Source organism: Cololabis saira, chromosome 16 (genome assembly GCF_033807715.1).
Source record: "Cololabis saira isolate AMF1-May2022 chromosome 16, fColSai1.1, whole genome shotgun sequence".
NCBI lineage: Eukaryota > Metazoa > Chordata > Actinopteri > Beloniformes > Belonidae > Cololabis > Cololabis saira.
In genome coordinates this window covers 40,737,184-40,881,362 of record NC_084602.1, presented here as the reverse complement: position 1 = coordinate 40,881,362, position 144,179 = coordinate 40,737,184, and the positions used below count along the sequence as shown (strand labels likewise).

The 144,179-nt window shown below is 47.2% G+C and overlaps 6 protein-coding genes across 7 annotated transcripts in view; 3 read left to right on the top strand and 3 right to left on the bottom strand.

The window, feature by feature from the left end:
- LOC133462221 (galactocerebrosidase-like) overlaps positions 1-614 on the top strand; it is a 25,214-nt gene extending 24,600 nt beyond the window's left edge. Inside the window, exon 14 of the mRNA XM_061743348.1 lies at positions 1-614. This exon is cut by the window's left edge and continues 199 nt beyond it. The gene's annotated coding sequence lies outside the window, so the exon portion shown is untranslated.
- An 8,376-nt stretch (positions 615-8,990) lies between these two features.
- LOC133462726 (NLR family CARD domain-containing protein 3-like) lies at positions 8,991-78,488 on the bottom strand. 2 transcript variants are annotated; one of them, XM_061744124.1, is made up of 13 exons: positions 78,346-78,488; positions 76,458-76,775; positions 37,487-37,753; positions 36,742-37,032; positions 36,223-36,369; positions 26,701-26,749; positions 20,192-20,261; positions 17,728-17,959; positions 15,758-17,510; positions 15,294-15,467; positions 13,286-13,462; positions 10,781-10,954; positions 8,991-10,260 (listed from the first exon to the last, which is right to left on the bottom strand). In XM_061744124.1, the coding sequence occupies exons 1-13, from the start codon at positions 78,419-78,421 to the stop codon at positions 10,251-10,253; spliced, it is 3,738 nt and encodes a 1,245-aa protein (XP_061600108.1). In that variant the 5' UTR covers positions 78,422-78,488; the 3' UTR covers positions 8,991-10,250. The 2 variants fall into 2 exon arrangements, with proteins under 2 accessions (XP_061600108.1, XP_061600109.1); XM_061744125.1 differs by having other exon boundaries at positions 20,192-20,258.
- Positions 78,489-80,833: 2,345 nt separating this feature from the next.
- Positions 80,834-91,178, top strand: fam241a (family with sequence similarity 241 member A). Its single transcript, XM_061744104.1, has 2 exons — positions 80,834-81,033; positions 86,870-91,178. The coding sequence occupies exons 1-2, from the start codon at positions 80,872-80,874 to the stop codon at positions 87,188-87,190; spliced, it is 483 nt and encodes a 160-aa protein (XP_061600088.1). The 5' UTR covers positions 80,834-80,871; the 3' UTR covers positions 87,191-91,178.
- A 1,172-nt stretch (positions 91,179-92,350) lies between these two features.
- Positions 92,351-108,973, bottom strand: jkamp (jnk1/mapk8 associated membrane protein). Its single transcript, XM_061744103.1, has 7 exons — positions 108,919-108,973; positions 106,740-106,816; positions 104,266-104,423; positions 103,129-103,335; positions 99,349-99,530; positions 95,352-95,428; positions 92,351-94,740 (listed from the first exon to the last, which is right to left on the bottom strand). The coding sequence occupies exons 1-7, from the start codon at positions 108,920-108,922 to the stop codon at positions 94,522-94,524; spliced, it is 924 nt and encodes a 307-aa protein (XP_061600087.1). The 5' UTR covers positions 108,923-108,973; the 3' UTR covers positions 92,351-94,521.
- Positions 108,974-115,033: 6,060 nt separating this feature from the next.
- lrit3b (leucine-rich repeat, immunoglobulin-like and transmembrane domains 3b) lies at positions 115,034-124,201 on the top strand. The gene is made up of 7 exons (XM_061743689.1): positions 115,034-115,204; positions 116,364-116,562; positions 117,448-117,623; positions 118,618-118,703; positions 119,978-120,271; positions 121,398-121,457; positions 123,569-124,201. The coding sequence occupies exons 1-7, from the start codon at positions 115,098-115,100 to the stop codon at positions 124,033-124,035; spliced, it is 1,389 nt and encodes a 462-aa protein (XP_061599673.1). The 5' UTR covers positions 115,034-115,097; the 3' UTR covers positions 124,036-124,201.
- Positions 124,202-125,647: 1,446 nt separating this feature from the next.
- slirp (SRA stem-loop interacting RNA binding protein) lies at positions 125,648-142,367 on the bottom strand. Its single transcript, XM_061743727.1, has 4 exons — positions 142,273-142,367; positions 135,676-135,734; positions 135,451-135,558; positions 125,648-125,918 (listed from the first exon to the last, which is right to left on the bottom strand). The coding sequence occupies exons 1-4, from the start codon at positions 142,334-142,336 to the stop codon at positions 125,850-125,852; spliced, it is 300 nt and encodes a 99-aa protein (XP_061599711.1). The 5' UTR covers positions 142,337-142,367; the 3' UTR covers positions 125,648-125,849.
- Positions 142,368-144,179: the final 1,812 nt, after the last annotated feature.

Below are 144,179 nucleotides of genomic sequence, written 5' to 3'. Positions count from 1 at the left end.
GACATGTGAAGACCCCGCCCCCCCGATGGGTCTGACGGGTTTCAGACGGAGGAGAATCGTTGTATGAAACCTGTTTCCTGATAACGTCGTTGAGACTTTATCTGTGATTGTTGGAACATTGAAGGGAACCGCCTTCGTGCCTTTGAGCAAGGCCCTTGACGTGACAATAGCAGCTGCTCCGAGTCCACCTACAGGTTAAATGCACATAATAATTTGTCCTTTTGGGACGGATAAAGGCTAATTATAAAAATAAAATAAAATGGGTCGGTCCAGATTGATTTCTCTTTGTAACTTGACTCAGGACCAAAACTACGGAAGTAGATTTGTTTCTTAATTGTTCAATCAAAAAAAATGTATTTCAATCAAAGAAAAAAATTATTTGAACGCAAAGAAATATTTGAGACAAAAAAAGGCATTTGAACATTGTTTTTCTTCGATTGGAGATGTTTTCAAAATAATTCAATAAAAAAAAATGAGTTCAAAACTTTTTTCACTTCAATCAAAAAAAAACTTCAAATGCAATTGTTTGGGTCTCAAATATTTTTAATATTTTTTCAACTAGATTTATTCTTTGCATTCAAATACTTTTTTTCTTTGATTTGAGATACATTTATTTTATTGAAGTGATTTTTTTTTTTTTTAATTTAAAACATTGTTTTCTTTTTGAAGCAACTTTTTTTGATTAAATGATAAAGACACACATTTCCTACCCATAATAATATGGCCCAAACACAAAAAAAACACTACTTAAATCAAAAAAGTTGCTTCAAACAAAAAAATTCACTTCTACCAGAGAAAACATTTCCAATCAAAGAAAAACAGATTGAAATAATTTTTTTTTATTGAAGTGAAAACATTTTTTTTATTAAAAGTATATTTTTTGATATATTTTTTTGGATTGAATAATTAAGAAACAAATCTACATCCATACAAAACTCGTCTCTGCAGGATTTTACTTTGTTAAGATTTATTTAAAGGTTCTAACGCGTTGGAACTGGAACAGCGGCTTCGACGCTGATTTATTCTGAATATTTGTGATTTTTGTGACTGGTTTTCACCTTGGAATGACAGTTTTGGATTTATATCGTTTGTTTTCCTGCTGCCTTTTTATTTCAAAAATAGATTTTTATTTCCTAACAGTTATTTAATTGTATTTGTGTTTGTGTTTGAAATCCCTCCTGATTGTAGCTTGAAATCTGATGGTTGATTACAATCCTCACTGTTTACAACCGGGAACAAACAAGTGCCGCTGGTGCTTTAATTAATAAATTACACCTGATTCCAGAACGTGAAACGTGTACTTCATTCATTTATTTAGATGGAATCTTGTCGACTTCAGGATTAATGTCAGAATCAGCCGACAGGTTCGTTTCCTTCAACAGAAAAACCTGTTCAACAAAGGTTTCCTGCTCCGGATCTTTTTTTTTTTTTTTTTTTTTTTTTTTTTTTGTGGAAAAAAGAGAAGAAAATTAAAAAATGTTTAATTTATTTTTGGGTGAAGAAAAAATAGAAGAAAAAACGAACTAATTTTGTGAAGTCTTTGAAAAGACTATTTTTTGTGATTTATTATTGTTGATTGAGAGTGATTGACTCCATTAACAGGCGATAATTACTTTTGACAATAACTATTCGGGCCTCCCCTGGCCGGGGGCTGCGCGGCCGGGCGCGGCGGCGGCGGGGTGGCACCATTCCCAGGTGTCTGTCTTATGTTGTCAGTATGAATGGGGGGATGTTGGACCGGTTCCCCCTCCGTCTGGGGGCACCGGGGGCGCCCGTGGAGGTACGGTGGGGCCCTGGCCCGGCTCGGAGGGCCGGCCCCCGTCAACTGGATGGCCAGTGGGGGAGCGTGGGTGTCTTATCAGGGCCGGCTCTGCTGGTCCTGCCTCCTGGCTTCCGGCTCTGCTCCCCATCCTTCCCCCCCTACACGATTCATACGCACATAGGCGAAGGGCGGGGGGTCCGGGTCGTGGGGGGCATTGTCCCGCGTGGCCCGGCACTCCCCGCCTCACGGTTTTAACAGCACTGTAGACACTGCACATTCAACACTTAATAAATACATTTGACAAGGACATTTCGTTCGGGAGTGGGGGGTCAGTGTCAAATCGATACCTTGTCCTCCCCCTCCCTGTTTTTATGGCATTAATCACATGCACTCAACACCAGGGGCGGGAGGGGGTCCCACATCACCCGCGTTCCCTCGCCGGCCTGGGATGGGTGGGTCGGGATACCCGGGCCTGGCGGGGCTCGCCGTGCAGCCTGGGGTGCCTTCTGGCGGTGCTGGACCCCCCCGGGGAGGGGGAAACGGTGCGTGATTGTGCGTCTGTGTCGGTGAGAATGCGGTATGGAAGGGTCCTGCCATGGAGGATTTGAGCCTCCATTGGCAGGACATCAAAACGTAATAATTTATTAATATTATGTCATACAAAGATGGTTATTAATAATATTATTACTATTATTATTGTGATAGTATATCATATTATTATTATTAGTATACAGTAGATATCGGATAGGTGAATGGATGGATGAATGAATGGCATGCCTGGGTCTTGGGCCCTCCGTTGGCGGGCCCGCGCGGGTATCGCCCTGCTGGGGGGTTCCCTCTCTCCGGGCCCGTCTCCGGTCCCCCCCACTGCCTCAGCGGCGGGGCGCCCCTCTGGTCTTTGAGGGCCACTTTCGTGGGGGCGGGTACTCCTGCCCGCATCGGCGGCCGGAGCGGCTCTGTGACTAATGTCACATGACTAACACCTAGGTGTAGTGGACACATACATTACTGCATTTAAATGCATTTATTTGCCCTCTAGTGGACATATAAGTTACTGCATTTAAATGCATTTATTTGCCCTCTAGTGGACACATAAATTACTGCATTTAAATGCATTTATTTGCCCTCTAGTGGACACATGAATTATTGCATTTAAATGCATTTATTTGCCCTCTATTAGACACATTTATTATTGTATTTAAATGCATTTATTTGCCCTCTAGTGGACACATAAATTATTGCATTTAAATGCATTTATTTGCCCTTTAGTGGACATATAAATTGCCGCACTTAAATGCATTTATTTGCCCTTTAGTGGACATATAAATTGCCGCACTTAAATGTATTTATTTGCCCTCTAGTGGAAAGGTATATTACTGCATTTAAATGCATTTATTTGCGCTCTATTAGACACATAAATTATTGTATTTAAATAGAATAGAATAGAATAGTACTTTATTAATCTCCCGGAAGAGAAATTCAGTCGTGCAGCAGCCAAAACACACACACGCTTTATACAAAAAATGTAAATGTAAAATAGAAATTACAAAGAGCAATATAAAAAGTAGAAAAAGACTATGTACAAGAGAGGAAAAAAAGTAGTAAACCAGTGTTGTTCTTGTCGGCTATTTTTAAATTTTGTTTCAGTCTTAGTCCTGTTTCAATCGCCGTTGTTGTTTTTTGTCATATTTAGTCGAACTCATCCTTTTTTTATTTAGTCACATTTTTGTCGACTAAAAGTCGAGCATTTTAGTCTTTGTTTTAGTCCATGAAACTGAATTTATTTGTTTAGTTTTAGTCAACAAAAACTATTTGCATTTTAGTCTAGTTTTAGTTTGACAATTATTTAAAACATATTATACATTAATATTATATTCTACTTTAATTGAGCTCATTTCTTTCACCAATATCTGACCTAAGTATTGATATCAAATATTCATGATTTTTTAAAGATTTAACCCTCTAAATGCCAGGTTTTATAAACTTTGGCTGCAGTCGCAGCTGTGTAAACGACTCAACAAAAAGCTGGAGTTTGTTATGATTCTCTCGATGGCTGCACCTTTCATGTGATTCAAAATGCCCCATGTTTGGATTTATTTGTGTTTATGGACCTCTTGTGCAGGTGTGTGTAGTGTGCATTTATACAAAATAATCTTAGAGGGGCTTTGAACTTCTGCACAAAAACCATGTGAATGAATGAAAACAGTGGCACTTGAAAGCCTTTGCTCATAATGTCATAAGGTCACACACACCACACACACACACACACACACACACACACACACACACTAACTAGTAGACTACTTTCGGGTAGGTTTTATTGTAGTAACATTAAGCTGACAGTACACTCAACAACACAACGTTGATTTAATGTTGTAAACAACCAGCAACATACTTTATTTTAACTTAGCTTACCTTGATTTCTTTGTGGTAAATGGAGATGTGTCGTTTCAGATTTGTAGAGTTCTTTCCCTTCAACTTATGACCGCACTGCTCCCTGTCCGTTAAAATCAAGCATTCCGTTTTATCTTCGACGTCAATGTATCTAAAATGTTTCCAGACGTCTTCCCTTCTCTTTCTCCCGATCCCCGTGCAAAGCATGTTACCGTTTTATTTTATTTAATGAAATGAAATGTCCGCGTCGAGATCGTGTGCAGCTGCAGCTGCATGCTGCGCTGGCGGTAACTTCAAAAAGGGTGTGTGTTTGTTTATGTGTGAGTGTGAGTGCGAGTGTGTGGGGGAAGGGTATGTTCGATATAAGCACCCTGACCAACAGCCAATACAAAGTGATAGACAACTGTGCTCCCGGACAGTCCCGGTGAGCATTTGCGAACGCACAGCGGCGCTCTATGGCAAAAGAGACAGGAGGAAGTGATAAGTTCATTATAATTATATATTTCGTATCGTCTTTGTTTGTGAACGAAAATGACCATAGATTTTAGCGGAGTATTTATTTTGTGAACTATATTTTCGTTTAGTTTTTATTAGTCAACGAACTTGCATAATGATTTAGTCTTAGTTATTGTTTATACACGTGTTTTTTGTCTAGTCCGGTCTCGTTTTCGTCCGGGGAAAAATGGGCGTTGACGAACATATTTCGTTTCCGTTTTCGTGAACGAGAACAACACTGTAGTAAACACAAAATAAACGGATATTTACAAAACATTTACAAATATTTCCAAAAATATGTGAGGTATTTGAGGTATTAGTGGTTATTGCACTTTTAAAGAGACAGGTTTATTGCACAATGGTGGCTACAGTTTCTTATTGTACAGTCTGATGGCTGTGGGGATGAAGGACCTGCGGTAGCGTTCCTTCTTGCAGCGCGGGTGGAGCAGTCTTTGGCTGAAGGAGCTGCCGATGTTCCCACAGTGTCATGTAGCGGGTGAGAGGGTTGTCCATGGAGTTCAGCTTGACCAGCATCCTCCTCTCACCCTCCTCCTCAGCAGAGTCCAGAGCACAACCAAGAACCGAGCCAGCCCTCCTGACCAGTCGATTCAGTCTCTTCCTGTCTCTCTCCGAGCTCCCACAGCAGACCACTGCAAAGAAGATAGCAGATGCTACCACAGAGTCATAAAAAGTCCTTAGGAGCTCCCTGCACACACCGAAGGACATCAGTCTCCTCGGCAGGTGGAGTCGACTCTGGCCCTTCTTGTACAGGGCGTCGGTGTTGTGTGACCAGTCCAGTTTATTATTGAGGTGAACACCCAGGTACTTATACTCCTCCACCGTCTCAATGTTCAGTCCCACTAGAGGGCACATGCATTTATTTGCCCTCTAGTGGACATATATTTTACTGCATTTAAATGCATTCATTTACCCTCTAGTGGACATATTAGTTACTGCATTTAAATGCATTTATTTGCCCTCTAGTGGACACAGTGGTACCTGCACATGTAGGGGTGGAGGGTAGATCAGGCAGCGAAGGAAAGTTTGGGCAAAGATGATGTGGATGTGGGAGTGCCATTTGCAGTGGTGTAAAGTAACGAAGTACAAGTACTTCGTTACTGTACTTAAGTAAGATTTTTGAGAATTTGTACTTTTATTGATACTTTTATTTTATTTTTCTGTACTTTTACTGTTTTTACTAAAAAATCGTACTTTTAATCCGCTATATTTAAAATTGGACACGTCATTACTCGCTACAAATTAAAGTCTTACATTAAATGAAAATGTAGGCTATTGCCGTGAGAACGGCACACCGGGGCTGCGCTCATAGAGTAGTCTATAAGGGGCTGCGCTCCAAGTTGGGAGGAGTTCTGCTGCGTGGCTACTTTTAAGACACAACCAGTGCTGAAAATGGAGGAGGAACAACACACGCTCTCAGAAGAAAGGCAAACTCAGCAAAGAATAGATTCCGACCTGGACATGGATTCCTCTTCAGAAGAAGTCATTGCCACTAGTGCAACGACTTCTGTCACTGATTGTGAAGAAGGTGCGCCTGCAAACGTGTGTGCGCCTGCAAACAAGGAACTGTCTGCGTTCAGCAACTCGCCCTCAAACCTCAAGGTGCACGTTAAGGTATGTCTTATGTGCCTGTGTAATTCATAAATATTGTCCATACAACTACCGTATTATTTTTTTTAAATGTACCGCGTGCCCAATTACGCAATGCGACCATTGTATTATCGTAAAGGCTGATTTATGGATCCGCGTTACACCGACGCGTACTCTATGCCACCCTACGCCGTGCCCTACGGCGTTGGGCTGCGTCGATTTAACACGGATCCATAAAGCCTGAATTATGGTTCTGCATCAAATCAACGTCAAAACTACTTGGACAAAAGATGATGCTACAATGAAACTGGGTGAGCACATGGACATAATGCATTTTTACTTGTATGATAGTGATTCGTAGTTTGCGACGTTAGTTCAGTTAGTTCAGGGAGCATACACTTGAGAGGTTAATACACTGCATTGTAGTATGTGGATGTATACAGTGTTATACAAGACACGTATATACTGAAGTGGCAATCAGCTGACCAATTTGGGAGGGGTATTTAAGCTCCCCTAACTGTCTGATTTCCTTCTGCATATGCATTCCTGGTTGTTATGACTGTCTAATTGTGCTGAGCAGGGAGAAATAATGCATCAGAGTTTGACCAGCAATATAAAATGTATCTACCTTTTGTATTCTCCATTATTAGGGCCCGAGCACTTACAGTGCGAAGGCCCTATTGTATCTGTAGGAATTTTTTTTTTTTTTTCTGACGAAATGAGGGCCTTTTTTCCCCCTAAACGTGCCCCAAAAGTCACCACATTTTGCATGCAAGCCAGGCCTGGCGAAAAATGTGATATTTAATGGTTTGCATTAATGGGCGTGGCAAAATGGCTCAACAGCGCCCCCTAGAAAACTTTGTGCCTCAAGCCCCACAATACGGTTTGACGTACATGAACGAAAATCGGTACACACCTGTATCATGGCGCAACTTAAAGAAAAGTCTCTTGGCGCCATGGCCGAAACCGAACAGGAAGTCGGCCATTTTGAACATTTTGAATTAATCAAGCAATTTATGCCATGCCTTCGACAGTTAATACGGCCCGAACCGTAACGTGCACCCGGGTGTGTTATACATCAAAATATGCGTCTCCATCCTGCGACTAGGCGCATTACTTTTCTCTTTCAAAAGCGTTACCGTGGCGATGTTAGACACCAAAACGCGCACCCCCCTTTCATCTCATTGGTCCATATTTGATAGTTCCCCCAAAAGTCAGCAAATTTTGCATGCTAGCCAGGCCTGGCGATAAATTTGATATTTCATGGTTTGCATTAATGGGCGTGGCCTAACGGCTCAACAGCGCCCCCTAGAAAACTTTTCTTTACCATAACTCTTGAATGGTTTGACATAGAGAGTCATGGGTGGTGTTATCGGACTCTGTATTGAGTCATTGACCATAATTGGTGAAAATTAGCCCCGCCCCTTCTTCTGATTGGTTGGCGCTATTTTCTGCTATGACTTTTGAATGGTTTGACATAGGAAGTCGTGGGTGGTGTCATTTCTGATATGCTGATGGGGGACAGTGGCCATGAGTGCGAGGGCCCGTTCATCGCTGCTTGCAGCTTTAATCACCAGAGAGGAGCTTGTTCCTCCAGACCAGAGAGAGGAGCTTGTTCCTCCAGACCAGAGAGAGGAGCTTGTTCCTCCAGACCAGAGAGGAACTTGTCAGGGCTCAACTGTCACAAGCTGCAGCAGAGAGTTTTTACTGGGAGTTGGAGAAGGACAGTGGAGGAAGAAGCAAAATGGAAAAATAAATTAAATTTAGTGAAGTCACTTAAAACAACCCCATTAGGGAAGATGACGTTTCCTAAGAAGCTCAGCGTGAAACAGATTGGACCTGATCAGCTGGACATCACTATCAATCGATCACCGATTCAGTCTTTAATTCCCTGTGATGCTTGAACGTAACATTTCTAGTTGTATTATCTTGAAAGTAAAGCTGAACTTTTCTCTTCTGGTCCTGGTCAGACTTTTGCTCCCTACTTTCTCGGGTCAGTGACCCGTCACTGACCGGTCACTGACCGGTCACTGACACCGTCACTGACACCGTCACTGACCCCGTCACTGACCCCGTCACTGACCCGTCACTGACCCGTCACTGACACCGTCACTGACCTGCACCTCCCAAAAATTGCGTGGAGGCGACGCAGACCAAACGCAGACCAAAAGCAGACTGAAAGGGCTGTGATTGGTTCGCTTGAAAGCTATGCATTTCCAGTTTCCGATTTGAAGCAGTCGTGAACTTTCAGCCTCTTTTCTTCGTGTGTGTGTGATTTTTTTTTTTTTTGTTTTGGTTTTTTTCACAATAGTTGTCCTTATCTCTTTGATTCACTGTGACCGGAAAAGTCGGATAAACCATTCAGGAAAAGATTGCGACCCCCTAGAGGTCGCGGGGGGTTTTGCACCGCGGAGAAATGGAGTGACGGAGAAGTCCGAAGGTTCATGACGGCGTCACGGTGACGGCGTGTGCTCAGCGTTGATTTGACGCAGAACCATAATTCAGGCTTTAGAATAGACTGTGTAAAATATAACCATCTACTTTTATAGAGGTGATATGTTAATTTGCATTTTCCCTTAAATTAAATGAACACAATACATAAAATAATTAGTTTTTATATATTACCTCATATTTACTGTGTAAGTGTGGCTCCGTCTACTTTCTGGTAAAGCACACTAAGCTATAGTTCCCAAGCATGTAGCTGAACTTCAATGAAACGTCACAGTCCGTGTTCTTATTTCAAAAGTTTATTGAAAAACCTTTCTTTGAATTACAAAAAACAAAAACTGTGCGATTATACGACAAAATAATATTATCATGCAATCACGGTCAAAACTAGTGTGCTCCCTCGATTCCATAGCTTCACAAAACAAAATACACGAACATCATGTGATTCATACGTAACCAATGAGAAAGATGCAGTCATTAGTAATATTAAGCAAGAACCTTGCGGACTGATATTAAAAACGGCATATTACTCAACATACAGTAAAATCAAATGTTACAAAATCTAAATTATATAATCACTTTGTTCATATATGGCTCTAATATACTGTAAAGCTGATTTATATCTCTGTATTCTATTAAATTGATGCATTTGTTACAAAATATATGTACAAAAAAATAAAACCCTGATTGTCATGATAATGTTGATTTCATCTATTCAAATACAGAAGTGATACTTTAGTACATCATTTTCCTACTTTTTGGTATATGTCTATCTTGGAGTTTGGTACAGCCCCCTGGAGAAAACTACACCGGCTGCCACTGAAATACATGAATAGTGATGCACCGAATGTTCAGTAACCCTAAATTGTTCGGCCGAAAATGGCAAAAAAACACTTTCGGTGTTCGGTGGAATAAGTGGGGAAAAAAACGAACAATAATAACGGCGTGTTTAGATAACGCAATCAAACAGCGAACAGCGTGGAGTGAGAGGGGGGCAGTGTTAAATGCAATGAACATGTCAGCATGTCAGATCACTACTTGGATGTGGGAAAAAGCAGAGAACGCGAGAAATGATCCAGGCTGAGTTGGAGTTGGGAAAGCCGCGACCCAATTAATTGGATTTGAATGGGAGAAAATGAAAAAGGATTATGAGAAAAAATACAATAAGTACAGTAAGACAAATTGTGACTGGCGGGTATTTAACTGCACATTTATTTTATTTATGCAATGGTGAAAAAATTGCCAAAATAAATTAAAATCTGTGAAAGAACCATTGTTCAGTATTATTCGGTATTCGGCCAAGTGTTTATTATTATTTTCAGTTTCGGCCACAAATTTTAATTTCGGTGCATCGCTACATATGAATATATTTGAGAAGTTTGTAAAACGCTGGAAGACAGAAACAAACTGAGCTGAAACTATGTCCATTTTCATCTTCATCTTCATCATCATCATGGTCCAATCAGAGTCTGCCCACACAAACTGGTGCTGCTTCAACTCTGGGGACGATCAGGACACGATTCGTCCGTCCTGGACACTCTCATCATCTCCAACTGTAGAGGAAGAAGAAAGAAGAGAGCAGATAAAGGAGTGTTTGCAGAGATCCCTCCATCTGTTGTAGAGGAAGAAGAAAGAAGAGAGCAGATAAAGGAGTGTTTGCAGAGATCCCTCCATCAGCTGTAGAGGGAAGAAGAAAGAAGAGAGCAGATAAAGGAGTGTTAGCAGAGATCCCTCCATCAGCACATCCAGGGTTCAGAGTTCAGAGCTGCAGTGGAGCAGCTGTGTGTCTGAACATCCTGGAAGGCCATCAGCTGGAATACTCCTTTATTTGTGGACACGTGAACACCAGCACAACACTGGTCTACAACAAACATCTGGACCCTCTGATTGGCCGACTGCTGTCTCTGTGTTTCTGTACAATCCTGCAGCCTGTCATCATCCTCCTCTCACAGCTTCATGAGGAAAGCAGCTGCTGAGAAGCTGCAGCTTCACTGGAAACACTGATCTTTGATACTAACTGGTTTTAGTAGAAAACTGCTGGAAGCAGCAGAACCGAGTCCAACCTCCACTGACCTGAGAGTCTGCAGCTGGTAGTCTGGACTCTTCACCAGATCATAAAGCTGCTCCACATCTGCAGCCTGCAGGTTGTTCCCACTCAGGTCCAGATGTTTCAGGTGGGAGGGGTTGGACTTCAGAGCTGAGACCAGAGAAGAACAGCTGATCCCTGACAACCTGCAGTGCTGCAATCTGAATAAAGAATAAAAGATAAATTACAATTCAGCATCATCTTCATCCTTTTACAGATACATTACAATTCAGCATCATCTTCATCATTATAAATGTTCCATACAGATGAGAGTTAGAAAGGTGATGGACTTTATGAAGGCTGATGTTCATATTGATGTTACACATGTGATCAATAGTCTGCGTATATTTCTCTTCAGTATTATTGACTTGATGATTAGAAAAGTGTGAGTTTGTGCTGATTTCAATAAAGTCAGTGATGAGGACGACAGTCTACTCTAGACCATGTAAAGTCCATTCATGTCACGTGTTTCTGTCCCAATAACACGTCTGTTTGTAAATGATGTTTTGGACGATAAAGTTTTCATTCCTAGAAGGACTTTGTGAGCAGAGAAAGAGTTTCAGGACAGGAGGACGTCTGTGTTTATTCAGCATTCATGAAAGACATCTCTTCTCCAGTGATGGATCTGGAACTGGTGCAGAAAACTTTTGTCTGATTAATACATTTGATTGATGAAGAACAGATGCATGATGGTACAAAAATGTACAAATCTGAACCCTTACAGGAAAACTAGAACCAAATACTCGTCAAAATATGGAAACTAAGTGATGATCCAGGGTTTAATGTAGTTTTTAATCACAGAAATAGTTTTGATGGAATTTGAATTCAAATATCAGTCTTTCTATGTAAATATTAAATTAAGGTAAAAGTTTATTTAACCTGAGTTTTGATGTAAAAATTTTAACTTGTTAAAATGTTCCATAAACTATGAATAAATGAACAATATTCATCATTTCCATGTTTTTAAGGAGACATTTCTTCAGGCCAACACACGGGGGGTCGCCCACGAGGCCTAGGCTTGGGCCTCGGCGTGGGGCCTTGAAGACTTGGCTTGGAAGGCTTGGCGTGGGGCCTGGAAGGCTTGGCGTGGGGCTTGGAAGGCTTGGCGTGGGGCCTGGAAGGCTTGGCGTGGGGCTTGGAAGGCTTGGCGTGGGGCCTGGAAGGCTTGGCGTGGGGCCTGGAAGGCTTTGCGTGGGGCTTGGAAGGCTTTGCGTGGGGCTTGGAAGGCTTGGCGTGGGGCCTGGAAGGCTTGGCGTGGGGCCTGGAAGACTTTGCGTGGGGCTTGGAAGGCTTGGCGGGGAACCTTGACACGAGGAGCCGGCTGCGGGGGAACCCAGGTCCGGGGCACTGGGTGCGGGGGGTCCGGGACCATCACCGAAGCAGGGACTGATGCGTCCGGGACCACCAACGACGCGCCCAAAACCACCGCCGGAACCGCGGCTAGCTGGGGCTGGCGTTGACGCCGTCGCTCCACAGCCTGAATGCTCCGGGGCCCACGCCGAGCCAGGCGTGTTCCCCGGAAGGGGGATTCCAGCTCATCCGGGGATTCCAGCTCATCCGGGTGCCGCCAACCAGGAATAGTGAGTTCCGCCTCCCAATATACAATGTCCCAGAAGGCGGAACTCTCTCCCGCTGGGTCCATTCTGGTGGTTCCATTCTGTCAGGCTCGTGAGGTGAGGACCCAGATGCAGGAGAGCGAAGGCAGGAGTTCGCAACAAAAAAGGGTTTATTCCAAAGAAAAGGACCAAAAACCAAAGCGCTGCTTAGCAGGATCAAAACACAAAAACAGGGATCAGAAAACTGGAGCAAAAACAGGCAGGACACATGAAGGGAAGCACAGTACGGAACCACCAGGAGCAGGGAATGGCAAGACAAGATATAACCAGGGAACAACGAGACACAGGTGACAATCAGGGGGGACACAGGCGGGGCAAAACAGAAACAAACTGGGGGAAATGTCAACCACTGACAGAATTATATTAAAAAATCATAGAAAAAGATGTTTTTCCATGTTTAGAGTTTTATATTTGGTAAACTTGTATTTGTTAATGTGAAATCTAATGTTAGTCAAAGGAAGCCAATGTTGGTTTGACTGGTTTCAGCCACAGTAAGAAGTTATTCAGTAAATGAGTTCTATAACTCATATATTGGACGACTACACATTCAGTCTGTCCACTATTGTCTGTCAGACTCTCTCAGTTTATTAACATCTGGATGACATTTTTGAACGTATTAGCTGTTAAGTTAATTAATGTTTGTGAAGATGTTTTATTCCAGGTTCAGACACATCTCTGGTTCTTCATTTGTTCCTGTCTGACACATTCAGGTTTAAGAAGAGACAAAGTGTTGGAGGACTAAAGCAGAGAAGAAGAACTCAGAGCAGTCAGATGGTCAGTGTGGATCAGTAGAAGATCAGCCTGATGTCTGCAGGTTAGTGTCAACACAACTTTCACATCAGATTCATCTGAACACACAACTAAAACATGTCTGACCTCAGAGTCTCCAGTCTGCAGTCTGGACTCTCCAGAAATCCACTCAGATGTTTCACTCCTGAATCCTCCAGGTTCTCGTTCTCACTCAGGTCCAGATGTTTCAGATGGGAGGGGTTGGACTTCAGAGCTGGGCCCAGAGAAGAACAGCTGATCCCTGACAGACTGCAGCTCCTCAACCTGAACAGAAAGTAAAACATGTTCCAGTCTCATCAGAGAAGTGTTTCTTCAAATATCAACGTTGTCATCAGGTCCATGTGGGTCACCACCGTATCTGGACTTTATAAAACAGGTTTTACACTTTTGTTACATCCATGATGTGGGTTCCTGGTTGTTCCTCTGACATGTTCACCTTTACTGAACATCCTGATGTTTTCTGGTCCAAGTCTGACACTAGATTAAGATGAAAACACCAACATACACACCAATCCTTTTGATTAGTGTTGATGTTCAAATATTGTTCAAAGCAGCAGTTTAGAGATCAGAAGCTGATCTAGCAACAATTATTAACACCAGAATGGATCTGTGGAGAACTGCTGGACTTTATATCCTGTGTCCAGTTTTATATCATTTATGCAGGATTCCTGAGGTTTTTATCATAATGATCCTTGTATGTTATAAAGAGTTCAAATGATATTTTCTGAGAGCAGAAGATATTAAAATACTTTACTTTTAGTAATGTGTCATTTATAATTTGACTTAACTTGCAAACACCTAATCATTCTGTTACAACTGAGTTTATCAGTTAATATCTTACTTTTAGTTAAAGATAAGAATGATTGAATCCTGTATATTTATCAGACTAATTCAACAGATTTGTGTAGTTTTGCTGAAGGGGGTGGGGAGTGTTAAAATGTGAACAACACATGATTGTTTGTTCTATCTCACACTGTCCAGAGAGTTGTTGTGTTGTTGAAAAATGGAAAATATTTTTTATTCTTTTTAAATTGAGCTGTTCATTAGATTTTTCTTAATATCTTGTTTGAGAGTGTGATGAGAAAGTGTAAATCCTGACTTTCAAAAGAGGAAATATAGAGTCATAATGCCATTGTGCTGATTATAATGTTGTTTTTGACTTTAAAGGGAAAGTTCGGTTTTTTACAACCTGGACCTTATTTCTGGCATTTATGGTCGTATACTCACCCAGAGGTGCTTGGTGTCATTTGGAGTCCTTCGGAAGATATTAGGAGTTTTGTGCGAGCCGCTTCTCCATATAACGGTAGTGAACGGGGCACAGCGGGACACAGACGATGCAGCGTCTAAATAACACATGATTGCCGCGAAACTCGTTCATTTCTTTTATGAATCACTAGATCTGCTTCGAGGACCTGTTGTAACATTGTGGCCCTGTCTGTGTAATAAATAAATCAGTTTGTAAACAAGACCTCTGAACTCATGACGTCATCTCTGTGCGCGCATCCCAGTTTTGTACCGTTTTGTAACGTTTTGTCTGTCCGGGACGCGCGCACAGAGATGACGTCATGCAGGTCAGAGGTCTTGTTTACAAACTGATTTATTTGTTACACACACAGCCCCGGATGTAGACAACAGGTCCTGGAAGCAGATCTAGTGATTCATAAAAGAAATGAACGAGTTTCGCGGCAATAATGTGTTATTTAGATGCTGCATCGTCTGTGTCCCGCTGTGCCCCGTTCACTACCGTTATATGGAGAAGAGGCTCGCACAAAACCCCCTAATATCTTCCGAAGGACTCCAAATGACACCAAACCTTTCTGGGTGAGTATACGACCATAAAAAATGCCAAAAATAAGGTCCAGGTTGTAAAAAACGGAACTTTCCCTTTAAGGAGGTTTCCTAGTGTCTGTTGTCTCTGAGTTGTGAGCATGTATGTTTATGTATTTTAATTAATGATAATGTTGTAATTAAGCTGATAATTGTGATGACACCCCAGAGAAACTTCTGTGAAAGGTCAGCAGCTAACGGGGATCTAATAAAACAACCAAACAAACAGTTGTAACGGTCCACAGTTGAACACTTGGTGGATTCTGACCTGAGAGACTCCAGTTTACAGTGTGGACTCTCCAGTCCAGGACACAGCTGCTCCAGTCCTGAATCCTGCAGGTCGTTCTTACTCAGGTCCAGTTCTGTCAGACTGGAGGACTGAGAGCTGAGAACTGAGGACAGAACTGGACAGATGTTCCCTGAGAGGTTACAACCACTCAACCTGCAGAGGAGATTAAAGAGAGATCATGAGGTCATTTAAAAGTAGATTATGTCATTTAACAAAGAAATGTAGGATATAATATCAATGCATGCTGATTATTTCAACGAATAATCAATAAATACTGATCACTGCATTTCTCTTCTCTGTATGTAAAGTTTCCTGAGATGAATCATTGAGGAGAACTGGTCCCACATGAACCTGAACTTAGTTGAACAGTGAATTTAACTTATTTCCTCCAAGAACACAACATGTGATTTGACTAAAACAGATGTGTCCATGTCCGTCCTTACACAGCTTTCTTGGAGGCTTTGACCACCGGCAGCAGCCTCCGTAGAACCTTCTCTGAAGCTGAGTATTTCTTCAGGTCAAACACCTCCAGATCTTCTGATGACAGTAAGATGAAGACCAGAGCCGAACACTGAGCAGGAGACAGTTTAGTTCTGGAGAGATGTCCAGACCTCAGGGACCGTTGGACATCCTTCACCAGAGACCGATGGTTCAGTTCATTCAGACAGTGGGACAGGTTGATGCTTCTCTCTGCAAACAGATCCTCATAAATCTTCTCCTTGATGTATTTAACTGTTTTCTGATTGTCCCGCGAACTTCTTTGTTTTGGTTCCAACAGACCTCGTAGGAGGTTCTGATTGGTCTCCAATGAAAGACCCAGGAGGAAACGGAGGAACAAGTCCAGGTGTCCGTTTGGACTCTGTAAGGCCTTGTCCACAGCACTCTGATAGAGGTCAGTCTCTGCTCTTGTTTTAAACGACCTGGAGGTGTTTCTCTGTTCCTCCAGCAGGTTGACTCCAGACTTGATGAAGGTCTGATGGACATGAAGAGCAGCCAGAAACTCCTGGACACTCAGATGGATGAAGCAGAAGACCTGGTCCTGGTACAGGCTGCTCTCCTCTCTAAAGATCTGGGTGAACACTCCTGAGTACACTGAAGCCTCTCTGACATCGATGCCACACTCTCTCAGGTCTGGTTCATAGAAGATCAGGTTTCCTTTCTGCAGCTGCTCAAAAGCCAGTTTTCCCAGAGACTCCACCATCTTCCTGCTCTCTGGACTCCAGTGTGGATCCGTCTCAGCTCTTCCGTCATACTTGACCTTCTTCAGTTTGGCCTGGACCACCAGGAAGTGGATGTACATCTCAGTCAGGGTCTTGGGCAGCCCCCTTCCCTCTCTGGTCTCCAGGACCGTAGCAGTGATCCAGCAGAAGACTGGGATGTGGCACATGATGTGGAGGCTCCGTGATGTCTTGATGTGGGAGATGATCCTGCTGGTCTGCTCCTCATCTCTGATCCTCTTCCTGAAGTATTCCTCCTTCTGTGGGTCAGTGAACCCTCTGACTTCTGTCACCATGGAAACACAGTAAGGAGGGATCTGATTGGCTGCTGCGGGTCGTGTGGTGATCCAGAGACGAGCAGAAGGAAGCAGGTTCCCCCTGATGAGGTTTGTCAGCAGCACGTCCACTGAGGTGGAGCTTCTGGGGTCACTGACAATTGTAGAGTTGTGGAAGTCCAGAGGAAGTCGACTCTCATCCAGACCGTCAAAGATGAACACGACCTGGAACTCTTCAAAGCTGCAGATTTCACTGGTTTCAGAGAAGAATTGATGAACAAGTTCCACCAAGCTGAACTTTCTGTCTTTCAGCACATTCAGCTCTCTGAAGGTGAATGGAAGCAGGAACTGGATGTCCTGGTTGGTTCTGCCTTCAGCCCAGTCCAGACTGAACTTCTGTGTTAGGACTGTTTTCCCGATGCCGGCCACTCCCTTCGTCATCACCGTTCTGATTGGTCCTCCTCTTCCAGGTGGGGGTTTAAAGATGTCTTCCTGTCTGATGGTTGTTTCTGCTCCGTCTGGTTTCCTGGAAGCTGCTTCAATCTGTCTGACTTCATGTTCTTCGTTGACCTCTCCAGTCCCTCCCTCTGTGATGTAGAGCTCTGTGTAGATCTGGTCCAGAAGGGTTGGGTTTCCTGCTTTAATAATCCCCTCAAACACATGCTGGTGCTTCTCCTTCAGCTTAGACCTCAACTTTTTACAAACTGTAACGTAAAGACAGAGATTTAGTGTTTTATGAAGTTCACTCAACAACTTAATTCTAAAAACAATCAAGATCTGAACATCCGCTGATTAGCTGTAACTTTATGATGAGCTGTCTGTTGGAGGTCAATGAAACATATTATTATCAGTTATTGTTTAAACAGGATAACATCTTCATAGTAAGATGGTTTTTGTGTTTTTTCCTTCTCTACGACAGACCTTTATCTCTTTTCATCTTCTTTAAAATCGTCTCGGCCACTTCTCTGGTCTTTGAGGAGAATATCTGCATCATCAGATTTACTGTGCCCAATCCGTCCGCCTTTTCCAGATCACACACTGGGATCGGTTTGAAACCATCCTTTGATTCATCAGCATTCATCAGGTACCGCTGGAATTCCTTCAGCCCACTGAAGTCCAAATCCTCCAAAGTGTCCTTCAACCAACTTTTTACCTTAAAGACAGAAATCATCATAAATTAAGTCTTAAAATCTGAATTCTTGACAGAGAATCAGATGGACTGGAACAAACTCAGGAACATCCAGAAATCTGAAAATGGTTACAGACCAGTGTTTCCCAACTCTGGCCCTCAAGGGTCGCTGCCCTGCATGTTTTAGATGTTTCCCTGCTCCAACAGCCCCACGTTTGGACCTGCACGTCTTCTGGCAGGAGCGGACTCCAGCCAACCCAGTAAAACCAAAGAAGAGTCTGGCAGTCAGCTGGACCATTGACCCTGTTGCGTCCAGTCTGGTAGTAATGGGCTTCCGATCGTCTACATCGATGTCATATCACAACACAACAACTCTTGTGCCAACTGACACGCATGATGAAGACGCTCCTGAAAACTACTGACATAATCTAGCACATTGTGCTCAGTGTGAGATGTTTCCGTCCACCATTTTCCCTTGAGAAGCTCAAGAGGACGACCCACCGCACGACCAAAGACTAAAGCTACAGGACTAAATCCAAGAGATCCCTGTGCGGTCTCTCTCATAGCAAAGAGCAAAAGTGGAAGACCCTCATCCCTCTCAAGACAGACCTGGACAACATAGACTTTAAAGTCTGATGAAATCGTTCCCCCAAGACAAGCACTCGATGTTTGATGCAAATACTGTGAAACTTATCTGATGATTTCAGTGAACTGCTCTCTGTGATCTGTGTTGATTTAACCGTGGAATCATTGTTGCTGATTTTAACATCCATGTGGACAACAATCAGGACATATGGACAATCCTCAGGACATGAGGACAACCCTCAGGACATGTGGACAACCCTCAGGACAACCCTCAGGACAATCATCATGACATGTGGACAACCCTCAGGACATGTGGACAACCCTCAGGACATGTGGACAACCCTCAGGACAATCCTCAGGACATGTGGACAACCCTCAGGACAATCATCAGGACATGTGGACAACCCTCAGGACATGTGGACAACCCTCAGGACAACCCTCAGGACAATCATCATGACATGTGGACAACCCTCAGGACATGTGGACAACCCTCAGGACATGTGGACAACCCTCAGGACATGTGGACAACCCTCAGGAAGAAGGGACTAAAGACCTGGGCAACTCTGGACAAATTTGGGCGGACACTGCATGTAACAGAGAGCAAACACAATAGGGGGCAGAGCTAGATCTGCTGGCTCTGACTGTCTGAGCATCTCAAAGGTTAGTGTGTCTGATGTGAGCATGTCTGAAACAAACAGATCCCACACCACCAGGGATCCTAGATCTTTTCTCTTTTCTTATTAGAACAAGGCTTGCTGCGATCAGGTGTCTTTGCTTATGGCAATGAAAACACTTGCGGTCTTCACCAATGGCGGAACATACATTTTTACTCACCAATGTCGATGTGCGTCTCCGTTCAGCAGTTGGGGATTGTGTAACTTTTAGAGGAAACACATTTTTATACGTTAGAATCAAGTTTCTAAGACCTTGTCCATTTGCTTCAGGGACAAGTTCGTAGGCGTGAAACACCGTTCTTTTAGAGTTAGCACTGCAACGGCAGAGACCAACAGTAATTTAGTGAGGTAGCAATGCGCTCAAAGGCACCAAAATAAGAGTAAACGTCTGACCTAAACGAAGGAACTAACGTGGTGTGCTTACTGACGTCAACGTGTGTGCTTTGAGCTGACGTAGCTATGGACGCAGGTCAACTCCTTCAAGAGCTCCGATCCGGAGATGCATTGCTTGCACTAACAGCTCTTTGTTGCGCGTCTCCACCTCCTGAATATGAAAGGGTTAAGCAGAGATCTTCGGGGGACAGACCTGGTTGAGGTTCAGAAACTGGATCATGGTCCACACTGGATCACTGAACACTTGAGCAACCTCTGCTACCTTCGCATCCGCCCCTTCTACGGCGGTAGATGTTTCTAATTGTCTCAGACGTTAGCTGCTCTACTTCAGCTTTGTCACAGCGTTTGTCCGGTTCTTCCTCTACAGACTTCTGGAGCCTCTGGTGGTCAAATTAGGAATTGCAAAAGTTGGCCCTTCTGCGTTAGGATCGACTGACGGGTCTGTTGGAATGATGATGTATTCGTTGTCTGTAATATAATTTGCTCTGAAAGAGAGATATCTCTGCTTCCATCAGCTGAAGAAGCTGAAGAACAAGGAACTCTTGAGTTTCTCATTCAGGAACAAAGGAGGTTGTGTTTTAAGACTGGAAGCAGTTTGACTTACATTATAGCTGTCACTCCCGGAGTCATCCTGGCCCTCAGACGTCACATCGCCACGTGTTTGAGGCTGACTGCTGCAGAAATGGAGAGAAAAGAGGATTGGTCTGCAGATGCTTGACTGTGATTGGTTGACAGGTCCAAGTAACAGCTTCTGAAGTCTTGTTGTGAAGCGATAACACTCTATGTACAGACGGCTGCTTCAGTCATCCACTCAAACGTGCCAGTCAAGGTTTGTGAAATTCACCTTGAACTCTGCATCACAGACGATCTCTGCTGCACCTTAACTGCTTTATTCACGTTCTGTCTCTTCCTCTATTGTTTGTGTTCTGAACAAATCATTACAACCTTCTGAAGGGGATTATTTTTGAATAATTAGCTCTGTTCTGAGCCTCATTTTTCACGCATCATTTGCATCACTGCATTCCAATTCAATTCAATTATATTATATTTATATAGCATCTAATACAACAAAAGTTGTCTCTAGATGCTTTCCAGAGATCCAGAACATAAACATAAACCCCTGAGCAATTATTACATAAACATAAACATAAACCCCCGAGCAATTATTATATAAACAATGGCAGGTAAAAACTCCCATAGTGGGAGAAAAACTTTAAGCCAAACAGTGGCAAGAAAAACTCCCCTTTAGGAGGAAGAAACCTGGACCAGGACCAGGCTCATAAGGGGGGACCCTCCTGCCGAGGGCCAGACTGGGGGTCGGGGACGGCAACAGCACAGGGCAGGTGCCGCAGGCAGGTGGAAGCAGCAGCAGGATGACCGGGGATGGGGACCGCAGGCCAGCACGCAGCTCCCGAAGCTCCGGCCCAATCATCAAGCCCCAGGTTGGGGTGCAGGGTCGGGGAAAGGTTGAGAAGGGGCAGGGCCAGGGAGAGGAGTCTTGATGGACAAATCTCTTCCCCGCCTGACCGGGCCGTTACCCTGCCCCTCTCACTCCCACGCTGCAGGTTCCGGTATTGTGCATTCAGAGATGCTCTTCGCCACCGGCAGAGGATGCTGCATTATGTACAAAAGAGAAGAAAAGGGTGGCCAGCAAAAGAAACTACAGGAGCGACTCTAACACACTAGAGTTTACACTACCTAGAGATTTACCAACACCAGCTAGAGGTTTACTAAACACTAACTAAAGGCTTTACTAAACAGAAAGGTTTTAAGTTTAGTTTTAAAGGTGGAGGTGGTGTCAGCCTCCTTAACCCAGATTGGAAGTTGGTTCCATAGTAATGGTGCCTGATAGCAGAACGCCCGCCCTCCAAATCTACATTTAGATACTCTAGGAACTACGAGTAAACTTGCACTCTGAGAGCGGAGAGCTCTGCCAGGAACATAAGGCACTATCAGGTCTTGCTAATAATGCGGAGCTAAGCCCTTTTGGGCTTTATATGCAAGTAATACAATTTTAAATTGGATTCTGAATTTTACGGGTAACCAATGGAGCGACGCTAACACTGGAGAGACGTGGTCTCTCCTGCTGATTCCTGTCAGTACTCGTGCTGCTGCATTTTGGATCAGCTGGAGCTTATTGAGCAAATTACTTGGACATCCTGCTAACAACACATTACAGTAATCCAGTCTAGAAGATACAAACGCATGAACTAGTTTTTCTGCATCACTCCGCGAGAGGATTTTCCTAATCTTTGCAATATTACGGAGATGGAAAAACGCTATTTTACAAACCTGATTAACATATGGTTTAAACAACAAATCCTGATGGAAAACAACACCAAGGTTTCTCACAGTTGCACTGGAAGCCATCGCAACACCATCTAATCCCTTCCTAAGATGCTCTGGACCAAGAATGATAACCTCTGTTTTATCTGAATTTAGAAGCAAGACATTTCTGGACATCCAGTCCTTGATGTCCCTAAGACCAGTGGCGTATCCAGGACATTTTTACTGGGGGGGCCAAGATGGGACACAGAGCCAGACTGGGGTGGCCGTACCGAGAGAACCTTTATGAATGGCATGTGATCAAAATGTGTAAATATCACATTGCTTTGCATCAAAATCTACACATATGTATAATAATTGAATTCTAGAACTCATGTTAGCATTCATTGAATTGTCAGACTTTTGTTTTGACATTTGACAGTTTTCTATTCCTCTTCCATTTCAACCTATTATGGTAGTTACACATTTTCAGAGCCATTCTCATTGTAGAACATTAAAGTCCTCAACAAAATCAATCTGATAATATCAGGTATAATGTAGGCTACAGGACTATCTCAGAAAATTAGAATATTGTGATAAAGTTCTTTATTTTCTGTAATGCAATTTAAAAAAACAAAAATGTCATCCATTCTGGATTCATTACAAATCAACTGAAATATTGCAAGCCTTTTATTATTTTAATATTGCTGATTATGGCTTACAGTTTAAGATTAAGATTCCCAGAATATTTAAATTTTTTGAGTTTTCTTAAGCTGTAACTCCACTCTAAATCAACGAATCACCTGAGCTGTCATCATTGATTGACAGGCGTGTCCTCTTGTTTGGGAAGGAGGAGAAGAAAAAAAACTAGGTTATTGTGTTGATGAACTTCATGAACTACCAATCAGGTCTGGGGTGGCCACAGGGTGGCCAATGACATTTCAGGGGTGGCCCAGGCCACCCCAGGCCACCCCCCAAAATCGCCACTGCCTAAGACATGCCTGAAGTTTAACTAACGGTTCTGTTTCATCCGGCTTCATAGACAAATAGAGCTGCGTATCATCAGCATAGCAATGAAAGTGTATGCCGTGATTCTGGATTATACTTCCCAATGGCTGCATGTATAAACTGAACAAGACTGGCCCTAGCACTGAACCCTGCGGAACACCATAACAGACCCTCGACTGTTCTGAAGAAACCTCATGTACATGAATAAACTGGAACCTGTCAGATAGATATGATTTAAACCAACGTAGAGCTGTCCCTTTAATCCCAACAACATGCTCTAACCTGTGCAGTAAAATGCCATGATCTATAGTGTCAAAAGCAGCACTGAGGTCCAGTAGAACCAGTATGGACACTAATCCCTTATCTGAGGCCATAAGAAGGTCATTCGTGACTCGAACCAGTGCTGTCTCTGTGCTATGATGCATTCTGAACCCTGACTGAAAGACTTCAAACAGATCATTTCTATACAAATAGTCACATAACTGGCTTGAAACTGCCTTTTCCAGAATTTTAGATACAAATGGAAGGTTGGAAATTGGTCTATAATTAGCTAAGGTGTCTGGGTCAAGAGAAGGTTTTTTAAGTAAAGGTTTGATTACTGCAACTTTGAAAACCTGTGGTACATATCCTAAGCTTAGGGATAGGTTGATTTGGTCCAGTATTGTCACACCAATAAGAGAAAAAATATGTTTGAATAGTCGAGTCGGGATGGGATCTAACATACATGTGGTTGACTTAGCTCTATTAACGAGTGAAGTCAGCTCAGGGAGGTCTATAGGACCAAAACAGTCTAGAGACAAGTCAGAGCCCAGGGAAGTCGCTAAAGCTGAAGAAACGCCTAAAACCGGCTGGTTGATTTGAGTTAAAGAAGCTCATAAAGTCCTCACTACTGAGAGCTGCAGGAATACACGGCTCAACAGAGTTGTGACTCTTTGTCAGCCTGGCTACAGTGCTGAACAGAAAACTTTTGTTATCCTCTATCAACGTTGAATAATAAGCTGTTCTGGCTTTGCGAATGGCTTTTTTATATACTATTAGAATATCTTTCCATTCACCATAATTTATCACCAGGCCTGGCTTGCATGCCAAATTTGGTGACTTTTGGGGAACTATCAAATTTGGGGAACTATCAAATATGGACCAATCAGATGAAGGGTGGGCGCGCTTTTTGGCATCTAGCGTCGCCACGGTAATGCTTTTGAAAGAGAAAAGTAATGCGTGGTGTCGGAGGACGGAGTCGAACATTTTGATGTATAACACACCTGGGTGCACGTTACAGTTCGGGCCGTTTTAACGGCCGAAGGAATGGCATAGATTGCGCCAAAATTACGCGATTAATTCAGAATGTTCAAAATGGCTGACTTCCTGTTCGGTTTCGGCCATGGTGCCAAGAGACTTTTTCTTTAAGTTTTGACATGATACAGGTGTGAACCGATTTTGGTTCATGTACGTCAAACCGTATTATGGGGCTTGAGGCACAAAGTTTTTTCTGTCTGAACCAATCAGATGAAGGGTGGGCGCGCTTTTTGGCATCTAGCGTCGCCATGGTAACGCTTTTGAAAGAGAAAAGTAATGCGTGTTGTCGCAGGATGGAGACGCACATTTTGATGTATAACACACCTGGGTGCACGTTACGGTTCGGGCCGTATTAATTGCTGAAGAAATGGCATAAATTTCACCAAAATGACACGATTAATTCAAAATGGCCGACTTCCTGTTGGGTTTCGGCCATGGCTCCAAGAGACTTATCTTTAAGTTGTGACATGATACAGATGTGTACCGATTTTCGTGCATGTACGTCAAACCGTATTGTGGGGCTTGAGGAACAAAGTTTTCTAGGGGGCGCTGTTGAGCCATTAGGCCACGCCCATTAATGCAAACCATTAAATATCACATTTTTCGCCAGGCCTGACTTGGTGCAAAATTTGGTGACTTTTTGGACACGTTTAGGGTGAAGAAAGGCCCTCATTTAGTCGGAAGAAAGAAAGAAAGAAAGAAAGAAAGAAAGAAAGAAAGAAAGAAAGAAAGAAAGAAAGAAAGAAAGAAAGAAAGAAAGAAAGAAAGAAAGAAAGAAAGAAAGAAAGAAAGAAAGAAAGAAAGAAAGAAAGAATTCCTACAGATACAATAGGGCCTTCGCACTGTAAGGGCTCGGGCCCTGATAATACCAATCTGATACAAACTAAGAATAATTAAACAAGAAATGTAATCAAAATATCAGTCTTGCATTTCTCTCCAGAAAGAATAAACAAACTCAAAACACTCACTATACTGGTTTACCAGACTTATTAACGTTGCATCAAGTTATCGTTAATGTCTCTGTAACACTTCCTGTAACGAACTGACAAATGCTTTTATTCTGAAATACCCTACATACCATATCTGGTGGTGAATTAGCTTTATGTAGACAATTGGTAAAACAAACTCTTAATCAACAACTCATATGAATCTTAGCGTAATAATAAACACCATAAACATTAATACAAAAAGGTAATAACAGGTAAGAACACGGTCTAAACGATTCGAGCAGGGTCCCCACACTTTCCCTGAAATTATTTTCCAGGACTCTTCCAGGACATTTTAAGCTGACATTTTAATTAAGAGTGCTCTTCTTCCCCGTGGTCTATGTGAGCATCTCACTCTGTTGACAACTATTTTTATTGTCTACAAGAAGTCTAAATGAAAAGTCTTTCATCTATCAAATATATTTTCCCATCTATCTGTGCAAATACAAAGTATTTTAATACAACAGAAATATGGAGCTTGAACAAACTCAAAGGTGACAAATGCACACACCGATCCACAAATGCAAAGGACAGGAGTCACAAATGCACAAGACAAAATTCACAAATGCACAAGATGATTTGCCAATGCACAGAACAATTCACACGTGCGTAGGACAAGATACACACATGTATTTTTGATGCACACACAAATATAACCTGATTTACAAACGTTTTTTTGTCTGTGAGCTGCGCTGCATTTGTGTGTGAATTTTGAGACTCCCCTGACATGCCTCAATCCACAAATGTGTTTTTTTGTGTGTGTGTGTGTGTGTGTGTGTGTGTGTGTGTGTGTGTGTGTGTGTGTGTGTGTGTGTGTGTGTGTGTGTGTGTGTGTGTGTGTGTGTGTGTGTGTGCATCTGTGTTTTGTGCGTGTGTGTGTGTGTGTGTGTGTGTGTGCATCTGTGTTTTGTGCATGTGTGTGTGTGTGTATGCGCGCTTCATTTGTGTGAATTTTGAGACTCCACTGACAAACACAGAAACACACACACACACCTAAGTGCCTAACTGCGGTCCACCCCCCCTCTGGTCATCCTGCTGCTGCTTCCACCTGCCTGCTGTGCTGCTGACGTCCCTGACTCCCCCAGTCTGGCCCTCGGCAGGAGGGTCCCCCCTTATGATCCAGGTCCAGGTCAAGGTTTCTTCCTCCTAAAGGGGATGTTTTCTTGCCACTGTTTGGCTTAAGGTTTTTCTCCCACTAGGGGAGTTTTTACCTGCCATTGTTTATGTAATAATTGCTCAAGGGTTTATGTTTATGTTCATGTTCTGGGTCTCTGGAAAGCGTCTAGAGACAACTTTTGTTGTATTAGACGCTATATAAATAAAATTGAATTGAATTGAATTGAATTAACTTGTCAAAGAGAAGCCTCATATTACTTTGGGGCTTTTACTACACGAGTATTTGGAATATGAACCTCTGGTTGAGTTGACTTGAGGTCAACTCAATACACAAACACATCTGACAGTAAAAGTTCTCATTTTGACGACAAAAACACTATTAAAGGAACTCAACCTTTATTCTACACAGACTGATTGTGTTATCGATCACATCGGGACTCACCGATCTTCACTGCGGTCCATAGTTGAGATTAGTCTCTGTTGAACCCCTTCTGTTGAGTGAACGAGAGCATCATCAGAGACAGACACATCTTACCGGCGGTGGATGAAACATTAGCCAAGTTGGAAGGTGCCAGAGTTTTCACAAAGCTAGACGCTACATCAGGCTTCTGGCAGGTACCACCCCATAAAGACTCTATGTTGTTGACCACGTTCATCACACCAGAGGGCAGATATTACTTCAAACGCCTGCCCTTTGGTATATCATCAGCCCCTGAACATTTCCAAAAGAGGATTTCTCAGCTGATTGATGGCATTGATGGGGTCTGGTGTCATGCTGATGATGTCCTGGTCACAGGGAGGGACCGAGCAGAGCACGACGGCAAGCTGCACAGAGTCCTGCAAAAATTCAGCGAGGCGGGGCTCACCCTGAATGAAAAATGTCAGTTTGCTCTGACAGATATCCGTTTTCTGGGCCGTGTCATAAACAGTCAAGGCATTAGAGCGGACCCAGATAAAATAAAAGAGATTCTTGACATGCCTGAGCCGCAGGATGTGGCCGATGTTCTACACTTCATGGGCATGGTGAACTTTCTGGGGAAATTCTCACCACGACTGCCGGACTTAACGAAGTCCTGCTCCTCCATGCCCAAGTCAACCAGAACATCCTCTGAAAATATTAATCAATTATAACAATAAAAACACTAAAGAAACTGACCCGAAAAATTAATAATAACATGACTGTTGTGACGTGTTAAACTAAAATGTGTCCTTAATTAACATCAGAAGTGTCTTCAATCTTTAATCAGTCAGTCTGAATGTTTAAATGGTTAAAAGTGTTGACTGCTGTTTGGTGTCATGGTGTTCAAACACTGAACATGAGCAGACATTTATATATATATATATATATATATATATATATATATATATATATATATATATATATATATATATATATATATATATATATATATATATATATATATATATATACTGTATATATATATATACACTGTATATTCACACACAAGTAAATCCATATGTATATGTCAATGCCAAATGTATTGATCTTGACGATGTCCCGTCTTCTCGCAGTAGATTGACGGCACGGATTCGACAAAAAGACCAACTGAGGAAGACGGTTCAGACACAGAGATGGTTTTAGAAATGATGGAGAGAAAATAAAAGTTTAACTGAGAAAAATGATTGTATCCTTGTCAGAGATTTTAATTTCTTATTTACAGATTCTGTGCTTTTATTTTCAGATTTTGAGTTTGATTCACGTATCTAGCGTTGAGTTTGTAATGGTGGGTTATAGCCTGTAGGTTTCGCACTAATAGGAGGTCACGATCTGTAAAGAGAGCACGAGGAAGAATAAAAGTTGTCTTGCAGCATCCTGATCGTTGTGTCCTTAAATACGAATTATAGAGGAACAATACAGAGTTGACAACAGAAGTGATGAGGAGGGACCGTGCGTTCCCTCATTTCTTTCGTGAGTGTAGATCAACTCTCTTGGTGCAGCTTTACTGCCCCGTTTTATTGGAGTATGAATTTAATTCTGGCTTCATATTACACATCGCTCCTTTAACAAAGGCAGGAAAGTACGAGCACGACCAACCTAACGACATCACTAACAAACATCTGATTGCTCTGGACAACCAGCCTTTTACAGCTGTTACAGATGTTGGATTTTGATCCTCACAACACAATTCCCAGTTGGTGTTTCCAGACGTGGCGTTACCTGTGAGTTATCATCTGTAATAACATAGATGGACACCAGGTTTTTGAAATGATCACTTTTAATAAGTTACTGCAAGACTGTGTGAATCAGAGGAAGCCCGCTAACTTGGAATTAATTATTAGTAATGGGGACTATTTGTGCTCTTTAAGATTAAAAATAAATACAGCTGACATGGTGATAGCATCTCAATTCTACTAGGTCAGATTTAATGTCAGTATCAAGTATCGCAGCAGAAGTTTAGCTGCATAAATCAGTCATGGTGTCAACAGTCTGAAAGAAAACTTCATTGAAAGTACCTGTAGGAGCCATTTCCTAGTTTAATTGTATGTGTTTAGTTTATTTTTCCTACTAGAGGGTGTAGGTTTCACTCTGCTATTTTACTCTGCTATTTACGTCAGTCACAGGTAATTGGTTGCTGCACCTGCACAGGTGTTAAAGGTTGGTGATTGTCAGCAGTCGGGGCAGAGTGGTGGAGGGAGCACACGTTTTTACCGTAGCGTATGCCAACCGTTGTGTTCAACATTATCTGGTAATATAACCGTTTTCAAAATCATACATTTTTTGTGCAGTAAATGGGAACGTGACCCAAAGGAGAACTGCTCTGGAAAGTGGATTTGTTGGACTAAAGGCTATGAGTCAAAGACATTCCTAACCACCGCCAGTGTGACTAATCAAACTTTCTTTTTGTTTGTGAGATAGTCACCACACAAAGTAAAAACGTTCCTGACGGAGGAATGAACGGCATTGGAAGGAGGCTGCTGGTCGGATCGGCTTCGCAAACTGGAAACACACTGCGCACTGCGATCACCTCCTCGCCTCATTCAAACAGCGCTGCAGGAAACAAGGTAAAGAGACACGGCAGATTTGTTTAATCGCTGCCTGTTGAAGAGGAAATAAAACTTCATAAAAGCTGAGTCTGTTTGAATGAGTTATGGAAAATTGAATCATTGTTGCTGGGATGAATTAAATGGAAAGGAATTGGAAAGTGGATGAATTCTGCCGCTTATGAATGAATGAAATTTCTCTGACGTCACACAATTGACAGTTGAAAATGGATGAGGCTGAAGACGTAACTCATGTTGAGAACACTGCAAAAAGTGATGTGGAAAAAAGAGAAAGAAAATTGACTGCAAAGGGTGTCATGCTGCTGCTTGAAAATCTGCAAAAAAATCGGAAGTTAAATCTAAATCGAGCTTCTAAAATCAAGCAACAGATTCACAGTCTGCTACCTCTCAAAATAACAAGGGATATTGTTTGCAGTGTTGAGGAACTTTTAAGTGAGTTTAAAAGGCTGTGTGATGATGCTGCTGACACCCACAGGACATTGTTGGAAATCCCACTGCCTGAAGAAGAACATGAAAGGCAACAAACTTGGTATGAACAGAAAAGCAAAGCAAATGATGATTTCTTGCATGATGTAAATAAATGGTTGTTGGATGCAAAACAATGTGACATGGAGAATGAAAACAAGGATGAAATACAACCCCATGACAGTATTTCAAATATATCTGTACATGAAAACACTCAGCTCTCATCGCATTCAAAGGCTTCTTCAAGATCTTCCACAAGTTCTGCATGTATTAAAGCAAAGGCGGAAAGGGCAGCATTAATGCAACGCATGGCTGCTTTGGAAAAGAAACATGCATTGGAAGCTGAAGAGGAGAAATTGAAAAGACAAAGAGAACAACTGGAAATGGAAACCGAACTAGCTGCTGCTACAGCTAAAATAGCCATACTGGACACCAGCAGTGAAACAAGTGTCCATGCTCAATCTGATGGAACGAATTCATATTTCAATAAAGCTACGAAATCATCATCAATTAAGGAAGGCTTACCCGAGTCAAAGCCACCATCACAACAGCCATATCTACACCCACATGGTGCACGTCCAAAGGAAAGGAAACATGCACAAACGCAAAGGACAAGCTTCACTTCACTGCAGCCAGCACAATCTTCTCAAACACCAATGAGAGGCGCTGTAACCTCCATTAATTCACAACAGGACCAGAGAACAAGCAATGTCTGTGCAACTCAGACTTCAAATGAAAACGGAGTTCGTAATATTGGAAACATCCTTCAGCACCAAACAGATATCACTGCTCAATTAATTCAACGACAGCATGCAGCATCTCTTCCACCAAGAGAAATACCAATATTTGATGGTAACCCTCTACAATATGGATCATTTATTATGGCATTTGAACAAGGGATTGAACGTAAAGCCTCAAATAGCCAAGACTGCTTGTACTACCTAGAGCAATACACCAGGGGGCAGCCAAGAGAACTTATAAGAAGCTGCTATCATATGCCAGGTAATCAAGGCTACACCAGAGCCAAATACCTACTAAAGGAGCACTTTGGCAATGAAATGAAGATTGGAGCAGCATATATGGAAAAAGCTTTAAATTGGTCAACAATAAAGGCAGAGGATGTTGGTTCCCTTCAAACTTTTATGTTGTTCTTGAGAGGATGCTGTAATATGATGGGAAGCATGCAGTATATGGAGGAGATGAATGTACCATCCAACCTGAAACTTCTGGTGATGAAACTTCCATACAAGCTAAGGGAAAGATGGAGATCAGCTGCTTGTGACTTACAGGACAGACATGGATGTAGAGCATTGTTCCCTGATTTTGTCAATTTCATGGAGCAACAAGTCAAGGTTCTCTCTGATCCTATTTTTGGAAACATCCAGGACATGCAGACTGCTACCGCTAAAGGAAAGGTTCTCACAAAATCTATGCCCAGAAATAAAAATCTTGCAACTGTGGCTGCAGTCAGCACCTCAGCAGATATCAAATCTACAGAATCACTCATCTGCCATGACTCCACTTCATCAAGAAGCAAGATTGTATCATGTTGCATATGCAGAGGATATCACAAAGTTGAAAACTGTGAACAACTCAAGAACGCGACTCATCGTGAGAGACTTGATCTGTTAAAGCAGAGAGGCATTTGCTTTGGCTGTCTAAACCCTGGTCATGTCAGCAAGAACTGCAAAGGTCGTGTAACATGCAGTATATGCAACTCAAGGCATCCAACCATACTTCATATCACAACCAAGGTCAAATCATCTGAAGAACAGCCAACAAAGTATGCTGTTGTCCCTCAGCAGACCTGTGCTCGCACTGGGGCCGGTAAGCAAGAATGTGTACTCTCAATTGTGCCAGTGCAAATAAAGGCCAAGAATGGAAATAAGATTTTGACCACTTATGCTTTCTTGGATCCAGGAAGCTCAGCCACCTTTTGTACAGAGCACCTGATGAGACAGCTACACATGGATAGCAACAAAACACACATTTTGTTGCGAACAATGGGACAAGCAACTACTGTAAAAACTCATGTTTTGTCTGGACTGAAAATATCTGGTTATGATGACAACAAGTTTATGGACTTACCTGAGGTTTACACTCCGCAAACCATGCCAGTTACCAGAGACAACATTGTCACCCCAAAAGATCTCAGAAAATGGCCCTATCTTCATAAGATCAGAGTTCCCAAGCTTGACGCAGAGGTGGATTTGTTGATTGGCACAAATGCCCCAAAGCTTTTGGAACCATGGGAAATTATCAACAGCCGTGACGATGGACCCTATGCAGTTTGCACCCTATTGGGATGGGTGGTGAATGGTCCACTAAGAGGAGGAAGTGACACAGGGAAGAATGGCTGCCCTGCTGTTACTGCCAATAGGATTTCCATTGAGAAAGTGGAACAGCTGTTGATTATACAGTACAACCAGGACTTTAATGAAAGGTCATATGAAGAAACTGTAATGTCAAGAGAAGATATGAGGTTTCTCAAAATCATGGAAGAAACAACTCATCTGGAAAACAACCACTACAGTATTGACTTACCCTTTAAGGTTGACAATGTCATCATGCCAAATAACAGATGCATTGCTGAGCAGCGTGTCATGAGCTTGAAAAGAAGGTTTCAGAGGAATAAGGAATATCATCAGGAGTATGCACAGTTTCTTTCTGATGTCATCAAAAGCGGCTATGCAGAACAAGTACCTCAACAACAACTGAATGGCACAGAAGGCAAAGTTTGGTACATTCCACACCATGGGGTGTATCATCCTAAAAAGAAAACACTACGAGTTGTATTTGATTGTGGAGCAAGTTACAAAGGCACCTCCCTGAACAGTCAACTGCTACAGGGTCCAGCTCTCACAAATTCCCTCTTCGGTGTTCTCATGAGATTTAGACAGGAACCAGTTGCCCTAATGTCTGACATCACAGCCATGTTCCATCAAGTGAAAGTGTCACCGCCACATACCGACTTTCTTCGTTTTTTGTGGTGGCCTAATGGAGATGTGACACAACCGCTGCTGGACTTCAGGATGAAAGTTCATATTTTTGGAGCAACATCATCACCAAGTTGTGCCAGTTACGCTTTAAAAAGAGTTGCTGATGACAACAAGGCTCATTACAGTGACAAGGTGCTACAGACCATCAAACAGAACTTTTACGTGGATGACTGTTTAAAGTCTGTGTTCTCAGAACAAGAAGCTTTGCAGGTGGTAAAGGACCTCACTGCAGCATGTGCAAAGGGAGGATTTCAGCTCTCAAAGTGGATGAGCAATAGCCGTGCAGTCCTAGCAAGCATCCCTGAGAAAGATCGTTCCAAAGCATCCAAAGAGCTCAATTTGGATAAAGATAACCTACCTGTGGAGAGAGCTCTTGGCTTGCACTGGTGTGTGGAAACGGATATCTTCATGTTCAAGATCATACTGGAAAATCGTCCATGCACACGCCGTGGAATCTTGTCAGTGGTTAACTCCATCTATGACCCTCTTGGATTCTTGTCACACTACCTCCCAAGCTGATGCTACAAGAAATGTGCAAAAGAAAACTTGGTTGGGATGACAAGATAACACCAAACCTTGCACAGGAATGGTCAGAGTGGCTGACAAACTTGTACAAACTGTCACTGCTAAAGGTGGATCGATGTATTAAACCAAAGGACTTTGGACAAGTACACCATGCACAACTGCATCATTTCTCAGATGCTAGTGAACACGGATATGGCACAGTATCTTATTTGAGATTGGAAAACAGCTCTAAGGAAGTAAGCATTGCTTTCATGGTTGGAAAGTCCAGAGTTGCTCCAGTGAAGTACAATACAATACCCAGACTTGAACTCACAGCTGCTGTATTGTCTGTCCGAGTGGACAAGATGATAAAAAGAGAGCTTCAGCTGGAATTGGACCAGTCAGTTTACTGGACAGACAGCACAACGGTGCTGAATTACATTGCAAGTGAAACCAAGAGATTTCACACCTTTGTAGCGAACAGAGTGGCTGTTATACGTGAAGCTACAGAGGTGGCCCAGTGGAGGCACATAGGAACCAAACATAATCCTGCAGATGAGGCATCACGAGGATTATCAGCAGACAACTTCATAAAATGTGAGCGATGGCTCAAAGGACCAAAGTTTCTGCTGAATGATGCAAAGGACTGGCCAAAGCCAGATGTGGACAAGTTTGCAACAACAACGTTGGATGATCCTGAGGTCAAACAAGACATCATGGTCAACGCTTGTGTTGTTGAGGAAGCTTCCAGTGCAACAAACAAGCTTCTAAGCTATTTCTCAGATTGGAACAAACTGAAAACTTCAGTCGCCTGGTTTTTGAAGTTGAAAGACATGCTTCAAGAGCTACGAAACCAAGGTGAATCAACTCAGGAAAGGTCATGTGACAAGAAAAGGATGCTGCAAAACCACAAATCGAGGGTAAATGTTCAGCCACTGACCCGAGATGATTTACACAAAGCAGAAATGGCCATTATTCACTACTGTCAGCGACAAAGATTTCAAAGGGAAATCTCTCTCTTGGAAAAGGGAGCAACATCTGTGCAGCAAACCAGTGACATCTACAGGTTGGATCCTGTACTTCAAGATGGGCTATTAAGAGTTGGAGGACGCTTAAGGAGGGCATCCATGCCTGAAAATGTAAAACATCCCATTATTCTGTCAAAGGATCAACTCGTATCTAAACTTATCCTACAACACATTCACAGGCAGGTGGGGCATGCTGGACGCAATCACATGCTATCTGTTCTAAGAAAATCTTACTGGATTACCGGTGCAAACTCAGCCTGCAGGAAAATCATTGCTGACTGTGTCATTTGCCGCCGCCTACAGGGGAAGGTTGGAGAGCAAAAGATGGCTGATTTGCCAGTTGAAAGAATCCTACCAGACTTGCCACCATTTACAAATGTGGGAGTGGATTACTTCGGACCAATCGAAGTTAAAAGAGGCCGCAGCCTAATCAAGAGATATGGAGTGATTTTCACATGCATGACAAGTCGAGCAGTGCATCTTGAGATGGCCTATTCACTCAATACTGATTCATGCATAAATGCCATTCGCCGGTTTATGTGTCGACGTGGTCAAATCTCCAACCTCAGATCGGACAATGGAACCAATTTCGTTGGAGCTGAGAGGGAACTACGAGAAGCTCTCAAAAACCTGAATCAGAACAAAATACAAGGTGCTTTGGCGCAGAAAGGGATTGATTGGACATTCAACCCCCCTGCTGGATCTCATCATGGAGGAACATGGGAGCGGATCATTCGCCTCATAAGGAAAGTGTTGTACTCCATCCTCAGACAGCAGACATTAGATGATGAGAGTTTTTGTACTATTCTCTGTGAAGTTGAAGCAATCCTTAACAGCCGTCCCATCACACACCTTTCTGATGACCCTAATGACTTGGAAGCACTGACACCAAATCACATTCTGCTACTAAAATCCAAACCACTTCTTCCTCCTGGACTTTTTGAGGAACATGATCTGTACATTAAGCGGAGATGGAAACAGGTCCAGTATCTTTCCAATCTGTTCTGGAAACGGTGGGTGAGGGAATATCTTCCACTGCTTCAAGAGAGACAAAAATGGACAAAGTCACAAAGGAACTTCTCTGTTAATGACATTGTTGTTATTCTGGACCCATCTGCTCCACGTAGTTCATGGCTGATGGGCAAGGTGACCAAAACCTTTCCAGATAGAAGAGGAGCAGTCCGATCAGTTCAACTCAAAACCAAGACTGGATTTCTGGAAAGACCTGTCACAAAGCTCTGCATGCTAATGAAAGCATGTAGTTAAGGACTGATGAGAAGTTAAGGACTGATAAGAATAAGGTCCCAGCATTGGCCAACGAAGAAAGAAGAGCCAACGAAGAAAGAAGATTTTGCCCACATACACTCTTTTTGGCTCCTTTTGATCATTTATGTTTTTAGTATGTAATTGTAAGTGCACACCAATACAATTATGGGGCCGGTGTGTAGGAGCCATTTCCTAGTTTAATTGTATGTGTATGTGTTTAGTTTATTTTTCCTACTAGAGGGTGTAGGTTTCACTCTGCTATTTTACTCTGCTATTTACGTCAGTCACAGGTAATTGGTTGCCGCACCTGCACAGGTGTTAAAGGTTGGTGATTGTCAGCAGTCAGGGCAGAGTGGTGGAGGGAGCACACGTTTTTACCGTAGCGTATGCCAACCGTTGTGTTCAACATTATCTGGTAATATAACCGTTTTCAAAATCATAAATTTTTTGTGCAATAAATGGGAACGTGACCCAAAAGAGAACTGCTCTGGAAAGTGGATTTGTTGGACTAAAGGCTATGAGTCAAAGACATTCCTAACCACCGCCAGTGTGACTAATCAAACTTTCTTTTTGTTTGTGAGATAGTCACCACAGTACCAGCATATCAGATATCAGCAAATATTCAACATCCTGCATCCTTTGTATTTACACACACACATCATGAAACAATATCTTTACCTCCTTCTTTTTTTTTCCTCTTCTTCCTTTCTTTCCTCCTTTTCCTGTATTCCTGCACCCTTTTCCTGTATTTGTAACCAACGACTCCAGAAACCAGCACCAGCAGCAGCACAACCACCACCACTCCTACAATAACTCTGGTCTGGTCTGCAACAGAAAAACACAAGAATTTAAATGACAGTTTTTGTGTTTTTGAAGTCCGTGATTTGAACCCGAGTCTCAACAGATCACAGCACACATGAACATTAAAAGTCTCCATCTATAGCAGGAAATGGATGCAGTTGTGGGATTAACGGTCAGAGACTGTTGCTCTGACGATCTACATCACCGACGACTTACTGCTGCAGCAGACTGATGTCATGCAGATGTTCACACCATCAGTTCAACTTTTGACATGAACATAACCAAACAGGCAGCACTCTTTCCTTTTAAATATTCAAATTAAACATGAGCCATGACCAAAACTAAACTCTTTTCATTCTGGCTCTAACACTGTGTGACCACTTTTAATCATTTTACCTTTTGGTATGTGAAGAAAGGTGTATTTCACGTATGTTTCCTCTTCATCCCTGAGTTCACATTTGTATGTTCCTGTCTGATCTGAAGTTAAATCCTTCAGAGTGAGACTTCCTGTCTCTGATACCGTCATCACGTGCTGCTCCCACCTCTCTGAAGGTGTGTAGAACCCTTTATGTCCCCTCTGTGTCAGGATGATCTCTTTATGGTTAAATGTCCAGATGAGATACCTTATTGGATAATTGGCGGTTGAGCAGGAGATTTTTCTTTGAGTGTTTGATCCACTTATAACAGCTGAAATGACAGTAAACAAGACATGGAATGATGGAAACCCAAAACGAACGATCAGTTGTAAAGGACAAAAGCTTTTGTAGACGACATGAACATCTCATTAAGGTCTCCGTGCCACTGAGAGCCACCACATAAACATCAATCAATCAATCAATCAATCAATTACTTTATTTGTCCCCAAGGGGGCGATTAGTTTCGCAACAAGAGAAGCACACAATGGGTAAATATACATAAAATATACATACTAAATTACAATAATAGTATAGACTTAAGCTTCCCCCACTACCTTTCCATCCCACTACCTTTTCCTTCCTGCATTTAAAAGAACAATAGCAGAGGGAACAAAGGAGTGTTTGTATCTGTTAGTCTTTGCAAAAGGGAGTCTAAGCAGTGTACCTGATGGTAGAAACTGAAACTGTTGATGTAAGGGATGTGAACATTTAAATGTAATTTCTACCTGGTCGAAGCAAAGTGGATCTCCTGCTGTTTGCTGGAGTGCTGACGGTGCAGATGTAGTCCAGGTCAGGATCTCCGTCTGAAGGTACCAGAGAGCTGCTGATGCTGTAAAGCTGCTGGTCAGTCTCCTGGACTGTTGGTGGATTCTGCAGGTTCACGCTGGATGGAGGACTGGTGGTCCAGATGAGTCCAGGTTCAGGATAGATCCCCTCTGAGCTGCAGGTGATTTTATCTTCTACCTGTTCAATGTTGACGTGCTGGACTGGAGCTGGAGGACAAATATGCAGTTGTTAATGTTGTTCATGTCACTGAAACCCTGTTTACTTCATGCGCTTCAGTCTCGGTTGAAAACAGACTTTTCTGGTCATTCTTTCAAAGTTAAGGTCAAATTTATTTATATTAAAAACAACCAAGGTTTACCAAACTGCTTTTACAGCTAAAATAAAACAATATCCTGTAAATAATCCACCTCAAACTACATCAGTTAAAGCACAACGAAAGATGAGATATAAAGACAAGAGGTCTAAAACTCAACTTGAATTTAATGCCAGCGAGTAGAAATGAGTTTTCAGCAGAGATTTAAATGCAACAGTTTGAGTTTTTCTAATTCACAAAAAACGGAAATTGTTTCAAGGAAATGGGACCATCTACTAAAGAGACTTGCTGGTCTCCAAAACTAAAGTAGACTAGGACGCTCTATTGTGGGCCAGAGCTGTCTCTCCTAAGGAGATCTGTACGAGAGCAGACCGTCGTGTTCAGCGGGAGACGCGTCGCTCCAGGACGCTCAAGGAGACGCTCTTGTTGTCACTTACCAGGAGAGCGCTGGAGAACAGTGAGACCATGGGCCTGTACTACGAAGCAAGTTCAACATACCCAGGATATCTTTTCCTTATCCAGATTCACTAACCCGGACAATTGCAATCACGCTAAGCGGCCACACGACGGTGGTTATCAACTCGGTATATCAACCCAGGTTTCTCCAATCTGGATGTGAGCGCGTGCACATAAAAGGGGCGGTGTTTTCAGCGCATGACCAATCGCAAGCATGGAGAAGTCCGCTGTCAGAGCCGCTTATTTCAGTAGCGAAGAGCAAACAATAATTTTACGGAAATATGATGAGTATAGGCATAGAATACAGGCAAAAAGCAACACAGTTGCAGCTGCAAAATGCAGGAAAGACAGCTGGCAAAAGATCGCTGACTGTATACATGCGTAAATTCATAGGGATATAAACATATATTTGAATATTCTGGGAATCTTAATCTTAAACTGTAAACCATGATCAGCAATATTAAAATAATAAAAGGCTTGCAATATTTCAGTTGATTTGTAATGAATCCAGAATGTATGACATTTTTTTGTTTTTGTGTTTGCATTACAGAAAATCACAATATTCTAATTTTCTGAGACAGTCCTGTATATATTGGTTCTATAACTATTGTTGTTGACCGATAACTTGTGCTGATGCTGTACCAACGAATTGGGTTTATTTATTTATTTTATTTTATTTTTTATTTTTTCAGGAGGGGGGTGTTTATTTTAAAGTGACTTCTCAGAATGTTCGAGGGACGAAATTGAAAATCCCTTTTTTGCTATCCCCTTACAAATGCATCTTTTTTTTAATTTCTTCTTGATTTATTTATTTAATTGGTATTAGTTTTGGATTGACTGTACATCGGATTTTGGGTGATGATTTGTTTTATTTATTCATTGATTGATTTATTTTTTATTTTCTCCTCCACCTCTTTTTTCTTTTTTTCCTTTTTTTCTGGATCGTTCATACAGGTACTCATCAGGGAAAGCAAAGGGGTTTTGGCGGTCCCTGAATACGCGTTCTCTTCGGAGGGATCCTCTCACGATCCGCGCACCAAGCTCCACTGGATTCTCTTCGAAAGGGCATGCCATTTTCCAAGAGAGCTGATTGGTCAGTGGGCGGTGCTTTTACACCCGGCGATCTGTATCTCGAACATAACCTGCTCCGGAGCAGGTTAGCGGTTCAGCATAAGTTACCATGGTGATGTACCCCGGTAAGAAGTGAACCACCGTCGTAGTCCTGAAAACCCAGGGTTAAACCTGAAGTTACCTCGCTAACCCCAAACCCCGCTTCGTAGTACAGGCCCCATGTTTATGTATTTGTTTTCTTCTTTTTGGGCATGGTACTACGGGAAGATCTGTAATTTCAGTTGTGGTTTGAGTAATTTTTCTGTTGATTAAGATTTGGGAGCATGATTGGAGGACTGGTGCATGTTTGACTTATATTTTGGACTGCTGGGACATTTGGGGGGGTTGCATTTGTCATTGGATAACTTTGTTTCATCGTTGAGAGGGTTTCTTTTGTTGGTTCAGTGAAGATGAGTGGAAAATTATAATTTTATGTGAACTGCTTGAGTTGAAAAAAATGTCCCTCTGCAGGCTGTTGTCAAATCTTTGCAGGTGTTTTTTTCCACCCAAAACTCTGTTTCCGTGTAAACGAGAGGCCAGGACGCAACATAATGTTTGGGTTTTACCGTCTCAGCGTCGTCCAGTAAACAGGCCTTAAATATCACAAAGTAAAACCTGTACTGTGTTGGGCGTCGCCCATATGCCCATGTGAACTCTGAACTTATAAATGTATAGGAACAATTTCAGGATTATGAAGACCAGTAAAGCCAGACGCCGGCCCTTCTTCCTGAAGTCAGTTTTTATGACCCCCTGCTGCCAACTTCTGGTCATCTCGGCCTGGCTCGAGATAGTGAGTTTATGACCCCTAGAGGGGGGGTCAAAACAGTGAATCAGCAGGGTTTCTGCCAGGGAACAGACTCCCTGGGGATTTACTACAGCTGGGGGGGCCGGACGCAGCGGAGCCCGAAAACCAGGCCTCGGAGGGGGGTGCTGCCTCTTTGAACAGACCCAAAAGCTATAAACACCAGCAACCCCCCCTTTGCCTGAAACCCGCTTTAATGTGCCTCCTAGAATGGCTGCTGTGCCATGAACTACAATCCCAGCATGCCTTGCGGGATGGGGCGGCGCCTGAGAGCGACACGCACCCAATCCCGAGCGAGGCATCGATGACGTCACCGCAGCGCGCGTAGGATCAAAACTCTGCAGCTGCTCCCTTTTTCTCTCTCTTCCGATCAACCTCTCATCCTGAGCAGCTGGACCTTCTGGCTCCGGGCCAAGGTCCCATCTCCTTTCCTCCCCCTGGCTGGGGGGAGGTGTAAGGCCCGCATCGGATCGGGCCGCTCCGTTGGACCTGCGGTCCACGGAACCACGGTCTCCGGGAGGCTCCGACCTCTCACTAAAACTCTGTCCTTTTTTTGCAGTTTTGCAGATCCAAGCTCACGCCGCCCACGCGCTCCCGGCAATCAGATTGGGACACAGCTGCGACTGAACGCTCCGACTGAAGCCCCCCTCCCCGCTCCGAGCCCCCTGTCTGCTAACCGCGCAGGGATCGGGACGGACGGCCGGCGTCTCGCCCGGTTGTGAGCTTTCCCGGGGCCCGGACGGCCGCGCGTCGGCGACCGGCGAGCAGGGAAGCACGGCAGGAGAGACCGGTCCCCCCGCCGCGCCTAGGAATGCCTCCGTTTGGTCCGGAAGCACGGCCCGGCACGAGGCAGCCCCGCCGCTGTCTAATCCGTTTCAGGGGAAGGGACGGGACGCAATAGCCTGACTGCGAAACCCCAGCAGGACCGCGACCCCAGTCGACAAAACCCGCAGGCACCCGATCCGGATCCCGAGGAGACGTGAGCCCGTGAGCAGTGATCAGTAGGACTAAGAGCGGTTCAGAACTGTGTGTGAAGTCGTGATCCCTGGTCATCAGTAACTTAAGAGCGTTTTCAGAGCTAAATCTGTGTTCCGAACTGAGATTACTGCATACATCATCATCATTGTTATCAATATCGTGTTTGATTATTTGGTAGTCGTTGTTTTCTGCCGTAGTCATGTTTAAAACACCGGGAGTAACATCCGGTCTAGATTTGCACGTGGCTTAAAGAGGGTTCCGCCATCTGTGAATACCGCAGCCATCTTTCACCCACGTTGTTGAACCGTACATGTTTGTTGATACCATGTTTATTATTACATTTGATTCTTTTCTTTTCATTCCATGCATTTAACTTTCATTTCATTTTTATTGATTGTTGTTTTTATAGTTAATTAATGGTTTTATAATACGTAGTGTGCCATCGGGATTTATTCGGGTATTTATTTACATCTTTTTTTGATACCCGTATGTAAATTTTTTTTTATTTTTATTTATCCTTTATTTATACAGATAAAACACTTGAGTCCGAAGACTCATTTTCAAGTGTGACCTGTTCACATCCACACAGTTGCATAAAACATAAAAATGAGACATGACAAGATATGACAGGACATAACACTTGAAACTGATGCAGAGTGGAAATGACAATACACTATAACCGTTAAATAGCTGGAAAATAGAGATATCAGGTTAGTACACTAGCCCCAGACAAAAATAAAACTTGTAGAACACAGACTAGCTTATGTGCTTTAAATGCTTAGCTGCGGCAGAGGTCATCTAGTGCAAGTACAAGATAAAGATGCACTCTCCATGTCTCTAAGCAAAAGCTTAAAACTAGCAAGGGGAATCAGGTTCGTCAACTTCAGACTCTGTTGCAAGGAGTTCCAAGCGGACGGGGCTGCAAAAGAGAACGCCCTTTTGCCTTTCTCTGTGCGGACCAAGGGGATGGAGTAAGTAATGATATCCTGCGTACGGAGAGCGTATCTGGATTGCTTGCGTGAAAAGTAGACAGAGAGGTAGGGTGGGAGCAGACCAAGAATGGATTTGTAAATGAGAGTATACCAGTGGAGGGTTCGGCGGATGGAAAGAGATGGCCAGTTAACCAGACAGTAAAGCACACAATGGTGTGTAAGTGGTTTACAACCGGTTATGAAGCGCAGCGCTCCATGGTACGCAGCATCCAGAAGTTGGAGACAGCTTGCAGATGCATTCATGTAGAGGACATCACCATAGTCCAAAAGAGGCAAGAAGGTGGCAGTAACCAGCCGTTTCCTAGCAAGAGCTGAAAAGCAGGACTTGTTTCTGAAGAAAAAGCTCAGTTTCAACTTCAGTTTCTTCAAGAGCATATTGATGTGAAGTTGGAAGGTGAGAGTGTCGTCAAGAACAACGCCAAGATATTTGTAGTTTGACACAATCTCAATAGGTGTACCCTGACGAGACACAATGCCAGGAAGTGCCGCTGACGCCTGCTTGCTGTTGGAGAAGAGCATGACCTTGGTCTTCCCTGCATTCACCACCAGTCTAAGCTGAGACAACTGGGACTGAAGGGTGTCAAAAGCAGTCTGTAGAGACTCCAAGGCACGGGAGATGGAAGAAGCAAAGCAGTACATAATTGTGTCATCCGCGTAAAGATGAACAGCAGCATTTGAGGTTGATCCTATTTCATTTATGTAAATGGTGAATAGGGTTGGCCCTAAGACCGAACCCTGTGGCACCCCATTAGAGGTAGTAAGCATGTTGGAGGACAGATCACCAAACTGCACAGCCTGTTTACGCTGAGACAGGTAGTTTGTAAACATATAACAAATAAATTCTGATTGATTTTTAATGAGTGGTTGTTGTTATTTCATACAAGATTTGGTCACAAACTGATTGTTTGAGCAGAGCCAGAGCTCGAATTGCACTCCTTCAATTGTTATTCTGTAAGTGATAGTAAGATTTACTGTTATGCAGGATAATCCTAATCATCTGAGACTGATTTTCTGCTGTGAAGTTATAATTTTTCTCTGGATTAAGGCCCCGGGGTGGTGCCCCTACGAAAATTATTATCATTTTAGTAATTCAATTTGATAAATAGTCAACTTTATTAATTATTAATAATTCTTTAATAGAATTATCATTAGCCTTCGATAACTGACCAGCTTAGCTACCTGAGTTGCACAACAACTGGAAACACTTGTAATTAAATAACACCTTTTTATGCTGTCTCAAGGTATTTATTCAGACGTTTAGATAATCCAGATTATCGTTAAAGTCTGGTGGAAACACTTTTTTTGCATTTGCACGTGTCCTGCATTACTGGATGTAACTTAGTTGGTCAAATTAAAGTCATCAAAATCTAGTTTCCAGCCATTTTTGGTCTCATTTATATGATGTAATTGTGCTGTAACACTACTTAATCAATATGCATTACTGCATTACATCAGGGCTTTATCTCTGAATAATAATTTGAATGATCCGTATCCTTCTTGTTCTTCTGTTGACTGTTTTTACAACAGAGATGGTGGCAGTTACAATTATTTGTACAAAACTAAAGAGATTTTTGTTCAATATATGTTCAATATTTGTTCAAAGTTGAGATCTTCTTTATCTTTGTTGGAACAGAAGTCTCGCAGGATGAGATACAGAGAGTTACGGATGTGGAGAGAAAACTAGGAGAGTTACACTCGTAAAAAGAAACACCAATAAAAAACATCAACCCCCGCAGCAGTTTGAAAAAAGTTTAAATTCCCTCAGAAACTGTCGTATGGGGCAATACGAGTTTAACAACCACTTTAGCAGTTATTTTAACTTTGTCTCAGCTATTTTATGTCTGAGACAAACTCAGTGAGTTAATAATTATACTTTACAATATGTTAATAAGGAAGAACTGCTAAATTGTGTTTCATTCTTCCTACAACAGTCAATGGCCGGGTTTCCCACATCCGACCTCTCTTAAGGATTTAAGAGAGGTTCAAAGAAGTCCCACTGTCCCCACCACCTCCAGTATTCCCCACTGTCCCCCACCACCTCCAGGAAACTCCCCACTGTCCCCCACCACCTCCAAACTCACCCCACCACCCTGGAGGTGGTGGGGTGAGTTTCCCCACCACCTCCATGAAGCTCCCCACTGTCCCCCACCACCTCCAGTATTCCCCACTGTCCCCCACCACCTCCAGGAAGCTCCCCACTGTTCCCCACCACCTCCAGGAAACTCCCCACTGTCCCCACCACCTCCAGGAAACTCCCCACTGTCCCCCACCACCTCCAGGAAACTCCCCACTGTCCCCCACCACCTCCAGTATTCCCCACTGTCCCCCACCACCTCCAGGAAACTCCCCACTGTCTCCCACCACCTCCAGGAAGCTCCCCACTGTCCCCCACCACCTCCAGGAAGCTCCCCACCGTCCCCCACCACCTCCAGGAAACTCCCCACTGTCCCCCACCACCTCCAGGAAACTCCCCACTGTCCCCCACCACCTCCAGGAAACTCCCCACTGTCCCCCACCACCTCCAGGAAACTCCCCACTGTCCCCACCACCTCCAGGAAACTCCCCACTGTCCCCCACCACCTCCAGGAAACTCCTCACTCTCCCCCACCACCTCCAGGAAACTCCCCACTGTCCCCCACCACCTCCAGGAAACTCCCCACTGTCCCCCACCACCTCCAGGAAACTCCCCACTGTCCCCCACCACCTCCAAACTCACCCCACCACCCTGGAGGTGGTGGGGTGAGTTTCCCCACCACCTCCAGGAAGCTCCCCACTGTCCCCCACCACCTCCAGTATTCCCCACTGTCCCCCACCACCTCCAGGAAGCTCCCCACTGTTCCCCACCACCTCCAGGAAACTCCCCACTGTCCCCACCACCTCCAGGAAACTCCCCACTGTCCCCCACCACCTCCAGGAAACTCCCCACTGTCCCCCACCACCTCCAGTATTCCCCACTGTCCCCCACCACCTCCAGGAAACTCCCCACTGTCTCCCACCACCTCCAGGAAGCTCCCCACTGTCCCCCACCACCTCCAGGAAGCTCCCCACCGTCCCCCACCACCTCCAGGAAACTCCCCACTGTCCCCCACCACCTCCAGGAAACTCCCCACTGTCCCCCACCACCTCCAGGAAACTCCCCACTGTCCCCCACCACCTCCAGGAAACTCCCCACTGTCCCCCACCACCTCCAGGAAACTCCCCACTGTCCCCCACCACCTCCAGGAAACTCCTCACTCTCCCCCACCACCTCCAGGAAACTCCCCACTGTCCCCCACCACCTCCAGGAAACTCCCCACTGTCCCCCACCACCTCCAGGAAACTCCCCACTGTCCCCACCACCTCCAGGAAACTCCCCACCGTCCCCCACCACCTCCAGGAAACTCCCCACCGTCCCCCACCACCTCCAGGAAACTCCCCACCGTCCCCCACCACCTCCAGGAAACTCCCCACCGTCCCCCACCACCTCCAGGAAACTCCTCACTGTCCCCACCACCTCCAGGAAACTCCCCACTGTCCCCCACCACCTCCAGGAAACTCCCCACTGTCCCCACCACCTCCAGGAAACTCCTCACTGTCCCCACCACCTCCAGGAAACTCCCCACTGTCCCCCACCACCTCCAGGAAACTCCCCACTGTCCCCACCACCTCCAGGAAGCTCCCCACTGTCCCCCACCACCTCCAGGAAGCTCCCCACTGTCCCCCACCACCTCCAGGAAACTCCCCACTGTCCCCCACCACCTCCAGGAAACTCCCCACTGTCCCCCACCACCTCCAGGAAACTCCCCACTGTCCCCCACCACCTCCAGGAAACTCCCCACTGTCCCCCACCACCTCCAGGAAACTCCCCACTTTCCCCCACCACCTCCATGAAACTCCCCACTGTCCCCCACCACCTCCATGAAACTCCCCACTGTCCCCCACCACCTCCAGGAAACTCCCCACTGTCCCCACCACCTCCAGGAAACTCCCCACTGTCCCCACCACCTACAGGAAACTACCCCCCGTCCCCCACCACCTCCAGGAAGCTCCCCACCGTCCCCCACCACCTCCAGGAAACTCCCCACTGTCCCCACCACCTCCAGGAAACTCCCCACTGTCCCCACCAACTCCAGGAAACTCCCCACTGTCCCCCACCACCTCCAGGAAGCTCCCCACTGTCCCCCACCACCTCCAGGAAACTCCCCACTGTCCCCCACCACCTCCAGGAAACTCCCCACTGTCCCCCACCACCTCCAGGAAACTCCCCACTGTCCCCCACCACCTCCAGGAAACTCCCCACTGTCCCCCACCACCTCCAGGAAACTCCCCACTTTCCCCCACAACCTACATGAAACTCCCCACTGTCCCCCACCACCTCCATGAAACTCCCCACTGTCCCCCACCACCTCCAGGAAACTCCCCACTGTCCCCACCACCTCCAGGAAACTCCCCACTGTCCCCACCACCTACAGGAAACTCCCCACCGTCCCCCACCACCTCCAGGAAGCTCCCCACCGTCCCCCACCACCTCCAGGAAACTCCCCACTGTCCCCACCACCTCCAGGAAACTCCCCACTGTCCCCACCAACTCCAGGAAACTCCCCACTGTCCCCACCACCTCCAGGAAACTCCCCACTGTCCCCCACCACCTCCAGGAAACTCCCCACTGTCCCGCACCACCTCCAGGAAGCTCCCGTCCCCCACCACCTCCAGGAAGCTCCCCACTGTCCCCCACCACCTCCAGGAAACTCCCCACCGTCCCCCACCACCTCCAGGAAACTCCCCACTGTCCCCACCACCTCCAGGAAACTCCCCACCGTCCCCCACCACCTCCAGGAAACTCCCCACTGTCCCCCACCACCTCCATGAAACTCCCCACTGTCCCCCACCACCTCCATGAAACTCCCCACTGTCCCCCACCACCTCCAGGAAACTCCCCACTTTCCCCCACCACCTCCATGAAACTCCCCACTGTCCCCCACCACCTCCATGAAACTCCCCACTGTCCCCCACCACCTCCAGGAAACTCCCCAGTGTCCCCACCACCTCCAGGAAACTCCCCACTGTCCCCACCACCTACAGGAAACTCCCCACCGTCCCCCACCACCTCCAGGAAGCTCCCCACCGTCCCCCACCACCTCCAGGAAACTCCCCACTGTCCCCACCACCTCCAGGAAACTCCCCACTGTCCCCACCAACTCCAGGAAACTCCCCACTGTCCCCACCACCTCCAGGAAACTCCCCACTGTCCCCCACCACCTCCAGGAAACTCCCCACTGTCCCGCACCACCTCCAGGAAGCTCCCGTCCCCCACCACCTCCAGGAAGCTCCCAACTGTCCCCCACCACCTCCAGGAAACTCCCCACTGTCCCCCACCACCTCCAGGAAGCTCCCGTCCCCCACCACCTCCAGGAAGCTCCCCACTGTCCCCCACCACCTACAGGAAACTCCCCACTGTCCCCCACCACCTCCAGGAAACTCCCCACTGTCCCCCACCACCTCCAGGAAACTCCCCACTGTCCCCCACCACCTCCAGGAAGCTCCCCACTGTCCCCTACCACCTCCAGGAAGCTCCCCACTGTCCCCCACCACCTCCAGGAAGCTCCCCACTGTCCCCCACCACCTCCAGGAAACTCCCCACTGTCCCCACCACCTCCAGGAAACTCCCCACTGTCCCCCACTACCTCCAGGAAGCTCCCCACTGTCCCCCACCACCTCCAGGAAACTCCCCACTGTCCCCACCACCTCCAGGAAACTCCCCACTGTCCCCCACCACCTCCAGGAAGCTCCCCACTGTCGCCCACCACCTCCAGGAAGCTCCCCACTGTCCCCCACCACCTACAGGAAACTCCCCACTGTCCCCCACCACCTCCAGGAAACTCCCCACTGTCCCCCACCACCTCCAGGAAACTCCCCACTGTCCCCCACCACCTCCAGGAAACTCCCCACTGTCCCCCACCACCTCCAGGAAGCTCCCCACTGTCGCCCACCACCTCCAGGAAACTCCCCACTGTCCCCCACCACCTCCAGGAAGCTCCCCACTGTCCCTCACCACCTCCAGGAAGCTCCCCACTGTCCCCTACCACCTCCAGGAAGCTCCCCACTGTCCCCCACCACCTCCAGGAAGCTCCCCACTGTCCCCCACCACCTCCAGGAAACTCCCCACTGTCCCCACCACCTCCAGGAAACTCCCCACTGTCCCCCACCACCTCCAGGAAACTCCCCACTGTCCCCCACCACCTCCAGGAAACTCCCCACTGTCCCCCACCACCTCCAGGAAACTCCCCACTGTCCCCCACCACCTCCAGGAAGCTCCCGTCCCCCACCACCTCCAGGAAGCTCCCCACTGTCGCCCACCACCTCCAGGAAGCTCCCCACTGTCCCCACCACCTCCAGGAAGCTCCCCACTGTCCCCACCACCTCCAGGAAACTCCCCACTGTCCCCCACCACCTCCAGGAAACTCCCCACTGTCCCCCAACACCTCCAGGAAACTCCCCACTGTCCCCCACCACCTCCAGGAAACTCCCCACCGTCCCCCACCACCTCCAGGAAACTCCCCACTGTCCCCCACCACCTCCATGAAGCTCCCCACTGTCCCCCAACACCTCCATGAAGCTCCCCACTGTCCCCCAACACCTCCAGGAAACTCCCCACTGTCCCCCACCACCTCCAGGAAACTCCCCACTGTCCCCCACCACCTCCAGGAAGCTCCCCACTGTTCCCCACCACCTCCAGGAAGCTCCCCACTGTCCCCCACCACCTCCAGGAAACTCCCCACTGTCCCCCACCACCTCCAGGAAGCTCCCCACTGTTCCCCACCACCTCCAGGAAGCTCCCCACTGTCCCCCACCACCTCCAGTATTCCCCACTGTCCCCCACCACCTCCAGTATTCCCCACTGTCCCCCACCACCTCCAGGAAGCTCCCCACTGTCCCCCACCACCTCCAGGAAGCTCCCCACTGTCCCCCACCACCTCCAGGAAGCTCCCCACTGTCCCCCACCACCTCCATGAAGCTCCCCACTGTCCCCCACCACCTCCAAGAAGCTCCCCACTGTCCCCCACCACCTCCAGGAAACTCCCCACTGTCCCCCACCACCTCCATGAAGCTCCCCACTGTCCCCCACCACCTCCAAGAAGCTCCCCACTGTCCCCCACCACCTCCAGGAAACTCCCCACTGTCCCCACCACCTCCAGGAAACTCCCCACTGTCCCCCACCACCTCCAGGAAACTCCCCACTGTCCCCCACCACCTCCAGGAAGCTCCCCACTGTCCCCCACCACCTCCAGGAAACTCCCCACTGTCCCCACCACCTCCAGGAAACTCCCCACTGTCCCCCACCACCTCCAGGAAACTCCCCACTGTCCCCCACCACCTCCAGGAAGCTCCCCACTGTCCCCCACCACCTCCAGGAAACTCCCCACTGTCCCCCACCACCTCCAGGAAACTCCCCACCGTCCCCCACCACCTCCAGGAAACTCCCCACTGTCCCCCACCACCTCCAGGAAACTCCCCACTTTCCCCCACCACCTCCAGGAAGCTCCCCACTGTCCCCCACCATCTCCAGGAAACTCCCCACCGTCCCCCACCACCTCCAGGAAACTCCCCACTGTCCCCCACCACCTCCAGTATTCCCCACTGTCCCCCACCACCTCCAGGAAACTCCCCACTGTCCCCCACCACCTCCAGGAAGCTCCCCACCGTCCCCCACCACCTCCAGGAAACTCCCCACTGTCCCCCACCACCTCCAGGAAACTCCCCACTGTCCCCCACCACCTCCAGGAAACTCCCCACTGTCCCCCACCACCTCCAGGAAGCTCCCCACTGTCCCCCACCACCTCCAGGAAACTCCCCACTGTCCCCACCACCTCCAGGAAACTCCCCACCGTCCCCCACCACCTCCAGGAAACTCCCCACCGTCCCCCACCACCTCCAGGAAACTCCCCACCGTCCCCCACCACCTCCAGGAAACTCCCCACCGTCCCCTACCACCTCCAGGAAACTCCCCACCGTCCCCCACCACCTCCAGGAAACTCCCCACTGTCCCCCACCACCTCCAGGAAACTCCCCACTGTCCCCCACCACCTCCAGGAAACTCCCCACCGTCCCCCACCACCTCCAGGAAACTCCCCACCGTCCCCCACCACCTCCAGGAAACTCCCCACTGTCCCCCACCACCTCCGGGAAACTCCCCACTGTCCCCCACCACCTCCAGGAAACTCCCCACTGTCCCCCACCACCTCCAGGAAGCTCCTCACTGTCCCCCACCACCTCCAGGAAACTCCCCACTGTCCCCCACCACCTCCAGGAAGCTCCCCACTGTCCCCCACCACCTCCAGGAAACTCCCCACTGTCCCCCACCACCTCCAGGAAGCTCCTCACTGTCCTCCACCACCTCCATGAAGCTCCCCACTGTCCCCCACCACCTCCAGGAAGCTCCCCACTGTCCCCACCACCTCCAGTATTCCCCACTGTCCCCCACCACCTCCAGGAAACTCCCCACTGTCCCCACCACCTCCAGGAAACTCCCCACTGTCCCCACCACCTCCAGGAAACTCCCCACTGTCCCCACCACCTCCAGGAAACTCCCCACTGTCCCCACCACCTCCAGGAAACTCCTCACTGTCCCCCACCACCTCCAGGAAACTCCCCACTGTCCCCCACCACCTCCAGGAAACTCCCCACTGTCCCCATCACCTCCAGGAAACTCCCCACTGTCCCCCACCACCTCCAGGAAACTCCCCACTGTCCCCCACCACCTCCAGGAAACTCCTCACTGTCCCCCACCACCTCCAGGAAACTCCCCACTGTCCCCCACCACCTCCAGGAAGCTCCCCACTGTCCCCCACCACCTCCAGGAAACTCCCCACCGTCCCCCACCACCTCCAGGAAACTCCCCACTGTCCCCCACCACCTCCAGGAAACTCCCCACCGTCCCCCACCACCTCCAGGAAACTCCCCACTGTCCCCCACCACCTCCAGTATTCCCCACTGTCCCCCACCACCTCCAGGAAACTCCCCACTGTCCCCCACCACCTCCAGGAAACTCCCCACTGTCCCCCACCACCTCCAGGAAACTCCCCACCGTCCCCTACCACCTCCAGGAAACTCCCCACCGTCCCCCACCACCTCCAGGAAACTCCCCACTGTCCCCCACCACCTCCAGGAAACTCCCCACTGTCCCCCACCACCTCCAGGAAACTCCCCACTGTCCCCCACCACCTCCAGGAAGCTCCCCACTGTCCCCCACCACCTCCAGGAAGCTCCCCACCGTCCCCCACCACCTCCAGGAAACTCCCCACTGTCCCCCACCACCTCCAGGAAACTCCCCACTGTCCCCCACCACCTCCAGGAAACTCCCCACTGTCCCCCACCACCTCCAGGAAGCTCCCCACTGTCCCCCACCACCTCCAGGAAACTCCCCACTGTCCCCACCACCTCCAGGAAACTCCCAACCGTCCCCCACCACCTCCAGGAAACTCCCCACCGTCCCCCACCACCTCCAGGAAACTCCCCACCGTCCCCCACCACCTCCAGGAAACTCCCCACCGTCCCCTACCACCTCCAGGAAACTCCCCACCGTCCCCCACCACCTCCAGGAAACTCCCCACTGTCCCCCACCACCTCCAGGAAACTCCCCACTGTCCCCCACCACCTCCAGGAAACTCCCCACCGTCCCCCACCACCTCCAGGAAACTCCCCACCGTCCCCCACCACCTCCAGGAAACTCCCCACTGTCCCCCACCACCTCCGGGAAACTCCCCACTGTCCCCCACCACCTCCAGGAAACTCCCCACTGTCCCCCACCACCTCCAGGAAGCTCCTCACTGTCCCCCACCACCTCCAGGAAACTCCCCACTGTCCCCCACCACCTCCAGGAAGCTCCCCACTGTCCCCCACCACCTCCAGGAAACTCCCCACTGTCCCCCACCACCTCCAGGAAGCTCCTCACTGTCCTCCACCACCTCCATGAAGCTCCCCACTGTCCCCCACCACCTCCAGGAAGCTCCCCACTGTCCCCACCACCTCCAGTATTCCCCACTGTCCCCCACCACCTCCAGGAAACTCCCCACTGTCCCCACCACCTCCAGGAAACTCCCCACTGTCCCCACCACCTCCAGGAAACTCCCCACTGTCCCCACCACCTCCAGGAAACTCCCCACTGTCCCCACCACCTCCAGGAAACTCCTCACTGTCCCCCACCACCTCCAGGAAACTCCCCACTGTCCCCCACCACCTCCAGGAAACTCCCCACTGTCCCCATCACCTCCAGGAAACTCCCCACTGTCCCCCACCACCTCCAGGAAACTCCCCACTGTCCCCCACCACCTCCAGGAAACTCCTCACTGTCCCCCACCACCTCCAGGAAACTCCCCACTGTCCCCCACCACCTCCAGGAAGCTCCCCACTGTCCCCCACCACCTCCAGGAAACTCCCCACCGTCCCCCACCACCTCCAGGAAACTCCCCACTGTCCCCCACCACCTCCAGGAAACTCCCCACCGTCCCCCACCACCTCCAGGAAACTCCCCACTGTCCCCCACCACCTCCAGTATTCCCCACTGTCCCCCACCACCTCCAGGAAACTCCCCACTGTCCCCCACCACCTCCAGGAAACTCCCCACTGTCCCCCACCACCTCCAGGAAACTCCCCACCGTCTCTCACCACCTCCAGGAAACTCCCCACTGTCCCCACCACCTCCAGGAAACTCCCCACTGTCCCCCACCACCTCCAGGAAACTCCCCACTGTCCCCCACCACCTCCAGGAAACTCCCCACCGTGTCCCACCACGTCCAGGAAACTCCCCACTGTCCCCACCACCTCCAGGAAGCTCCCCACTGTCCCCCACCACCTCCAGGAAACTCCCCACCGTCTCCCACCACCTCCAGGGAGCTCCCCACCGTCCCCCACCACCTCCAGGAAACTCCCCACTGTACCCACCACCTCCAGGAAACTCCCCACTGTCCCCCACCACCTCCAGGAAACTCCCAGCTGTCCCCCACCACCTCCAGGAAACTCCCCACTGTCCCCCACCACCTCCAAGCTCCCCACTGTCCCCCACCACCTCCAGGAAACTCCCCACTGTCCCCCACCACCTCCAGGAAACTCCCCACTGTCCCCCACCACCTCCAGGAAGCTCCCCACTGTCCCCCACCACCTCCAGGAAGCTCCCCACTGTCCCCCACCACCTCCAGGAAACTCCCCACTGTCCCCACCACCTCCAGGAAACTCCCCACTGTCCCCACCACCTCCAGGAAACTCCGCACTGTCCCCCACCACCTCCAGGAAACTCCCCACTGTCCCCCACCACCTCCAGGAAACTCCCCACTGTCCCCCACCACCTCCAGGAAACTCCCCACTGTCCCCCACCACCTCCAGGAAACTCCCCACTGTCCCCCACCACCTCCAGGAAACTCCCCACTGTCCCCACCACCTCCAGGAAACTCCCAAATGTCCCCCACCACCTCCAGGAAACTCCCCACTGTCCCCACCACCTCCAGGAAACTCCCCACTGTCCCCCACCACCTCCAGTATTCCCCACTGTCCCCCACCACCTCCAGGAAACTCCCCACCGTCCCCCACCACCTCCAGGAAACTCCCCACCGTCCCCCACCACCTCCAGGAAACTCCCCACCGTCCCCTACCACCTCCAGGAAACTCCCCACCGTCCCCCACCACCTCCAGGAAACTCCCCACTGTCCCCCACCACCTCCAGGAAACTCCCCACTGTCCCCCACCACCTCCAGGAAACTCCCCACCGTCCCCCACCACCTCCAGGAAACTCCCCACCGTCCCCCACCACCTCCAGGAAACTCCCCACTGTCCCCCACCACCTCCGGGAAACTCCCCACTGTCCCCCACCACCTCCAGGAAACTCCCCACTGTCCCCCACCACCTCCAGGAAGCTCCTCACTGTCCCCCACCACCTCCAGGAAACTCCCCACTGTCCCCCACCACCTCCAGGAAGCTCCCCACTGTCCCCCACCACCTCCAGGAAACTCCCCACTGTCCCCCACCACCTCCAGGAAGCTCCTCACTGTCCTCCACCACCTCCATGAAGCTCCCCACTGTCCCCCACCACCTCCAGGAAGCTCCCCACTGTCCCCACCACCTCCAGTATTCCCCACTGTCCCCCACCACCTCCAGGAAACTCCCCACTGTCCCCACCACCTCCAGGAAACTCCCCACTGTCCCCACCACCTCCAGGAAACTCCCCACTGTCCCCACCACCTCCAGGAAACTCCCCACTGTCCCCACCACCTCCAGGAAACTCCTCACTGTCCCCCACCACCTCCAGGAAACTCCCCACTGTCCCCCACCACCTCCAGGAAACTCCCCACTGTCCCCATCACCTCCAGGAAACTCCCCACTGTCCCCCACCACCTCCAGGAAACTCCCCACTGTCCCCCACCACCTCCAGGAAACTCCTCACTGTCCCCCACCACCTCCAGGAAACTCCCCACTGTCCCCCACCACCTCCAGGAAGCTCCCCACTGTCCCCCACCACCTCCAGGAAACTCCCCACCGTCCCCCACCACCTCCAGGAAACTCCCCACTGTCCCCCACCACCTCCAGGAAACTCCCCACCGTCCCCCACCACCTCCAGGAAACTCCCCACTGTCCCCCACCACCTCCAGTATTCCCCACTGTCCCCCACCACCTCCAGGAAACTCCCCACTGTCCCCCACCACCTCCAGGAAACTCCCCACTGTCCCCCACCACCTCCAGGAAACTCCCCACCGTCTCTCACCACCTCCAGGAAACTCCCCACTGTCCCCACCACCTCCAGGAAACTCCCCACTGTCCCCCACCACCTCCAGGAAACTCCCCACTGTCCCCCACCACCTCCAGGAAACTCCCCACCGTGTCCCACCACGTCCAGGAAACTCCCCACTGTCCCCACCACCTCCAGGAAGCTCCCCACTGTCCCCCACCACCTCCAGGAAACTCCCCACCGTCTCCCACCACCTCCAGGGAGCTCCCCACCGTCCCCCACCACCTCCAGGAAACTCCCCACTGTACCCACCACCTCCAGGAAACTCCCCACTGTCCCCCACCACCTCCAGGAAACTCCCAGCTGTCCCCCACCACCTCCAGGAAACTCCCCACTGTCCCCCACCACCTCCAAGCTCCCCACTGTCCCCCACCACCTCCAGGAAACTCCCCACTGTCCCCCACCACCTCCAGGAAACTCCCCACTGTCCCCCACCACCTCCAGGAAGCTCCCCACTGTCCCCCACCACCTCCAGGAAGCTCCCCACTGTCCCCCACCACCTCCAGGAAACTCCCCACTGTCCCCACCACCTCCAGGAAACTCCCCACTGTCCCCACCACCTCCAGGAAACTCCGCACTGTCCCCCACCACCTCCAGGAAACTCCCCACTGTCCCCCACCACCTCCAGGAAACTCCCCACTGTCCCCCACCACCTCCAGGAAACTCCCCACTGTCCCCCACCACCTCCAGGAAACTCCCCACTGTCCCCCACCACCTCCAGGAAACTCCCCACTGTCCCCACCACCTCCAGGAAACTCCCAAATGTCCCCCACCACCTCCAGGAAACTCCCCACTGTCCCCACCACCTCCAGGAAACTCCCCACTGTCCCCCACCACCTCCAGTATTCCCCACTGTCCCCCACCACCTCCAGGAAACTCCCCACTGTCCCCACCACCTCCAGGAAACTCCCCACTGTCCCCCACCACCTCCAGGAAACTCCCCACTATCCCCCACCACCTCCAGGAAACCCCCCACTATCCCCCACCACCTCCAGGAAACTCCCCACTGTCCCCACCACCTCCAGGAAACTCCCCACTGTCCCCACCACCTCCAGGAAACTCCCCACTGTCCCCCACCACCTCCAGGAAACTCCCCACTGTCCCCCACCACCTCCAGGAAACTCCCCACTGTCCCCACCACCTCCAGGAAACTCCCCACTGTCCCCCACCACCTCCAGGAAACTCCCCACTGTCCCCACCACCTCCAGTATTCCCCACTGTCCCCCACCACCTCCAGGAAACTCCCCACTGTCCCCACCACCTCCAGGAAACTCCCCACTGTCCCCCACCACCTCCAGGAAACTCCCTACTATCCCCCACCACCTCCAGGAAACTCCCCACTGTCCCCCACCACCTCCAGGAAACTCCCCACTGTCCCCCACCACCTCCAGGAAACTCCCCACTGTCCCCAACCACCTCCAGGAAACTCCCCACTGTCCCCCACCACCTCCAGGAAACTCCCCACTGGCCCCACCACCTCCAGTATTCCCCACTGTCCCCCACCACCTCCAGTATTCCCCACTGTCCCCCACCACCTCCAGGAAACTCCCCACTGTCCCCACCACCTCCAGGAAACTCCCCACCGTCCCCCACCACCTCCAGGAAACTCCCCACTGTCCCCCACCACCTCCAGGAAACTCCCCACTGTCCCCCACCACCTCCAGGAAACTCCCCACCGTCCCCCACCACCTCCAGGAAACTCCCCACCGTCCCCCACCACCTCCAGGAAACTCCCCACTGTCCCCCACCACCTCCGGGAAACTCCCCACTGTCCCCCACCACCTCCAGGAAACTCCCCACTGTCCCCCACCACCTCCAGGAAGCTCCTCACTGTCCCCCACCACCTCCAGGAAACTCCCCACTGTCCCCCACCACCTCCAGGAAGCTCCCCACTGTCCCCCACCACCTCCAGGAAACTCCCCACTGTCCCCCACCACCTCCAGGAAGCTCCTCACTGTCCTCCACCACCTCCATGAAGCTCCCCACTGTCCCCCACCACCTCCAGGAAGCTCCCCACTGTCCCCACCACCTCCAGTATTCCCCACTGTCCCCCACCACCTCCAGGAAACTCCCCACTGTCCCCACCACCTCCAGGAAACTCCCCACTGTCCCCACCACCTCCAGGAAACTCCCCACTGTCCCCACCACCTCCAGGAAACTCCCCACTGTCCCCACCACCTCCAGGAAACTCCTCACTGTCCCCCACCACCTCCAGGAAACTCCCCACTGTCCCCCACCACCTCCAGGAAACTCCCCACTGTCCCCATCACCTCCAGGAAACTCCCCACTGTCCCCCACCACCTCCAGGAAGCTCCCCACTGTCCCCCACCACCTCCAGGAAACTCCTCACTGTCCCCCACCACCTCCAGGAAACTCCCCACTGTCCCCCACCACCTCCAGGAAGCTCCCCACTGTCCCCCACCACCTCCAGGAAACTCCCCACCGTCCCCCACCACCTCCAGGAAACTCCCCACTGTCCCCCACCACCTCCAGGAAACTCCCCACCGTCCCCCACCACCTCCAGGAAACTCCCCACTGTCCCCCACCACCTCCAGTATTCCCCACTGTCCCCCACCACCTCCAGGAAACTCCCCACTGTCCCCCACCACCTCCAGGAAACTCCCCACTGTCCCCCACCACCTCCAGGAAACTCCCCACCGTCTCTCACCACCTCCAGGAAACTCCCCACTGTCCCCACCACCTCCAGGAAACTCCCCACTGTCCCCCACCACCTCCAGGAAACTCCCCACTGTCCCCCACCACCTCCAGGAAGCTCCTCACTGTCCCCCACCACCTCCAGGAAACTCCCCACTGTCCCCCACCACCTCCAGGAAGCTCCCCACTGTCCCCCACCACCTCCAGGAAACTCCCCACTGTCCCCCACCACCTCCAGGAAGCTCCTCACTGTCCTCCACCACCTCCATGAAGCTCCCCACTGTCCCCCACCACCTCCAGGAAGCTCCCCACTGTCCCCACCACCTCCAGTATTCCCCACTGTCCCCCACCACCTCCAGGAAACTCCCCACTGTCCCCACCACCTCCAGGAAACTCCCCACTGTCCCCACCACCTCCAGGAAACTACCCACTGTCCCCACCACCTCCAGGAAACTCCCCACTGTCCCCACCACCTCCAGGAAACTCCTCACTGTCCCCCACCACCTCCAGGAAACTCCCCACTGTCCCCCACCACCTCCAGGAAACTCCCCACTGTCCCCATCACCTCCAGGAAACTCCCCACTGTCCCCCACCACCTCCAGGAAGCTCCCCACTGTCCCCCACCACCTCCAGGAAACTCCTCACTGTCCCCCACCACCTCCAGGAAACTCCCCACTGTCCCCCACCACCTCCAGGAAACTCCCCACCGTCTCTCACCACCTCCAGGAAACTCCCCACTGTCCCCACCACCTCCAGGAAACTCCCCACTGTCCCCCACCACCTCCAGGAAACTCCCCACCGTCCCCCACCACCTCCAGGAAACTCCCCACTGTCCCCCACCACCTCCAGTATTCCCCACTGTCCCCCACCACCTCCAGGAAACTCCCCACTGTCCCCCACCACCTCCAGGAAACTCCCCACTGTCCCCCACCACCTCCAGGAAACTCCCCACCGTCTCCCACCACCTCCAGGAAACTCCCCACTGTCCCCCACCACCTCCAGGAAACTCCCCACCGTGTCCCACCACCTCCAGGAAACTCCCCACTGTCCCCACCACCTCCAGGAAGCTCCCCACTGTCCCCCACCACCTCCAGGAAACTCCCCACCGTCTCCCACCACCTCCAGGGAGCTCCCCACCGTCCCCCACCACCTCCAGGAAACTCCCCACTGTACCCACCACCTCCAGGAAACTCCCCACTGTCCCCCACCACCTCCAGGAAACTCCCAGCTGTCCCCCACCACCTCCAGGAAACTCCCCACTGCCCCCCACCACCTCCAAGCTCCCCACTGTCCCCCACCACCTCCAGGAAGCTCCCCACTGTCCCCCACCAACTCCAGGAAGCTCCCCACTGTCCCCCACCACCTCCAGGAAACTCCCCACTGTCCCCACCACCTCCAGGAAACTCCCCACTGTCCCCACCACCTCCAGGAAACTCCGCACTGTCCCCCACCACCTCCAGGAAACTCCCCACTGTCCCCCACCACCTCCAGGAAACTCCCCACTGTCCCCCACCACCTCCAGGAAACTCCCCACTGTCCCCCACCACCTCCAGGAAACTCCCCACTGTCCCCCACCACCTCCAGGAAACTCCCCACTGTCCCCACCACCTCCAGGAAACTCCCAAATGTCCCCCACCACCTCCAGGAAACTCCCCACTGTCCCCACCACCTCCAGGAAACTCCCCACTGTCCCCCACCACCTCCAGTATTCCCCACTGTCCCCCACCACCTCCAGGAAACTCCCCACTGTCCCCACCACCTCCAGGAAACTCCCCACTGTCCCCCACCACCTCCAGGAAACTCCCCACTATCCCCCACCACCTCCAGGAAACTCCCCACTATCCCCCACCACCTCCAGGAAACTCCCCACTGTCCCCACCACCTCCAGGAAACTCCCCACTGTCCCCCACCACCTCCAGGAAACTCCCCACTGTCCCCCACCACCTCCAGGAAACTCCCCACTGTCCCCACCACCTCCAGGAAACTCCCCACTGTCCCCCACCACCTCCAGGAAACTCCCCACTGTCCCCACCACCTCCAGTATTCCCCACTGTCCCCCACCACCTCCAGGAAACTCCCCACTGTCCCCACCACCTCCAGGAAACTCCCCACTGTCCCCCACCACCTCCAGGAAACTCCCTACTATCCCCCACCACCTCCAGGAAACTCCCCACTGTCCCCCACCACCTCCAGGAAACTCCCCACTGTCCCCCACCACCTCCAGGAAACTCCCCACTGTCCCCAACCACCTCCAGGAAACTCCCCACTGTCCCCCACCACCTCCAGGAAACTCCCCACTGGCCCCACCACCTCCAGTATTCCCCACTGTCCCCCACCACCCTCAGTATTCCCCACTGTCCCCCACCACCTCCAGGAAACTCCCCACTGTCCCCACCACCTCCAGGAAACTCCCCACTGTCCCCACCACCTCCAGGAAACTCCCCACTGTCCCCACCACCTCCAGGAAACTCCTCACTGTCCCCCACCACCTCCAGGAAACTCCCCACTGTCCCCCACCACCTCCAGGAAGCTCCCCACTGTCCCCCACCACCTCCAGTATTCCCCACTGTCCCCCACCACCTCCAGGAAACTCCCCACTGTCCCCCACCACCTCCAGGAAACTCCCCACTGTCCCCCACCACCTCCAGGAAACTCCCCACCGTCTCCCACCACCTCCAGGAAACTCCCCACTGTCCCCCACCACCTCCAGGAAACTCCCCACCGTGTCCCACCACCTCCAGGAAACTCCCCACTGTCCCCACCACCTCCAGGAAGCTCCCCACTGTCCCCCACCACCTCCAGGAAACTCCCCACCGTCTCCCACCACCTCCAGGGAGCTCCCCACCGTCCCCCACCACCTCCAGGAAACTCTCCACTGTACCCACCACCTCCAGGAAACTCCCCACTGTCCCCCACCACCTCCAGGAAACTCCCAGCTGTCCCCCACCACCTCCAGGAAACTCCCCACTGTCCCCCACCACCTCCAAGCTCCCCACTGTCCCCCACCACCTCCAGGAAACTCCCCACTGTCCCCCACCACCTCCAGGAAACTCCCCACTGTCCCCCACCACCTCCAGGAAGCTCCCCACTGTCCCCCACCACCTCCAGGAAGCTCCCCACTGTCCCCCACCACCTCCAGGAAACTCCCCACTGTCCCCACCACCTCCAGGAAACTCCCCACTGTCCCCACCACCTCCAGGAAACTCTGCACTGCCCCCACCACCTCCAGGAAACTCCCCACTGTCCCCCACCACCTCCAGGAAACTCCCCACTGTCCCCCACCACCTCCAGGAAACTCCCCACTGTCCCCCACCACCTCCAGGAAACTCCCCACTGTCCCCCACCACCTCCAGGAAACTCCCCACTGTCCCCACCACCTCCAGGAAACTCCCAAATGTCCCCCACCACCTCCAGGAAACTCCCCACTGTCCCCACCACCTCCAGGAAACTCCCCACTGTCCCCCACCACCTCCAGTATTCCCCACTGTCCCCCACCACCTCCAGGAAACTCCCCACTGTCCCCACCACCTCCAGGAAACTCCCCACTGTCCCCCACCACCTCCAGGAAACTCCCCACTATCCCCCACCACCTCCAGGAAACTCCCCACTATCCCCCACCACCTCCAGGAAACTCCCCACTGTCCCCACCACCTCCAGGAAACTCCCCACTGTCCCCACCACCTCCAGGAAACTCCCCACTGTCCCCCACCACCTCCAGGAAACTCCCCACTGTCCCCCACCACCTCCAGGAAACTCCCCACTGTCCCCACCACCTCCAGGAAACTCCCCACTGTCCCCCACCACCTCCAGGAAACTCCCCACTGTCCCCACCACCTCCAGTATTCCCCACTGTCCCCCACCACCTCCAGGAAACTCCCCACTGTCCCCACCACCTCCAGGAAACTCCCCACTGTCCCCCACCACCTCCAGGAAACTCCCTACTATCCCCCACCACCTCCAGGAAACTCCCCACTGTCCCCCACCACCTCCAGGAAACTCCCCACTGTCCCCCACCACCTCCAGGAAACTCCCCACTGTCCCCAACCACCTCCAGGAAACTCCCCACTGTCCCCCACCACCTCCAGGAAACTCCCCACTGGCCCCACCACCTCCAGTATTCCCCACTGTCCCCCACCACCTCCAGTATTCCCCACTGTCCCCCACCACCTCCAGGAAACTCCCCACTGTCCCCACCACCTCCAGGAAACTCCCCACTGTCCCCACCACCTCCAGGAAACTCCCCACTGTCCCCACCACCTCCAGGAAACTCCTCACTGTCCCCCACCACCTCCAGGAAACTCCCCACTGTCCCCCACCACCTCCAGGAAGCTCCCCACTGTCCCCCACCACCTCCAGGAAACTCCTCACTGTCCCCCACCACCTCCAGGAAACTCCCCACTGTCCCCCACCACCTCCAGGAAGCTCCCCACTGTCCCCCACCACCTCCAGGAAACTCCCCACCGTCCCCCACCACCTCCAGGAAACTCCCCACTGTCCCCCACCACCTCCAGGAAACTCCCCACCGTCCCCCACCACCTCCAGGAAACTCCCCACTGTCCCCCACCACCTCCAGTATTCCCCACTGTCCCCCACCACCTCCAGGAAACTCCCCACTGTCCCCCACCACCTCCAGGAAACTCCCCACTGTCCCCCACCACCTCCAGGAAACTCCCCACCGTCTCCCACCACCTCCAGGAAACTCCCCACTGTCCCCACCACCTCCAGGAAGCTCCCCACTGTCCCCCACCACCTCCAGGAAACTCCCCACCGTCTCCCACCACCTCCAGGGAGCTCCCCACCGTCCCCCACCACCTCCAGGAAACTCCCAGCTGTCCCCCACCACCTCCAGGAAACTCCCCACTGTCCCCCACCACCTCCAAGCTCCCCACTGTCCCCCACCACCTCCAGGAAACTCCCCACTGTCCCCCACCACCTCCAGGAAACTCCCCACTGTCCCCCACCACCTCCAGGAAGCTCCCCACTGTCCCCCACCACCTCCAGGAAACTCCCCACTGTCCCCACCACCTCCAGGAAACTCCCCACTGTCCCCACCACCTCCAGGAAACTCTGCACTGTCCCCCACCACCTCCAGGAAACTCCCCACTGTCCCCCACCACCTCCAGGAAACTCCCCACTGTCCCCCACCACCTCCAGGAAACTCCCCACTGTCCCCCACCACCTCCAGGAAACTCCCCACTGTCCCCCACCACCTCCAGGAAACTCCCCACTGTCCCCACCACCTCCAGGAAACTCCCCACTGTCCCCCACCACCTCCAGGAAACTCCCCACTGTCCCCACCACCTCCAGGAAACTCCCCACTGTCCCCCACCACCTCCAGGAAACTCCCCACTGTCCCCACCACCTCCAGGAAACTCCCCACTGTCCCCCACCACCTCCAGGAAACTCCCCACTGTCCCCACCACCTCCAGGAAACTCCCCACTGTCCCCCACCACCTCCAGTATTCCCCACTGTCCCCCACCACCTCCAGGAAACTCCCCACTGTCCCCACCACCTCCAGGAAACTCCCCACTGTCCCCCACCACCTCCAGGAAACTCCCTACTATCCCCCACCACCTCCAGGAAACTCCCCACTATCCCCCACCACCTCCAGGAAGCTCCCACTGTCCCCCACCACCTCCAGGAAACTCCCCACTGTCCCCACCACCTCCAGGAAGCTCCCCACTGTCCCCCACCACCTCCAGGAAACTCCCCACTGTCCCCCACCACCTCCAGGAAACTCCCCACTGTCCCCCACCACCTCCAAGAAACTCCCCACTGTTCCCACCACCTCCAGGAAGCTCCCACTGTCCCCCACCACCTCCAGGAAACTCCCCACTGTCCCCCACCACCTCCAGGAAACTCCCCACTGTCCCCCACCACCTCCAGGAAACTCCCCACTGGCCCCACCACCTCCAGTATTCCCCACTGTCCCCCACCACCTCCAGTATTCCCCACTGTCCCCCACCACCTCCAGGAAACTCCCCACTGTCCCCAACCACCTCCAGGAAGCTCCTCACTGTCCTCCACCACCTCCATGAAGCTCCCCACTGTCCCCCACCACCTCCAGGAAGCTCCCCACTGTCCCCACCACCTCCAGTATTCCCCACTGTCCCCCACCACCTCCAGGAAACTCCCCACTGTCCCCACCACCTCCAGGAAACTCCCCACTGTCCCCACCACCTCCAGGAAGCTCCCCACTGTCCCCCACCACCTCCAGGAAACTCCCCACCGTCCCCCACCACCTCCAGGAAACTCCCCACTGTCCCCCACCACCTCCAGGAAACTCCCCACCGTCCCCCACCACCTCCAGGAAACTCCCCACTGTCCCCCACCACCTCCAGTATTCCCCACTGTCCCCCACCACCTCCAGGAAACTCCCCACTGTCCCCCACCACCTCCAGGAAACTCCCCACTGTCCCCCACCACCTCCAGGAAACTCCCCACCGTCTCCCACCACCTCCAGGAAACTCCCCACTGTCCCCCACCACCTCCAGGAAACTCCCCACCGTCTCCCACCACCTCCAGGAAACTCCCCACTGTCCCCACCACCTCCAGGAAGCTCCCCACTGTCCCCCACCACCTCCAGGAAACTCCCCACCGTCTCCCACCACCTCCAGGGAGCTCCCCACCGTCCCCCACCACCTCCAGGAAACTCCCAGCTGTCCCCCACCACCTCCAGGAAACTCCCCACCGTCTCCCACCACCTCCAGGGAGCTCCCCACCGTCCCCCACCACCTCCAGGAAACTCCCAGCTGTCCCCCACCACCTCCAGGAAACTCCCCACTGTCCCCACCACCTCCAAGCTCCCCACTGTCCCCCACCACCTCCAGGAAACTCCCCACTGTCCCCCACCACCTCCAGGAAACTCCCCACTGTCCCCCACCACCTCCAGGAAGCTCCCCACTGTCCCCCACCACCTCCAGGAAGCTCCCCACTGTCCCCCACCACCTCCAGGAAACTCCCCACTGTCCCCACCACCTCCAGGAAACTCCCCACTGTCCCCACCACCTCCAGGAAACTCCGCACTGTCCCCCACCACCTCCAGGAAACTCCCCACTGTCCCCCACCACCTCCAGGAAACTCCCCACTGTCCCCCACCACCTCCAGGAAACTCCCCACTGTCCCCCACCACCTCCAGGAAACTCCCCACTGTCCCCCACCACCTCCAGGAAACTCCCCACTGTCCCCACCACCTCCAGGAAACTCCCCACTGTCCCCCACCACCTCCAGGAAACTCCCCACTGTCCCCACCACCTCCAGGAAACTCCCCACTGTCCCCCACCACCTCCAGGAAACTCCCCACTGTCCCCACCACCTCCAGGAAACTCCCCACTGTCCCCCACCACCTCCAGTATTCCCCACTGTCCCCCACCACCTCCAGGAAACTCCCCACTGTCCCCACCACCTCCAGGAAACTCCCCACTGTCCCCCACCACCTCCAGGAAACTCCCCACTATCCCCCACCACCTCCAGGAAACTCCCCACTATCCCCCACCACCTCCAGGAAGCTCCCACTGTCCCCCACCACCTCCAGGAAACTCCCCACTGTCCCCACCACCTCCAGGAAGCTCCCCACTGTCCCCCACCACCTCCAGGAAACTCCCCACTGTCCCCCACCACCTCCAGGAAACTCCCCACTGTCCCCCACCACCTCCAAGAAACTCCCCACTGTTCCCACCACCTCCAGGAAGCTCCCACTGTCCCCCACCACCTCCAGGAAACTCCCCACTGTCCCCCACCACCTCCAGGAAACTCCCCACTGTCCCCCACCACCTCCAGGAAACTCCCCACTGTCCCCCACCACCTCCAGGAAACTCCCCACTGGCCCCACCACCTCCAGTATTCCCCACTGTCCCCCACCACCTCCAGTATTCCCCACTGTCCCCCACCACCTCCAGGAAACTCCCCCAACCACCTCCAGGAAACTCCCCACTGTCCCCACCACCTCCAGGAAACTCCCCACTGTCCCCCACCACCTCCAGGAAACTCCCCACTGGCCCCACCACCTCCAGTATTCCCCACTGTCCCCCACCACCTCCAGTATTCCCCACTGTCCCCACCACCTCCAGGAAACTCCCCACTGTCCCCACCACCTCCAGGAAACTCCCCACTGTCCCCATCACCTCCAGGAAACTCCCCACTGTCCCCCACCACCTCCAGGAAGCTCCCCACTGTCCCCCACCACCTCCAGGAAACTCCTCACTGTCCCCCACCACCTCCAGGAAACTCCCCACTGTCCCCCGCCACCTCCAGGAAGCTCCCCACTGTCCCCCACCACCTCCAGGAAACTCCCCACCGTCCCCCACCACCTTAAGGAAACTCCCCACTGTCCCCCACCACCTCCAGGAAACTCCCCACCGTCCCCCACCACCTCCAGGAAACTCCCCACTGTCCCCCACCACCTCCAGTATTCCCCACTGTCCCCCACCACCTCCAGGAAACTCCCCACTGTCCCCCACCACCTCCAGGAAACTCCCCACTGTCCCCCACCACCTCCAGGAAACTCCCCACCGTCTCTCACCACCTCCAGGAAACTCCCCACTGTCCCCACCACCTCCAGGAAACTCCCCACTGTCCCCCACCACCTCCAGGAAACTCCCCACTGTCCCCCACCACCTCCAGGAAGCTCCTCACTGTCCCCCACCACCTCCAGGAAACTCCCCACTGTCCCCCACCACCTCCAGGAAGCTCCCCACTGTCCCCCACCACCTCCAGGAAACTCCCCACTGTCCCCCACCACCTCCAGGAAGCTCCTCACTGTCCTCCACCACCTCCATGAAGCTCCCCACTGTCCCCCACCACCTCCAGGAAGCTCCCCATTGTCCCCACCACCTCCAGTATTCCCCACTGTCCCCCACCACCTCCAGGAAACTCCCCACTGTCCCCACCACCTCCAGGAAACTCCCCACTGTCCCCACCACCTCCAGGAAACTCCCCACTGTCCCCACCACCTCCAGGAAACTCCCCACTGTCCCACCACCTCCAGGAAACTCCCCACTGTCCCCACCACCTCCAGGAAACTCCCCACTGTCCCCCACCACCTCCAGTATTCCCCACTGTCCCCCACCACCTCCAGGAAACTCCCCACTGTCCCCACCACCTCCAGGAAACTCCCCACTGTCCCCCACCACCTCCAGGAAACTCCCCACTATCCCCCACCACCTCCAGGAAACTCCCCACTATCCCCCACCACCTCCAGGAAGCTCCCACTGTCCCCCACCACCTCCAGGAAGCTCCCACTGTCCCCCACCACCTCCAGGAAACTCCCCACTGTCCCCCACCACCTCCAGGAAACTCCCCACTGTCCCCCACCACCTCCAGGAAACTCCCCACTGTCCCCCACCACCTCCAGGAAACTCCCCACTGGCCCCACCACCTCCAGTATTCCCCACTGTCCCCCACCACCTCCAGTATTCCCCACTGTCCCCCACCACCTCCAGGAAACTCCCCCAACCACCTCCAGGAAACTCCCCACTGTCCCCACCACCTCCAGGAAACTCCCCACTGTCCCCCACCACCTCCAGGAAACTCCCCACTGGCCCCACCACCTCCAGTATTCCCCACTGTCCCCCACCACCTCCAGTATTCCCCACTGTCCCCACCACCTCCAGGAAACTCCCCACTGTCCCCACCACCTCCAGGAAACTCCCCACTGTCCCCATCACCTCCAGGAAACTCCCCACTGTCCCCCACCACCTCCAGGAAGCTCCCCACTGTCCCCCACCACCTCCAGGAAACTCCTCACTGTCCCCCACCACCTCCAGGAAACTCCCCACTGTCCCCCACCACCTCCAGGAAGCTCCCCACTGTCCCCCACCACCTCCAGGAAACTCCCCACCGTCCCCCACCACCTCCAGGAAACTCCCCACCGTCCCCCACCACCTCCAGGAAACTCCCCACTGTCCCCACCACCTCCAGTATTCCCCACTGTCCCCCACCACCTCCAGGAAACTCCCCAATGTCCCCACCACCTCCAGGAAACTCCCCACTGTCCCCACCACCTCCAGGAAACTCCCCACTGTCCCCACCACCTCCAGGAAACTCCCCACTGTCCCCACCACCTCCAGGAAACTCCCCACTGTCCCCCACCACCTCCAGTATTCCCCACTGTCCCCCACCACCTCCAGGAAACTCCCCACTGTCCCCACCACCTCCAGGAAACTCCCCACTGTCCCCCACCACCTCCAGGAAACTCCCCACTATCCCCCACCACCTCCAGGAAACTCCCCACTATCCCCCACCACCTCCAGGAAGCTCCCACTGTCCCCCACCACCTCCAGGAAACTCCCCACTGTCCCCACCACCTCCAGGAAGCTCCCCACTGTCCCCCACCACCTCCAGGAAACTCCCCACTGTCCCCCACCACCTCCAGGAAACTCCCCACTGTCCCCCACCACCTCCAAGAAACTCCCCACTGTTCCCACCACCTCCAGGAAGCTCCCACTGTCCCCCACCACCTCCAGGAAACTCCCCACTGTCCCCCACCACCTCCAGGAAACTCCCCACTGTCCCCCACCACCTCCAGGAAACTCCCCACTGTCCCCCACCACCTCCAGGAAACTCCCCACTGGCCCCACCACCTCCAGTATTCCCCACTGTCCCCCACCACCTCCAGTATTCCCCACTGTCCCCCACCACCTCCAGGAAACTCCCCCAACCACCTCCAGGAAACTCGCCACTGTCCCCACCACCTCCAGGAAACTCCCCACTGTCCCCCACCACCTCCAGGAAACTCCCCACTGGCCCCACCACCTCCAGTATTCCCCACTGTCCCCCACCACCTCCAGTATTCCCCACTGTCCCCACCACCTCCAGGAAACTCCCCACTGTCCCCACCACCTCCAGGAAGCTCCCCACTGTCCCCCACCACCTCCAGGAAACTCCCCACCGTCCCCCACCACCTCCAGGAAACTCCCCACTGTCCCCCACCACCTCCAGGAAACTCCCCACCGTCCCCCACCACCTCCAGGAAACTCCCCACTGTCCCCCACCACCTCCAGTATTCCCCACTGTCCCCCACCACCTCCAGGAAACTCCCCACTGTCCCCCACCACCTCCAGGAAACTCCCCACTGTCCCCCACCACCTCCAGGAAACTCCCCACCGTCTCTCACCACCTCCAGGAAACTCCCCACTGTCCCCACCACCTCCAGGAAACTCCCCACTGTCCCCCACCACCTCCAGGAAACTCCCCACTGTCCCCCACCACCTCCAGGAAGCTCCTCACTGTCCCCCACCACCTCCAGGAAACTCCCCACTGTCCCCCACCACCTCCAGGAAGCTCCCCACTGTCCCCCACCACCTCCAGGAAACTCCCCACTGTCCCCCACCACCTCCAGGAAGCTCCTCACTGTCCTCCACCACCTCCATGAAGCTCCCCACTGTCCCCCACCACCTCCAGGAAGCTCCCCACTGTCCCCACCACCTCCAGTATTCCCCACTGTCCCCCACCACCTCCAGGAAACTCCCCACTGTCCCCACCACCTCCAGGAAACTCCCCACTGTCCCCACCACCTCCAGGAAACTCCCCACTGTCCCCACCACCTCCAGGAAACTCCCCACTGTCCCCACCACCTCCAGGAAACTCCTCACTGTCCCCCACCACCTCCAGGAAACTCCCCACTGTCCCCCACCACCTCCAGGAAACTCCCCACTGTCCCCATCACCTCCAGGAAACTCCCCACTGTCCCCCACCACCTCCAGGAAGCTCCCCACTGTCCCCCACCACCTCCAGGAAACTCCTCACTGTCCCCCACCACCTCCAGGAAACTCCCCACTGTCCCCCACCACCTCCAGGAAGCTCCCCACTGTCCCCCACCACCTCCAGTAAACTCCCCACCGTCCCCCACCACCTCCAGGAAACTCCCCACTGTCCCCCACCACCTCCAGGAAACTCCCCACCGTCCCCCACCACCTCCAGGAAACTCCCCACTGTCCCCCACCACCTCCAGTATTCCCCACTGTCCCCCACCACCTCCAGGAAACTCCCCACTGTCCCCCACCACCTCCAGGAAACTCCCCACTGTCCCCCACCACCTCCAGGAAACTCCCCACCGTCTCCCACCACCTCCAGGAAACTCCCCACTGTCCCCCACCACCTCCAGGAAACTCCCCACCGTGTCCCACCACCTCCAGGAAACTCCCCACTGTCCCCACCACCTCCAGGAAGCTCCCCACTGTCCCCCACCACCTCCAGGAAACTCCCCACCGTCTCCCACCACCTCCAGGGAGCTCCCCACCGTCCCCCACCACCTCCAGGAAACTCCCCACTGTACCCACCACCTCCAGGAAACTCCCCACTGTCCCCCACCACCTCCAGGAAACTCCCAGCTGTCCCCCACCACCTCCAGGAAACTCCCCACTGTCCCCCACCACCTCCAAGCTCCCCACTGTCCCCCACCACCTCCAGGAAACTCCCCACTGTCCCCCACCACCTCCTGGAAACTCCCCACTGTCCCCCACCACCTCCAGGAAGCTCCCCACTGTCCCCCACCACCTCCAGGAAACTCCCCACTGTCCCCCACCACCTCCAGGAAACTCCCCACTGTCCCCCACCACCTCCAGGAAACTCCCCACTGTCCCCACCACCTCCAGGAAACTCCGCACTGTCCCCCACCACCTCCAGGAAACTCCCCACTGTCCCCACCACCTCCAGGAAACTCCCCACTGTCCCCCACCACCTCCAGGAAACTCCCCACTGTCCCCCACCACCTCCAGGAAACTCCCCACTGTCCCCCACCACCTCCAGGAAACTCCCCACTGTCCCCACCACCTCCAGGAAACTCCCAAATGTCCCCCACCACCTCCAGGAAACTCCCCACTGTCCCCACCACCTCCAGGAAACTCCCCACTGTCCCCCACCACCTCCAGGAAACTCCCCACTGTCCCCCACCACCTCCAGGAAACTCCCCACTGTCCCCAACCACCTCCAGGAAACTCCCCACTGTCCCCCACCACCTCCAGGAAACTCCCCACCGTCTCCCACCACCTCCAGTATTCCCCACTGTCCCCCACCACCTCCAGTATTCCCCACTGTCCCCCACCACCTCCAGGAAACTCCCCACTGTCCCCACCACCTCCAGGAAACTCCCCACTGTCCCCACCACCTCCAGGAAACTCCCCACTGTCCCCACCACCTCCAGGAAACTCCCCACTGTCCCCCACCACCTCCAGGAAACTCCCCACTGTCCCCCACCACCTCCAGGAAACTCCCCACTGTCCCCAACCACCTCCAGGAAACTCCCCACTGTCCCCCACCACCTCCAGGAAACTCCCCACTGGCCCCACCACCTCCAGTATTCCCCACTGTCCCCCACCACCTCCAGTATTCCCCACTGTCCCCCACCACCTCCAGGAAACTCCCCACTGTCCCCAACCACCTCCAGGAAGCTCCTCACTGTCCTCCACCACCTCCATGAAGCTCCCCACTGTCCCCCACCACCTCCAGGAAGCTCCCCACTGTCCCCACCACCTCCAGTATTCCCCACTGTCCCCCACCACCTCCAGGAAACTCCCCACTGTCCCCACCACCTCCAGGAAACTCCCCACTGTCCCCACCACCTCCAGGAAGCTCCCCACTGTCCCCCACCACCTCCAGGAAACTCCCCACCGTCCCCCACCACCTCCAGGAAACTCCCCACTGTCCCCCACCACCTCCAGGAAACTCCCCACCGTCCCCCACCACCTCCAGGAAACTCCCCACTGTCCCCCACCACCTCCAGTATTCCCCACTGTCCCCCACCACCTCCAGGAAACTCCCCACTGTCCCCCACCACCTCCAGGAAACTCCCCACTGTCCCCCACCACCTCCAGGAAACTCCCCACCGTCTCCCACCACCTCCAGGAAACTCCCCACTGTCCCCCACCACCTCCAGGAAACTCCCCACCGTCTCCCACCACCTCCAGGAAACTCCCCACTGTCCCCACCACCTCCAGGAAGCTCCCCACTGTCCCCCACCACCTCCAGGAAACTCCCCACCGTCTCCCACCACCTCCAGGGAGCTCCCCACCGTCCCCCACCACCTCCAGGAAACTCCCAGCTGTCCCCCACCACCTCCAGGAAACTCCCCACTGTCCCCCACCACCTCCAAGCTCCCCACTGTCCCCCACCACCTCCAGGAAACTCCCCACTGTCCCCCACCACCTCCAGGAAACTCCCCACTGTCCCCCACCACCTCCAGGAAGCTCCCCACTGTCCCCCACCACCTCCAGGAAGCTCCCCACTGTCCCCCACCACCTCCAGGAAACTCCCCACTGTCCCCACCACCTCCAGGAAACTCCCCACTGTCCCCACCACCTCCAGGAAACTCCGCACTGTCCCCCACCACCTCCAGGAAACTCCCCACTGTCCCCCACCACCTCCAGGAAACTCCCCACTGTCCCCCACCACCTCCAGGAAACTCCCCACTGTCCCCCACCACCTCCAGGAAACTCCCCACTGTCCCCCACCACCTCCAGGAAACTCCCCACTGTCCCCACCACCTCCAGGAAACTCCCCACTGTCCCCCACCACCTCCAGGAAACTCCCCACTGTCCCCACCACCTCCAGGAAACTCCCCACTGTCCCCCACCACCTCCAGGAAACTCCCCACTGTCCCCACCACCTCCAGGAAACTCCCCACTGTCCCCCACCACCACCAGTATTCCCCACTGTCCCCCACCACCTCCAGGAAACTCCCCACTGTCCCCACCACCTCCAGGAAACTCCCCACTGTTCCCCACCACCTCCAGGAAACTCCCCACTATCCCCCACCACCTCCAGGAAACTCCCCACTATCCCCCACCACCTCCAGGAAACTCCCCACTGTCCCCACCACCTCCAGGAAACTCCCCACTGTCCCCACCACCTCCAGGAAACTCCCCACTGTCCCCCACCACCTCCAGGAAACTCCCCACTGTCCCCCACCACCTCCAGGAAACTCCCCACTGTCCCCACCACCTCCAGGAAACTCCCCACTGTCCCCCACCACCTCCAGGAAACTCCCCACTGTCCCCACCACCTCCAGGAAACTCCCCACTGTCCCCCACCACCTCCAGTATTCCCCACTGTCCCCCACCACCTCCAGGAAACTCCCCACTGTCCCCCACCACCTCCAGGAAACTCCCCACTGTCCCCCACCACCTCCAGGAAACTCCCCACTATCCCCCACCACCTCCAGGAAACTCCCCACTATCCCCCACCACCTCCAGGAAGCTCCCACTGTCCCCCACCACCTCCAGGAAACTCCCCACTGTCCCCACCACCTCCAGGAAGCTCCCCACTGTCCCCCACCACCTCCAGGAAACTCCCCACTGTCCCCCACCACCTCCAGGAAACTCCCCACTGTCCCCCACCACCTCCAAGAAACTCCCCACTGTTCCCACCACCTCCAGGAAGCTCCCACTGTCCCCCACCACCTCCAGGAAACTCCCCACTGTCCCCCACCACCTCCAGGAAACTCCCCACTGTCCCCCACCACCTCCAGGAAACTCCCCACTGTCCCCCACCACCTCCAGGAAACTCCCCACTGGCCCCACCACCTCCAGTATTCCCCTCTGTCCCCCACCACCTCCAGTATTCCCCACTGTCCCCCACCACCTCCAGGAAACTCCCCCAACCACCTCCAGGAAACTCCCCACTGTCCCCACCACCTCCAGGAAACTCCCCACTGTCCCCCACCACCTCCAGGAAACTCCCCACTGGCCCCACCACCTCCAGTATTCCCCACTGTCCCCCACCACCTCCAGTATTCCCCACTGTCCCCACCACCTCCAGGAAACTCCCCACTGTCCCCCACCACCTCCAGGAAACTCCCCACTGTCCCCACCACCTCCAGGAAACTCCCCACTGTCCCCCACCACCTCCAGGAAACTCCCCACTGTCCCCACCACCTCCAGGAAACTCCCCACTGTCCCCCACCACCTCCAGTATTCCCCACTGTCCCCCACCACCTCCAGGAAACTCCCCACTGTCCCCCACCACCTCCAGGAAACTCCCCACTGTCCCCCACCACCTCCAGGAAACTCCCCACTGTCCCCCACCACCTCCAGGAAACTCCCCACTGTCCCCAACCACCTCCAGGAAACTCCCCACTGTCCCCACCACCTCCAGGAAACTCCCCACTGTCCCCACCACCTCCAGGAAACTCCCCACTGGCCCCACCACCTCCAGTATTCCCCACTGTCCCCCACCACCTCCAGGAAACTCCCCACTGTCCCCACCACCTCCAGGAAACTCCCCACTGTCCCCAACCACCTCCAGGAAACTCCCCACTGTCACCACCACCTCCAGGAAACTCCCCACCGTCCCCCACCACCTCCAGGAAACTCCCCACTGTCCCCACCACCTCCAGGAAACTCCCCACTGTCCCCACCACCTCCAGGAAACTCCCCACTGTCCCCACCACCTCCAGGAAACTCCCCACTGTCCCCCACCACCTCCAGTATTCCCCACTGTCCCCACCACCTCCAGGAAACTCCCCACTGTCCCCAACCACCTCCAGTATTCCCCACTGTCCCCCACCACCTCCAGGAAACTCCCCACTGTCCCCACCACCTCCAGGAAACTCCCCACTGTCCCCAACCACCTCCAGGAAACTCCCCACTGTCCCCACCACCTCCAGTATTCCCCACTGTCCCCACCACCTCCAGTATTCCCCACTGTCCCCCACCACCTCCAGGAAACTCCCCACTGTCCCCCACCACCTCCAGGAAACTCCCCACTGTCCCCACCACCTCCAGGAAACTCCCCACTGTCCCCAACCACCTCCAGGAAACTCCCCACTGTCCCCACCACCTCCAATATTCCCCACTGTCCCCACCACCTCCAGGAAACTCCCCACTGTCCCCCACCACCTCCAGGAAACTCCCCACTGTCCCCCACCACCTCCAGGAAACTCCCCACTGGCCACACCACCTCCAGTATTCCCCACTGTCCCCACCACCTCCAGTATTCCCCACTGTCCCCCATCACCTCCAGGAAACTCCCCACTGTCCCCCACCACCTCCAGGAAACTCCCCACTGTCCCCACCACCTCCAGGAAACTCCCCACTGTCCCCAACCACCTCCAGGAAACTCCCCACTGTCCCCACCACCTCCAGGAAACTCCCCACTGTCCCCCACCACCTCCAGGAAACTCCCCACCGTCCCCCACCACCTCCAGGAAACTCCCCACTGTCCCACACCCCCTCCAGGAAGCTCCCCACTGTCCCCCACCACCTCCAGGAAACTCCCCACTGTCCCACACCACCTCCAGGAAGCTCCCCACCGTCCCCCACCACCTCCAGGAAACTCCCCACTGTCCCCCACCACCTCCAGGAAACTCCCCACTGTCCCCCAACACCTCCAGGAAACTCCCCACTGTCCCCACCACATCCAGGAAGCTCCCCACTGTCCCCACCACCTCCAGGAAACTCCCCACCGTCCCCCACCACCTCCAGGAAACTCCCCACTGTCCCCCAACACCTCCAGGAAACTCCCCACTGTCCCCACCACCTCCAGGAAGCTCCCCACTGTCCCCACCACCTCCAGGAAACTCCCCACCGTCCCCCACCACCTCCAGGAAACTCCCCACTGTCCCCCACCACCTCCAGGAAGCTCCCCACTGTCCCCACCACCTCCAGGAAACTCCCCACTGTCCCCCACCACCTCCAGGAAACTCCCCACTGTCCCCCACCACCTCCAGGAAACTCCCCACCGTCCCCCACCACCTCCAGTATTCCCCACTGTCCCCCACCACCTCCAGGAAACTCCCCACCGTCCCCCACCACCTCCAGGAAGCTCCCCACTGTCCCCCACCACCTCCAGGAAACTCCCCACTGTCCCCACCACCTCCAGGAAACTCCCCACTGTCCCCCACCACCTCCAGGAAACTCCCCACCGTCCCCCACCACCTCCAGGAAACTCCCCACCGTCCCCCACCACCTCCAGGAAACTCCCCACCGTCCCCCACCACCTCCAGGAAACTCCCCACTGTCCCCCACCACCTCCAGGAAACTCCCCACCGTCCCCCACCACCTCCAGGAAACTCCCCACCGTCCCCCACCACCTCCAGGAAACTCCCCACTGTCCCCCACCACCTCCAGGAAACTCCCCACTGTCCCCACCACCTCCAGGAAACTCCCCACTGCATAAGAACGCAGTGCAGCCAGTAACTGGACCTCCGGGCTCAGGGCGAAATTGCACCAACGTGATGAGGCGTTGTATCTCAGCCCGTGGAAGCCGGTACCTCATCTGGACAGCCCGGTCCGACAGCACGTCCAGGGGACTGAAGTGCTGACGCACGAATGCGTTCATAAAAACAGTTCTGCTTCACGCACGGCGACGCGGTTGATTTGCAGCGAGAACATGCTGTATAGCAGCCAAATTATCAAATACATGATATTCATGATGATCGTTTTATTTGTGCGTAATGCATAAAGCATATACAGGAACACACTTGTTATTCCTTATTTTTCCCCTTTGCTGTTACCAATGAATGCTAAACAATATAAATCTAAAGTATAAAATAGATCAAAATTTGTGCGGGGTGCATTGTTTTAATATCTCATTGCTTGGTGTGATATTGATTTGCCTGACGCGGCTGGATCTGTGAGTCTTTGTTCACTAAGATGGTTGTAAAGACTGGGTCAGCAGCATCTTTCATTTCCTTCTTAATGAAAGAGATTCTTAAGCTAAGAGCGACTCTGGGAAACGTGATTTTCTTTCACAGGCTCCTTAAGAAGGTTTGAAAGAAGTCTTTCGCTGTTAAGAGCTACTTAACTGATCTGGGAAACCGGGCCAATATCTGTTCTATTCTGTTTATTACAAAAAACCAACATGAACAACAGATTCAAACATCTGAATCTGCTGAGGTTTTTATTCTTCACATACCGTTCACATTCAGGTGGATGAAGTTCTCCTTGTTTCCAGTGACGGTGCTGACGTCACACAGATATCTGCCCTGGTCCTGAACCCTCACTCCTCTCAGCAGCAGGGAAGCGTTTCCTCTGGAGATCTGGTCCTCAAACAGAGATGTTCTTCCTCTGAACCTCTGGGCCTGCTCTCCCAGTCGGTCTTGTTTGCGATAGTAGGAGTGAACCCGGGACTCTGGTGGAGTCTTTTCAATCCAGTGGATGACCACGTCATCATGAGCTGTGAAACTGCAGGGTAAGATACACGTCTTGTTGACCTGACAGGAGACCTGTGTATCTGCAGAAACATCAGAGGAAGACTCAGAGGAAAACATTAACATGAAACTCAGCCACTTTGAGGAACATGCAGTTGTGTTATGTCTTCATTAAAAATCTGCATATAAAAAAGCTGATAGAATAAAAATGGCCGGTCATAATTATGAACTTTAATGAGGTTTTATTTTACCTACATGAAATATTGTCATGCAGTTAGAAACATAACAACTATTTGTCCAACTGATAAAATCAAATATTCTGTTTTTCTTTCTATGTTTGTTTCCATCCATCCCTGAGAGAAATCATTTATCCATCAGCCAGTGAGAATATAGTTCCAGTCTGAACAAACACGACTTCCATGTGAAACGTTTTCACTGTGAATTCAGAATATCCAGATGTGTAACGTAAAAAACAAGCCACACAGGAACAAATGTGATACAGAACTTAAAATAGCATCATTACACACATAGATGAAGAGATCAAAACATTCAAACGACAAGAGAACGTCCGAGTACGTCGTCCTGACTACAAACATGAACTCAACATAAAATATTACTGATTCCTGTTAAGATCCTTCTCTTCAGGCTTAAACACGTTTAAAATATAGAAACAGAAAAACACATTTGTTATTTGAAGGTTCTTATTAAATGTTTGTCCTAAAATAACTTTGCACAGCCTCCAGCTGATGTAAATTACTGCAGCAGAGTTGTGATGATCAGCAGGAGACTTCATATTTCATCAACCATCTTCCCTTCGGTGGTTTCCTTTAAATCATAAACCTTTTCTCCTTCCATATAAAACCTTTAAGAGCCGAGCTCCTTCTGACTTTAAACCTTCCTTCCATATTTTAATTATTAACACAAAACTTTGCTCTCATAAGTTTTTTGAAGAGGAGTTTGACAGCAGTCTGGCAGTAAGGGTTAATTATTAATTCTGAAGGGAAATAACTACAATTGTATCTGTTAACGAAACTTTACTGTAATTGTTTATCTTGACAGTTATAATTATTATTATTATTACTTTGCATTTTCCATCCCATCTTTTTCCAATTTGGACTTGTCAATAAATAAATAAGCGATGAGCAGGATTCGTATTTTTCCAGTAAAGATATAATGACTCCTTTTTTCCGACCAAACTTAAACAAATCTACATTCAAACCTCGTGACAAACAAGCTCCATGTTGACGTGTTCACCGCCACCTCGTGGTGAAAACTAAACACTACATCAGTAAAACAACATGAAGGACTTCTGATCAAACCCTAACTAACATCTAACCCTTTTTTTGTAATTTGGATTGTTGATTTTTATGCCCATCTTTTTGCTAAATTGTTTAAAATAACCAACTAACATCTTCCTACGTCTTTTATGTAGGTTATTTTGGACTTAGATTCAGGTCCAGAGAAGCTTCTTCCTCCTGCTGTCGACGGTTGAAGAATCCCGTCACTAAAGTTTCAACTTATTTGCACCGTAGACACATTTATGGATTTAACTGATGTTTACCCGTATTTTATATTCAAACCGGCAATTGTTGGATATTAGACATTTTTATATGTTAGTCCTTTAAAAAATATCATAGTTAACTGCTTACTCACCACCATTAGAGAAAACCGAGCAGCACAAAAACAGACCATAAAGCATAAAACTGATGATTCTTTTCATGTTCTTCATCTTTCTGCTTCAGTTGGACGGTTCATTCTGGACAAAAGTATTTCTGATTATTTCCTGCTTGATCAGTGAGTTCTCACTCCTGACAGAAAGATTTTGTCTCCATCGTTATAGTTGTGGACTTTGAGCGGTGGGTGTGTCCGTTGGAAAGATGGAGTGTGTCAGAAAGATTTTGTCTCCATCGTTATAGTTGTGGACTTTGAGCGGTGGGTGTGTCCGTTGGAAAGATGGAGTGTGTCAGAAAGATTTTGTCTCCATCGTTATAGTTGTGGACTTTGAGCGGTGGGTGTGTCCGTTGGAAAGATGGAGTGTGTGAGCATTATTTATGAAAAACTCCAGAGTCAGTGGCAACAGGAGTGGGAGGGAGATAGTAGAGGGAGGAAGCTAAATAACATCCAACCATCAGTGCAGCCTAGTTAGTGCAAGAGTGACCATGCAAAGAGTGGACGACATCAAGATGACACAGCGACAGCCTGAATTATGGTTCTGCGTCAACCCAACGCAGAACACACACCGTCACCGTGACGCCGTCGTGAACCTTCGGACTTCTCCGTCACTCCATTTTCCCGCGGTGCAGTTCCCCCCGCGACCGCTAATTCGAAATCTTTTCCTGAATGGTTTTTCCGACTTTTTCCGGTCACAGTGAATCAAAGAGTTAAGGACAACTATTGTGCAAAAAAACAAAACAAAAAATCGCACATACCCAAAGAAAAGAGCGATGAAAGTTCACGACTGCTTCGAACCGGAAACCGGAAATTTTCTATGCAGAACCATAACTCAAGCTTTAGGCTGGGGCATTGTGCTCTGGCAAGTGGGCTAGTATTGGTGGGGAAGCATCCTGACGGCAAGTGTCAGAGTTGCGGAGCACTGGAATCTGTCATGCATGTAATGATGCACTGTCCTTACGCTGAGCAAAGAAGGGAAGGGTTTTTAGCATTATTGATCAGGGATGGGTTTTAAGAGCTTTTCTCTCCCAGATGTGCTGCTGGGTAAAGGGCTGGAGCAGAGAGAGAGAGGCTGCTGAGAAGGTCGTTCACTTTCTTAGATCTACTGAATAATATAGACCAGTGTGCAGAGTTGGGTAGTAACGAGTTACATTTACCCTGTTACATTTACTTGAGTAGGTTTTGGGAAATTTTGTACTTTCAGGAGTAGTTTTGAATCACTCTTACTCCACTACATTAGGTTAGGTTACGCAGCGACGCACACCGTACGTTGCGTGTCGCCGCGTACCCTACGCCGGCAGCTACGCCATCGATTTAAAGCGGAACCATAAATCAGGCTTTAGTCAGAGCGAGAGAGAGAGGGGTCCGCCAGGCTCTACATGTGACAATAGCCCCTTTCACACAGAGATTCCGCAATATTGGTGTAAAGAAGTCCTGCCAATACGCCGCCTTTGTTGGTTCACACAGAACCATACAACGCCGGCATAACGCCGCTCCCGTCTGTAAATTCACACAGCATGCCGGCGTTCCGCAATCAGAGGCGTGACGACAGCGTCAGCGTCTAGTGGCATGCCGGCATGCCGGCTGTGTCATTCACACAGACCCCGTTTCGTCTCTGTGACGGCTCTGTGACTACCTCCGCTGCCGGCTTATTGGTGGGGCCACTTGGCCCCCCCATTCCGCCTCCGTGACTTTCACACAGAACAGCGAGGCGGCTTAAAGGCGCAACGTTCCCGCCTCGAACTGGCTGTGTGAAAGGGGCTTTTGTTTCACCAATCAAACGTGTCTGTGCCGTGTAGTCTCGTCACGTGACCATATTGAACCTCAGTCGGCGGGACAGGATTGTCTACAGATCAAATTAATCAAAAACACTCATCAGCAACGCAGACCGTGCAGACGCAGAAGAAAAGCAACAGCCCTGGCCTCACATTAAAAGCATGTTCACTTTAAAAACGGTGGGAAACACCAGCAACAGTATGCAGTGTCTTCATTGTTTGTCTTAATTTATTTTTTTATTTATTCTGTAATTTTATTTTTATAATTTATTAAAGTACTTGAATTTACTTTAAGATTATATTAATTTAAGCTATTTTTTATCAATTTTATTTTATTGATTTTATTTGAAGATGATTATTTTGTACTTTTGTCTGTTTGAATGGTTGTGTTAAAAAAATAAATCAGACGTTACTCAACAGTTACTCAGTACTTGAGTAGTTTTTTCACCAAGTACTTTTTTACTTTTACTCAAGTAATTGTTTGGATGACTACTTTTTACTTCTACTTGAGTCCTATTATTCTGAAGTAACAGTACTTTTACTTGAGTACAATTTTTGGCTCCTCTACCAGCTCTGCCAGTGTGACCAGAGCTGTAATGACACAAAGAAACCAGTGCGAGGCAGCAATCCACTAAACCGTCCCTATTCTGCCGGGAATCTAAAGAAGAAGAAGAAGATTGTCAATAAAGTTTTATTTAAAGCAGCAGCAGGAACAGAAGCGGCTGCAGGAAACATGTCGGCTGCTGACGGCCGGCCGGTGGAGAGACTCCATCTACCCCCGGGCTGGAGACTCGTCCCCCCGGGGGAGGAGCACCGAGATCCCCGCAGGGGGAGAGGACCGAGCCCGGGGACAGACCCGACCCGGGACCCGACCAGGGACCCGACCACTCTCCGGGTAAGAGAGGAGATTAGTGCTGATTAGTGCTGATTAGGGGGGGAAACAGCCGTTTAAAGTGTAAATCATCAGGGATAAAGACCCACCAGCACCCCGGGGTGTCGTGTTTAAATAATAATGATTAAATAACCAGCAGAACCCGCTCAGAAATGGGAAGATTTAGTGTTAGAGGAAGTTTCCGGGAACATGACAGTAATCTGGAACTAAAGCATCACGTGATGAAATAAGAGTCACGTGATCATATCAGCATCAATATCAGGATCAGAATCATCTTTATTTGCCAAGTTGAGCCCGACAAGGAATTTGACTATTTATTTTGGTTATTTCGCCACTGTACCCAGATTTAAAAGTAGCAAACAGTAAATAAACAAATGTGGCACTTATTAACATTTATACAATTAAAAAAGTGAAAGGTTCAGCAGAATGAGGTAGATATGATTATTGTTGGAAGGTGCAATTACAGCATATGATTGTGTTATTATAATTACTGTAATTATTGTATATTATTGTATGTATGTGAGTATAATTACAGTTTATAATAATAATAATAATAATAATACAGTTATTTAGCAGTGTGAGTACAGTGTGTGAATATTTATAAATAGGCCTATGGGTTAAATGATCAGTGAATGGGACTAGAATTAAATAAGTTTACACTTCTTCCTACTCCTTTTTGCACATGTAAATTAAGATACCAAGTGTTAAAGGATGAAATTCTTTGTTTTGTTTTCTTATGTACAAAATGTAATCATATCAAAGTTCCTCTCACGTGATGGTATCAGGATCCATATGATCCCCATTTATCCCTGAATCCCAGACTAATTAAGCCCAAATGAAGTTGTTCTGACTTTAACAGCCGTCTGGAGCTGAAGGGGGGCCGGAACAGGAAGTGGATTCATGACGCCTCACTCCTGTTGATGTAAACATCAGTGAGATCAGTTTATTCTATTCCCCGAGTGGAGACGAGCTCCAGAAAATACAATTATAAACACTTTACGGTGAGATACGTGTGACTGAAACACCACAGACTGCAGGAGTAGAGAGTAGAGATGAATCAGAGGAATCAAGTCTTACCGGGTATTTTACAGCCTTTACTTCATTACTGTGTAGATTATTTTAGATAAAATCAAATCACTAATATGGTTTGACATTTGTTGATGTTTTTGCTCCACAGATCACAAGTTTGTCTAAATTAAAACATCATCACATGTCAGATATTAAGTCTTTGCAGGACAGTTTTTTCTTTTAACTTTGTTACAATGTTATTGAGTTTAAATCAGAGAATGAAGATCATAGTTAGTTAGTTGGAGACGTTGCTGCTGGTCTAGAGAGTTAGTGTTATTAAAACAGTTTTTTCAGCTGTTGCATGAATGATATGACTGTAGTTCTGCAACATATTAATACTAGGATTATATTGAGATTAAACAGCAAGTATTGCAGCTAATGATGCTGTAAGGACCAATCAGCTCCCAGAATGCTGATAGAACTGAAACAGAAACATCGTGGAGCAGAATTACCAAACAGATCCAGGGAGGAAACAGAGACGGAGGAAATCGGTTTTAGTTTTTCCAACATTCCATTTTTATTTTTTCCTTTTTCTGTGTTTTTCGGTTTTTAAATTTTTGAGAATTTGGTTTTTAGCATTTTATGCAAATATAACCCCAAAACAGTATATAAAGTAATGATAACTGAAAACTTTAATGTTTTCATACTTTTAAACATACTTAAAGGCAAAAACATGGCACCAATTATTCTCGTGTCCAACAAAACATTCCTTTTTTGGGCAAAAACAAAAAAATATCAAAAGTTATTTGTATGAAATAAATAACTAAGAAATTAATAACTAAAATATTCCTTTCAATATCAATTTAAAGTGCAAAAAAAGAGAAATTGCAACAGCTCAAAAGCGCATGTGTGAATTAAATGACGGGACTACTGGGATTAAAGTTCACTAAAATGTAATAATGAAAAAAAATCGATCTTTATTTATTTTATTTTTTTCCCCTTGTCTGCACACATATTAATGATTGATACCATGACGGTAGAAACCAAAAGTATATATATATGTGCATTATTACTATATTTAATATATATACATATATATACGCATACATATGCATACACATACATAAATATACACATACAAACCCAGTGATTTTTTTTTTTTTTTTTTGGGGGGAGGTGTGACCACATCCACTGCCAATCCAGGAAGCAGGAACACACGGAGACACACGTCAAGCACTGGAAATCTGCAACAAAAAACCACAAACAAAGCACGAAACCGGCACAGAGCCGACCAAAACAATAACAGCAATCGACCTAAATCTTGAGATCTGATCGCAGTCTGAGCTAAGCTATCGCTACCGCTACCTAAACCCAAAAACTAGAGAGCCAGCATGCAGGTGAACAAGCCAGTGTGTGTGTGTGTGTGTGTGTGTGTGTGTGTGTGTGTGTGTGTGTGTGTGTGTGTGTGTGTGTGTGTGTGTGTGTGTGTGTGTGTGTGTGTGTGTGTGTGTGTGTGTGTGTGTGTGTGTGTGTGTGTGTGTGTGTGTGTGTGTGTGTGTGTGTGTGTGATAAACCAAACAAAGCTCCACCTGAAGTGTATCTATAGTGGGGGAGGGGGGGGAGCAACCCCGCCACCCGCGAGACCAGAGGCCGACACGGAAGAGCCCGGAACCCAGGCCACCGGCAACCCCACAGAGGGGAGAAGTAGGAGGGAGGCAACCCACCGCCTGCGAGGCCCCCCCCCCCCCCCGGCGGGGCCCCCACGGCGCGGGAAGAAGCAGCCAGGGATCCCGCGGCGGCGAACCGCGACCCAGGCAATCCCCGGCCACCCGGTCCGGGCCAGACACGCGGCCAGGAGGCCCTCACCCTTGAGGCCAAAGACCCCCACCCGGCAGGGGGCCAGCCCGCCTGGATAGACAGAGCCGCCCCGGCCGCCGATGCGGGCAGGCGCACCCGCCCCCACGAAAGTGGCCCTCCAAGACCAGAGGGGCGCCCCGCCGCAGAGGCAGCGGGGGGGACCGGAGACGGGACCGGAGACGGGCCTGGAGAGAGGGAACCCCCCAGCAGGGCGACACCCGTGCAAGCCCGACAACGGAGGGCCCCAGACCCAGGCATCCCATTCATTCATCCATTCACCTATCCGATATCTATACTTATAATAATATGATATACTATCACAATAATAATAGTAATAATATTATTAATAACCATCTTTGTATAATATAATATTGATAAATTATTAAGTTTTGATGTCCTGCCAATGGAGGCTCAAATCCTCCATGGCAGGACCCTTCCATACCGCATTCTCACCGACACAGACATACAATCACGCACCGTTTCCCCCTCCCCGGGGGGGTCCAGCACCGCCAGAAGGCACCCCAGGCTGCATGGCGAGCCCCACCAGGCCCGGGCATCGCGACCCACCTATCCCAGGTCGGCGAGGGAACGCGGGTGATGTGGGACCCCCTCCCGCCCCTGGTGTTGAGTGCATGATTAATGCCATAAAAACAGGGAGGGGGAGGGCCAAGTATCGATTTGACACCGACCCCCCCCCCCCCTCCCGAACTACGTGTCCTTGTCAAATGTATTTATTAAGTGTTGAATGTGCAGTGTCTATTTTGCTGTTAAAACCGTGAGGCGGGGAGTGCCGGGCCACGCGGGACAGTGCCCCCCACGACCCGGACCCCCCGCCTCTTAGCCTATGTGCGTATGAATCATGTAGGGGGGGAAGGAGGGGGAGCGGAGGCCGAAGCCAGGAGGCAGGACCAGCAAAGCCGGCCCTGATAAGACACCCGCGCCCCCCCACCGGTCATCCAGTAGACGGGGGCCGGCCCTCCGAGCCGGGCCAGGGCCCCACCGTACCTCCACGGGCGCCCCCGGCGCCGCCGGAGCCCCCAGACGGAGGGGGAAACGGTCCAACATCCTCCCATTCATACTGACAACATAAGACATAGACACCTAGAAATGGTGCCACCCCACCGCCGTGCCCGCCCGTGCACCCCCCGGCAAGGGGAGACCCGATCCCCGGACCCGCCCCCCCCCCCCGAGGCCACCCCGGCGGACACCCCAAGGGTCACGGAGTCCCCACATCCGCAGGGGCACTCGGCCCCCCACCCAGCGACGGAGGACCAAGGCAGCAATGTCCCCCCAGCGCAGACAGCCACCCCCCACCCAGGCAGGGCCGGGCCCTCCGAGCGGGACCCCCACACCCACGGCCCAGCCCCCCCCGGGAGACCCGGAGACGCCCAAGCCACAGCCCCCCGCCCGAGCCCCCCCAGCCACCCCCCCCCCACCGCCATGAGGCAACCCCCCCCATAGGCCCCCAAGGCCCCCACCGGCCAGGGACAAATCGATCTTTAGACATACAAAGAAATATAAATATAATTTTGTTATATGTAATAATATTATAAAAATTATGTTATATTAGGATATTATATTATTATATGCTATTATAGTATTACATATATTACTTTATATTATATCGTGCTATATTATATCACTCTATATGATAATTATTTATTTATTTTTCAAATTAATATTCTTAATTTATTTATTTACTTTCATTATATTATTTACACACACACACACACACACACCTAGATACATATCATTGTAACTCGATGTCGTCTTTTGTTGTTGTTGTACTGTATGTTAATTAAAAAAAAGAAAAGAGAGCCACATACAACAATAAAAAAAAGACATACAAATCGATTTTTAGGAATTACCGTATTTTCGCGACTGTACGGGCGCCGTGTGGAGGCGGAGCCTCAGTTATGTGTGTCATTTCCGTATTTAACACACACACGGCGCACCGTATGAAAAGGTGTCGTCTACACACACGGCGCCGCCTTACAAGAACACACACACACACAAGCATACAAGTGTGCGGGCAGGCCCACCTCCTCCCCGCCCTCCGGGCAGGCCCACCTCCTCCCCGCCCGCCGGGCAGGCCCACCTCCTCCCCGCCCGCCGGGCAGGCCCTCTTCCTCCCCGCCCGCCGGGCAGGCCCACCTCCTCCCCGCCCGCTGGGCAGGCCCACCTCCTCCCTCCTCCTCCCCGCCCGCCGGGCAGGCCCACCTTCCTCCCCGCCCGCCCGCGGGGCAGGCCCACCTCCTCCCCGCCCGCCCGCGGGGCAGGCCCACCTCCTCCCCGTCCGCCGGGCAGGCCCACCTCCTCCCCGCCCGCCGGGCCCGCCCACCTTTTATTGAGAAACTGTGACAGGAAATGACCATGTAAGGATAGTCGGCAGTGTATAGACAGACAATGAACAGACGTTGGGGTTACAAAGACGCACATGTGACTTTTCAGTTAAAGAGCAACTAATCTGTGGTATGCAGAAACAAACAGACATCCTCAAAAAACACAAAGGGTCAAGGGGTCAACTAAAAACAGGAACTCTGTTGGGGATTTTGAATAGATGGTCCAACTGACAATGGGCCATTTACAAACCGGGAAGTCACCAGGCCAACCTTCATGGGGGTCTTGTGTCGTCGGATGGTCCAACTAACCCTTAGCAATGGGTCAGCTGTCAGTCGACCCCCCTGGCAGAACTCAGGAAGTGGCCTGTGATCTGCATGTGATAGTTTATAAGGACAAACTAGTTCAAAAGGGTTGATTAACCTCACAGGGTTGTGCGCGCCGCACATTTTGAAAAAAAAACAAGGCGTTTATATGCGCCTAATGGTCGCGAAAATACGGTAATATGAGAATCTATTTAGAATCGGAAAATCGATTTTTATTTTTTTTTTCTCAACACAGGCCTACGGGCGACTCGTCTCTCCGGTTTCTCTGACGGTTTCTCTGACGGTTTTTATCTGTGTTTTGTCTCCAGAGTTGTGTGATCCGGAACCCGCGAGGCCCCCCCGATGACGACCGGCGGCTGGGCAGGCACCCGCGTGGCCCCCCCGGGCCCTCGGCCCCCCCGCCCGGGCCCCCGGCCCCCCAGCTGGACGACATGGAGCGCATGGGGACTCTGTTCGGGATGATCAACAAGGGCCTGCGGGCCGTCGGCTTCAGCCAGATGTTGTTCGGGGACCGGACGGTGGAGCCCGTCGTCATCGTCTTCTTCTGGACGCTGCTCTGGTTCCTGGGGATCCAGGCCCTGGGGCTGGTGGGGACGCTGTGCATCATCATCATCTACATCCAGAAGTGATGGGTCTGGGTCTGGGTCTGGACCTGGACCCGGACCTGGACCTGGGATCCACCCAGGACTGACCTTCATGTGGACACACGTCTCTGGGACTTAGTGTGAAGACCTGGTTTAGATCTGGAGGAGGAACCTGGTCCTCGGGGGCTAAAGTCCTGCAGGTTTTAGTCCTCGTTTCCACGTAGCAGAAACGCTGGTGTTTTCATTCGTTTTGGCCGTTCGTTTTCACGAAAACGAAGCTCAAAGTCTCTGTAGCTGCAAAAATCTAATGAGCTTTCTTTTAGGGCTGGGTGATATGGACCAAAAGTCATATCTGGATATTTTCTAGCTGAATGTTGATACTCGATATATATCGATATTTCTTCTGTGACATAATTGGCGTTTCCCCCAAAGCATTATAGCATAGCATCTCTGTTAGCATCTCTGTTAGCTTCTCTGTTAGCATCTCTGTTAGCATCTCTGTTAGCATCTCTGTTAGCATCTCTGTTAGCTTCATTTTTTCTGAGGCAAACCCTTAAAAAAACAGTCAGTTTTAATACAAACCTCGTGCCAAATGTCACACAGGTTCCTTTATTAACAGAGGTCTGCACAATATCAAAATGTATAAAACAAATGAAACAAAAATAAACTGCCTGCATATATAGAATAAAATGCTTCTTCAATAAAATAAAACAAATATCCCTTTCCTGCATAACAATTAAATTAAAATACACTGTGCAATTAATACAATGTAGACAGTAACAGGCAGACTTTTCCACTGAGGTTGACAGTTGTGCAAATAACAAAACATTTGTGCAAATCTCAAATAAAACATTCAAGTCAATTTGTCACAAAATAAGCTAGATCAAAATCATATATTTATATCAATATAAACGATATTGTCTCGTACCATATTGCGTTTGAAAATATATCCATATATATTAAAATCTGGATATATCGCCCAGCCCTACTTTCTTTCAACACATTCAGTCCATTCTTTCGTCTGGTTTTTCCACATGGAAAGACTTACGCAGTGTCAGACTCCCAGCTGTCCTTTAAATAAATCCAAAGAGCGTTGTGATTCACCGATGCCTAGACTTTATTGTAAAAATAACAAACTTTAAATAAAGATGCAATTAGAGTCCTTAAGTTTTAACAGAACAATATCTCCAATGTTGAAGTTCTGTCCATTTCTGCCTCTCTTGGCGTAGCAGACGTGTTCCTGTGTCCATTTATGCCAAAAAAGATCGGCCATGTACTGGACCTGTTTCCAGTTGGCGTAAAAAAATCATCATTTCTGAAAACTCCGGCCAAAGTGGAGATTTTTAAAAACTCTGTTTTCACGTTTGCTTGTAAACAGAGAGAAACGGACATTTATTCTTCAGAACGTCACATTATGAGACAGAAACGTCACCAGCATCACGAGCAGTGTTGGTCATATTACTTTGAAAAAGTAATTAATTACTGATTACTGAACCAAAAAAGTAATCCTGTTACTTTACTGATTACTTATTTTCAAAAGTAATTAGTTACATTACTAGTTACTTCGTTACTTTTCAAAAACATGATGCACAACCTGAATACACTTTACTGGAACAATATAAAACAATAGAACTTTCAGTTTAATTCTATTCTTTGTGCATATTCCACCATATAAAATTAAATGACAATAAGTAAATGAAACGGTCTATTTTTAAACTTGTTTTTATTATTTTCAGTCTTAAATTTATGCACATTGCATCAGGCAAAATACAGCTCTCTCTGACTTGAACTACAATCTAACCTGCGACAAGCTTCTTCAATTCAGCTGCACTAAGTCCCGTTGGTCTTAATCTAGTTTCACCTGTTTAGCAGCAGAGGGGCCACCGGCAGTTCTCCCTGGAGTCTGATGAGGCAGCCGGCGCTGCAGCCCCAGTGGGGGAGGAGGAATCCGAGCTTTCCTCCCACACAGACTTTACAGCGGACGAGAATGCTTTTATCACTTTTGACCGAGTCAAACTCAAAATAATGTCTGTAATTCCAGGCGTTAAACGCCGCATGCTCCTGCTCTCTCGCACTCCATGTCGTCTCTGGTTTACCACTGACTTTGCGCCGCTCATACGTCAGTATGAGCGGCGCAAAGTCATGAGATATTTTCACAAAACAAATATTGCATTTTAGTAACGCAGTAACGCAGCCTTCTTTCAGAAAAGTAAAGGTAATCTAATTACTGTTTTTGCAATTGTAATCCCTTACTTTACTTGTTACTTGAAAAAGGCAATCGGATTACAGTAACGCGTTACTTCTAACGCGTTTCTGCCCATCACTGGTCATGAGTGACACCTGTGGTTACAATTAGTTTGTAACCGTCAATATTTTCTTGTATTTGACCTTTTTTTTATTCTAACGTCACACTTAAAAGTAACTCCACTTCTCTGTCACTCCAAACCAAAGACTCGAAAGAGTATGCTGCAGTTTTAACACGAGCTCCTAGCTGGCTCGCCAATTATTATAATATATAATATAAAAATTACCACCAGGTGCAGGAACAGCTTCTTTCCCACAGCTGTCTCCCTGCTGAACTCTGACCCCCCCAGATGAACGGAATGCAGTTGGATGCTAACTGCATTCCGTTGCCCTGTACTTTTGACATGTGCAATGACACTTCTCTGTCTCTCCAAACCAAAGACTCTGGTTCATCTTGGAAGTAACTGGAAGTTACTCGTGTCATTTGTTGATGTTTTTTTCCAGGATTCTGATTGGCTAGCATGACTTTATCTTCTCGTTACACTGCCCCCTGTAGGTTTGGCTGCTCATAGCACCTTAACAGATATTTATGCAGGTTCCTGGAAATTATGGGATTTTTATAAACGTAGAGGGGAAAATATCAATTTTTTGTAAATACCTGCTATGTGGAAACGTGGCCTAAGTTGCTGCTTTGCATCCAAACCTGATTCTAATTAAGGTCTTCGTCACTTCATCACCAGGTCTCACTAGTCTGATAACGACCGTCGTTTGTATCCGGGTGTGTTGAAGGGAAACATCTAAACCTGCAGGACTGTTGTTTCTCCAGGACCAGGTTTTTCCTCCTCTGATCCAGACGGGCTGATCTGCAGCAGAGCTGCCCCTGCTGGGGTTCATTTCAAATAAAACACTCATTTGTTTCCTTAAATCAAATTCAACAAAGTTTCTTCTCAATTCCTGCGGTCAGACGTCCTCGTCCGTCCGACCGACAGGAACCAACATCTTCCAGCTCTTTAATGTTGAGTTTACAGCTAAAGCTGCTGTTACAGACAACAGTTTTTACCAAAGTCTGGTCAAACATGTCAAAGATCAGCTGACGAGGTTTCACTGTGTCAGAAAAACCTCAAATCCAGAACAAATATGGTGTTTTTGTAAGTGGGAGTAAAACATATCTTGATGCTAATGAGCACAAAGTGTTTCTAAAGGATCCTGGCTGGAAAAACACTGCAAAAACTCTAAATCTTACCAGGAATATTTGTCTTATTTCTAGTTAAAATGTCTCATTTTTAGTCAAAAAATCTCTTTACACTTAAAACAAGAGTCATTACCAGAAAAAAAATACTTATTTGACAATTTTCACCTGTTTCAAGTAAATATTCACTTGAAATAAGTAGGAAAATCTGCCAGTGGGACAAGATTTATCTTCTCATTACAAGCAAAAAAATCTTGTTCCACTGGCAGATTTTTCTACTTATTTTAAGTGAAAATCTACTTGAAACAGGTGAAAATTGTTGTTTCTTCCAGTGATGAGTCTCGTTTTAAGTGTAATGAGATTTTTTTACTAAAAATGAGACATTTTAACTAGAAATAAGACAAATATTCTGGTAAGATTTAGAGTTCTTCCACCGACACGTCTGTCGTGTCTGGACTCTGTTTCTCCGTCGTCTTTACATGAAAAGTTCAGTTTGTTTGTGCTGCAAATGTTTCTGATCAACTTCACTGGACTGACCGAACAAGGATCTGTTTGTTCCAATAACTTAAATAAAATCTGACGGCTACCGCCGAGATCTTCTGTTCAGGGTTCCTGCACGTTTTTCAAGGTCAAATTCAAGCACTTTCAAGGGTCATTTTCAGAATCTTCCAGCACCTTAATGCTGGGGTCAAATATCTACAGGAATAAATACAGGACTGTCTCAGAAAATTAGAATATTGTGATAAAGTCCTTTATTTTCTGTAATGCAATTTAAAAAAAAAAACATTGTCATACATTCTGGATTCATTACAAATCAACTGAAATATTGCAAGCCTTTTATTATTTTAATATTGCTGATCATGGTTTACAGTTTAAGAAAACTCAAATATCCTATCTCAAAAAATTAGAATATTCTGGGAATCTTAATCTTAAATCTTTGTTCCTCAAGCCCCATAATACGGTTTGACGTACATGCACGTAAATCTCTACACACCTGTATCATGTCGCAACTTAAAGAAAAGTCTCTTGGCGCCATGGCCGAAACCCAACAGGAAGTCGGCCATTTTCAATTAATCGTGTAATTTTGGCGCAATTTATGCCATTTTCACGTGTCGTACTTAAACGAACTTCTCTTAGCAGGATCGTCCGTTCAACATAAAACTCGTTAACCATGAAAAGTTATCAAAATCGTGAGTTTTCGTGAAATGGCGTGGCCGTGGCGCCGCGTCAAACTTCAAACAGGAAGTGATACTAGTAGCTGATTGGTCCATATTTGATAGTTCCTACTTTCTGCCATAACTTTTGAATGGTTTGACATAAAGAGTCATGGTGGAGTCATCGGACTCGGTTTTGAGTCCTTGACTTTTATTGGTGAAATTTGCACGTGTGTGCGAGGGCCCGTTCATCGCTGTTTGCAGCTTCAATTCTACTTAATATTATACTTATGACATATACGTATCACTTAGCAAACAAACACTGCTGCATTGCATTGTGGGAAGTTTCTGGTCAGCTAGTTTCCATCAATCCATACTGATACATTTCTCCAGAATCAGTATGGATAGTACATACTATTGAGTACCTACTAATGTTTCAGACGCACTAAAAAAATCTCAGTTTTTGCTCCTCATTAGGGTGGAAGTGGGGAATTTCAGACGCAGCTTCGGTGATTCTCTTCACGAATCTGAGCAATTGCAGGATTTCAGCTTTAGTGTGACCAGTGACGAGAGAATTTATGATTCTAGTATAAAAGGTATAAGCATCACTTTCACCAGGACATTAAACAACTTTATTTAGAGTAAAACGTGAACATTTGGAGCAATAAAACTGCTCGTCTGTCCACACAGAGAACCAGCAACCTTCGGTGAAATACAGACAGAAACTATTTACATGTTTAACATCGTACATGAGACATTTCACGATATACAATAATTTACTGAAATATTTACAGCAACGTTCAGGAACAGAAATAACTGGAACTTAAACAGGACCACGCCCCTTTCCCTCTGGCCATCATAATAATCATAATAATCCTGTCCCGGGTGGCGCTAGCCTAGCGTCCCGTGTCGTTCTAACATCCCGTCCCGCGCTAGCGTCCTGTCCGGACCGGGTGACGCTAGCGTGTGCAAAACCTTTACTAATTTATCGGATCTTAAACGCCACATAACCACGCACACCAGCGAGAAGCTAGCGTCCCGTGTCGCGCTAGCGTCCCATGTCGCGCTAGCGTCCCGTGTCGCGCTAGCATCCCGTGTCGCGCTAGCGTCCCGTGTCGCGCTAGCACACCGGAGAGAAGCCCAAAATCTGCAAAACGTTGAAAAAGCTACACAGAACGTTCCTGCTGGTTCACTCGAGGACCCGCACCGGTGCAACAAAACCTTTACTAGATTTAGAGTCCCGGATCAGGCTGTGCAAGCGTCCCGGGTGGCGCTAGCGTCCCAGGTGGCGCTAGCGTCCCATCCCGGACCGGGTGACGCTAGCGTGTGCAAAACCTTTACTAATTTATCGTATCTTAAACGCCACATAACCACGCACACCGGCGAGAAGTCCTGTGTCGCGCTAGCGTCCCGGGTGGCGCTAGCGTCCCGCGTCGTACTAGCGTGCTAGTGTCCGCTGCCGCCCTCAGACAGGATGCGGCTGGGCTTGGTGAACGTTGCCGTGGCGATGTAGAACAGCGTGGGCCCGGGAACCAGCGCTAAACGCCACATAACCACGCACACCGGCGAGAAGTCCCGTCTCGCGCTAGCGTCCCGTTCCGGACCAGGTGACGCTAGCGTGTGCACTTTTGGAAAAACCTACGCACCCGGGTGGTGCTAGCGTCCCGTCCCGGGTCGCACACCGGCGAGAAGCCCTACATGTGAAAACATGTGGAAAAAGCTACACAGCACGTTCCTGGTGGTTTCACTCGAGGACCCGCACCGGTGAAGAGCCGTACCGGTGCAACAAAACCTTTATTAGATTTAGCGTCCCGTCCCGGGTCGTGCTAGCTAGCGTCTCGTCCCAGACCGGGTCGTGCTAGCATCCTGTCCCGGACCAGGTGACGCTAGCGTGTGCAACACCTGTGGAAAAACCTTCACTAATTTATCAGATCTTAAACGCCACATAACCACGCACCCGGGTTGCGCTAGCGTCCCGTGTTTCTAGCGTCTTGTCACGGGTTGCTGCGCTAGCGTCCCATGCCGTGTCGCACTAGCGGTCCGTCCCGGGTCGCACTAGCTAGCGTCCCGTCCCAGACCCGGTGGCGCTGGCGTCCCGGGTCGCACACCGGCGAAAAGCCGTACATCTGCAAAACATGTGGAAAAAGCTACACAGAACGTTCCTGGTGGTTTCACTCGAGGACACGCACCGGTGAAGAGCTGTACCGGTGCAACAAAACCTTTACTAGATTTAGCATCCCGTCCCGTGTGACGCTAGCGGACCGGGTTTGTTTGTTTTATGAATACCCCCATTAGCTTCTGCAAAGCAGCAGCTTTTCTTCCTGGGGTCGTCATATTCTCATGAGTGACAGTACAGTTACACACAAACCAAACTCATTCCAAATACTCATTCACAGATATTTACAGAAAAACAAGAATTCACACATCCAAAACATATAAACAACAAAACGGGTTGCACTAGCTAGCGTCAACCGTCCCATCCCAGACCGGGTCACGCTAGCGTCTCTGGTCTCGCTAGCTAGCGTCCCGTGTCGCGCTAGCTAGCTAGCATCTCTGGTCGCGCTAGCTAGCGTCCCGTCCCGGGTCGTGCTAGCTAGTTAGCGTCACTGGTCGCGCTAGCTAGCGTCCCTGACCGGGTCGCGCTAGCTAGCTAGCGTCCCGGGTCGCGCTAGCTAGCTAGCGTCCCATCCCGGACCGCGCTAGCTAGCTAGCTAGCATCCCGGTTCGCGCTGGCTAGCTAGCGTCCCGGTTGTGCTAGCGTCCCCCGTCCCACGCTAGCGTCCTAGCTTCTAGTGTCCGCTGCCGCCCTCAGACAGGATGCGGCTGGGCTTGGTGAAGGTTGCCGTGGCGATGTAGAACAGCGTGGGCCCGGGAACCAGCGCTAGCAGCGGCAGCGTTAGCTCCAGCTGGTCCAGCAGGGAGATGGACACGATGCCGTAGCCGTGCAGCAGCCAATGGCTGAGCAGAACCACCACACGCTTCTTCTGGGCCACCAGACTCTGGAACGACTGACACCAGAACAAGAGAACAACACCGTTAATGACCAGTAACTTGCTCAAGGGTTCACTTAATCAGGTCAGGCCTAACTAGTGGTGTAACAATATATTGTGCCATGAAATTTTGCGATACAAAAAACGTCTCGATACGTGTCGTGGAGGTGACAAACTGTAGCGCAATATTGGGTTATTAATATTAATATATTGTGTTTACTAGTAACATCCTATTGGTGCAGCGGGATCACGTGACGACCGCGCCTAATTTAATTTTAGTTGATCAATTTCTGGAAAAGGAAAAAGTCGAAATGTCGAGAAAAAAAAGTCGAAATGTCGAGAAAAAAAAGTCGAAATGTCGAGAAAAAAAAGTCGAAATGTCGAGAAAAAAAAGTCGAAATGTCGAGAAAAAAAAGTCGAAATGTCAAGAAAAAAAAGTTGAAATGTTGAGATCACAAAATTTCGCGATACAAAAACATCACGATATCCGGGGAAGAGAGAAGGCTCTTCAGACAACGGTGAAGTCAAATGGAAATGTTTGTGGTTTTGCTGAACTTTTAGATGTTTTTAAATGTTTTCCGTGTAGATTTTTCTCCCCACTTCCTCCTGCAGGAGCGACGGAGCGTTACCTGGATCTCGGAGGCCGACATGTAGACGGCCAGCGTGACCAGAGACAGGACCAGGATGATGTAGGGGAAGGCGTAGTCTGAAACACACACAGGAAACACGGTTACTTTAGCTCTGCGTTACCATGGAAACCAGAGGATCCAGACCTGCAGTTCCTCCACCGACCACCAGGGTCTGCATTTACATGGGAAGTTTAATTCCTCTTTAATTCAGAATTAAAATTAAATCCGATTTAAAGTGAGTAAAAATTACCATGTAAACACCTTATTCCAAATGAAAATGGCCTTTCCAAATTAAACTTAAATCCCAAGTAAGAGAGAAAGAAACGCAAACAGCGCTTGAGTGATTTGTCTCGCAGTATAGCAGAAGTTGATTGTAAATATGCCGACTCTCCAACGCCCGAGCTCTACAGAGAAAAATTATTGTTAAAAACTGAATTCGACAACCTTTCGATTCAACAAACTGAACAACTATTTATTAAATCAAAACAAAAATTCTATGAACACGGGGAGAAGGCTGGTAAACTTTTAGCCCACCAAATTAGACAGTCCGCAGCTGTAAACACGATTCCTGAGATCCGAACAGAACTGGGAGAGAAAACCACCAACCCTAATGCAATAAATGACGAATTTAAACAATTCTATATGACTCTCTACAGGTCGGAGCCACCGAACGACCAGTCTGATATCATTAAATGTTTAGAGGGGCTGACTATACCGACGATCAACCCAGAGGACAGTTTGCAAATGGATAGGAAAATTACAGCTGCTGAGGTGATGCAGGCAATTAGATCAATGGAGAGTGGTAAGGCGGGGGGGCCTGATGGGTTTCCGATTGAGATATACAAAGAATTTGCTAATAAGCTAGCACCATTACTTAGCCAGTTGTACCAGGACATCTTTAAGCAACGGAAATTGCAGCAAACAATTACCCAAGCTATAATCTCAGTACTACTCAAAAAGGACAAGGACCCTTTACTATGCGGCTCGTACCGCCCAATAAGCCTTCTGAACTGCGATTATAAAATTCTCACAAAAATACTAGCCACCCGCATAGATGGTGTGATTCAAACAGTCATTGACCCGGATCAAACGGGCTTCATCCCGGGCAGACAATCATTTTACAATATGCATAGATTGTTCAACATCCTGTACACCCCACATACGGCATCTGAGGAGAGCGCAGAGGTGGTGATCTCCTTAGATGCCGAAAAAGCTTTTGACCGTGTTGAGTGGCAGTACCTGTTTGCGGTTTTAGGTAAATTTGGCTTTGGATCATCATTCCTGACATGGATTAGAATAATATATGATGCACCCACTGCGGCTGTACGAACCAATAACAATATCTCTGACTATTTTCCCCTTCACAGATCTTGCAGGCAGGGCTGCGGCCTCTCCCCATATTTGTTTGATCTGGCGGTCGAGCCCCTTGCTATAGCCCTTAGAGCGGAAGAGGGTGTCACTGGTATCTCCCATGGTGGTAAAATCCACAAGGTGGCACTATATGCAGACGACCTGCTCTTATATATATCCAATCCGATAGCATCAATACCAAAGTTATTGTTGATCCTAGAAAACTTTAGACATCTCTCAGGCTATAAATTGAACTACTCGAAGAGCCTTCTTTTTCCAATTGACGACTCAGACACAGACTATTCTGAATTTCCGTTCAAGATATAACGCAGCGTATTTACCTATCTAGGAATTGCAGTTACCCACAAGATGGAGAATTTGGAGAAACACAACTTTAAGTCATTACTTGACCGAACGAAACAGGATTTTGCGAAATGGTCAATATTACCGATTTCACTGGCAGGTCGCATTAATATAGTTAAAATTACAGTTCTCCCTAGATTTCTTTATGTTTTTCAGATGATCCCTATATTTATCTCTCTGAAAACATTTAAACAATTAGACAGACTTATCTCTTCATTTATATGGAACAATTCTAATCCTAGAATGAAAAAAATATATCTGGAGGTTCCTAAAGATGCTGGTGGGTTAGGACTACCCAATTTTTTCTCTGGTATTATTGGGCAGCTAACATAGTTAAATTTACTCATTGGATTTACACATATGAGAATAAGCAAGGTCCAGACTGGGTCCACATGGAATTATTATCCAACCCTCTACCAACACCCACGTCATCGTTACCATCCAACTGTAATACAGAGCTTGCAAATCCGGTAGTTAAAGCCTCACTCAAGATATGGTCACAGTTTAGGAGACATTTTCATTTGAAGCAGCATAGCAGATTCTTCCCAGTAGCAAATAACCATTTCTTTCTTCCATCTGGGTTCGACAATGCATTTCATTATTGGCATAGAAATGGACTGATATTCTTCTGCGATTTATACGAAGATAACACGTTTACTTCATTTGAAACACTCGAAAATGACCATAATATACCCAGATCGCATTATTTTAGATTTCTCCAGATACGTAGCTTCACCAGAGAAAAGTTTCCCTCATTCCCTTTTATATCACCTAAGAGCCAGTTAGATGCTATTTTAGAACTGGATCCCTATGGGAAGAAACGAGTTTCTGTGATTTACAACATGATAAGGGGCTTGAAACCGATGTCATGGGATAAGACTAAAGTAGCATGGGAGGGGGATTTGGGGGTCGAGCTTTCTGAGGATATGTGGCAAAGTAGTTTGGAACGTATTCACACTTCATCGTTGTGTATATGCCATGGCTTAATTCAATTTAAAATACTTCACCGCCTGCACTACTCAAGAGGTAAATTGTCCAAACTCTTTCCCACTACCGACCCTGGTTGTCCTAGGTGCGGCTATGTGCCTGCCACAACTGGACACATGTTCTGGTCATGTACTTCTCTTAATGATTATTGGAAACAGATATTTGGTGTATTCTCTAAAATTTGTGGTCAAACTGTAACACCTAGCATCACACAGCCATCTTTGGTGTTCCACCTCCGGGTTGTAAAGTCTCAAAATTACAGGCAAATGTCTTAGCATTTGCTTCTCTGCTTGCACGCAGACTTATACTTTTTAACTGGAAATCAAAGGTAGCCCCGTCATTCCTACAATGGCTGAGGGATGTACTATCTTTCTTACCGTTAGAGAAACTGAGATACAAGATATGTAAAGCCCGCAAAAACTTCACTTTGGCCTGGAGTCCATTTATAGAATTTGTGGAAAGCTTTCACTTCCAATGAAGGATTGTATTTGTTTTTGCTTCTGTGTATCCATTTACTTTTGTTTGTTCATTAATTTTATGCCTGTCTAAGAGCCTTGGGGGTGGGGGGATACTCTCTTTGTATATCTACGTTTGTAAGTTCAATGTTTGTTGACGAAAAACTGAAAAATAAAGTTTAAAAAAAAAAAAAAAAAAACTTAATTCCCAAGTAAGTGGCTGGTTTATTCCAATTTTAAATCCGAATACAATAATTCCGTGATCATTACTGTAACTGTTTTTAGGTTATCTGAATCGCTGGTTGTGAGAATACATGAAAAACTTGAATTTGGTGAAATTATTATTTAATTAAAAAATAGCCAACACCTATGTGTCTTAAATGGGCCAACATACAAGACTGTAGTTGGTTTCTGTATTGGCACAATATTGATCACCTACACTGGTTTTACTCAGGTACAGGAGGTTCTGACAGGGCGAGTTCTGGTCAACTGTTAGAATGACTCCTAGCTGGTTCGCCAATTTGAAATGTGGACATGGGGTTCAGATGGGGTTTATTAAATCCAAATAGAATAATTCAGCTATTATTATTATTTTGTGTAACCTCATGATACTTCATTTGTTCTTTTTGCATATTCTATTATGTTAAAAGGTGGGAAAGTTAAGCTTTATGCTTCACGCCCAGACCTTTTCGGTCAAAATAATCACAATGTTGACCAATGAAAAACCTGTAAATGTTTATTATCTTGCTTCGTGATTTTTTTCTGCTTATAATTGACCGAAATAAAGATTAACTAACTAACTAACTAACACGTCTGTTCTCCTCGTCCCGGTGTAAACTCACACAGCAGTCCTCCTCCGACGGCCTGCAGCAGCGTCAGGATGGGGAAGAAGTAGAGCGCGGCGTAGACGCTCCTGAAACGGTCCGACTTCCCCAGACCGCACGCCACCTTCTTCACCAGCAGGGGGCGCAGCAGCATCATCAGCAGCAGGCAGAAGGCGTAGTAGATCAGCACGATGGTGTATCTGAAAACACACATGTAGATCAGCACCATGGTGTATCTAAAAACACAAGTAGATCAGCACCATGGTGTATCTGAAAACACACAAGTAGATCAGCACCATGGTGTATCTGAAAACACACATGTAGATCAGCACCATGGTGTATCTGAAAACACACAAGTAGATCAGCACCATGGTGTATCTGAAAACACACAAGTAGATCAGCACCATGGTGTATCTGAAAACACACAAGTAGATCAGCACCACGGTGTATCTAAAAACACAAGTAGATCAGCACCATGGTGTATCTGAAAACACACAAGTAGATCAGCACCATGGTGTATCTTAAAACTAGTGCTGGCCAACGATTAAAATTTTTAATCTTAATTAATCCATGATTTCTGTAATTAACTGCGATTATCGCATATTAGGTAAGGTATTTTTTTATGTTTTTAATACTGTTAACAACATGAGAAAGGGCAAATATGCTGCTTTATGCCAATGTTTATTCAACTTTCCACAAAAAAAGCTTTTGACCTGAATGTAACGTTCCTTCATAAATACAAACACAATGTAGTCCCCAACTTTACACTTGGAAAGACTAACTTAAGATTCCTGTTTTTTTTAAGCAGCTCAATGTAAAACAATGAACCATATGCATCACAAACATTGTACAAGAAGTGCATTGGTCAGTTAAATTTTCCCTGTAATTATGTCTTTCATATGGAGGAAAATAAAAGGCTCAAAAAATATCCCCTTCTCCTAAGTGGGTTAAAAACAGGGGGATACAAAAACTGAATTACAAACAAATAAAGTGCACATGTAACGGGAGTAACTCAGCCATTTCCTCACCTGAATCCTCAGTGAGAATCGCAGTGTGCGCCCGTCTGTGCGCGCGCGCGTGCGTGCGTGCGTGCGTGCGTGCGTGCGTGCGTGTGCGTGTGTGCGGCGGCGGGGGGGAGCATTGTTGAGTTTTATGTTTTATGTAAAGCGCTTTGCGTTGCATTTCTTATTTTGTAAGAAAAGTGCTTAAAAAATGCAGTTTGATTTGACTCGTCCTTTTTTGCAAGCTGCTATCCAGCGTTGTCTGATTTTGACGAGGGGGGGGGGCGGAGCAGCGCGGCGCTCTCTGGTATTTGAGACTCAACGTACTTCAGTGGTAATTCATTTCAAATCGATGGTACATGTAAATAACTTCAGTCTTGTCCAGCGAACCATCTGGCATCTTTTTGAAAGTGAACTTCGCTTTTCATTTTCCATCTTTCAGTTCACTAGACTTTTCCTCGAACTACGGGTGCCGTCAAGCGCCTGAAATGATATGCGTCTTTTTTTTTCTTTTTCTTTTTAATCGTGTGCGTTAAAAAAATTGTCTGCGTTAAGAGAACGTTAAGTTAACGCGTCGTTAACGCACTAACTTGGACAGCCCTACTTAAAACACAAGTAGATCAGCACCATGGTGTATCTGAAAACACACAAGTAGATCAGCACCGTGGTGTAACTGAAAACACACAAGTAGATCAGCACCGTGGTGTATCTGAAAACACACAATAGTAGATCAGCACCATGGTGTATCTGAAAACACACAATAGTAGATCAGCACCATGGTGTATCTGAAAACACACAATAGTAGATCAGCACCATGGTGTATCTGAAAACACAAGTAGATCAGCACCATGGTGTATCTGAAAACACACAAGTAGATCAGCACCATGGTGTATCTGAAAACACTGAAAACACACGAGTAGATCAGCACCATGGTGTATCTGAAAACACACAAGTAGATCAGCACCATGGTGTATCTGAAAACACACAAGTAGATCAGCACCATGGTGTATCTGAAAACACACAAGTAGATCAGCACCATGGTGTATCTGAAACACACAAGTAGATCAGCACCATGGTGTATCTGAAAACACACAAGTAGATCAGCACGGTGGTGTATCTGAAAACACACAAGTAGATCAGCACCATGGTGTATCTGAAAACACACAAGTAGATCAGCACCATGGTGTATCTGAAAACACACACGAGTAGATCAGCACCATGGTGTATCTGAAAACACACACGAGTAGATCAGCACGGTGGTGTATCTGAAAACACACAAGTAGATCAGCACCATGGTGTATCTGAAAACACACAAGTAGATCAGCACCATGGTGTATCTGAAAACACACGAGTAGATCAGCACGATGGTGTATCTGAAAACACACAAGTAGATCAGCACCATGGTGTATCTGAAAACACACGAGTAGATCAGCACGATGGTGTATCTGAAAACACACAAGTAGATCAGCACGATGGTGTATCTGAAAACACACAAGTAGATCAGCACGATGGTGTATCTGAAAACACACAAGTAGATCAGCACCATGGTGTATCTGAAAACACACGAGTAGATCAGCACCATGGTGTATCTGAAAACACAAGTAGATCAGCACCATGGTGTATCTGAAAACACACGAGTAGATCAGCACCATGGTGTATCTGAAAATACAACAACAACCGACGTAGTAGATCAGCACCGTGGTGTATCTGAAAACACACGAGTAGATCAGCACCATGGTGTATCTGAAAATACAACAACAACCGACGTAGTAGATCAGCACCGTGGTGTATCTGAAAACACACAAGTAGATCCAGGTTTCTTCCTCCTAAAGGGGAGTTTTTCTTGCCACTGTTTGGCTTAAGGTTTTTCTCCCACTAGGGGAGTTTTTACCTGCCATTGTTTATGTAATAATTGCTCGGGGGTTTATGTTTATGTTCTGGATCTCTGGAAAGATCCTGGAGACACTTCTGTTGTAAGATAAGATAAGATAAGATGAATCTTTATTGTCTCCCTTAGGAGAAATTTGTCTTGGACACGAGGCACAGCGACAATCATACTCCAACAAACATAGAAACAACCCTGAAGTCTTTGCCCAAACATAGAATCAACCACACTATAATTAACCCACATCAGTTCCCACTCCCAGAAAACCCATTACACAATAGAAAAAGAAACTTATTGCACAGAGTCCGACTGAACTTATTGCACGGATGTCCACATTATTGCACTGACCTACAAAAATAACCTATACAAATAAAATTGAATTGAATTGAATCTTTGTTCATTTAAACCTAACAATTATATTACGTTTTGTTAAATGTCCACATCCCTGGACAGATTTCAGTCTCAATTTTCAGGCTTGAAGACCAGAGTTACGATGTGGTGAGTTAGCAGCGTGCTAGCAGGACTCACAGTAGTACTACAGTAGTACTCACAGCGGGTACACGGCCTCCTGCTACATGACAGTAGTACTACAGTACTCACAGCGGGTACACGGCCTCCTACTACAGTACAGTAGTACTACAGTACTCACAGCGGGTACACGGCCTCCTACTACAGTACAGTAGTACTACAGTAGTACTCACAGCGGGTACACGGCCTCCTACTACAGTACAGTAGTACTACTGTAGTACTCACAGCGGGTACACGGCCTCCTGCGTGCAGTGCAGCGTGCTGACGTAGTCGGGGCTGGGGTTGTACTAGTACTAGTACTAGTACTACAGTAGTACTACAACAGTACTCACAGCGGGTACACAGCCCCCTGCTACATGACAGTAGTACTACAGTAGTACTCACAGCGGGTAAACGGCCTCCTGCGTGCAGTGCAGCGTGCTGACGTAGTCGGGGCTGGGGTTGTACAGCATGGTGTACCAGTCCGACAACATCTGGACTCGGCAGGACCGGATCCCCAGCTGGCCCTCGGGCTCCGACAGCAGCAGCGTCACCACGGCAGAAACACCGCACTCCAGGGTGGAGACGAGGTGCTGGAGGAGAGCACTGGAGCTGGAACACACACACAGACATACACATAACACCGAGCTGGAGCTGGAACACACACAGACACACACATAACACTGAGCTGGAACACACACAGACACACACATAACACTGAGCTGGAACACACACAGACACACACATAACTGAGCTGGAACACACACAGACACACACATAACACTGAGCTGGAACACACACAGACACACACATAACACTGAGCTGGAACACACACAGACACGCACAAACACCGAGACTCAGACCGGGAAACACACACACACACACACACACAACACTGAGACTCAAACCGAAACACATCCTCTCTAATCTCTAGTCTAATATCTAGTCTTTAATCCGGGTTTTATTGAACTAAAGTTGTCTTTAACTAGAGGTGTAACAATATATCGTGCCACGAAATTTGGCGATACAAAAACGTCCCGATACGTGTCGTGGAGGTGACAAACTGTAGCTGATATTGGGTTATTAGGCGTGGGTAAAAATATTGAAAAATCGATGCATCGCAATTCTCCCCGCCCTGATTCAATATTGATTAAGCAAATTCTCCGAATGGTTCACCCCCTGGCCGGTGGGGTCGCCAATGGCGACGATGGCAAGCGGAAAATCTTTCAGATCAGACGTTTGGACTCACTTGGAATTCCCATTTAAATAAGGAACACGAGAAACGGACTAAAGTAGGGAGGTGTGTAAGTTGTTGCCAGGCAGAACTCAAATAAACACAACAAACCTGTGGATCATGTTGACACAGAAATGTCATGTGTTTTTTTTATTTTAACTTTTGTACTTCAGTCCAAATGCACAAGTGAGCCATGATGGTGCTGCTAATTTTAATTGCTCAGTTCATTCTTATGTGAAGTATCAAGCCACGTGTTATAGGCATGAAAATAAAAATAATTTAAATAATAATTTAAATGAAATGGTCACCTCTTCTTTCCGGAGTACCACTCGATGAAGAACCAGTGCAGCACCAGCGGCAGCATGGCCATGAATCCCAGGTACAGCCAGTCGTAAAGCTCCGGGGACTCGCTGCACGGAGAACACACCTTGGTGTGGACGTCAGCACGCTCTCCCCGGGGACACACCTGCAGGACAGGAGAGTTAGTTAGTTTAATAAACTCAAGCCCCGGGGACACACCTGCAGGACAGGAGAGTTAGTTAGTTTAATAAACTCAAGCCCCGGGGACACACCTGCAGGACAGGAGAGTTAGTTACTGCACATGTGTCAAACTCAAGCCCCGGGGACACACCTGCAGGACAGGAGAGTTGGTTAGTTTAATAAACTCAAGCCCCGGGGACACACCTGCAGGACAGGAGAGTTAGTTACTGCACATGTGTCAAACTCAAGCCCCGGGGACACACCTCCAGGGAGAAAGTTTCATTCAGAATTCAGAATTAAAATCAAATCCGATTTAAAGTGAGTAAAAATTACCATGTAAACACTTAATTCCAAAAAGGGGCGTGGCCTAATGGCTCAACAGCGCCCCCTAGAAAACTTTGTGCCTCAAGCCCCACAATACGGTTTGACGTACATGCACGGAAATCGGTACACACCTGTATCATGTCACAACTTAAAGAAAAGTCTCTTGGAGCCATGGCCCAAACCCAACAGGAAGTCGGACATTTTGAGTTACTATTATTATTATTCTACACGCGTTTTTCGTCCGTTAATACGGCCCGACCCACAACGTTCACCCATGCATGGCATACATCATTGGATGCGTCTCCATCGTGGTCTCGATGAGCATTACTTTTCTCAGTCAAAAGTGTTACCGTGGCAACGCTAGATGCCAAAAAGCAAAAAAAAAAAAAAAAAAAAGCGAAAAATTCAGACGCTTTTTGCTAGGCCAGACTTTATCGTAGAAACGTTGCTTCAAATTTATTTTGGACGCTTGTTGCTAGGCAATGGTTTATCGTACAGACATCATTACAACATTGAAAAACCCGGAACGTGTTGTAATACAACATATTTTAGTCTCATCATGCTATTACGGGTTTTGAGATATTCAACTATGCTCATTTTGATGCGAAAAATGTGATATTTAATGGTTTGCATTAATGGGCGTGGCCTAACGGCTCAACAGCGCCCCCTAGAATACCTTGTGCCTCAAGCCCCACGATACGGTTTGACGTACATGCATGAATATCGGTACACACCTGTATCATGTCACAACTTAAAGAAAAGTCTCTTGGAGCCATGGCCCAAACCCAACAGGAAGTCGGACATTTTCAATTAATCATGTAATTTTGGCGAACATTTCCACATGTCGTACTTTAACGAACTCCTCCTAGCAGGATTGTCCGTTCCACATAAAACTCGCTCAGGAGACACAAAATACGTTAACGATGAAAAGTTATGAAAATGGTGAGTTTTGGTGAAATGGCGTGACCGTGGCGCCGCGTCAAACTTCAACGTTAAACAGGAAGTGATACTAGTAGCTGATTGGGCGATATTTGATAGTTCCTATTTTCTGGCATATCTTTCTAATGGTTTGACATAGAGAGTCATGGTGGTGTCATCGGACTCCTTGACCTTTATTGGTGAAAATTGCACGCGCGAGGGCCCGTTCATCGCTGCTTGCAGCTTTAATTTTAATTGTTATTTGATTATCTATTTTTCTAATGCCAAAAATTATGAATTTAGTTTTAGTTAGATTTAATGATAGCTTATTGATATAAAACCATGCCTTCACATTTTTCAGTTCTCCTTCCACCACATTCAGCAGCTGTTCCAAATTCTTCCCTGAACAATTGGGATCAATAATAAAACTGCAAAAACGAGCCGTACGTATCATCAACAAGGCTGATTACTATTCGCTCACACAGAGACACTTTTTCTAAATTCTCATGTTATTAAATTTTATGATTTGTTTTATTATAAAATCATGCAAATTATGTTCAGAGCAAAATCAAAAATGTTCCCTGACTCAACACAGAGGATTTTTTCAATTCAGGAGAGTCCATATAATCTACGGAGTTAAATTCTGGAAAGATCCCAACGTACATTTAAAAACATCTCATTCTCTTTTGGTTTTTAAGAAAATGGTTTGTAAAGCTATTTTTGAAGCTGATAAGTGCAATTGACTATCTGTTAATGTCTCTTTACTTTTCTATTGTCTCTTTGCTTTTCTGGAGGTCGGTAGCCAAAAAAGTACATAATTTAGAACAGGCTTTTATAACCTTCTGCTTCTGCCTTTTCAGTCATTGATCAACACATGGTTATTGGTTTTGTGTGAAATGTCAATGCTGTGCACAAGGTTTTTTGGTGCTGTGTTGTTTTTGTGTTGTCATGACTGAATAAACTTCATACATACGGTTTGTGTCGTCAGCAAACAAGACATATTTTATTATTTTAGACACTTTATGGATGATCATCCACAGGTGTGTTATTTTCCACTCACCCCACACGTGTCACTCACGGTCCCGTTCAGCGAGACCCGACCACAGTACAGACCCGGACACGAGGAGCTGACGGAAACTGAAACACAGACACAGTCAGGGTCAGTAAACTGATCCAACAGAATCAGTCAGAACAAACACGTAGAACATTATGTAAAAGGGAAAGTCTCACAATCGATAGCAATCATGTACAAAACCAAAGACATGCTAGTTTATACTTAATTTACCGTTCACTGATACTTCCTTATTTAACTTACTGTGTGGAACTATGGGGATCTACGTTTAAAACCATAACTGATAAAATTGTTTTACTACAAAAACGAGCTTATACGCATCCTAAATAAAGCAGGATATTATGATCATACTAATCCATTATTTTTTAATTCTCATATTCTGAAGTTTAGAGACTTGGTTTATTATAAAACAATGCAAATCATGTTTAAAGTAAAAATAAAACACTAGCAGACAGTGTGCAGAGGTTTTTCATAGTGTCTGAGAGTAAATACGAGTTAAGAGATAGAGGCAGATTTTTGTTACCAAAAGTGATAAAAGAAGTTAAAATGTATTTCTTTTAAAGTGGTCCAGCTGTGGAATAGTGTTGATCTCAAACTTAAGCAATAAACTTCCTTTGTTATGTTCAAAAAGTCATTATGTGCATTTATATTTGGGAGTTATGGCTGTAATTGAAAAAAGGGGAAAAGAGACATGTATGTGTGTGTGTGCATCTATGTGTGTACATGTATGTATGCAAGTGTATGTACAGTATATTATGTTTGTCTTTTTTCTTCACACTTGACATCATGTATGTGTAGTTTAAGTTTAGCATTAATAAAGTCTGCTTCTGCCTGAGCCTTTTTCAGTCAAATTGTAAAATTTGTTTCTTCCTTGTTGCCTTGAAAGGTAAATGTGACTGAAATAAACTTTAACTAACTAACAAACTAACTAACATGAGGTGAAGTCATTCATCGATATTGATTTGGGTTAGTGTTATTAAAACTGTTTTTTCAGCTGTTGCATGAATGATATGACTGTAGTTCTGCTACATATTACTACTAGTAATATATTGAGATTCAACAGCAAGTATTGCAGCTAATGATGCTGTAAGGACCAATCTTGGAGGATTTTTTGTGCCAAAATTAAATAAATAAATAAATACATAATTAATAAATTAAAATGGGAATGAAATATATCATTAATTAATTAAATGTGTCATTAATTAATTAAAATTAGAATTAAATATGCCATTAATTAATTAAAATACAATTCATTTTAAGTAAAACATATTTATTATTTCAGTATTTAATTAATTAATGACACATTTAAATAATGATTTCGTGTTGCTGCGTGTGAATCATGAAATGTAAAACTGCATTTAATTAATTAATGACACATTTAATTAATGATTTTGTGTTGCTGCGTGTGAATCATGAATGTAAAACTGTCAGTTTCACTCGTCAAACTCAGTGGGTTAGGCTTGTATTTTAATTAATTAATGACATATTTAATTCTAATTTTAATTAATGACACATTTAATTAATTAATGACATATTTAATTCTAATTTTAATTAATGACACATTTAATTAATTAATGACATATTTAATTCTAATTTTAATTAATGACACATTTAATTAATTAATGATATATTTAATTCCCATTTTAATTAATTAATGATGTATTTATTTATTTAATTTTGGCACAAAAAATCCTCCATACAATCAGCTCCCACATTCCGTTTTAATTTTTTGTCCATTTAAGGTGTTTATTCTTTGAGAATTAGCTTTTTTTAGCATTTTATGCAAATGTAACCCTAAGACAGTCTATAAATCAGTGTTTCCCAACCCTGGTCCTCGTGTCCTGCATGTTTTACGGATACCAGTACCTGTTAACACAGGTACTGGTATCCGTTATTTAATACATCCATGCTTTTATCACGGTGCTGAAGCAGGAAACATGTAAACCTGCAGGACAGTTAGCCCCGAGGACCAGGTTAGAAACACTGATGTAAAGTCATGAAATATAGACAAGGACCAGGACCAGCTTTTATCATCTTTAGCCTCATTATTAGCCGTTTATTCCCATTATTTCCTGGTTCCTAGAGACGGGTTCTCTCTCGAGGTAAATGAAACATAATCAGCTGAAACGGGAGAAATAAACATTAAAGAAATAAACGTTAAACTGACCCATGATGATGATGATCGATCCTTTATTCCTTTCTCTTCCGCCTCGTCTTCTTCTTCTTCTCTAATTACTGCAGGATCTGCTGCAGGCGGAGCTGTCGCCCCCTGGTGGCCATATATATATATATGTAATGCAGGATCTCCCCCTGCTGGCCGCAGAGGGGAACTGTCAATTCAGATAGACGGACCACAAGCTTCATGTACTGTATAGACCCCTTTCCGTGTTTGTAAACAAGCGAGCTGCGCGCGCATTGTTGCGGCAGAAAGACGGAGTTCATGACAGTTTACACTGCCGATTGACGGAAAAAGATCGTGGAAATTACGTTACTAAACTAACTTTGGCGGATGGAAAGCAACTTCCTTCCCGGAGGAAGATATCACAAAGTGGCCCGATGTCCAATGGCCGGATATTCATCTGTATTTGGTTGAGAAACCTAGTGTTTACACTCAGGAGAAGCTGCGACACTGTCAGCAGCTGTCACAGCTGAAGTTTGTAAAGAATTATGACTGAATGTATTTTATACACTAGACATTTTAAGTTATTTTATTATTTCATATTTATTTAATTTATCTTATTTTTGTTAATTTACTGTTTCTTAATGAGTTTCAAGCATTGCCTTTGAATGGAAGTCATGTCATGTGTACCTTTGTCTGTGCTGGCTGAATGAAGTTAATAGTTATTTAAAAAAAAAAATAAAAATGAAAAATTATATGAGCTTTATTGTCCATCCTGCATCTCACATTATCACCATTAATTTACAGAAACCTATTCCCACTAATATGATAAAAAGAAAAACATTAAAAGGCATATAATGCAAAATACTGTTTTTTAAAACTTAGTTCATTATTTTTAGGTAAATTCATTATTTTTATTTGAGGGTTTGTGGGGATTAATATATCTATAATATACCTGAGTTTGATATACAACACATATAGTGAATATATGTATATTTGTGCAGCATATTTACAGCTGTGGAAGTTGGATGTTTGTAGCTTTAAAAAGAGAAAATAATCAATACATTTACACAATCAGTGAGAAAAAACAAATAACTCCGGTAGTTTATTAGCAAATCTTTAATAGTCAAGTAAATCATTAATGGCTGATATTCAATTCATAGTCACAGCTCCAAATCACTGATGAGAAAATACAAAAATGTCAAGACTTGATGTTATTATTCAGAACCCTTATTTCTTAGATTTTTTCAGAACACTTTTGCTAAGGTTTGTGAGACTAGCACACACAATAACAATATCATCTAGAAGGTCAGCCTGTGACAGTGGAATTCTTGTCTGCAAAATTCTGAAGTTCTTCCATCTCCCTATAACACGTTCGACATGTATCCTGACACGTGACAGTTGTCTTGATGTGTCGACCTCCTGTGCAGAAAGTTGCTGTTTGCCTTTGGTGAAAGCTGGAATGCGAAGGGTGGCACCATGAGCTGCAACCTTAATTTCATTAACACTATCAAAAGATGATCCTGTAGAGAGAGCTACAGATGTTATTCTAGTGATAAACAGTTGTACCATGTTGCACTTAATATTTGAGTATGAAAATGTAGACTTCTTCAGCTCCTCTTTAAGTCTCTAATTTTCATCTCGCAGCTGTTGATACTTTTCCTGCAGGTTGACGTAGTCACTCTTCAGCTCGGTGTACCTCAGGTTCAGGTCATTGTATTCTGTCCTCGGGACTGGGATGTCCTCTTCAGCTTTAGCAGAAAAGAGAACAGTTGAGAATTGAAGACGAGATGGATGGATGGATGGATGGATGGATGGATGGATGGATGGATGATGGATGGATGAAGAGGTGTATAGAGAACATAAGAGGGGCATTGGAATCAGTAGAGAACAGTTGTGAATAGGAGAGGAGAAAAGGACAGGGACAAGGAGATTTTATTTGTCACATACATAGACCTAAGATTAATTGCAACCGTGTTAGTCTACACTGTGCGTAAATATGGGTTGTAAAGAAAAGAATGGATGTGGAGATCAGCATAGGGGGAGAATACTCAACATGGTTGAACCATTATACAATGCAATGAGACTTGAAATGACACAACAGTGGCTACACTTACTAGGACTGTGATCCATGCCGGTGATTCCTCTGGAGCTCCAGGAGCAGGAGCAGGTTGGTTTGGTGGAGCAACCAGAAGTCTTTCACTCCATTTCTTTTTTCTTTGGTACCTTCACATAAAAAACTCAAATGAACAAAAATACTGATCTCAAGCTGTAATACAATACATTCCCATCTTAATTATCGGTTATGGTTTGCTTAATACCAAAATAAGTAAACCCTTAATATTCATGAGTTAATCATGTCATTAGGCTAAGCTAAAAACACAAACAGCTAGGTCTCATTTATTGTATTTTACCTTTTGATCTTTGCATCAGGGTTTTGGTTTTGTTTAGTGTATTTAAAAATAGAGGGCACAAAATCAGGACTCTCTGGTCCAGTGACATCTCACCTGTAAAAAGAAAGATACACATTAGCCAAATAACACCAGATAACCACTTTTCAAGTTTCTTAAGTGTTCTGAGATGCTCAAATCAGAGAAAAGACAACCAGGGCACACATCCTAAACAACAATGATGCTAGAGGTTAAAGCTGTTAAGATACGTGGAGCTGCTGTACACCCATGGATCTATAATATTAATAATATTAATTATTATTATGTACACCACACTGAAGCTCTCAGCTGAAGGAGTTAGTACTAGTAGTAAACTTATAGTCTATGGTAGCAAACACTTACAACACACTTACTCTACTTACAGTTACTCAATTAAAGGCATTTAAGTAAAGCTAAACCAGATAGCCACGATAACTCACCAGGTATGAAATGAGCACTGCAAACGCGGGCATTCTAGATGATCCTCGGTCCAGTCGGTTCTTTTACTTGCAGCCACAGGCTCCTACGGTGCTTTTGAAATGGCCTGTTTCCTCTGGGAATTGCAAAAAAATTATGTTCCTCGGGATTTCGATTTGTACACCCGTACACACAACAGCTGGTGGGCATGTTGTTCTTCTATAACGTTACTGCAACTCCAAAAACGCAACTTAAGAAACAAATCTTCCCTCGCTCCAGTCAAACTCATACAACTTCTTCAGCACTTCCGCCGCAACAATGCGCGCGCATCCTGTGATGACGTAGGCTGGAAAGGGGTCTATACAGGACTGTCTCAGAAAATTAGAATATTGTGATTTTCTGTAATGCAATTACAGAAACAAAAATGTCATACATTCTGGATTCATTACAAATCAACTGAAATATTGCAAGCCTTTTATTATTTTAATATTGCTGATCATGGCTTACAGTTTAAGAAAACTCAAATATCCTATCTCAAAAAAATGTGAATATTCTGGGAATCTTAATCTTGAAAACTGTAGAAACTGCTGATATATATATATATATATATATATATATATATATATATATATATATATATATATATATATATATATATATATATGTATATATATATATGTGTATATATATATGTGTATATATATATAACTGTAGAAACTGCTGATATATATATATATATATATATATATATATATATATATATATATATATATATATATATATATATATAGCCGGATGAGACCAAACCGTTAGTTAAACTTCAGGCATGTCTTAGGGACATCAAGGACTGGATGTCCAGAAATTTCTTGCTTCTAAATTCAGATAAAACAGAGGTTATCATTCTTGGTCCAGAGCATCTTAGGAAGGGATTAGATGGTGTTGCGATGGCTTCCAGTGCAACTGTGAGAAACCTTGGTGTTGTTTTCGATCAGGATTTGGCGTTTAAACCATATGTTAATCAGGTTTGTAAAATAGCGTTTTTCCATCTCCGTAATATTGCAAAAATTAGGAAAATCCTCTCGCAGAGTGATGCAGAAAAACTAGTTCATGCGTTTGTATCTTCTAGACTGGATTACTGTAATGTGTTGTCAACAGGATGTCCAAGTAATTTGCTGAATAGGCTCCAGCTGATCCAGAATGCAGCAGCACGAGTACTGACAGGAATTAGCAGGAGAGACCACGTCTCTCCAGTGTTAGCGTCGCTCCATTGGTTACCCGTAAAATTCAGAATCCAATTTAGAATTTTATTACTTGCATATAAAGCCCAAAACGGCTTAGCTCTGCAGTATTTACAAGCACGGCCGCCGATAGGGGGGGACAAACGGGTCTGTTGTCCCGGGCCCAGGGTAGGGGGGGGGGGGCCCAGAACTGAAAAAAAAAAAAATTATATTCTCATCAAATTATGGAATCATTTTTCAAAATGTTTCAAAATATGCCTATTTGTGGAAAAAATATGTAGTATTTGAGTTACATAAAAGCAAAATTTGATTTTATCATTTAATTCAACCATTAGAATGGTCAAAATGTCCGGTCAGCACAAGTCCGGTGCTCAGAAAAGAAGAGAAAAGAGAAGAAGAGAAGAAGAAAATAGAGGCCTCAGAGATTCTCTACACAAATATTTTAAAAAGGTGGTGACGGTGAAGCTGGAATTAATAAAGTCAGCGTAGAGCAAGGTAAGAAACAGTTACAACGTTTACCAACCTTGTAACTTAACCTAACTGGCTAGCTCTAATGTTAATGTCCATTAGCTTGTATAAAAACCTGAAGAGCAGAGGGAGAGGAGAGGAAGAGATCCGGGCGTAGGGGGGCCCATCTTAGATTATTTTGTCCCGGGCCCCGGCAGGACTGTCAGCTGCCCTTTTTACAAGACCTGATAGTGCCTTATGTTCCTGGCAGAGCTCTCCGTTCTCAGGGTGCAGGTTTACTCGTAGTTCCTAGAGTATCCAAATGTAGATTTGGAGGGCGGGCGTTCTGCTATCAGGCACCATTACTATGGAACCAACTTCCAATCTGGGTTAAGGAGGCTGACACCACCTCCACCTTTAAAACTAAACTTAAAACCTTTCTGTTTAGTAAAGCCTATAGTTAGTGTTTAGTAAACCTCTAGCTGGTGTTGGTAAATCTCTAGGTAGTGTAAACTCTAGTGTGTTAGAGTTGCTCCTGTAGTTTCTTGTGCTGCCCCAAACCCCCAGCATCTTCTGCTGGTGGCGAAAGCATCTCTGAATGCACAACACCGGATCCTGCAGCGTGGGAGTGAGAGGGGCAGGGTAATGGCCCGGTCAGGCGGGGGAGAGGTTTGTCTGTCAAGACTCCTCTCCCTGGCCCTGCCCCTTCTCAACTTTTCCCCGACCCTGCACCCCAACCTGGGACTTGCTGATTGGGCCGGAGCTTCGGGAGCTGCATGCTGGCCTGTGGTCCCCACCCCCGGTCATCCCGCTGCTGCTTCCACCTGCCTGCTGTGCTGCTGACGTCCCTGACTCCCCCAGTCTGGCCTTCGGCAGGAGGGTCCCCCCTTATGATCCAGGTCCTGGTCCAGGTTTCTTCCTCCTAAAGGGGAGTTTTTCTTGACACTGTTTGGCCTAAGGCTTTTCATATATACACATACTTATGGTTTGGTTTAATTTACCGTACAAATTGTTACGGATTACTTTTGTAATCCTGTGTTTGACCCGGTCTTTGTACGTTTTGACTGTATAGAAACGTAATTCTTGCCATTGTAAGAATGAAATGTACCTGCTGGATCTACTGCCCTTACTTTTTAACAACTGCTGCTTTTTATAATTTTATCTTCTTTTCTCATAATTTTATTTCATTTTATTTGTTATTTACTGTTTAATTGTGTCTTGCCGCTTTTAATCTTAATGTAAAGCACTTTGAATTACCTTGTGTTGAATTGTGCTATATAAATAAACTTGCCTTGCCTAAAGGCTGTGCAGACAAAGAGAAAAAACACAACAACCACTATGATTTCTTTCTCTGTACACATTTAATTAGTCATTAGGAAGAAAAAGCACAAGGCAACAGTCTGTGTCTCCAGTCCTACGACCTCCGACCTTTTCAGACCAGAACGGTGAGTGTATCTTTATCACCTCCAGGCTCAGGTTGGACTGACTCTTTGATGCTTCCTGACTCAGACGTGGTGGATTAACTTCACGTAAGCAGGTAATCCGGCTAATCTGGATTCAGTTTCACTCTGCAGCGTGGATGAAGGAGAGGACGGAGAGGAAGGAGAGGACGGAGAGGACGGAGAGGAAGGAGAGGACGGAGATGTTGCAGGGTTGGTTGTGATCAGAGATGGTGGAGGGTTGGTTGTGATCGGAGATGTTGCTGCTGGTCCTGATGCTGCAGAACCTGCAGAACCTGCAGGTCCAGTCCTGCCCCGACTCGTGTTCCTGCTCTCTGAGAAGCAGCGGGACGTCTGAGATCAGGTAGGAACGTTACAGTTTCTCCTTCTGTGGTTATTGTTCCTGAATGCCTTCTGACTGAGGTCACGTTTACACTCGGGTTGTCCCGATCAGGATGTTTTATCTCCCGATCACTTGAGTTTGAGTTTCTGCCGATCTCTATTTCTCCCGATCCGATCACTTTTTTTGGCTCCCGATACATTTCCGATACTTTTTTCCGATCAGATAGATTTTGTCAATGAATTAAAAGAGGACTAAAACTAAATTATCTCAAGTTTCTTTTCTTGTCCATTGGAAACAACATATATTTATTTCAACAAAGTTTATCAGCTCTGGAGCCACAAAATGTAAAAACATGAAATTGTAAACTAAAACAAAAAGTGCAGAATAGTGCAATAACAGAAATAAATAAATTTAAGTTCAAAAGAGGTAGTTGAATGACATCCAGTCAAACTCACAAACACAAGAAAAATTAAAATACTTTTTGGCTTAACCTTAGTGCAACATTCTGAATGAATGAATGAATGAATGAATGAATGAATGAATATCAGCAGCTTAATGAACATGAACAGATATAAAATTTCACAATTCAAACATGGAAACCATGTTAGTTTCACTGACTTTGTCACTTCCGGCCGCCGACCGGAAATTACGTTAAATGCAACAATATATAAAACGATTTAATATATATTAAAAACATTAATAACTAGGTATGTCCCGATACTTTTGATGAAGGAGAGTCTTTGGTTTGGAGTGACAGAGAAGTGGAGTTACTTTTAAGTGTGACTTTAGAATATAAAACAGGTAAAATACAAGAAAATATTGACGGTTACAAACTAATTGTAACCACAGGTGTCACCGGTCGGCCCGGCCCCGAGGGCGACCCCCGGAACTTTGACTATGTGCTGCCCTATCTTTTGAATTTCATTTATGAAAAACAATGTGGATTTCAAATCTTCTCTTCTTAGTGTATTCAATTGATTAGTCATGCACTGCAATTTTGCAATGTCTTAGAATTCAAATTCTTTATTTGGGGACCTTTAGCAGATATGAGATTAAAATGCGATTAATTAGATTAATTAATTATAAATCCTGTAATTAATTAGATAATATTTTTTAATGGCCTGACAGCACTAAAATGCATAAATGGACTTGTTTCTTCCCCGTGTGTTAAACTCTGCAGGCTGGTCCACTGCAGCGATACGGGGATGGAGGTCGTTCCCGTCAACATCCCCGCCGACACCGTCAAGCTGCGTTTTGAGAAGACCCTGATCCCCAGGGTGCCCCGGGCAGCCTTCTACAACCTGGCGGAGCTGCGGTTCCTGTGGTTGACCTACAACGTCATCACGACCGTCCACCCCAGCAGCTTCGTCAACCTGAAGGCAGGAAATACATACATATACAAATCATTCTGTAGTTAAGAGCAGAAACACTTCTCGAGTTGTTCAATTGTACTTTTTTTTCATTCAATTATCCTACAGTGCGAAGGCCTTATTGTATCTGTAGGAATTTCTATCCTCGTTTTTATTTTTCCGACAAAAAGAGGTCCTTTTTTCCCCCTAAATGTGCCCCAAAAGTCACCAAATGTTGCACCAAGCCAGGCCTGGTGATAAATGGGATATTTAATGGTTTGCATTAATGGGCGTGGCCTAATGGCTCAACAGCGCCCCCTAGAAAACTTTGTTCCTCAAGCCCCACAATACGGTTTGACGTACATGCACGAAAATCGGTACACACCTGTATCATGTCACAACTTAAAGAAAAGTCTCTTGGAGCCATGGCCCAAACCCAACAGGAAGTCGGCCATTTTGAATTAATCGTGTCATTTTGGTGCAATTTATGCCATTCCTTCGGCTGTTTCTTCGCCCGAACCGTAACGTGCACCCAGGTGTGTTAAACATCAAAATGTGCGTCTCCATCCTGCGACGACGCGCATTACTTTTCTCAGTCTAAAGCGTTACCGTGGCGACGCTAGACGCCAAAAAGCGCGACCCCCCCCTTCATCTGATTGGTCCATATTTGATAGTTCCTACTTTCTGCTATAACTTTTCAATGGTTTCACATAAAGAGTCATGGTGGTTCATCGGACTTAGTTTTGAGTCCTTGACCTTTATTGGTGTAAATTGCACGTGCGAGGGCCCGTTCATCGCTGCTTGCAGCTTTAATTATTGTTTGTTTTATAAAGCGGAGGCTTCCACCTCTCCTGCACGATGCTTCATTTGACCGTGGTTTTTCCTGTTCTGTTTTATAAACTGAACTAAACTCAGGCCCTGCGGGAGCTGCGTCTGGACGGGAACCTGCTCACCTCCTTCCCGTGGGAGGGTCTCCGGGACACGCCTCACCTGCAGACCCTGGGTCTCCATAACAACCGTCTCACCAGCCTACCGGCCCACGCTGCTCTGTTCCTGCACAACATCTCCTACCTGGACCTGTCCAGTAACAGGTGAGACCAGTTCTCCTGCAAGTTTCAGAACGGATCTGAACAGGTGGATTGATTTTTTTTTTTTTGTGCATGGTGCATGATACTAAAAGATGACATTCGAACAGTTGATGAATGAATTCAACCCGCCAAGATCAGATTTCTATAGATATCTTCAGATAAGAAGTTATTTGTTTAAACACTCAGACTGGAACCGCATCAAAAAATCTGACTCTGATTGAGCAATACCTGACAAAAATTCAGAATGGAAAGCACATAGGGAGACCAATATCTAACTTATACCGAATACTGTCTGCCATGAAACAAGAAAACACCCTACAGTACTTAGTGATATGTACATGAGTACATACTGTATGTACATGATATGAGCTTGAAATAGAAATAAGGGAGGAGGTTTGGGACAATATTACATCAGAAATACACAAAGTAACTAATTCAAACCTATGGAGATAATTCCAGTGGAAAATAGTCCATAGATTCTTCAGAACACCTGGAATCCTTTCCAAAATACACCCCAATGGAACAAGTGCATGTTGGAGAGGGGGCGGGGAAGTCTTTGCAGACCACACACTTATATTTTGGAAGTGCCCTCTATTGCACAACCTTTGGTGTGAGATATTAGACTTATTGGAGAAAGTATTTGTTGTTTCTCTACCCAGGGACCCACTATTGGCAAATACTCAATTATATGTATATATAAATATAGTCAAAATCAAACAAATCAAGGCAACAAAAGAAAACCAAACAAACGCCATCATTTAGTTGCTACTATGTATGTATGTACTAATAGAAGTAATTATAATGCATAGTATTATATTATCATTACTTGACTATAATACTACAATATAATAGAGAACAATAGACAGCAATGGTATAACCATATACTTGAATAACTATATAAAGTAGATATGCTATACTGTATATACTGGTTCATATATTTACCTCCAATTAGATAAATAAAAATTACTATAAATGTATATGTGATTCCTCTCTGCAGGTTGAGCGTCCTGCCAGCCGAGCTCGTGGACCTTTGGTTTCCTCTCCCCGGGTTAAAGAGAGCGGGAGAGAAAAGAAAAGTCCTGGGTAAGTTTTTCAGAAACACGAACTGTTGTAGTGCTGCGCAAAAAAACACAAATATAGAGGGAATGCACATGACGTCACAGATGCGACTTCACGGTGGGTTACAACCACTGAGTGACAGAAAGACTGAGTTGGAATGTTGGATTTTTGGGTAGCTAACGCTAAACGGTCAAATCATAAAGTTCAGTGTCCTCATCACTTTAATTTCTCCAACAAATCCTGCCTTGAAGTCGGACCAAGCGTCAAGACTTTTGTATCTTCAAGCTTTGCTTCGTGTATTTCCCCGGCGTAGAAATTAAGTACAAATAAATATCAGGAAACTGGATTCGTGGCCAAATATTAATGTCCATGGACCACTGGTTCTTGGGGTAACTGTACCAAATATTAATGTCCATGGACCACTGGTTCTTGGTAACTGTACCAAATATTAATGTCCATGGACCACTGGTTCTTGGTAACTGTACCAAATATTAATGTCCATGGACCACTGGTTCTTGGTAACTGTACCAAATATTAATGTCCATGGACCACTGGTTCTTGGTAACTGTACCAAATATTAATGTCCATGGACCACTGGTTCTTGGTAACTGTACCAAATATTAATGTCCATGGACCACTGGTTCTTGGTAACTGTACCAAATATTAATGTCCATGGACCACTGGTTCTTGGTAACTGTACCAAATATTAATGTCCATGGACCACTGGTTCTTGGGGAAACTACCAAATATTAATGTCCATGGACCACTGGTTCTTGGGGTAACTGTACCAAATATTAATGTCCATGGACCACTGGTTCTTGGGGTAACTGTACCAAATATTAATGTCCATGGACCACTGGTTCTTGGTAACTGTACCAAATATTAATGTCCATGGACCACTGGTTCTTGGTAACTGTACCAAATATTAATGTCCATGGACCACTGGTTCTTGGTAACTGTACCAAATATTAATGTCCATGGACCACTGGTTCTTGAGGTAACTGTACGGGTCACAGTCAAGTCCAACTGACGCTAATTTAAGCCCAGAATCGGCTGTTATCCCGTCTTCTCCACTAGTTGCAGCTGTCTTTGCCACTCAGTGCAAGTAAGGGGGCGTAAGTGGGGAAGTGACGTCAATGCAGACCCTCTATTGATAAGATAAAAAGAATAAGAGGAGAAAAGAAGTCACATTTCAGATGGAGCTGTGTTCTTCACATCCTTCAGTAGCTTCTGTGGATGAAAATCTCTGCAGAATTAAAAAAACTGAACTTACCAGGATCTTCTTCTTCCTCCTCCAGGTCTCCATGACAACCCCTGGCTGTGCGACTGCCACATCTCCATGTTGACGTCTCTCTCGATGTCCCCGGGGAGCTCCGTGGTTCTGATGGACCCCCTACTGACCTGCAGCCGGTCTCCGGGTCGGTCCGGGTCTCTGCTAACCCAGGCCGACCCGTCCCGCTGCGTCCGTCCGTCCGTCCAGCCGGCGGCCACCCGGGTCGTCTCTCCGCTGGGCAGCAACGTCATCCTGCGCTGTGACGCCAGCGGCTACCCGACCCCGACGCTGACCTGGGTCAAAACCTCCACCCACAACGGTGAGTCTGGTACCGAGCCGGAGCCCGGATCTGGAGAGAGAACGGACGGACGGACGGACGGACGGACGGACGGACGGACGGACGGACGAGGGCAATACCGAGTCTGATGACACCACCCACGACTCTTTATATCAAACTATTCAAAAGTTATGGCAGAAAGTAGAAACTATCAAATATGGACCAATCAGATGAAGGGGGGGTGCGCTTTTTGGCATCTATCGTCGCCACGGTAACGGTTTTGACTGAGAAAAGTAATGCACGTCGTCGCAGGATGGAGACGCACATTTTGATGTTCCTGTTGGGTTTGGGCCATGGCGCCAAGAGACTTTTCTTTAAGTTGTGACATGATACAGGTGTGTACCGATTTTCGTGCATGTATATATATATATATATGTATATATATATATATATATATATATATATATATATATATACATGCACGAAAATCATGTCCACCCCCATGTCCACGGCCCAGCCCCCCCCGGGAGACCCGGAGACGCCCTAGCCACCGCCCCCCGCCCGAGCCCCCCCCACCGCCATAAGGTAACCCCCCCCAAGGCCCCCACCGGCTAGGGACAGGGCCCACGGCCCCCCCCCACCGCCCCCCAGGGGCCACCAGCGGCCCGCGCCCCAGACCCCCCAATCCGGCCCCCAACCCCAAGGGCTACGAGATCACCCCCCCCCCCACCCCTACTAGGTAACGAAGCCAATAAACGGGGACCACAGAGAGTGCAATTCAGCCGAATGTTGTTCAGTGGAGGCAGACATTATCTCACTACTAATATGATCTGATAAAAGATTCCTAAAGTGGTTGATACATAAACTGGATTTTTGTTTCCAATTTACTAGAATGGTTTTCTTTGCGATACATAAGGCAGTGAGAACCTGGTGTGTCCGGCTAGATTCCATTTGAATATCTCCCAGGTGACCTAATATACATACCGTGGGGCACACTGGGATTCTGTAGTTGATCCATGTGGATAACTGTACCGGTGTGCAGAACCATAAAGCATGCATATAATTATCCGGGGTGTTCTCTGTGCACTGTGAACAGATATTAGAGGTGACAAAGCCCATCTCTTTCTTAAAAACATCCCGTGTAATGATGTTTTCTGTTTCCGTCCAGATTGTTGCCAACAAGACGTCCTGCAGAACTCTGAGCAGCTGCCGAGGATTCTGGAGAGTTGTAAGATTAATGTTTTTTTTTAGATACGTCTTCGTAGAATCTAGATAATAAAGTCCTGTTTTGTCTATTTTTAACTTTTAGTTTGTAGCTGTGGAGCAAGAAATTACGACGGAGTATTAGGGCCAAACTAAGACAAATAAAAATGGGAAATTACGAGAATGAAGTCATAATAATATGAGAATAAATTCCTAATATTTTGTTTACTTACATAATTTATTTTCTTTGTTTGTAAATATGTAACTATATATATTCATGAGGTGTTGGTACACAATATATGCAGTAGTTTGTGAATATTTGTTAAAACAGGATATTGCAATCAAGTGAGGATTACCACTTTATTCTATTATGACTTCATTCTCGCAACATTATGACTTTATTCTCGTAATTTTACGACTTTATTCTCGTAATGTTACGACTTTATTCAATTACGACTTTATTCTCATATTATTATTCTCGTAATTTCCCATTTTTTTATGTCTTAGTTTGACCCTAACTAAGTAAGAAATGTCTGGGATCCTAGAAAAATCCTGAGGTTTTAATTCCGGTTAAATGTGATTATTAGGAGAGCCATGAAATAGGGAAGAGTATCAGGGCCAGGCAGGAGAAAAATAAAAATAATATTGGAGAGGAGGAAGATTTTTTTTTCATTATGCACTACGAGAAAAAAGTGGAAATGTCGAGAAAAATGTCAAAATTTCGTGAATAAAGTTGAAATGTTGAAAAGAAAGTGAAATTTCGACTTTTTTCTCGAAATTGTATTTCAACATTAATGTCGACATTTCGACTTTTTTCTCGAAGTGCACAATAAAAAAAAATCTTCCCCTCTCCAATATTTTTTCTCCTGCACGGCCCTAATTCTCTTCCGTAGTGAAATTATGTTCTGTACTAAGACGATGACGACTGTTGAGTTCTGAGGAAAACGTGAATCTTTTCTGTTCCAGTAACTTTAAAGGGATTGTGACATGAAAAACACATTTTTCTTGATTTTTTGTGTTTTGTTGGGTGTCTTGACATCAATTACACCCAAAAAACAACGAACTTTTAACATTCAGTGTATTGTGTGCTTTCTGGGATTTTCCGCATAACTATGCAAAAACGGCGCATGTGGTTTGGTGGCGGATCGTTACGTATAGATCCGCTAAATCACCGCCCCCTCCACCCAGCTCCCTGCCTCCTCTCCTCTCCAGCGCACCATAAAGGCTGATTTATGGTTCCGCGTTACACCGACGCAGAGCCTACGGCGTAGGGTTACGCGGCGACGCGCAAGGTACGCTGAACCCTACGGCGTAGGCTCTGCGTCGATTTAACGTGGAACCATAAATCAGGCTTAACACGGAGCTGTTTAGAGCCTCTTTTGTTCTAATCACCGGAGGAAAACTGCTAAGAAGACCCGCGGCCACTGACTGGACTTAAGATAAGGGGACAGTGCTGCTTGCATGCCTTTATTTTTATGATTGTTTGCTGTGGTTCGCCCTCCTGCTTTTCCGTGCATGCTTCGCCTGTCGCTCCCGGCTTAACTCTCCGACGCCGCTGTGAGCGTATGGCTGGAGGAGGAGGAGGTTTGGAGGAGGAGCGGAGCAATGATTGACAGGAAAGGGGGAAAAGGAAGCATTTTTCACGGCGCAAAATAACACTGTAATGAAAAGCCAGGAATGGAGTACTAGAGTGAAGTTTTTCTTGTTACACTCTTTTAGACACATTTGAGGGATGTTGGCCAAGACTTTTAATAGTGTTAAAAGCATGTTAAAAATGATGTCACAATACCTTTAATGTTTCTGTTTTAATAACGTGAATGTTTCTGTTTTCTGTTCCAGTCATGCAGGAATCTTTTCTGTTTTGTGTTCCAGTTATATGCAGGAATCTTTTCTGTTTCTGTTCCAGTCATGCAGGAATCTTTTCTGTTTTGTGTTCCAGTTATATGCAGGAATCTTTTCTGTTTCTGTTCCAGTCATGCAGGAATCTTTTCTGTTTTCTGTTCCAGTCATGCAGAAATCTTTTCTGTTTTTCTGTTCCAGTCATGCAGGATCTTTTCTGTTTCTGTTCCAGTCATGCAGGAATCTTTTCTGTTTTCTGTTCCAGTCATGCAGGAATCTTTTCTGTTTCTGTTCCAGTCATGCAGGAATCTCCCCGCGTCGGCGTCCGCTGGTCCATCATGAGTCTGAACGGACTTTCCTACCGGGACGCCGGGGAATATCGCTGCCAGGCTCGGAACATGGCGGGAATATCTGAAGCTCCGATCAAACTCCGAGTCCTGGGAATCTCCCAGGTCTCTGCTCCCCCGAAGATAAAGTCCAAGAAGATTTCATCTAAATCAAAGTACAAGAAACCAGACAAAAGCCCGTCTGCCAGTCGGACCGCAGCTAAAGAACAGAATAACACGGCAAAAATCCCACGATCCGCCAGGATTCTCAGCCTAAAAGCTCAGAATTCTCAGTTCAAAGTGTCACAACGAGACGGTTACAGGAAAACGTATCAAGTTAACTTAATGGACACCAGTAAAAACCGCCCAGCGTTGGTGAAATCCTTACAAAGACGCTCTAAGTTTTCTAAATCCCAGCGGTTAGAGATTCTTGTATGACTCGATGAACTTGGTTGGTTTGAGTTAAATCAGGGGTCAGCGGCTCTTTAGCGCCGCCCTAGTGGCTCCTGGAGCTTTTTCAAAAATGTTTAACCTTTTTATTTCCTTTTTTTTTCTTTTTTCTTTTTTTTCCTTTTCTCTCTTTTTTCTTTTTTTTTCTTTTCTTCTTTTTCCTTTTTTTCTTCCTTTTTCCTTTCCTTTTTAATCTCAACATTTCGACTTTTTCCTCGACTTATTTCTATCCTAACTTTTTTCTCTGAATTTTGACTTTTTTCTCAAGATTGTACTTCAACATTAATCTTGACATTTCGACTTCTTTCTCGAAATTTTGACTTCTTTCTCGAAATTTTCGACTTCTTTCTCGAAATTTCGACTTCTTTCTCGAAATTTCGACTTTTTTCTCGACATTTCGACTTTTTTCTCCAAGTGCATAATGAATAAAAATCTTCCCCCAGTTCTAACTAATATGGAAACATGCAACATGTGTTGCCTTCATTATACAAGATTTCTTGCGGCTCCAGACATATTTGTTTTTTGTGTTTTTGGTCCAATGAAGATCTAAAACATTTTGGGTTGCCGACCCCTGGACTAAGGGTTAGGAACCGGGAACCGGGTTGGGAGGTTGATGATTGGGATATAAATTAGGGGGGGGTTTAGGGTTAGGCTGTGCTGTATTTGGTGAGGGCAGGTGAGGGACGGTGGCCCCTCGAGTGTGTTTGAAACATGTTGTGTGTGTATGTTTTTCAATTTGCAACTTGGCTGCTCCCCGTATGAAGGAAAACTTCAATACCAACAGGTCACGTGACCTTATGTGTCATCCATTTTTATTTTATATATATATCTATATATATAAAAAATGCCCGGATTTGTCTTCAAAAATAAAGTTATAACTTTATATTCACTCCTCTTGCCTCCTCAATTACTTTCCCTTGTTGGCACAAAATGCATTATGGGAAACTTTGCCATCTGAAGTTTGCATGACTTCACTTGATGCATCCGACATAAAACGGGCGGAACCAGAGCAGTGGATAAAACAGTTTAATCCATAGCAGCAGATAAAACAGTTTTATCCATAGCAGCAGATAAAACAGTTTTATCCATAGCAGCAGATAAAACAGTTTAATCCATAGCAGCAGATAAAACAGTTTAATCCATAGCAGCAGATAAAACAGTTTAATCCAGAGCAGCAGATAAAACAGTTTCATCCAGAGCAGCAGATAAAACAGTTTCATCCACTGCTCTGGTTGTTCTGTTGTTTTGCCTCCACAGTGACATCACAGGTCGTCACCTGAAAACCTGAACTCACTTGTTGTTGAGAGGAAGAGAATCAGGGAGGAGCAGGAGAAAAATACAAATATTTTAGAGGAGGAAAATTCTTTTTCCATTAGGCACTTTGAGAAAAAAGTTGAAAAGTCGAGATTAATGTTGAAGTACAATTTCGTGAATCAAGTTGAAATGTTGAGAAAAAAAGGCAAAATTCCGACTTTATTCACAAAATTTTGACTTTATTCTCAAAGTGCACAATAAAGAAAAAAAAAATCCCCCCCCCCCCATGTTTCCTCCTGCCTGGCCCTGATTCTCTTCCGTAGAGACGAGACAAACACGTCACAGGGAGAATCAAACATCGTCTTTATTGGCTGGAAATGACAGATTGATGTTTGTGGAGCCTTAAGTGGATTTATTGATCACAGTTAACGATTATTGACAATAAATACAAGGTTTTATAACTGAATAACCTAATGAGACGGTCACACACACACACACACACACACACACACACACACACACACACACACACAGGTTATTCTGTTGTTTCAGTCGGAGTCGACGTCTCTGCTGGATTTCTGTCCAGAAAACGGACGTCTGTTCCTCTGAACCTGCAGCTGGAAACACAATAATAATTACAATTATTAGAATAATGATTATAATGAGGATAATAATGATAACTAGACAAAATTCCCGGGAAATTTTGAAGTGCCACGGACTACTGCCGGATGATCGCGGGGCTTATTTGCACCCATAAAATGGGTATAAAGGACTCGATACTGATTAATATGACATCATCCATGACTCTCTATGTCAAACCATTCAAAAGTTATTACAGAAAATATGTAATAGGCTAATAGAACCGCTAACAAAACCGCTAACGGGACCGCTAACGGGAAAGCTAACAGAACCGCTAACGGAACCGCTAACGGGATCGCTAACTGAACCGCTAACGGGTCTGCTAACGGGATCGCTAACACGACCGCTAAAGGGGCCGCTAACCGAGCCGCTAATGGGATCGCTAACGGGACAGCTAACAACCGCTAACGGAACCGCTAACGGGACCGCTAATGGGATCGCTAACGGAACCGCTAACGGGCCCACTAACGGGGCCGCTAACAACCGCTAACAGAACCGCTAACGGGACCGCTAACGGGATTGCTAACGGGATTGCTAACAGGATCGCTAACGGGATCGCTAACTGAACCGCTAACGGGACCGCTAACCGAACCGCTAACGGAACCGCTAACGGGACCGCTAACGGGATTGCTAACGGGACCGCTAACAACCGCTAACGGAATCGCTAACGGGACCACTAACGGGACCGCTAACGGGACCGCTAATGGGATCGCTAACGGGACCGCTAACAACCGCTAACGGAATCGCTAACAGAACCGCTAACGGGACCGCTAACAGGATTGCTAACGGGACCGCTAACAGGACCGCTAACGGGATCGCTAACGGGACCGCTAACAGGACCGCTAACCGAGCCGCTAATGGGATCGCTAACGGGACCGCTAACAACCGCTAACGGGACCGCTAACAGAACCGCTAACGGGATCGCTAACCGAGCCCCTAACGGGATCGCTAACGGGATCGCTAACGGGATCGCTAACAACCGCTAGCGGAACCGCTAACGGGATCGCTAACGGGACCGCTAACGGGGTCGCTAACTGGACCGCTAACGGGATCGCTAACGGAATCGCTAACGGGACCGCTAATGGGACCGCTAACCGAGCCGCTAACGGGATCGCTAACGGAATCGCTAACTGAACCGCTAACCGAGCCGCTAACGGGATTGCTAACCGAGCCGCTAATGGGATCGCTAACGGGACCGCTAACAACCGCTAACGGAACCGCTAACAGGACCGCTAACAGAACCGCTAACAGAACCGCTAACGGGACCGCTAACGGGATCGCTAACAACCGCTAGCGGAACCGCTAACGGGACCGCTAACGGGGTCGCTAACGGGACCGCTAACGGGGTCGCTAACTGGACCGCTAACGGGATCGCTAACTGGACCGCTAACGGGATCGCTAACGGGACCGCTAACGGGGTCGCTAACTGGACCGCTAACGGGATCGCTAACTGGACCGCTAACGGGACCGCTAACGGGATCGCTAACGGAATCGCTAACTGAACCGCTAACGGGACCGCTAACGGGATCGCTAACAAGCGCTAGCGGAACCGCTAACGGGACCGCTAACGGGGTCGCTAACTGGACCGCTAACGGGATCGCTAACTGGACCGCTAACGGGACCGCTAACGGGACCGCTAACGGGACCGCTAACAGGATCGCTAACGGAATCGCTAACTGAACCGCTAACGGGACCGCTAACCGAGCCGCTAACGGGATCGCTAACCAAGCCGCTAACGGGATCGCTAACAACCGCTAACGGGACCGCTAACGGGATTGCTAACGGGACCGCTAACGGGGTCGCTAACTGGACCGCTAACGGGATCGCTAACTGGACCGCTAACGGGACCGCTAACGGGATCGCTAACAGGACCGCTAACAGAACCGCTAACGGGACCGCTAACACCAATAACACTACCATCCCATAATAAACACCTACCATCCCATAATAACACTAAGATCCCATAATAACACTAACATCCTATAAAAACACCTGCCATCCCATAATAACACTAACATCCTATAAAAACACCTGCCATCCCATAATAACACTAACATCCTATAAAAACACCTGCCATCCCATAATAACACTAACATCCTATAAAAACACCTGACATCCCATAATAACCATAGACATATATACATAGACGCCGCATTGACTGCCTGAGAACGTCGGGAGTGGCCGCCATCTTGGATCGGTGGCGCTTTGACTCCAGTGCGTTCACTTCTATTGAGGAAGGAGGTGTATGCATAAGTAAAATAACTATAACTCACTTCATTTTCAACCGATTTTCACGCGGTTTGCTTTGTTACAAACGGCAGACATGTAGCTATGATACAAGATGCTTGATGTACGTTAAGAATGCAGGCTTTCATGGTAAAATACGTTCTGCAGGTAGTCACACTACTGGTTATGCTATTCAGGTATACACATATATATATACACACATATATATACACACACACAATATACAAAATACAGTATAGCATATTAATGAATGTATTAATATATTTGAATAACAGACATAACAAACTTAAAAACAAAAAACATAACGGATGACATTATACAATTGTCATAATGAAGAAAAAAAAGAAACATTTGGAAAGAGTGTGTGTGTGAGGAATTGTATATTAGTGTTATAAATTAAATTATATAATAATGCAATCGCTATGATATATAATTTTATAATATAATACATTCAAAAATATATGAAATGAAGCAACATACAATACAATAATACAATATGCTATATTACTGGGTACGCTAATATGATATAATAACATGTAATATAATATGGTATAATAGATTAATATAATATCATACATTCTGAACCATGAGATACAGCTGTACTGTATGATCGTGATCTGATTTTAACTACTATCCTCTCATCTGTACCACCATGATTGTCTCTGTATGTGTGTGTGATGTGAGCAAGTAGAGTCATGTTTTTATGAGTTCCTCATTTAAAAAAAACACTGAAAATACAGTGGCTCTGTGAGAGAAACAGACAGACAGAGAGACAAACAACTGTTGTGAAGTGTGAAGATCAGTTGGTAAAAATGTAAATAGTGTAAATGAAATAAACTCAACTCAACTCTCTTTTTATTATTATTTTTATTATTATTGTCATTATTATCATAGTGTACCTTATTTTTGTTATCCCTTATTACATGCTATAGTATAACAGAATGTATGATATTATATTAATCTATTATACCATATTATATTACATGTTATTATATCATATTAGCGTACCCAGTAATATAGCATATTGTATTATCTTATTGTATGTTGCTTCATTTCATATATTTTTGACTTTATTATATTATAAAATTATATATCATAGCGATTGCATTATTATATAATTTTCATTTATAACACCAAATGTTCCTTTTTCTTCTCCATTATGACAGTTGTATGCTGTCATCCGTTATGTTTTTTGTTTTTAAGTTTGTCTGTTATTAAAATATATTAATACATTCATTAATATGCCATACTGTATTTTGTATTGTGTGTGTGTATATATATATATATATATATATATATATATATATATATATATATATACATGTGTGTGTGTATATAAATATATGTGTGTATATATATATATATATATATATATATATATATATATATATATATATATATATATATACATATACACAATACAATATATATATATATGTATACACAACACAATGTATATATATATATGTATATATATATATATATATATACATATATGTGTGTGTATACCTGAATAGCATATAACCAGTAGTGTGACTACCTGCAGAACGTATTTTAGCGTGAAAGCCTGCATTCTTAACGTACATCAAGCATCCTGTATCATAGCTACATGTCTGCCGTTTGTAACAAAGCAAACTGCGTGAAAATCAGTTGAAAATGAAGTGAGTTATAGTTATTTTACTTATGCATACACCTCCTTCCTCAATAGAAGTAAACCTACTGGAGTCAAAGCGCCACCGATCCAAGATGGCGGCCACTCCCGACGTCGGCCCCAATAGGAAGCGTCAGTCAATGCGGCGTCTATGTATATATGTCTATGATAATAACACTAACATCCTATAAAAACACCTGTCATCCCATAATAACACTAACATCCTATAAAAACACCTGTCATCCCATAATAACACTAACATCCTATAAAAACACCTGACATCCCATAATAACACCTATCGTGTGTGTGTGTGTGTGTGTGTGTGTGTGTGTGTGTGTGTGTGTGTGTGTGTGTGTGTGTGTGTGTGTGTGTGTGTGTGTGTGTGTGTGTGTTCATCTAAGGTTAAAAGGTCAGGGTTCAGATTTCTCCATTTTCCAGGTTATACTATGAATTCTGTACTGAGTGAGTCATGTGACCAGTTCTGGGTCAGTCTAATCAGTCAACAGCTGAGCTCTGGTTGCTAGGGGCAACAAGAACCTGATACAGAGGGAGCGGGAATGACTCAGCTGGATTTTTGGTTGTGACAAACCTGAAATCACTCCACTTTGCGCTCAAACCGTAGCTCTTAGCAGAAAAACGAAAACATTTTGAGAAACAGAGAACCTACCAGATTATCTAAATGTTATTTTCATACAGATATTCCTTAAAATGTGTTAGTAACGGCAATTCGAAAACAAAAATGAGATTTTTTTTAAGAAAACTTCATTTAACATGGGAGTCAATGAAGAGAGAGACAGGAACTGGCGTGTCTGTTGGCGCCCCCGTTAAAATTTTGTGCACACCACGCCTGTCAAAGTCACATTTTATAAATCACAACACCTATGTCTATATTCTGACCAAAAATTATCTGTCTACCTTTTACGGTTTGGCCGTGACCTCGAGTTACAAATAAGAAATCATGTTTTTTTTTCAGTGTAACTACACTCTAGCAAACTGACTCCCGTGCTCTAGATTTGAAAAAAAGTGATTTCCAGTCCTCGCTTGAGGGCTCATATCTTGAAAAGTGTACATTTTAGGAAAAAACTGTTTCGGGTTTGGAGAGAGAAGAGAAGTTTTCCTCCGTTTTGAAGTTTGAATGACGTTTCTACGTGCAAGTATGAGAAAGATAGGTGACTCAGAAAAAAGGTGATTTTTTTTTTTTTTAACCTCCTCCCACACACAGTGTGAAATGCTGCCCCATACAAATACATGGTCCCCATTAGTTTGGAAATTTGGAAATGTTTTTGCACTTCGTGCAAAAACTATTTGTGCCATCGCTCTGAAAATCCACAGGACTGTAGTTAAATTCAGGGTCTACAACTTTCTAAATCGGTTCAGAATTTTACGAGTAACGGTGTGCGAGTGGTGAGGCCCCAAACTTCGCGCAATGCGTTCCGGATGGGGCAAAAAGCGCACGTTTGTGCACGTTGCGCAAAAACGTGCACGCCAATCGCTTATAAAAGTCATACCAATCGATTCCCGATTAAGGCGCACGTTTCTACGTTTTTACTTTTCGCGTTTTCTCAAAGCTGTGGGACTAGTTACGCGCCAAAGTTTTTACGGAAGAATCTATAATAATAAGCCTGAGCAATAGTATGAGTGCCTCGTGCTGCGCACGAGGCACTCCTCCTCCATTGAGCTTGCGCAGCTCAATGGAGGAGGAGTGCCACGTGGCGCAGCCGTGGCACTAATGATGATAATGGTAATAATTAACACATATTCCTGTAAGAGAAGAAGAAATCCGACGTGACGACGGCGTCACCACATGGTCGTTTCTTTTAAATATTTATTAAAAACTCAAATCAAATCTCATTTATCGGGCAAAGTTAAAGGCTTGATGGGAAAAAATACTAAATTTAGAAGAACCAAGTCGTCTTTTTATCAAAATAGTTCTATTTTACAGGAATAAAGTGAGAGAAGAGAAGAATATTTTTATTAGTTCAGTTTAATTGTCAGAGGTTTGTTTGGTTTTTGTTCACGTTGTGGTTCTCCCTCCCGCCACCAGGGGGCGGTACTAATATATATACATATATACATATATACATATCTAGAGCGCGTTTATAACAACATAGTTGTCTCCAGGATGTTTCCAGAGACCAGAACATGAACATAAACCCCCGAGTAATTATTACATAAATATAAACACTGGCAGGTGAAAAAAGGTTGAAGTATTATAGTGAGAAAAGTAATTTTCTGAGAATAAAGTTGTAATTTTGCAGGAATATATTTGTTATTTTATGGGGGAAAAGTATTTATTTTATTCGAGCAACTTCGTAATTTTAGGGTTAAAACAAGTTTACAGGTTATAGTTTTATGTTACAAAATTACTAAATTACAACTTTCTCGTAAAATAACGATTATATTCTTTAAATATTGTTACTTTTTCCTAAAAAATATAGTTTTCCCTTGCGATTTTTATCCATTAAATGATTTCTTTAAAAAAAATACTAAATTATTGACTTTTTAAATTTGAAAAATGTATAAAAAAAAAAAAATCCTAACTATTATGTTTATAATAAAATAAAGTTTCCGACGTCACTTTCTGCTCCTGTGAACAGAATCTCACTGTGACTGAAGGACCCAGCTGGACTCGTTTTCCCAGAATCCCCAGGTTTTCCCAGAATCCCCAGGTTTTCCCAGAATCCCCTGTTTTCCCAGAACCCCCTGCTCCCCAGGTTTTCCCAGAACCCCCAGGTTTTCCCAGAACCCCCAGGTTTTCCCAGAATCCCCTGTTTTCCCAGAACCCCCTGCTCCCCTGGTTTTCCCAGAATCCCCAGGTTTTCCCAGAACCCCCAGGTTTTCCCAGAACCCCCAGGTTTTCCCAGAATCCCCAGGTTTTCCCAGAATCCCCTGTTTTCCCAGAATCCCCTGTTTTCCCAGAATCCCCTGCTCCCCTGGTTTTCCCAGAATCCCCAGGTTTTCCCAGAACCCCCAGGTTTTCCCAGAACCCCCAGGTTTTCCCAGAATCCCCAGGTTTTCCCAGAATCCCCTGTTTTCCCAGAATCCCCTGTTTTCCCAGAATCCCCTGCTCCCCAGGTTTTCCCAGAATCCCCTGGTTTTCCGAGAATCCCCTGGTTTTCCCAGAATTCCCAGGTTTTCCCAGAATCCCCTGGTTTTCCCAGAATCCCCAGGTTTTCCCAGAATCCCCTGTTTTCCCAGAATTCCCAGAATCCCCAGGTTTTCCCAGAATCCCCTGTTTTCCCAGAATTCCCAGAATTCCCTGGTTTTCCCAGAATTCCCTGGTTTTCCCAGAACCCCCAGGTTTTCCCAGAATCCCCAGGTTTTCCCAGAATCCCCTGTTTTCCCAGAATCCCCTGTTTTCCCAGAATCCCCTGGTTTTCCGAGAATCCCCTGGTTTTCCCAGAATTCCCAGAATCCCCAGGTTTTCCCAGAATCCCCTGTTTTCCCAGAATTCCCAGAATTCCCTGGTTTTCCCAGAATTCCCTGGTTTTCCCAGAATTCCCTGGTTTTCCCAGAATTCCCTGGTTTTCCCAGAATCCCCAGGTTTTCCCAGAATCCCCAGGTTTTCCCAGAATCCCCTGTTTTCCCAGAATTCCCAGAATTCCCTGGTTTTCCCAGAATTCCCAGGTTTTCCCAGAATTCCCTGGTTTTCCCAGAATCCCCTGGTTTTCCCAGAATCCCCTGGTTTTCCCAGAATCCCCAGGTTTTCCCAGAATCCCCAGGTTTTCCCAGAACCCCCTGCTCCCCTGGTTTTCCCAGAATCCCCTGTTTTCCCAGAACCCCCTGCTCCCCTGGTTTTCCCAGAATCCCCTGTTTTCCCAGAACCCCCTGCTCCCCTGGTTTTCCCAGAATCCCCTGGTTTTCCCAGAACCCCCAGGTTTTCCCAGAATCCCCTGCTCCCCAGGTTTTCCCAGAATCCCCTGTTTTCCCAGAATCCCCTGTTTTCCCAGAATCCCCTGCTCCCCTGGTTTTCCCAGAATCCCCTGTTTTCCCAGAACCCCCTGCTCCCCAGGTTTTCCCAGAACCCCCAGGTTTTCCCAGAATCCCCTGTTTTCCCAGAACCCCCTGCTCCCCTGGTTTTCCCAGAATCCCCAGGTTTTCCCAGAATCCCCAGGTTTTCCCAGAATCCCCTGTTTTCCCAGAATTCCCAGAATCCCCAGGTTTTCCCAGAATCCCCTGTTTTCCCAGAATTCCCAGAATTCCCTGGTTTTCCCAGAATCCCCAGGTTTTCCCAGAATCCCCTGTTTTCCCAGAATTCCCAGAATTCCCTGGTTTTCCCAGAATCCCCAGGTTTTCCCAGAATCCCCTGTTTTCCCAGAATCCCCTGTTTTCCCAGAATCCCCTGTTTTCCCAGAATCCCCTGCTCCCCAGGTTTTCCGAGAATCCCCTGGTTTTCCGAGAATCCCCTGGTTTTCCCAGAATTCCCAGGTTTTCCCAGAATCCCCAGGTTTTCCCAGAATCCCCAGGTTTTCCCAGAATCCCCTGTTTTCCCAGAATTCCCAGAATCCCCTGTTTTCCCAGAATTCCCAGAATTCCCTGGTTTTCCCAGAATTCCCTGGTTTTCCCAGAATTCCCTGGTTTTCCCAGAATCCCCAGGTTTTCCCAGAATCCCCAGGTTTTCCCAGAATCCCCAGGTTTTCCCAGAATCCCCTGTTTTCCCAGAATTCCCAGAATTCCCTGGTTTTCCCAGAATTCCCAGGTTTTCCCAGAATTCCCTGGTTTTCCCAGAATTCCCAGGTTTTCCCAGAATTCCCAGGTTTTCCCAGAATCCCCAGGTTTTCCCAGAATCCCCTGGTTTTCCCAGAATCCCCTGGTTTTCCCAGAATCCCCAGGTTTTCCCAGAATCCCCTGTTTTCCCAGAACCCCCTGCTCCCCTGGTTTTCCCAGAATCCCCTGCTCCCCTGGTTTTCCCAGAATCCCCTGTTTTCCCAGAACCCCCTGCTCCCCTGGTTTTCCCAGAATCTCCTGTTTTCCCAGAACCCCCTGCTCCCCTGGTTTTCCCAGAATCCCCTGGTTTTCCCAGAACCCCCAGGTTTTCCCAGAATCCCCTGCTCCCCAGGTTTTCCCAGAATCCCCTGTTTTCCCAGAATCCCCTGTTTTCCCAGAATCCCCAGGTTTTCCCAGAATCCCCTGTTTTCCCAGAATTCCCAGAATCCCCTGGTTTTCCGAGAATCCCCTGGTTTTCCCAGAATCCCCTGTTTTCCCAGAACCCCCAGGTTTTCCCAGAATCCCCTGTTTTCCCAGAATTCCCAGAATCCCCAGGTTTTCCCAGAATCCCCTGTTTTCCCAGAATTCCCAGAATCCCCAGGTTTTCCCAGAATCCCCTGGTTTTCCCAGAATCCCCTGGTTTTCCCAGAATCCCCAGGTTTTCCCAGAATCCCCAGGTTTTCCCAGAATCCCCTGTTTTCCCAGAATCCCCTGGTTTTCCCAGAATCCCCAGGTTTTCCCAGAATCCCCAGGTTTTCCCAGAATCCCCAGGTTTTCCCAGAATCCCCAGGTTTTCCCAGAATCCCCTGTTTTCCCAGAATCCCCTGTTTTCCCAGAATCCCCTGCTCCCCAGGTTTTCCCAGAATCCCCTGTTTTCCCAGAATCCCCAGGTTTTCCCAGCATACCTTGCTCCCCTCCAGGACGTGCGGGTCCTTCTGCAGGGCGTTGCTGATTCCCTCCTCGGAGGAGAAGCTGACCCAGCAGAATCCCCGGTGGAAACCCGTCTCCTTGTCCTGGAACCAGAACAACCACGTCACAAACTCAGAAACTCGTCACAAACTCTTAAACCACCAGGAGAAATGTTTCAAACTCTTAAACCACCCAGGAGGAGAAACGTTTTAGAAACTTACAAACGGCAGCAGACACTTCTTCACCGCGCCGAACTGTGTGAAGTATTCCCTCATCTCCTCTGGAACAAGAACAAGAACACACTCTGTTTAGTGGATGTGTTTACATGGGAAGTTTAATTCCTCTTTAATTCAGAATTAAAATTAAATCTGATTTAAAATGAGTAAAAATGACCATGTAAACACCTAATTCCTAATGAAAATGGCCATTCTGAATTAAACTTAATTCCTAATTAAGTGGCTGGTTTATTCCGATTTTAAATCCGAATAGAATAATTCCGCGATCGTGTATACACTCAAAGAAAAAAAAAAGAAAAAAACTGAAATTTAAAAAATAAATAAAAAAATTAAGAAAATAAAAAGAAATCAAAATATTTTTTTAATTAAAAAAAAAAAGAAAACATAAAAAAAATACATAACTAGAAAATTTTTAAATAAAATAAAAAATAAAAATAATAAATTAATTAAAAAGAAAAATAAATGTATATACTTATTCCGCTTTAAAGGGCACCTATTATGAAAAACAGGTTTTTTCTTGCTTTAACATATATAAAGTGGTCTCCCCTCAGCAACTCAGAGAAGGATTTTGTGTGTATGATATTGTCTCAGAAAATTAGAATATTGTGATTATTGCGGCTTTCCTGTACTTATTAGAGCCGCTTGAGAGTTTTTGTTGGGTCCTGTATATTTGTATGGCGCGCTGCTGCTGACATAGAAGCACGCTGAGTCCGAGATACGTTTTATGGCGTTTAATAACAAAACTTCAGCCACATCGGCCTCCCGATTACATTCACTTAGGTTTTAAATGTGTACACTGCAAAGTGTAATCGGGGAGATCAATAAAATGCGGTCAACAAAAATTACGGCTACCCAACTCGCCTCTCTCCTGCCCAGTGCAGGTGATTTGATTCCTTATATAAGCTACGGTGATGACCCACGTGACCCAAACTTCCTTCATCACCGTGGCAACCAGACCAAACAAATGAAACATCAATATGTGGCTCCTACACACCAGCCCCTAATTATTGAACTAATCTCAATAATTACTGACATAATAAGACAATCATTTTAACATTAAAGCTCAAATGTCCAACCCATAATCCACACACGAATCTTCTTTCTTCTTGAATCATATGACTCAAAGTCCACAGTCTCAATGGTCAAAGTCAAACAGTCCAAAGGAAAGAAGAAAAAAAATCAAAAAAAAGTCACAACTGAAGCCGGTGCATCGTCTGATGGCTTCAGCCTCCTGCAGCAGGCAAACCTTTGTGATCGGCCGATCCAGGCAGGCAGCTCCGGGTTTTAATCCGCACCTGGTGGACGAATCCTCTTCGGTCTGGGAAGGCCTGTATCACTCGTCCCACAGGCCACGAGGTGCCGTGCTGTCCATGATGATGACAAGGTCTCCCACAACCAGATTCCTCTTCACTCCTGTCCATCTTTGACGCTCCTGTAGCTGAGGTAGATATTCCTTCATGGTCTTTTGCTCTGTGACTCTCTGGGATGACTTCGAGCACTCCAGATCTGTTACTCAACCACTTTGTCAGGGAAAATCCACTGTAGCAATGCCCGTGGTCCTCTGCACACTTTCCGAGAGTGAAGTTAGCACAACTGGGAGATGATGTTGCTCCAAACAGATGCACCTTCATGCGATACTCAGCAGGTAGTTGCTGAATATCCCCCTTAGGCCACCAGAGGAACCTTAAGAGGTCTCTGTCATGAGGAGGGACCTGGACCTGGTGGAACATAGCTTCAATGTCGGCCATGATCACAACCGGTTCCTTCCTAAACCTGGTCACCACTCCAATCAGAGAGCTAGTAAGATCAGGGCCCTGTAGAAGTTCGGCATTCAGAGATGTTCCTTGATATCTTCCTCCACAGTCAAACACAACTCTGATCTTTCTTTTGGTGGGATGGTAAACTCTGTGGTGTGGTATGTACCATACTTTTCCATCACCACGGTCCAGCTCCTCTTCTGGCACCTTCTCAGCATAGCCTCTAGCCAGAAGGTTGTTTATAAAGGTGTTATATTCAGTGTGGAACGTTGAGTCCTTCTAAAACCTTTTCAAATGACACAAACGTTGCTCAACCACTCTCTTGTTATTTGGCATGCTGATATCAATGTTCCTTAAAGGTAAAGCAATCTGATAATGCCCCTCCACCTGTTTTGCTGAGTTGGTGACAAACTCCAGGAACCTTTCGTCTTCCTTTGACATCCCCGGTTGCTCTTCAATGCTACTTTCAGGGAAGTCATTCTTAAACTGTTGCTGCCAGAGGTCATCCAGGTTCACAACCGAAACTCTGTTGACAGTTACTTGTGGATGCTCCCAGCTAACAGTCTCTTCACTGTTTCCTGTCAGTGGACCATTAACAGTCCAGCCCAGCAAGGTTCGGATGGCATATGGTCCATCATCCACACTACACACCACTTCCAGTGGTTCCAGCGCTTTAGGAACATTGGTTCCAATCAGTAGCTCTATTCCTGCATCAATCTGAGGTAAGTGAATATGTTTCAGATGTGGCCATTGCTCAATATCCCTTTCAGTTGGAATATTTTCTCTGTTTACAGGCATGGACTCTTGGGTGTAAGCTCTTGGTAGCTCGAAAAAATTGCCCCCCTCTAGTGCTGCGACCTCCAGTCCTGACACTATGTTACTGCTTACGACTTTCTCCTGGCCCATGGTTCGAAGGAGAATGCGTCCCTTCCTCCCTGTGAGGTGGAGCTTGTGCATTAAGCTTTCAGTGCAGAAGACAGCAGTACTCCCCTGGTCCAGGAAAGCGTAAGTGATGACAGTTTCGGTTCCTTTGTTGGATTTGACCTGGACCGGCACGATGGGCAGTTTGCAGTCCTGGTCTCCAGCCCCTGTAAGACCACTTGACACGAGTGTACCGTCAACATGCTCTGGGCTCCTCTCTGTCTGCTCGGAATCATTGACGGGTTCCTTGTGAAGTATGGTGGGATGTTTAAAGCTGCACTTTGAGCAGGAAATCCTTTTCCTGCAATCTTTACTGATGTGCCCTGCGCACAAGCAGCCAAAACAGATGCCATTTTCCTTTAAGAAGCCTATCTTCCGTTGATGTGGCATTCTTCCCATCTGTACACATACATCTAATGTGTGTCCTCCTCCACAGCAGATGCATACTTTCCTTCCCGTTTGTTTAATTTCTCTTTCTTTCGTTGCAGACTGATAATTATTCTCCACAGGTTCTACAGTGGTAGCAAAGCTACTCCCCTTGTTTCCAGGACGAAGTTGTGGCTTGGGTTTGTTCGATCCTCGATTTATGGTTATTGATTGAGAGTCTTGTATGTTGCCAAACACCGGATCAGTCAGAATTTTCACTTGCTTTTCAATGAAGTTAGCAATGTCTGTGAGCTTAGCTCTCCGCTTGTGTCGTTCCTGCAGCTCACAAGCATGGTTCCTCCATCTGTCTCTCAGTTTGTAAGGAAGCTTTTTAATGACACACAACATGTTGGAAGGCATATCCATATCTGAAAGATATTGCACATCCTCCATGGAGTTACAGCAGCCTCTCAGGAAGAGGCTGTAGTCCTGCAGAGCCTTCACGTCCTCTGCTCTGATTGGAGGCCACGAGAGGGCTTTATCCATGTAAGCAGAGGCCACCTTTTGTTCATTACCGAACTGCTCATTTAATAAAGCTTTTGCTTTTATGTATCCCCGTTCTGAGTTTATGTGTTGACAGCTTCTCACAAGTTCTTTAGCATGACCTTTTGTGTGTTGTTCCAAAAAATATAAACGATCACTGCTGTTGGTTGTGTTTCTCTCAACTCCATTCTCAAAAGCTTTAATGAACGTGTGATATTTCAATGGATCACCGTCATAGATTGGGATTTCTCTTTTAGGTAGAGCTGAGAGGCTTTGCTGTTGTACTAGCAACGTTGTTATTTCATTCTGCTTCATCATTACTCCAAGAACATCATTTCTGGGTTCCAGATCTATTGGATTTAATCCTGGTTGTTCATGTGAATCCTGTGTGTTGAATGAGGGGTTCACAAGGTGTTGCACTTGGTCTTGTTCATGTGAAGTTATATTTAAGTTTGTGTTTGTATTTGTTTTGATTTGTTTTGGAATGAATTCATCTGCGTCAACATTAAATAACTGCTTAGATTGTGTATTTTCAAAATATGATTTCATCCCATCAGAAACCTTTGATGCCACTTTTCCACTTGTTGTGCTTCGTATCTTGAGAATTTCCAGCGTTGCCATTTTTTCTGCAATTTCAGTGTTGAGTTTGAGTTCTTCTCTCCTTTTGCGCAGGCGTTGTTCCTCTTCTTCCAAAGCATGCTTTTCTTTTAATAGTCTTTGCCTCATGTTTAAGGCTGCTAGCTCAGCTTCTGCCTTTAGACGTATGGAAGAAGTTGAAGAGCTCTCTGACTTAAGCGTTTTATGGCTTCCGACATTTGAAACACTGTCATTTGGTTTAATGTCATCCTCAATTTGTATTTCTTCATTAATTTCTGATGAATCCTGGTGCTCCTGACAGGGGTTTTGTTCAGTTTCAACAATCCAGTTTTGAGTGCTCTTTTGAAATGTATTGCTGTAATTCATGATAGTTGAAAACCATTCCTTTTGTTTAATGAGTTCATCTTCAGGAAGTAAAGGCAACAGTCTACTGTGTGTAGTTGTAGCATTTTCACACAGTGTGTTTAAGTTCTCCATACATTGTTTCACTTCCGACACATTTTTCTCTTGTTTCATCAGCTCTTTCATTTGTGGTATCAAACCTTTTATTTTATCAACATCACGTTTGCGTTCTTTTTGCAGCATTTCAATTTTATGCATCAAACCCTTTTCAGTGAGTCTCCTCTCCCGTTGTCTAACAGACGCCATATCAGAGCACGAGGAGGCAGCATCATTTGTTTGACTCATTTTGATCACTTTTCATTCAGTTTTCTTTGAACCATATAGTTTGAATCCATCCACAATACACAGCATATCGTAGATTATTTCAACAAGGCAGCATCAGCGTTCTTCCTTGAAAACATCAAAGCTTCGTATATTGCAGCAAAGTGCAGACTTCATTCAGCGCCCGGAGCGAACGTAACGCCCAGACAGCGCATATCCGACCAGCATTCATTCATTCAACTGTTCCTTAAGGAGACACTTTGACGTGATGCAATCCAGGTTCCTTCTCCACACACACATCCACAGGTAATCTTACCTGGCCTCCATGACAGATGATGTGGCGTTTGTCTTACTGTGATTGATTGTCACCGCTGTCTGACTGAGTCAGCTGATTCCTTTGCGCTGCAAGCGATCGCTTTCAAATTTGATGCCTTTTTTGTTGACAAATATTGCGGCTTTCCTGTACTTATTAGAGCCGCTTGAGAGTTTTTGTTGGGTCCTGTATATTTGTATGACGCGCTGCTGCTGACAGGGAAGCACGCTGAGTCCGAGATACGTTTTATGGCGTTTAATAACAAAACTTCAGCCACATCGGCCTCCCGATTACATTCACTTAGGTTTTAAATGTGTACACTGCAAAGTGTAATCGGGGAGATCAATAAAATGCGGTCAACAAAAATTACGGCTACCCAACTCGCCTCTCTCCTGCCCAGTGCAGGTGATTTGATTCCTTATATAAGCTACGGTGACGACCCACGTGACCCAAACTTCCTTCATCACCGTGGCAACCAGACCAGACAAATGAAACATCAATATGTGGCTCCTACAGTGATAAAGTTCTTTATTTTCTGTAATGCAAAAATGTCATTCATTCTGGATTCATTACAAATCAACTGAAATATTGCAAGCCTTTTATTATTTTAATATTGCTGATCATGGTTTACAGCTTAAGAAAACTCAAATATCCTATCTCAAAAAAATAGAATATTCTGGGAATCTTAATCTTAAACTGTAAACCATGATTAGCAATATTAAAATAATAAAATAATTGCAATATTTCAGTTGATTTGTAATGAATCCAGAATGCATAACAATTTAGTTTTTTTTTTTTTTTAATGCATTACAGAAAATAAAGAACTTTATCACAATATTCTAATTTTCTGAGACAGTCCTGTATGTGTGTGTGTGTATATATATATATATATATATATATATACACACACACAAACAATTACAAATGAACGGTTAGTTCCTGATTTCTGTCTCTCCGGCCTTCCATACATCTGTAACAATAACTGATCTAATCTCCACCTGATCACACATTTCTGATCGATTATTGGTGCAGGAGGAGAACAGAAGATTTAATCACCAGAGGAATGAGTTTAGTGGGTTTAATAACTTAGTACTTTAGTAAAACAAGTGTTAATCTGCAGACTGAGGATTCAGCTGCGTTTAAAACGTAAATAAGTAAAATTCCCCAGTAAAATAACCATAAAGTCTAATAAACTCCCTCGTTTGGAGCTTTAACAGAAACTACCAGTCAAAGTTAAACCGACAGATGATTTTACAGGTTTATATTTCTGCAGGATCTTTCACGTGGTTATAAAACCTGCTCAGATTAAACCAGAAAAAGCGACTAGTTTCCCCCAGAAACCGGTTCCGACCCGGGCCGGTGCAGCAGCTGCAGAACCGGCTCGGACCGGGACCAGACCCGGTACCAGAACCACTAACTTACTGGCCTGGACGGTCCACGGAACCCTGGACACGAACAGCTCCAGCACCTTCCTGGAGGACGCCATGATGATCTCTGAAGCTGGTTTCTGATTCGGACTGGGAGGAGACGGTTAAAGCCGTGGCCCCCTGGTGGTCGGTGGTGGTACTGCAGGTGGTCCAGGGCGGTACTGCAGGTGGTCCGCGGCCCCCTGGTGGTCCAGGGCGGTATTACAGGTGGTCCGTGAAACCAGAATCAGAATCAGAAAGGGGTTTATTGCCAAGTTTGTTAACACACACAAGGAATTTGTTGTGGTGATTGCTGCAATACAGTAAAAATAAAAATATAAAAACAAACAAATATATGGAGATAAAATGAGAGATAGAATAAAATAAAATGTATAAACAGAAATAAACAGAAATGTACAATATGAAGATTAAAAAGTGCCGGATATGAATCTTTACAAAAAGTGACGTAGGATGACAGATGACAGATAAAATGTATAAACAGAAATGAACAATATAAACAGAAATGTACAATATGGGGTTTTTAAAGTGAAATTAAAATTTTAAAGTGAAATTTAAAGTGAAATGGTTTTTAAAGTGAGGTTTTTAAAGAAATTGTAAATGGAAAACAATAATTAAAAAAAATAAATAAATAAAAAAAAATAAAAATAAATATATATATATATATATATATATATATATATATATATATATATATATATTATATATATATATATATATATATATATATATATATATATATATATATATATATATATATATATATATATATATATATATATATATTCTTTAGACTCAATTTATTTTCCATTTACTATTCATTTTTGTGAATAATTTACCCATCCAAATTATGTCAAATGAGTGAGAGTGAACTTTGTAATATTATAAACCCTCTTGGCTTCCTATTGGTCATTTTTCATTGACTGTTTTTTTTTTTTTTACAGCAAAAGGTGCAAATAAAAATAGACACTGATGCAAATAAATAGCCTATATAGGCCCTTATTTAAAATCAAGGTGCAAAATAAAACAAACGTCCCCAAAAGCAGTTGGTCCCCGAGTTGCTTCGTGGTTTTAATGGTGGGACTGGAATAAAACCAGTTAAAACCTCTGGATTAAAGGACCAATACAGCATTTCAGCTGCTGGACCAGCAAAGACCAGAGTCTGCAGGGAAAACCACAAACCCCTTTATGTAATATATATAAGGTCTCTATTGTCTGACTGTCTGTTTATTTGTTTTGTTATTTTAAACCAACCTTCACGGTATTATTATTATTATTATTAAAATTATTATTATTATTTAATCATTATTATTTAATTAATTATATTTTTTTATATTGCTCTTTTTGTAATTATTTAGCTATTTTTTTTTTTTAGTATATACTTTTTTATACCTTTTCATACGTCGTGTGTATTTTGTAAAATTGTTGAGAGTGTGTGTGTTTGCTGCTGCACAAGTAAATTTCTCCTCTGGGGGATCAATAAAGTTTATTCTATTCTATTCTATTGTTATTATTATTATTATTATTGAATTAATGAATTTATTATTATTTTATTATTATAATGCTTTTTTTCAACTTGTTTTTATTGTAGCACAAATATAAAGTGCGTTATAAATAATGTAGTATTATTATTATTATTATTATTATTATTATTATTATTATTATTATTATTATTATTATTATTATTATTATTATTATTATTATTATTCATGCTGGTTATCTGAGTGCAATTACTACAGATTGTGTAAATATTCAAATAATTCTGATTTTCTGACAAAAAGTGGATCAAATTGTCTTAAATAAAAAAAAAAACACATATATGAATAAAACGGCGGAATGTGCTCGTTTGTAATTAACATTTATATTTATTATATTTCTTCCGTAACAGTCGAGTCAGAAACTAAC

Bases quoted from the DNA above. Each gene is read 5' to 3' on its own strand.
- slirp (XM_061743727.1), bottom strand. From the start codon at position 142,336: ATGGCGTCCTCCAGGAAGGTGCTGGAGCTGTTCGTGTCCAGGGTTCCG. The intron at 135,735-142,272 runs GTAAGTTAGTGG...TTCTTGTTCCAG, and splicing joins TCCGTGGACCGTCCAGGCCA to AGGAGATGAGGGAATACTTC. The intron at 125,919-135,450 runs GTATGCTGGGAA...TTGTGTTTCCAG, and splicing joins ACGTCCTGGAGGGGAGCAAG to CTGCAGGTTCAGAGGAACAG.
- jkamp (XM_061744103.1), bottom strand. The intron at 104,424-106,739 runs GTGAGTGGAAAA...CCTGTCCTGCAG, and splicing joins CCGTGAGTGACACGTGTGGG to GTGTGTCCCCGGGGAGAGCG. The intron at 99,531-103,128 runs GTGAGTACTACT...GTGTGTTTTCAG, and splicing joins CAGGAGGCCGTTTACCCGCT to ATACACCATCGTGCTGATCT.
- fam241a (XM_061744104.1), top strand. From the start codon at position 80,872: ATGTCGGCTGCTGACGGCCGGCCGGTGGAGAGACTCCATCTACCCCCG. The intron at 81,034-86,869 runs GTAAGAGAGGAG...TTTTGTCTCCAG, and splicing joins GGGACCCGACCACTCTCCGG to AGTTGTGTGATCCGGAACCC.
- LOC133462726 (XM_061744124.1), bottom strand. From the start codon at position 78,421: ATGAAGAACATGAAAAGAATCATCAGTTTTATGCTTTATGGTCTGTTT. The intron at 26,750-36,222 runs GTAAAGATATTG...TTCACTCAACAG, and splicing joins GAGGAAAAAAAAAGAAGGAG to AAGGGGTTCAACAGAGACTA. The intron at 13,463-15,293 runs GTCAGAATCCAC...CTTTCTGTTCAG, and splicing joins TGTAAACTGGAGTCTCTCAG to GTTGAGGAGCTGCAGTCTGT.
- lrit3b (XM_061743689.1), top strand. From the start codon at position 115,098: ATGTTGCTGCTGGTCCTGATGCTGCAGAACCTGCAGAACCTGCAGGTC. The intron at 118,704-119,977 runs GTAAGTTTTTCA...TTCCTCCTCCAG, and splicing joins AGAGAAAAGAAAAGTCCTGG to GTCTCCATGACAACCCCTGG. The intron at 120,272-121,397 runs GTGAGTCTGGTA...GTTTCCGTCCAG, and splicing joins CAAAACCTCCACCCACAACG to ATTGTTGCCAACAAGACGTC.